The sequence below is a fragment of the Toxotes jaculatrix genome, chromosome 14, assembly GCF_017976425.1.
Source record: "Toxotes jaculatrix isolate fToxJac2 chromosome 14, fToxJac2.pri, whole genome shotgun sequence".
Lineage (NCBI taxonomy): Eukaryota > Metazoa > Chordata > Actinopteri > Toxotidae > Toxotes > Toxotes jaculatrix.
This window is the reverse complement of record NC_054407.1, coordinates 6,143,091-6,264,751: the sequence shown is the minus strand read 5'-3', so window position 1 is coordinate 6,264,751 and position 121,661 is coordinate 6,143,091. Positions and strand designations below refer to the sequence as shown.

The window sequence follows — 121,661 nt, the reverse complement described above, 5'->3', positions numbered from 1 at the left end:
TGTAGATGAGATCATTCAAGAGGAGACTTGCTAATGAGTGAGATCAGCACTTAATTGGCAGTATAAACACGCTCATTAATGACTCCTATCTCTGGCATGTAAACAGCAGATTAGGCCTGTGCAGTCACTCCGCATTGCATGCTCTCTCTGTCATGCGCGCGACTCAGCCACACAGGTGAGATCAGGCTCGGACGGTTCGTCAGCTTTTCCAAACAGTGACGAGCCTGTTTGTCTTGTGACAATGAGAAGCTTTTAATTCCCTCCATCCCGTCACCTGATCTCCCTTCGTGCCAGGACAGATCACAGACAGGGGTGCAGCACTCATATTCAGTGGGTCACCGGATACGCTCAGCTAATTCTCTCTCTGTCTTTCCATCCACACACAGTCCCACATACACCATATGCTCAGTTCAATTTTTCATTACAGTACATGTAAACCTACACGGTTCACACATGCATACACACAGTGTTCCACTAACCAAACTCTGTGTGTGTGTGTGTGCACATTATTATCTGAGGGTATTCCATCTCATTCATCTTGATGCATATCAGACGGTGTAAAGTGTGCACTCACTTATCTGCATGTTTGCAAGCTTACTCATTCATCTATGTCTACAATATTTGTAGAGAAGTGTGAGTGCCTTTGAATGTGTCTGTGTGTGTGTGTTTGTTTGTGTGTGTGTGTGTGTTTGAGTCACATGTGTTCAGCACCAGCACATGGGTCTGCAGCAAGCCACTTGCCTTGCTGTGTCAACCATGGAAAGCTGGTAATGAGTTTATGTGCTCCACTGTGCACCTACTGAGCAGCACAAAAACAGGTAACAAAGCCTGACACGTGGAGGGTCTCACCGTATGTGTGGTGCTAAGAGATAATTTGAAGTCTTAGCAACCTTCTTGTCAAGTAATATAATAACACCACACATAAGGATTTGTATCATTTCCTTTAGTCAGAGGTCATGAGGCTACTAACCAAAAATTAAGAAAAAGTCATTGTATTTACTTTAAAAGACCCTAATCACACACAGAAGGGGTTAACTTGCAGAATTCAGGGCTCAATGTAAAGGCCCCTGAGTCTCAACTGTCCTTAATTCATCCTCTATGCAATAACTTTAAATTATAGCTATAATGTGTTAGGATGCAAACGCTGTGACAGTGCTGGCATTTGGGGACAGCGATAACATTGTAGCAGCAACACTGACAGCTCTTAATTTTTTTTAATGAAAACAATAAAGTTGAATTTGCTGTTTTTGTTTGTGTCGCTTGGGCAGCTTTGCTTTTTAATTTTCTTGCAGCAGTTGGTGTTGTGGAGAGAAAAAATAAACCAGAAGTAAAACAGTCTGCGGAGTGATTAAGAAGTGTGAGAGTGTTTTTCATGTGGCAGTGGAGCAGTATTTGTTGTACAGTCAGTAAACAAGCTCAGCTCAACTTTAATACAGTAACTTTTGACTACACATGGAGATTCCACTCAGAAAGTGGAGACCAACAAATGATACCTCAGGCAACACCGGTCGAAACACCAAGGCTCACCTGATCATTTTTCTTTAAAATATGATAAAGTTTGGTTTGACAGTTCATTCTTACAGAGCCTGGGAGGTGTTTTAGAGAACAAACATCAATTTGTGTGCACAAATTACTAATTTGAAAACACAATTTCATGTGTGTTTCTTCATGATACCTCCCGGGCTGTGTACATTCTTAACCCTAGAAACAACATGAGACAAAACAATCTTCACTGAAGGTCCACTTTATAGCTTACTCTGAAGTCTTCAGTGGCATATTTAATTTGCTCAGTTGTAATTTTTTTCCACTGATGTTGTTTAAAATAATGACTTGTTTGGAACTTGAAGCAGGATGCTCAGGACATGGATATTTCCTGGCTTTGGATCACTGCATCAGTTTTATTTTTCCCACTGTTTAATTTATAAAACATCAGAAAATAATTAAACAATGAATAATTCCATCATAATTGTACAGATCCCACCGCAATGTCTTCAGTTTGAATGTTTGCTTCAATTTATGTGCTATAAAACTGTGAAACTCAACAGATCCCACATGTCATTTGTGCATCTGAAACCAACGCACATTCTGTATTTTTGCTTGATGAATGAATCAATTAGTAATTTAATCAAAAACACATACACAGCTTCAGAGATGAGTCATAGGCTATGTCCATATTGCCAACTGCTTCCATGCAGTATGTGTACTATGTACTGATCATCATAGTGTGCTGTTTTAGCAGGTAGTATACACAAATTTTGTGTTGTGTTGTGGTTGCTGAGGTCTGGTTGTGGGGGGTATTCCCAGATTCTGCTGCCAGTGTCCCAGGATGATGGAGCACCGTCTCGGTTTACTGACTTGAAATTATACATTTGTGTGAAGTTGTCAATCAAGCTTTTTTAAACTGTGAGCCTATCTTTCATTTACTCTGTGCATTGCATTCTGGGAGAAAATGTGCATCAGTTGATGAACATTGAGAAGACTGTCTCTTTTCCAGTGGGAACACATTACCTACTAAAAACTTTCTTCCTGTCTTCACTTCCACCTGCTCACCTGTTTCCTATTTCCAATCACCTGAGCTTCCCTGCCTGCTCCCACACCTGTTCTCAGTTTCCTCATCACCCCACTCAGTGTTTAAACCTGCCATTACCAGTTGCTCCTTGTCTGTCTGAAACCTGTTGTCTCTGCCTGTCTGTTCAGCTGCCTGCCCACTTGTCCACCCCTCTGCCTGTAAGTCTTTTTTTCAACAATCAAAGCAACTTCAGTGCATCAGCCTGTCAGTGTCTGCATTTCCTCCCTTGCCTGCGCTGCTACCAGCAACTGTGACAAAACCAGCTTAGAATCAGTATGTAGTCAGGCTGTGGGACACGGTGACGGTTTAAAATGAAGCTTAATAGTGTTTGTCAGCCATAGAACTATAGAGGTCTGGCAAATTGTACTTCAATATGAGGCCTAGCTAGAGGCAGAAATGGCAGATGAAATCAACAAAAGCTATATGTAAAAGCCCCAAAGAGACTAGACCCCAAAGACTGTGTCACAATTACAAATACATCAGTTCTAAAAAAAACAAGGGTCACTCTCAGAAATCATAGCACACGTCAGAGACAAACAAACTGCATGAAGTTAAGTCTAGATCTAAATCTCACAGTACAGTAAATCAGCTTTAAGACATTCACTGGGGACTTTGAGTAAACCACTATGCCTCTAAACTTTACTGCTTCTGTTTTCTCGCCATATCTCAGGTTTACACTTTTATTCCTCCTTAAAAAGAATGAACATGGCGCAACCGACCACCACACACTTGATGGATTCCTCTGGCTCCATCCTGAACTCTACTCGACTCAGCCATCTCCCACCGACGCAGCTGTCGCTGTGTTTTTCCTCTCAGGTTCATAAAAGGCTGCTATTCATTTTGCCTCCATCTTTACGATCTGAGGAGGCGTGTTTGACACTTTCCACCCAGGCATCGGTGGAAGCAGTCATTCATCCCCCTCCCTCCTCGTCTCTACATCTGCCTTGCTCTCAATGCTCTCTCACCCTATTTGTCCCTATTATCTCTCTCTCTCTCTCTCTCTCTCTCTCTCTCTCTCTCTCTCTCTCTCTCTCTCTCTCTCTCTGTCCTCTATACCTGTTTGTTTTTTTCCCTGAAAACAAGTGAGTCTCATAATACCTGCTGCCAGCAATTAATGGAGATTAAAGCTGTGTGTGCATGTCAGGGTGTGCTTGCACTTGTGTAGGTGTTTCAGCGCGTTTGTGTGCTCCTCTGTGTGTGTGTGTGTGTGTGTGTGTGTGTGTGTGTGTGTCTGTCTGTGTGTGTGTGAGTGAAAGAGAGAGTGATAGTGAGGTCAGAGCTGGAGGAGCTGAGGCAGTGTTTGATTTAGTGGGAGTGAGATATTTTGTAGACAACAGACACCTAGAGGGAGAGGGGTTGACTGAGGTAACCAAGTCAGAGTGGAGGTGAATTTTCAGACTTAAAGCACTGAAGTTGTGCAGAAGATGCACAACAACACAGGCCAGAACATGCATCAGCATGATAACACGCTAAGTTAAGATTACCTGCGAAACATCATGTGTAATGGTAGGTGTTAGGAATCCTGTGGATTTTTTTGACTGCTGGTTGCACTACGGTGTAATTTTCTTTGAGTGGGGCCTCATTTTGTTGGGCTCCTGCACCTGCTTGAGGATGATGCGACTCACCTTTTCCTTTGATAAGGATCTGACTATCATGCTTATTAGACCTCAAGGGTGCTCTGCTCACAATGTGTTTTGGTCTGAAACCGTGAACGTACGTTTTGTTTGTTTGCAAAAAACTCCACAGAGCATCTTTATTTGAGGTTTTCTATTTATTTATTTTTTTTGGACGGCAAGTTTGGGAAACAGCAGTTCATTCATTTGGAATCATGAGAGCCCTGAGAGTGGCTGCAAATCCCTGGCTGCAGGAATTTTCTCCCATTCAGCCACAAGAGCTTCAGTAAGGTCTGGCACTGATGTTGGATGATGAGGCCCACCTCACAGTTCATCCCAATGGTGTTGGACGGGGCTGAAGTCACGGCTTTGTGCAGGCTCTTTAAGTTCTTGAAAACCTTGAATACCATTTCTTCATGGAGCTTGCTTTGAGCATGGAGGCACTGTTTCATGTCGAACCAGGGACAAGTTTTTTCCTAAACACAACGTTGGAGGCAGATTACTTTTGGCTACACAGTGTGTATAGGTGATACTGAATTTGTTTGTTGTTTCTGAGATAATAGTCAGCGGCTCACTTGGTTGGCACCTTTGCTTATTATCCTGACACTCTGTGGGCTGAGAAAAAAAATTGTGTGTGTGTGGCCAAAGCATGGGAAGTCAGGAGGAGGAGGAGGGTATAGGGGAAGGAACGCAGGTGTGTGCCCTCTCTTTCTCCTCTTTATACAGCACATCAGATGATGGTGAGCAGAGGGCTTTTCCCTGGAGCAGGTCACTCTTCACAGTAAGTGAGGCGCACACATTTAACATTCTCTTTATATTTCCCTGTGGCTCTGCTCGCATTTCTGACTCTTGCATTTGCTTTTAAGTTCTACCTTCAGTCTGCACCTGGGTCAAAGAGTTACAGTACAAACTTCTTGGACTCTGTTCAGATGACTTTATCTTGTTACTCTGTTGTGAGATTAGTGTTGTTTTTTTTTATTCACATTTTCAGTGGATTCTTTTGTGAACAATTGTGAATGCCGATGTTATAGTTTTGCATTTACTCATGTTATCATGTTTGTCATTTAACTTTTTCTAAGGCTGAACATATGAATTAAATCAAGTGATTATGATGTGACTGGTCATGTTTGTGAGATAATTTGCCGCAGGAAGACTTAGTGCTGAATCAAAGCGTTGCCAGTAAAGCCTAAGGGGGCTCCGATGCTAGTGTTCAGCTTTTGTTTTCAGTGATCTTTATCTTTCCTAGCCTTTACAAATATTTCATTAACCAGTGTGGTTGAGCTTCTTATTTAGTTTAGAAAAGGACAGTAAAAAAAGCAATGGTATATGTGAATGCTGTTTAACAGTTGGTCTGCTTTAAGTGGAATTTTCTGCTTTGATTTTAAACTCTTATGAATAAAACATTTGTTGTTCAAAGGGTAACCATGTACTGTTCCATAAAGAAATCATGTCTTGTGCCTCTTAATCCAAGCACCGACCTACAGATCAGTGACAAATTAAAGGAACATGAAGAAATCTGCAGCCATGCTTGAATCTCTGTGAGGATAAATGCTAACGTGCCCTCAGTGGAAATGCTAAGAAGCTGATGTTCAGCAGCTATGAATCTGCAGGTTCACAGCTTGATACTCATTCCAGAGGAAATAAAAACAAAGTTCTGTTACTGTTAGCTAACTGTCATTGACTGTGGCTGTGTTGATCTCCTGAGGAACATCCTCAAAGTTCTACTCCATTTAAACCAAATTTGCTAATTAGCACTCAACACAAAGTACAGCTGAGGATGAATTGTGTAGTTTTGCATGCCTACTTTGATCACTAACCAACGAACTGCAAGTGAGGGGGACATTAATGGATGCACCAAAATAGCAATTTATTTAGGCATTTTTCTAAAAATCACAAAAGTCAACCTCATGGTGTCATTAGGCTTCATCCTCTGGGACATTCATGTTGAATGTGTGTGTGAAATTCTCTGGCAATTCCTCTGATAGTTGTTGATATTTTTCAGTCTGGACCAAAGTGGTGGATCATTGTCAACCCTATAGCACTGCTAAAAAACTCAACATTGTCTGGGTAAGAGGTTGAGTCACCACAACCACAGCTACCACAGTGATGAGTAGAGATGAACAGCATTCTTCTAATAGACTCATATGGTGTTTTGATGATGGTGGTCACAGGTCGCTGTCTAAAACATCAGTCCAAAATCTGACCGAAGACCTAGTGATGGTAAAGGCCAGTGCATATGATTCACATTATATTTTACAACCATCAAACCATTCAATGACTGCTAATACATTTGATGGAAGCAACTACAATTGCCTCATGTCTCTCCACGCATTTACCGGTATTCTGTCTTTCTGTCTGTGCTTTCTGTTTTCCTCTGAAAACCACAGCCTGGATTGATTGAATTTCATGCTACAGATGTATGGAAATCCATACTGTGGCCGAGGAGTGAAAGTGGTTGAACTGAAAATAGCCAGAGCCAGTCACAACTTCTAAATCAGTTCAGCTGGAGGTCAGTGTATCTAAAATTAAACACAATTAGTTTAGCCTTGTGTTTCTAATTTCATATCTCTGTACTTCACATCACTTCTGTGTTCCTGGTTGTCTCTCTTCATCTGTCATGTCACATCTCTCCCTATTAGCTCTTTTCCACTACTTCTGCTCTTCATCCTCATCCAGCTGCTGTTGTACTAATAAAACTAGAGTGACAAGAAACATAAAAATACTATGAGGCTCTGTTGTCAGCATCCGGTGTTGTAATGTGTGAAGTAGAATTTAGTAAGGCTGGAAGCGGGCTGCTAATTTGTTATTTCCCCTCGAATAAATGATTTTGCCTGTAATCACGCTCTTACAAGGCCTGTGTTCAGCCCAGACGGTTACTAGTTGGTGGTGACTCTTTGTTCAAAACACCAACTAAGCTGCCTCGCTGACCTTTTTGCTGTGCGTATAAAGCACACATTATCATCCACCCCCAAAGATGAAATTTGGACAGGGATGTTAAGCTTGAGTGAGATGCTGCACGAAAGGGACAGATGGATGAAGGAATGATCAAACGTTTGTTCATTTGTTCGTCCATCTGTCCCTCACACGCAATATCGCGGAGAGAGTTGATCAGATTTTGACAAAAGTGGGAGTAATGATGCATCCCACCACTACGCTCTAGCATTTTCAAGTTGCATTGTTAATATCACAATTAATGGTTAAAGAGCATATCTGTGAAGCTGCTGAGAAAATGACACATAGTTTTCATAAAAATGACTGTTGTACTACACTGAAGGACACTGTTGTAACTCTGAGCACCTTTTTCCCGAAAGCAGGACCAGAAAACCGTGGAATATGCCACTGCATTAAAGTTATGATACATCATTCAACAACAAATTTGAGGCTTAATATTATAATCCATTTTGAAACTGTATTCAGCAGTCTTGCTGAAACAGTGGTAATGTTCTTTTGTAAATAAAGTTTGTAAATAAAGTTCCTGTAATTTTGGTATTAAAAAATATTTTGCACTAATTGCACTGGAGGTAAAATAGAAACAGTGCTCAGTTGGTATACTAGCAATTCATTTATTCCAATCAGTGCTGAGCTGCCTTTATTGACCTTTAGCCAAAGTGCAACAGATCAGCTGCATCCAAAAATGAGTCTAGTTGGATATTCAGTGTAACAGAAATCAACAATTCAACACACGTAGTCACAGAAGTTTGAACAGAATTTTCCCTGTAATTAGTAACAAATTAAATCATTTTTATAGGAAATTAAAAGAAATAACAGACACATGAAAGAAAGTTATTTATAGCGTGTCATTCCCAAAACCCATTAATTGCCAGTTTTACAATTCTCTTCACGTACAAGTTCAACCACATACTCTGTGTTAATCAGTTAGCTTTGGAGGTTTTGGTAGGTGTTTTCATTTTGGACAGAACATCACCAGCTATTACTGTCAGCTTCCGTCTTTATTCTAAGCTGAGCGAACTCCAGCTGCACATTTGATGCACACACAGTAATTTAATATCAATTTTCTCATCTCACTCTGGGGGAGAAAAAAAAAAAAAGCAAATGAGAGTATTTCCCAAAGTATTAAACTCTTCATTTAAAGATCTGCAGTAGCTCTAACTTCACTGTGACACACTAATACCTAGCTGCAGTCTTAGCTCATATAATCATTTATGAGGTTTAACAAAATGTGTCAAAGTAAAAATTGGATAATAGATGCGAGTCTAGGCGTTTCAAATGCCTACATGTCTCAGTAGACGACTCCCAAGGTGCTTTAAAGAGCCTTTATTTTAATGTGTCTTCAAAGGGTTGTGGTTTGTTTTCTTCAGGATGTTCCAGTGGGTTGCCGGAGAGAGAAGCTGAATCGATCCAGGAAGCCATCAGAAATTCAGTGGTATGTTCCTGTTTATGCATGTGGAGTTGAAGGATGAAGGTAAATGCTGGGCTTCCTGCTCAGACATCGAAATGAAATCAATTATACAGAAAACCTTCCCAAATGTCAGAGCATAGGTAGCCATGACATCTCTTAACAGCAAATAAGTGGCTTGTTTACTTGTGGGAATAAGTGGTTTGTTTACTTGTGAGGCTGTGGTCAACTGCCTGCTTTTTTTTTTTTTTTTTTTTTTTTTTTTTACCAAAGACTGCACATTTTCCCACTGCGCAAGTCTGTGTGTGTGTGTGGGTGTGTGTGTGTGTGTGTGAGTGTTGTGTGTTGTGTGTGTATGTGTGTGTGTGTTGTGTATCCCCCTGGGAACAGACGAGTTTGCTTCCTGTCTGTGTGATGAGTCTGTCTGTGCCAAGCGCTTACCGAGGTGAGTTGTCTTGTTTGTGTCGTGATGCAGTCGACTTGCTGATGTAACGGAGTGTTTGTTGCTTAAGCCTCCTGAGAGAGAAGGGGGTGGGGGGCTTGGGGTGGGGGGCTTTGGGTGGGGGGGTGGGTGTTGTCTTCGTCTGAATCATCAGGCTTGTCAGTCACAGGGAGGACCTGGTGAGCTCTGAATTGCAGGTGATTCAGGAGTCACTGAGCAGCAACTATTATAAACATGAATTATACATGGGAGATAGTTGACTACTAAAATTAGCTTTCAAAATTATCATTACCCTGCGGATCTCTCTAAATTCACAGTTTTGTCTACCTTGCTCTCACAGTTGTTGGTAATTCTCTTCACCTCTGAATATCTGTCTCTATTATTCCATTGCTTTTTCATCATCTCTCTGCAGCCTCTGTCTCCTCTCATTTGTCGTTTCTCACATCCTTTCTCTCCTCTCAACCTCTATGTACAGCAGGTCATTTGTTATCTTTTAACAAAGGGGGGATGGTCCAATGGCCACTTTATATTAGGACTGCAGGACTGACACAGAGGTTTAGCCTAATTTTTTATATTTTAATTGCGATCAACTGCTATCAGGCTAAATACATGTTTTGTATAGACCTGCTCTTTTATTGGATGTGGACATTCAGCATTTTAATTCTGTACACACTGTAGTTTTGATGGTGTAAACCTTGAATTATGTAACGGCAGCAGCTGCGTGAGGTGCAGTCACTGCAGGCTAATTTCCTCTGCCGCATTACCTGCTCCACTCCCAGGTTACAAACAACATTTATAGTAAAAATTACTGTATATCTATAGTCATGACTCCCCTGAAATATGTTGCTTTAGAGGTGGTTTTGTCTATGGAGTGTTTTCAGCAGCACTGATGTGACTGAATGAATGATCATAGAAATATTAAATTAATATAATAATTTACAATAATTACAAATACTACAGGCAGCAATGTGTCTGTGTTTCTCTTGCTCTTTCTACAAGTTGCTACTTGTTACACATTATTACAGGGGCACTACTTTATAGAGTACAGGCTACAATATAGTATAGAATTAGTGCTAGTAAATGAGTATTTGTAATATATAGTTTGGGGAGATGAAACTGACAGAACAGAAGAAGGTGCAGTTAGAAATCCATGTGCTCTTTCAGCACCACGGACAGCTCCACACATTCGTCAGCACTGTTAGACAGTACTGATGTTTCAGAGCCATGGTCGGAGACATAGATTCTAACTTGCACAAGCCTCAGTCAGATAAAGGATCAATCAGTCAGACAGACTAGACTTTGAACACTGAACTAAACAGACCCTCTACACCTGCATTCTGCAGCTAGAGGATGGAGAGGGGAGGGTGGCAGGTTAACAAGGGGGATGCATTTCGGTCATTTTGTTAGCAAGGGTGATGGCATCTCCCCTCATCCCTGCTCAAATTGCCTCCTGCCTTTCTGACCCCCAGCACATTAATTCCTTTCATCTGACCTTTCTCTCTTCATCCACATCCCATTTTTTTTTTTAGAATTACTCCAGTTTCTTGTTTGAAATCCTTTCAAACCATCTTGCTTCCAATTACTCAACTGTCCTCAGTCTCTAAATCTGTCTTTTATCCCTGTCTTTCATGTGCTGTCATAACTGCTAGAGCCTCTTCTTTACCATGCCTGCTATAGTCAACCTGCTCTTCAATGTCGTTTCCACCAACACCACCATCTCCTTCACCGTGGTTCTTCCCATGGTCAGCCTGGTCTCTCTTCTGGTGGGGGTCGGAGGTCACCTCCTGCTGTGGTTGGTGCTGGTGAGGAACCCCCGCAGTCGCACCAAACCAAGCTCTGTTCTCCTCCTCAACCTCAGCCTGGCAGACCTGGGTGCCCTGTTCACCCTACCCTGTGTGCTTTTGAGTGCTAGTTTCCAGGACTGGCAGCTTGGAGGTGGGACCTGCGTCCTTCTGGGGTTCATGACTTCAGTGACAGTGGGAGTGGAAATCTTCAGCCTGGCAGTGCTGTCAGTGCTGAGGTATCGTATTGTTGCACCACGGACAAGGCCGCCTGCCAGCCTGACACAAGTGTGAGTATTACTTGTCAAATAGAGGTGGGTTTATGAAGGTCAGAGAGGATAAAACTGGTTCCAAAAACACTCAATAGCACACACAATCTGTGCTGGCCCACAGCTCTCAGGCGTGTTATTTGCAGCAGGCAGCTGTTTTCTGTGAAAGAACAGCTCTGATAAATCGACTGTACACTACCAGCAAAGGACCAAAACATGGACAAAGCCGACAGAGTGAAAGAGCCAAACAGATGCTAATGTTGTTGCATGTGTGCTAGTTGTGTAACTAATATGTCAACCTAATAAGATGATCTAATGTCAGTGTTGTGCTTACAGATTCTTGCTCTGCCCCTAAGTAGCCTCAGAATCAGTTAATACAGGCTTTAAAGTCACTACATCGATCAGTTTTCTGTGGTTATCTTACATCTTACAAATTATTCTGATTTCTGAAATACTGTTTGAAATAAATGTGAAGGGCATTGCTGTCTGCCACACTGTGGTCGCTGGGATGTTTGAAGTGGACGTTTTCAAATTGGCATTAAAGATGCTACTGATGAAAATGTGATTGTTACATCTTCAAAACAAGTATCTCAAGCAGTCGCTTCAGTGATCCTCTCATCTACATCTAGTACACTGCCAACATGCATGTGAATGATGCCAGAGTAAACTGCTTAACTACAACCCAGAGGCAGCAACTCACACAGCAGAAAATTTCAAAGAGCCATGACTATTCTCATCTATCACAGGTCAACACAGTAATGAATGATTAGTGTTAGAGCTGTTAGATAATACTCGCACAGAGGTGATCCCCTCCCACAATAAATAAACCTATGCTCTGTCTTCCTGTCCCCACAGGTTATGTACTGTGGTTGTCATTTGGCTGGTCTCAGTAACCATGGCATTACCCAAGGTCACCTACATCAACTTCGACGGTGGTTGCACGTGGTCAGTGGGCCGAAATGAGTGGCTGTTCTTCCTGGTTCCTGCCTTCCTGGTTTATTACGTGGCGCCCCTCCTCTGTATCGCCATCAACTGCGGCCTCATCATTTCTCACCTCCATGTCTGCCGGGGCACCCTGGCTGCAGACCGGCGCAACAAGAAAGCTACAGCTCTGCTTATTGGTTCAACGCTGGTTTTTGCAGTTAGCTGGTTGCCTTATTATGCGATTGAATTTGTCAATGTAATGTCTCCTTATGTTAGCTCTGCAGCTTCTCCTATTAGCCGATTTGGGTATAAGCTGCCTTCAACTTTGTCTCCATTACATGGGCAAAGGGATGGATTGGAGACAAGAGTTTCCCTGTTGTGGGAGGTGGCGTCCCTAACGGCGATTTTGCTAGTGTGTCTGGCACCATGCTGGAACCCGCCACTTTACTTCCTGTTGTCACGCCCAGCAGTGCGTCAGCTCAGAGCTCTCCTGCCTTCCTTCTTTCATAAGCACTGGGTAAAAAAACCTGTGCAGCGCTGGCGTATTGCTCCTGCTCCTCCTCCACACCTGCCCCACCCTCAGCCTCCTGCACATTCACTCATTCACCACACTCTGACACACAGACTGACTCAGTAAAGTTGGTACACTCACAACTGTGTTTACATACATACCCCCAAGACATACTTTTCATATTTACCATCTCAAGAACCTTATATGTGATATGTATGAGTCACAACATGCTTTGTGTGCACATCCTATTGGTCATAGCCACATCCTCTTTGCTTTTGTAACATTACAGAAAATGTATAAAACAGCTCTAGGCAACAGTGTGTGTGAAGCTCTCAGAAAGATGACTGTCTATCATAAACAGAATGCATTATGTGCCATAAAAACACAAGGTTTATATTCCTCATCACAATGCCAGAGTCACTAAGCAACTCACTATCCTGGCAGTGGGAAACTTGCAGAGGAGGAGAACTGCAAATCTGAGATGATTTTACAGCCAAACAAAGCAGTTTCTCTTCATATCAAAGTGCACATCATCATTTACAAATCCAGGTCACTGAACTTAAAGAGACATCTTTAGACCTCCCACATGGGACCCAAACCTGCAATCCTAACAGCCTCTCTCAAGGACTGAAGGACGTCTGCTGAGCCCACATTGACTGACATAACCCATTCAAGCAAACATAAACCAAATTCCCCATGGAGCTTTTAAACAACTACCCCAGGACGGCAATAAAAAGAGCATCTGATAAGTATGACATATAGCGTGTGCAGAGTATGAAAGGAGAATTGCCTGTTTTGAGAAACCTCCGTAGGACGTCATTATATTGTATCGAGTAGATTACAGTGAGCAATAGAACCTTGTAACCCCATTACTGAGCCGTCTGACAGAGCAAGAACACAGGGGACACAGTGCACCATGTCTGCCTCGGCGTAAAGCTCCTCGCAAAGCTCTTGGTTTCAACATTATCTAAATTTGATGTCATCTCAATAACCTTGTGAAAAAAGGCCTTCTTAACTTATGAGAAACATTAATAGAAGCTGACTTGTTTTGTTCTGAGTTTGAATGTGGAGAAGTGCTTATTAAATAGGGATTTGACACAAAGAATCACACCAGAAGATGACTGCATGGGAAAATTACTTCTTAACAAGTGGAGCCCATCTGCATCCGGAGTGGTTTAATATCACAATGTAAAGGGCATGTCATGTACTTGCTGAGGTCAGGGGCTTTGTTTGACAAATTGGGTGAGGACGAGTAATTGGATTTTTGCTGTCAAGCTACTATTCTCACTGAGAGCAGATGTAAAGCAGTGATTTAAATTTACTGGAAAGTCGGAATCACTTGCATATACATATATTTACATATATAGGGTTTGTGTTGCTAGCTGCTGATGTAGCTCCGGCTACCTTTATCTAAATCTAAAAGTAAATTTACATACTGTCAGTAAGCTAGCTGTTATCTGTAAGTGAAAAGTATAATTTTTTTATCAAGTGACAACTTGATAATTCAGTTGTTTAGTATAACAAAATGAGGGAGTGGCAAAATGTAGCCGAAGAGATTCTTGAAGAGACAAAAAGAGCTAATATCTATATGTATATGTATATGTATGCGTATATATATATATATATATATATATATTTTTTTTTTTTTTTTGTTAGTAGACAGTGCACCTTTCCTCTATATTCTGTAAAGACTGACCCTGATTGGGGAAAAAAAAGGGCTGGTACAAGCACTAAGAGGCAGATGAGGGAGATGAGGAACAGGTGTGTAAGTGGGCAGGGAAGCTCAGGTGAATGAAAATGGAAAACAGGTGAGCAGGTGGATATGGAGACAGGAAGAAAATCCAGGGACATGAGAATGAGGGATGACTATACTGGGAGGAACAAGAGACGAGATACGAACTGTGACACATCCTAAAAACGCATAAAAGGTATGTGACACTCAGTTATGGCAACTTTAATTAATAGTTGGCCAAAACATGAGCATTTTCAATTTTCACAAACTGAGGGTAAAATATAATACAGTTCCAGCTGTGTCATTATTTAGCTCTGTGGATGGCAGGATGTGACAATGATACATAAAGTAACCTCTAGACCTTGAGGGTGTCGTCTTATTGGCAGCTATAAAACTTACCTCGGTTACCTCTCGACCTCCTGACATCTCCCAGACTGCACCGCTACACATTCCAATGACACACCAGAGTGTTTTCATTAGCAGGGAGCAGGCAGTCTTTCATTGATACCGTCTTGGTGGCTTAATGAGAGCACTTATCTCTGTCATCTGTCTGCGCTGTGATCCTCTCACACAGTGCAAGGCACTAGCAAGCTCTGATGTCCTGATGAGACTTAATTAAGTCTGCAGATTAGTGAAAGCTTAAAATATAAGTCACGCTCAGCAGGCCCATTGAGAAGATCCTTCCCATTTCCATTCAGTGTGTTTACCGAAGCCCTGATGTGTCTGGAGGCCTGTTGTACTTCTGAAAATACTCTGAGATCAGGCAGCTAAGAACAGCAGTGAGCAGCCTGGGCTGCAATGTGAGGCTGAGAGAAGATTAATATCTAAGGGCTTCAGAAGGTGGGTATTTTAACGGTAAGGACTTTTCTAGATTGGCATTTTAGGGAGATATTGATTTGAGTGTGACAGCAAGAACGAACACTTACCACTTAATAGCCTTAAAGGGATGTTAGGTCATTCACTGTCATTGAGCGGTATTTAAATCCCACAGGGAAGATCTGTTTAATACAAAGAACTATTGAGGAGTAGTGATTCACAAATAAGCCTTGAGCCCAGCCAATACATTCCCACAGCAAGATTGACCGTGTTCCTCTCACCTACTGGCTACTACTGCACATGTAAAACTGGAACTGGGCAGGAAGAACAAATGTTTGTTGTATGTTTTTCATATTCCTAAATTTCCAGAATGCGTGTTTATCATAAATCTGCATGAATGCATTCTTTACTAATTTTGTTCTTTTTTATGAAGCAAATTCATTGTACCTTGAAGGAAAACAATAACATAATAACATAAACAGTTACATATTTTCACTTCCAAAATACATGAAGCATCTTCATGAATGAAGCATGAAGCAATTTATTTGGAGTTTTGCATTTGTCCACCTAAAAAATGCAGATCCATTGCTCAGGTCTTCTACTTGTGTTTAGCAGAAAAAGTATGGTTATTCGATGAAATGTTTTCATGTTTTCAAATCTTTTCCAGATGAAGTAGAGTGAGATGTGACCAAAGACAGTTCAAACTCTGACACAGAATGTGATGGACAACCCTGGCATGTTTCGGGACACTGATTTTATTTCTCATGTATCTGAAAGATATGATCTGGGGCTCAGATGTTGTCAGTCCAAGAGAGGTTTTATAAATAAATTGAACAAATGAATTTTCCAGTGAGAGTGCCAGTTAGCTAATGCACACAGTCACAGAGGGGCCTTATGTTGGCAGCACTGGTGATGGACTTGATAGTTGAGTGGTACAAAACATCAGGATGCACAAAAACATCCTTTCCTGCAAACTGCATTCACAATTGTTTTTTAGCATTTTGCAAGCTTACAGCGTTGATGTAGACAGGAAAGTATAATACGAGATAGATGGGTACGGCATTCAACAAAGGACCTGGCTGGAATCAAACTGGGGTGACATATTATGCAGCCTAACACCACTAGAACAGGCAGCCAGCTTTCACTGCAGTGTCACCACTATGGAAATATCATATAGAAAATGCAATTATCACTCAAAAAGAACAAAATAAACTATCATCATACGCTAACTTTGTGAAAATTTGAATTCAGACACACAGTCTTTCCCAATATTTCATTTTTAGTTAACATTTCGATGTTTTTGAAGTAAAACTGAAAATATTCATGACTAACAGCAACCCAAATCTAGGCATTTGACAGCTTAGGATAGAATAGAATAGAATAGAACAGAATGCTTTTATTGTCATTTCATAAACATACAACAAAATTTACATGGCGTTACCTATGACATCTAAGGTAGAAATAAAAATGTAGAAAATTAAAATATAATTAGTAATCTTTAAACTGATTCCGTAGAGATGTGTACATAGCATAATTTAAGAACTTAAAATTCACACAAACACACACACACACGAGCTGGCAGTCAATGCATATCTAAAATATCGAAGACACAGCCTTGGTATAAATATTTCACTAAGTAATATTGCAGTGGTAGAGATATTGGACTAGCAGTGTCAATATTTGCAGAGACATTATGCCATGCTACCTCCACTGGTCCGTGTGAGGGTTTCTGGTAGAGGGAATGGTTATAGATAGGTATGGGCTTGGCAGAGCTCAGTTCACAGATGGCTCTGTGGTAAAACCTGTTCCTGAGTCTGCAGGATTTTATGGCCCTGTAGCAATTGCCAGAGGGCAGCAGAGTAAACAGGTGATGCCCGGAGTGGGACTTTCCTGTCTTTTGCAAAACAGTTGACATTTCATACAGAGATGCAAACTTTCAATAAAGCAGAGGTAGAAAGACACCAGCAGCTGCATGGATAGGTTGTGCGTCTTGAGAGTCCTCAGAAAATAGAGCCTCTGTTTCGTCCTCTTGACGACTGCAGTAGTGTTGGTAGGCAAAGGCTGGGGAAGATTGGGAAACCATCCTGGTATTCCATCAGGGCCTACAGGTTTCCTCCCATCCACAGACCAGAGTGCACATCTCATGTCCAACGATTGCACTGTGTGTCTAGCTATTGGAAGCTGGAGGGGGAGTCACATCAATCCCAAGTCCTTTCGCTTCAAAACAAGCAACTTAGCCATTTAGCTCCCCTGTTAGGGAGACGAGGCCATTGTCAGGTGTGCATCTGTAGTTGGTTCTGTGCTGGATGCCTTTCCAAACACAGCGGGGATCAGCTCAATCCTCTGCTTGTAGGCCAGTTTGACATCCTTGATACCTATCTATTTAATCAAGTCAATCAATCTAAAGCAATCCTGGAGCTGAGAGGAGACCTCCTCAGGCCAGGGCGTCATGAACTCGACAGTAGGTTATGATGTATGGAAAGACTTGGTCCAGAGTGTTATTCTACCCGTTAGCACACTTGTTGATCAAATTTTGGGAGAACAGACCTCAGACTGGCATGATTAAAGTATCTGGCTATGACAATTATTGCATGAGGATGAGCACTCTGCTGCTTGTTAATGGCCTTTAGCAGGGAGCTGAGGGCAATGTTAGAGTTAGCATCTGGTGGAATGTAAACAGCAGTAACAATAACAAGGTTGTTTTACCTTCCAGGTCCAGCTCCCTTCAAAAAGCCATACTTGCCTTCACAATTTCCGGTCGGGATGGTAATCCACAGAGACCCTGGTGGTTTGGCTAGCTCCTCTACTATCCTGTGAGTATGCACAAAGTTGCTTGTCACGTCACTGCCTGATTGCACTGTATTCCTGTAGTGAGTAGGTCCTGTCAGCTATAGTGTTCACTAGAGAGTACTTTGTACTCGTGAGTAGAAAAGCAAACAAAAAGACAACAAAGCCCCTGCGTCTGTGCACACAGTCATCTTGCCATCCAACTTCAAAGAGCTGTGCAATTCCAAATTATTACCCTGAGCGAAAAGCTCCTTCAGATGACTAATTATTCTTATGTCTTCTTAGTTGATGTGAATGCACCATCAACTGCATTATTATCATGGTACCCCAAACATAATAATGACTCACAAAGAAAGGCAGGAAAAAAAATAATTGAAAATATGTAATGAATTTTAGCAATCTTCCAGATGAAATGTATTATTATTATTATTATTAGTCATGTGTTTTCTATTGATGGGGAAAAACAAGGCTGTCTCATAATGTGCTTGGTCTCTTATGGTAGTTATGCTTACCCCATCTTTGAAATTTGAGAGTTATCAGTTCAGAATCACCAGATGTGCGCTTTCATTCACGGTCATTTTAAAGATTATTTTTGGCCTTCTGCTTTCATTGAACAGCAGACAGTAGAGAGGCAGACAGGAAATGAAGAAAGAGAAAAAACTGGCATTCAAGAAAGGATGCCAACATTCATAATAATTTATAACTAATGTAGTGGATAATTGATCCTCTGATTGATGGTCATAAAACAAAATGGAGACACAAATTATAGGAAGAGAAAAACAAATTTAGGATGATATGGTAAAGGATCACAGGAAGGCAAGTCTGTAAAAAATTGTTTTAAAGAAACTTTTAAATGGTGGAACAGTGGAAACAGGCTGTTCCCCAGTCCAGGGACTCAGACTGCAAAGGCTCTGTCTCCTTTGTTTTTCAGTCTAGACTTTGGAGAAGCCAGAAAAGCAGCAATAGTGGACCTCAGGGAAAGAGCTGGCACGTACGGGGCTAAAAGGTCTGAGATGTAGCTTGGGGTCAGCAGTGTATCAATCAGTCACTCCTAAAACTAACTAGCAACCAGTGCAAAGATAGAAGGTGCTCTTCTTTTTTTGGCACCTGTTAAGGGTTTTATTTTGTGCTATAGACAGAGAAAAGTGAGCTACAGAAATCAAAGTCTCATGAAATGAAGGCATGAATAACAGTTTTCAGGTTTATGGTGGACAGGAATGGCTTGATCTTTGAGAGTCTCCTAAAGTGATAGTGGCGGACAATGCACAATTTAATTTATACGACTGGTGAATTTGAGGTTGAGGTCAAATAAAACCTATATTTCCTCACTGCTGGTGGGAATATGGACCATGTTTCTCTGTGATTTTAAGGTTAATAACATAAGCAACTATCAACTACTACTAGAATTACTGGGGTCACAGCTAAGATAGACTTGGGTGCTAACCCTAACCCTAACCCTGTCCTAGAGATAGCATCAAGAATTATTATTTATTATTATTATTTTAAATTGAATAATGAGATATTCGGGGTCAAGCTCCGAAAACAATGGATCCTACAGTTCACTCTGTTTCTTCTTCTGTTAGATGCTTGTGTCATTTAAGTGCTTGCATCTTTCACACTCCATGCCCCAGACTTATACCCAGGTTTCTGTTAAGCTGAAGCCAAGATAACCCCAGTGACATCATAAGGGTGTTTTTCTCACAGTTCAGAAACATCAAGAGCCACAAAGATAATATACTGTTAATAAACTGTTTTTAGTGACAAACAACTGCTCTTCATGTGTAAACTCAGTGGAGTGCCCCTTTAAATCCTTACGATAACTAATGTGAAAGCTGATCAACTTTTTTTGTGAATTTTTTTTTTTATTATTCTAGATATTTGAGGGAGTGCGAGAACAACAAAGCCTTATTCCTCTGAGCAAACGTTCAATGGCAGCGTCTTCTCCGTGAGGTATCCCACTGCCTCCCTCTGGCGGTCGCTTCAGCTCACAGCGACAAAAACGGGATTCTTTACCCTCAAACCTGAATGAAATACACCGGGAACAAAAAAAAAAGAGAAAAACCCCAGATCTGTGTTTGACAAAGGCACAATTCTGAAGGAACCGGTGCGTCTTGGCTGATATTTACTCTGGAGGAGGGAAGTGAGTGGCAGTACTTCACCCCCATCACCATCACTCTACACTTACTCAAGGACGCGCCCCCAATACACACTTTGCAGGAGAGAGAGAGAGAGGGAGAGAGAGAGAGAGAGGGAGAGAGGGAGAGATGCAGGTATTAACTGGAAGTGGGGAGGGAAGCGCAGTCGCTGTTGGCCGTTGGGACACCGAAAGGACAGGAGGGGATGTGTTATTGTGCTGATGGCTTTTTTTCCTCCTCTGCCCGTAAGAAGTCGCCTCTTATTCCAAACGGAGACGCAGGTGTAACCTCTTTATCCTGCCCCCACCCTACTACTACCTTTCTCAATTTTCCATGCGCCGCACCTCTCCTTTCAAGTCAGCAGAAGGTGATTTTACGCGCCGGAGTGAGAAGAATAACATTGTATTAAATGAAATGTGGTGCGTCTCTTTTGTGCGCCGTCTGTTACCGCCGTGGTGAATGTGATGCCGGGTCTGCAGCCAGCACAGATGACTTGAACCGGGCGGCACAGGCGGTTGCAACTACAGCACTTGTTCCAATAAAGAGAAGACTTATCGATAACCATGGCTGACCAGGTAAGGCGACACAGATTTTCCACCTGCCCCTTTCAACCCACCTCGTGCGCTCTTCACAATAGTGACAATAGACTAGACTACACACGCACACACACTAGTTAGGCTGCACACACACCCTCTAATGTTTATCTTTGGGAATGGCACGAGATCTAATCGTTTTTATGCAGCACACTCTGGTTTCTCCCAGTCACACAGTTTTGTGCGTGAGGGAATTCAGTTAAGAATTTTGAGCATTTTTCATTTGTATTCTCAGGATATGTTTTTTTTTTTTTTTTTTTTGTAACAGGGACTGTGTGTGTCCGTGTGTCCGTGTTATTCAGTAGTGGCTTATAGTAAACTTCATATGCCTATATTTCTACGCTATGTGTGCTGGATTTTCAGTCATAGTTGAAAGATGGTTTAAGATGTTGCTGTGATGGTTGTGTAGTATTCCTGTAAATTATTAGTCAGCGTTACAGTTCCTAAAGGTGGTCAATCCATCGATCTACCTGTCTCTCTCGGTGGAACATATTATTCCTCATAGATTGAAACTGAAGAATAATAAGCTGCACAGTGAAGATGGTCTGGAGCAATCATGAGTAACCTACAGCAGATACAACTAGGCTGCAGCTGGTAAAGAAGCAGCTGTCAGTGTAATTGGTCTGTACAGACGGAAGAATAAAAGCATTGCCTGTAGTATTAATTTTGTATTGTGCACTGTTGTTTGCCCCAGTTTCTCGACAGCCTGGCGAGAGAAAGAGATTAACCCCTGACACACTGGCTCAGCCTGCGGTCAGAGTTACAGCTCCCCCGAGCGCCGCTGACAATAAGGCCATGCTTAATTGATTAGGTCGTTCAATTAACCTAATTGAGCTAAGCTACCTGAGTGAGCCTGTGTGAATGGTGTGTGTGTGTGTGTGTGTGTGTGTGTGAGAGAGAGAGAGAGAGAGAGGGTTTACATTACATTACAAAATACTGTATTTTGCATTACACCGCACTATACCATATTGAACTACACTACACTTTAGCGAACATTGCATTTTATAGCAATATACCATACCGTGCTATGTTGTACTACACCACAATACTATACATTGCACAGTACTTTACTATAAAGTGTTATACTTTACAGTAAACTACAATCACATTAGAAGAGATTGATCAATAAAGTTTTGAGAAGATATACACTTTGACTATCAAGAAAAAAATCACATTGTCACAATCATTTCATGAGAAGAGGTAAAATATATTTTGTTCCAACTTCATGGACAACAGTGTACATTACAAAATTTTATCCTGTACTATACTATATAAACCTTACATTGTATTATACTCTACTGTACTATACTACACACATATAGTTCTGAAACATGCTATTCTTCTGCTCCATAGATTTTACAATATTTAATGGTACCAATGGTAATGTCATTAAACAATATTTAAAAAGAGTTATGAAAACAAAGCCAAAGGGTTGACGCTACATGAGACAAAGCTACCAGTTTATTAGGTACATATAATCTGACAAGCTAAACAAATCCAATTCAACAGCCCTGCAGTCAATCCTAATTGCAATTTATAAACTTCAAGTTTTGTTGACATTGTGTCAGTGAGGCATTGATTCAGCTCATTGTAATTTGAGAGACTTTCCTCTGTGGTGGTGCTGAATTGGATTGCATTATATTCTAATTTGTTCCTGTTATTGTGTCAATCCCCTTTAATTAAGTGCCAATACTGTACTTAGCTGTTCCAGGCAGGCGCTGGGCCACAGACGCCCAGGGGTGTCACTGAAGCTAGATTAATTGCTGTATTAATATTGATGAGGGTCATCTATGGTTGACCTGCTGCTTCTGCAAACACACGCACTGTTATGCATATGCAACACACACTTTTCTCATCCACATTATTGTTCTGGAGAAAACCGCAGACAGCCTCGTTTACATCTTTCCCTTTTTAAAATAACTAGGGATGGAGATCAAGACTTTATGTTTCTGACCTATTTTTGTGTGAATTCATGCTGCGCTCATGCTGCACACACTGAACAGTATACAGCTACCTAACCACACTTATGCCCTTATTACACTCAGCTGCAGCCTCTTTCCTCTGTCCCTCCCTTGTGCTTCTTTCTCTATATACATACCTCCTCCTCTCTTTCTCCTGTCTTCTCCTCTCATTCCTGTGTCCACATCAACCTGCTGTCTTTCAGCATCTTCTGCCATCCATTCAGCAGCTCTTTCTGCCCTGTGTCTCCCTCATCTCACCCTCCCCGCCCACCCCCACATCTGCCTCTTCCTCTTGTAGGTTTCCCTTTGACATGCTCTGCGTCTTCATCAGCATCTTTTTCTCACACTGCCACTTATCTGACTCACCTCCATTGTTATCACCTCCCTCCTTTTTACACACATAGGCACACAGCGGAAACACCCTTCCCCCCATTCTCCAGTGATAACATTCACCAGAATAGACAGTGTTACTGGTAGATCTACAGCCTGTTTGGACCTCTTGGACTATTTTAAAGTACTGCAGGTAACAAAGCCACATGTCTACTTCCCAATGGTTCTTTTCTAGACTTATAACCTTTTTTTTGTCTCCTTTCCATTCTAGTATAGTATGTTTCTCACCACGGCGCCCCCCCTCCGGCGAGGAAGCACACCCCTACCTGTCAAACATCAGCTGCGGAGGGAAGAGGCCGTATCCGAGGACTGCGATTGGATCCCGGGCTTGGATGAGCCTGCCACGTTGCCTATTAGTGACACAGCGGTGCCTCGGGATGAGTCCTTCAGCCAATCGGCAGCCGCCCAGTCGGCTTACCACAGCCACGGCGGGGCATTGAGAATAGTGCTCCTGGGACAGAATGGCGTGGGCAAGTCATCGCTGGCCTTATCTCTGGCCGGGCAGTCGGACAGATCCCTCTCTATAGACTCTGAGACACAAGCATGTGGTAATGGCCTAGACAGGGAGTGGTGGAGTGTGTCTTTGTGTGCATGTGTATCTATGGTAGGACTGGAAAACCTTTGTAAATCAATCCCAAGGTCTAACTTAAGATAAGCTTTGTTCAGACACTTAGGGTGCCGTTAAAGCCGTCGCAACTCTTGGAAGATGAATGCTCATAAAGTGTTTATCTTTCCTTATTCAGCCTTTAAATTTATTCTGCTCAAATCTTCTCCTTCAATGTGTTTTAAAGGAAAATTTGAATAAATTTAAATTTTTGTTAGTTTATTACATTCAAAAAAGTATAAATGTTTTACAGGGGATTGTGTCCCAGATTTCTTGGCAGCTTCTCCCAGAGCCAAGCTGGTGATTTCCTCTTGTATCCAGTCTTCATGCTAAGCTAACCAGCTGTTGTCATTCACTACAGATTTAGAATACAGGCACAAGAGTGGTATCAATTGGTAGGTGGTAGGCTTTTTTTGTGTCATCTTTGAGAAAGCACATGCCACTTGTTTCCCCCATTTCCAGGTTATATGGCAAATTTAGCTAACAAGCTGCTTACAAAAATAGAAAGAAAGAAAACAGATATTTTCCACTTTGTGTATTTTTCCCTTTTAAAACAGCCTTGATCTACTTTTCCCTCCTGTCTGGCCTCTGTTAGTTACTAGGTCTGTTGCACACCTTACTGCAACATCAGGGATAATCAGCTCTGGTCATCAACCATCCAGCCAATCGATAAGTCAGTGTCACTAAGGCAACTACTCTCCCTCATGCATAAACCAGACTTACCCCTGACTCACACCATACAGTATTCATTACTGCCCATGTACTACACTTGAATTCATGCATCATAAATGGACAGAAAAAGCACTTTAATCCAAGTAACTTGTGCATGCTTCCATGATGACGTTCTTATAATGCATGGAGATTTTGGCAGTGTGCTAAATGATTGTATGAGCTGCACTTCAAAATCACAAAGTGTAAAAAAACAGTTCATTATCTGTTTAAGTGACACTTTTTTAATCGTCCTGAATAGATGCTCTAGACTTTTATCAGCTCCCTGACTGGAATAACTCCTCACCAGTCAATACATGTCTTTGCCAAGTAACAGCACGGGATTAACAACAGGAGATCTGGCGTGCTTGTAGCTTGAAATAGACACGTCATTCATCATAGTGGGTTTTCCAAGTGTTTTTTTTTATAGTAATTTTGTGGTAATTTGTATTTAAACAGCTGCCACACAATTATAGGCAGTGTATTTTCTAGGGGTGAATCAGTCAGGTCATGGTTTCATACAATGCACAGTACAAGGCTCATCAAACAACCATTCACCTTTTTTTTAACTTTATAACTTTAACTAATTTTCTTGTAAAATGCAACTAATAGAAACATTTCTTTAAAGGATAAGTCTGGTGGTACTGTATATGTAGTTGTCAGCAAATCCCAAGAGCCACAACCAACAATGAACTGATTTGAGTACTAGATGTGTAGTCAAAGCCTTATGCTGTCTTATTCATCTGTGCCACAGACCTCCGTTGCTGCCCAAAAAGTATTAAAAACACATCAGTGAGTCACCACAGTTTTTCCCTGCATGCACCGTCCCGCTGCTGTAAAAACCCGATATTGTACCAAATGTATATTAATCCACTGCTGGAAACAGTCCCTGACAAATACACTATTTAATCCAGCTTGAGTAACATCTGCTAGCAGCCGCAGTGCCCAGGTGTTTGAGGAAATTAGTGAGCCTTTTTGAATATTAAAAATATTTATTTGTGCCCCCCCCCCTTTTTTTTTGTTTTTGTTTTACATTTCAGTAGGAACAGAAATAGAGAATATGATCATAGAGAATATCAGTCCTGTCTTATATATATTGGCTTATAAAAATGTCAAAATGTTTAGATAAGAATGTCCTCATAAAGATATAAACGAGTGTCAGGAGGTACCATTTTTCAAAGATGACAGTTGGCCATAAAACCCAGTTCACAAAACTGATTTAAGGTTTCTGGAGTAGGTCAAGGACGTTTTAAAGACCTGGTTTAACTTTTCAGGCTGCATTTGAGATTGAACTGAAATTTTACTTAAGGCACTATTACTAATTTACGCTCCACCATGCATACTATCACATTTTTGTATTGCAAAATATTTTTCTACACCCCTAGTATTTTTGAGGCGTGTCACACAGTGTATGCTCTGGTGGCTTTTATTACACTGTGTGTGTGCTGATGTGTGTGATGTGGGTGTTTGCTTGCAGGTGAGGGCTACGAGTGCACAGTGACAGTCGACGACGAGGACAGCAAAGTCATAATTTTCGACAACTGGAAACAGGTGAGTTTCTGATTGCCAGCTTCACGCTTCGGTCATTCAGCCTTGTCTGTCTCACACAGTTTAGACCAGATTCCTGTCTTTTCATGCTCTGGTGACCTCTCTCACCCTAAGCCTTCTGTAAGTTCTGGTCTTGACATTCTTTGAAATTATAACTAGAACTAGAAAAGCCATTTTCTAGTATGGATAATGGGCAAATTATTTGTGTGCATTCGAGAGTAACGAGTGTGTTCATACTTTTGCTTTGACGTGTGTGTGTGTGTCTGTGAGCTACACTGTACCAGAAATCCTGTGGGAGCAGCTGTGCTCAATGTGCTTAAGCTTTTTAAAGTTCTCACATTCAGAAAAGTGGAAATCACTCTCTTCTCAGCCTTCATTCTTTCAATTCAAATCTATAGCCAACAAGAAAATTTTGGTGAGGGCTAAAATTAGCTGCAGGTAACATTGTGAATGAGTTATGCGGTGGTGATGCTTTTTGAGCCGGAGAAACTTTAGGTGCAGCATGCATCAGCAGAGAGCACTAACAGCTTGTCCAAAACCTCCTCGTGACGCTGAGGATATTATGCGAAATGAAAAAGCATGGAGTCATTAATGTCTATTAGTAAAGATGATGAAATGGTAGAGCACTCTAATTAGTGTGTAGGGTGGATCATCCCTGATGCATCCTATTCCAGATGTCCACTCAGCCTTCAGGGGCTCTCCCCTTAAGGTTAAATTATTCACACACAGCTACATTTAGCTCTGGGGAAGTCCACTGGAAGCGAACTCATTTCTTCACTTCCTCAGTTTTTCTGTAAGCGTTATCCTCCCTTTCTCACCCCTAATTTAGTTGCCCTTTCTTCCTGCAGCTGCCATCATCTCAAATCTCCCCGTCCATTCACTCTATGTTGCTTTTTTTTTTTTTTTTTTTTGTGGTGCTTGCTCGCCTTTCTCCACTGGCAGTTTTCTGCTCACTGAGAGTTAATTTGTTATTCTGCGCGTGTTAATACAAGGCAGGGCATTAAGGCTGAAGCAACAGACGCAGGCCAGCGGGAAGCTTGGAATAACTCCAGGGTCGTCAGCAGTGGGGGAAGGCAGAGAGGACTGGACAGCATCCCAAGTCATCTGCCAATTCATGCTCATGTTTTTTTGTGCTTTTTTTTGTGGTAATGCCCGCTGATGGAAGCCATATACACACATACAAATACATTCTGAGCACACAGCCTCTCACTCACACAGTCAGGTGTTCAGACAGATGTTGTCCAGCTGCCTAACACGTGTCATGGCCTTGAAATGGCACAGCATTAACTGCCAGCACTTCCAGTCCCAAGAGGCAGAGCTTCTGGCCCTGTAGAAAGCTGCAAGTGTTCTCCGTGGGGCATCCCAACCTACACCCAAGTTACCATAGCAACAGTCACAGACACACACATACACACTCACGTATGCACATACAGGGCTGACTTAATCACTCACTCACGCATGAGATCATGCTAGAACAGTCAGCATCCGACGCTGTTGGCTGTGGGACTTCTTCCGTTCTCTGGCCAGTCCGATCAGCACCTCATCATTCCCTTGCAATACAAACTGCCAAAAAACGATGAAAAACTGTTACATTCACACTCAGCGATTGTTCCTTCAAGGTTTTGGCTTGACTCACAGCTGATTGACACATGAAGGTCTAGATGGAGCTGGAATTTTCCAAACTGCAGTGCAGGGAGTGGTGCAGGGCAAACTGCAGGTAGAGCTTACTGTAAGTGCAGAAACATATACCATGCTGACAGACGGATGTGTGTGGTATGTGCACATGTAGCACTGGCATGGTCAAACGTGTAAAACACTCCAGTGTACACATGCACAGAAGGCTGAGAGTCTGCTCTGCCAGACGCTGGGACGTTGCGAGTGTTGTTGACGTCACAGGGGTTGGATGGTTTAAATAAGTCATCCATGTGCTCAAAATAGAAACACTGGCACACTTGGCCTTGACCTAGCCAGCCTATGCTGTCCTTTGCCTTTAGACTGACATTGGTTGTGTAATGTATCTCTTAAACAGTCAGTTGGTTTTTCTGCGTATAGGGGACCAAGTGGGAGATTGAGGTCACTATAGACCAGTGGGACCTTCCCACCCTTCTCTCTAATGTCTATTTGTGCATCTCAGTGTCTGTGCATTCCTGCGTGTAAATTTATTCCCTTCCTGAGTCAGTTTCCATTATTATTTGATAACTTGAAATTAAAATATTTATTAAAAACAACCAAAAGGTGCATCCTGAGGTCTGCAAATATGTAGGCCAGTGATACATGTGTGTTTTTATCAGCATCCTGAAAGGAGAATTTTCTGCTGCTGTGGAGGAATGGATCATTTATTTTGTTAAAGCAAATTAGAGAAAAGGTCCAGGATGTAATTTGGAAGAAAACAATTACTGCGTGACCCCATTCTTTTGCCTCAATTAGGAGGAAAGACAAACATCGTTCCACCATCCAGTTCTTGGAAAGGAGACAGATTTTGGCATTGTGTCCGGGGAGTTCCTTCCCTGGACATTTTTCTCTTTCCTGTTTTACCGTTCTGCTGCCTTATAAGCGTCATTCTGGACTATTTACAGTTTCTCATTTCTTGCCCTAATCCACATAAGCTATTACACTTTAACAGTTTTGTTTGTTTTGGTCTCCACTGGGAGTCACTACTCAATTTATTTGTGTAGAAAAGTCTGTGTGAACCGCAATCAAGAAACAGAAAAGCTCAGTTGAAATCTCAGCTGCTGCGTTGTATTTAAGGGATAAATATATAAACCTTCTAATTCAGAGAACGTACAGAATTCATTCATTTGAAAAAAGTACGTTTTTGTACCTTTGAGTCTATAATATTGTATTTGGTCACACCATAGAATTTCACTGACAGTTTTGCTAATAGTACAATTCAAAACAATGAAGAATTATTTGTACCACTTGTTGAAACCCTGAACAGAACCTGGCTCATGGTGTGTTCTCCTGTGTTCATTCCAAGCACTGACTGACAGCCAGAACCTTATAGAACCATCAGATTATATAGCTATTAATGCATAAGACAAAAATAAAGTAAATCTACACAAACAACAGACAAAACTACCATGTTGTCTCATTTTGGGATAAAATTTTGGGACAAAATGAGACATTAACACAACATAAATAAATCTAAGGTCATAAAATGTTTTTACCAATGATGCAATAATTTATTGTGTCCCAGAGGGAAATCCTCTTTTATCCTCCCTCTACAGAGAGGTCAGAGGTCAACCACAGAACAGCATCCCTGGAACCGGTAAGGACTTGGGGATTTGCTAATGGACACTTCGGCAGGGTGGAGGCTCTACATGCTGTCATAATAAAGCTTTAATCTGGGTCATGCAGGGACACTAACCACACCACCCTCCTGTGTGTTTGTGTGTGCGTTAGGTGGTTGGTGCTCGTGTGTTTATAGTCTGCATGGTGCACTATGTCGGCTGCATTCACCAGTGATGTGGTCATTGGTGGTCATTGCTCACGCGGTGCTCACGTATATGTGTGTGTATGGCCTGACCGATGCAGGCCACATGGCCGCAGTAATATATTTCCTCAGGGAGACGTTGTTTCTGTGTCGCAGAAAGTAAGTGAGAGAAAAAACACAAACCCACTAACTCAGCACTCTAGCTGCACTAAGCTTCGTCATCCTATTATCAGATTTTGACTTAGCTACAGAGCACGATGCTTTTCTGTCTTCTTTCTTCTGAACCTCCCTTGTCTTCCTTCCTTTTTCCTGTCTTACTGCAATTCCCTTCATTCATCACCCCTGCATCTTTATTGATCTGCCTTCCCTTTCATTTTGCTCTGACAGGCAGGCAGGCAGTCAGATAGACAGACAGACAGATATAACACAAGGCAAAGAAGCAGATGTGTGCAAAGTGCATGTGTTTGCTTTTGATAAAACCAAATGGTTGCATGAGTGTCTATGTATTTATCTGTGCATGTGTGTTCACTCTGTGGATGTTTGTGCAAGCAGGTGGGGATGTGTTTGACCTTTTGTTTCCATGTAAAGGCCGTAAGCTGCTTTGCTCGCATATCTTCTTCTGCAAAGCAAATGACTTGGGAGCCAATAGATTGCAATAGTTCAGAGTCTGTGTCCCAAGCAGTGGCGAGCATGTTGTATAATGAGCAATGTACAAACATACACACACACAGACACATACATGCTCACGCACACTCTCAAAAAAGGGCCATATGCTGTGCTTTCTGCATTTGTTCACAACTGGAAGGAATAATAGTTTGAGTGCTCGCGCAGCCACAGCATGTTATGCAAATAATGTCTGATAAGTGATTCATCGGCCTCACGGTTAATGGTTGCTGATGTAGTGCCGACTCTAGCAAGTTGGTGTTTGAGTGTGTTTTTGAGCGTAAGTCAGTGTATGTGTGTGCATGTGTGTATAATGTGTATTGTCTCTGTGCGTATAAAAAGCTTGTCAAAGACAGGTTCATTCCAGTTTAGCGGGATATGAAACCACAACTCCGCTCAGAGCTTTGACAAACTTGGCTGTAGTTTCTCAGTGGATGGTTGGGTCTGCACACACCATGATAAAAAAAGAAAAGTCATGTCTTTATGTTGCACTGATAAAAACAGGACTGGATACCATGATTTCTATCATGTTTTATTGGATGTGCTTTTCTTATCTATATCTGTGCCAGAAACAGGAAGTGGCCGAAAAATTAATTCTTAGAAAGCCTGGCTTGTGATCCTTTTCTTTTACTGATAGGCCCGTCTGACTCTATTGTGAGCTTTCTGTTTTTGAAAAAAACATTTATCACGGTGTATGAAGGCCTGAACGATTGCCCCGTTTGACTGTGTTCAAACAGAGTGAGAGGCTGAGGCAGAGCGGTGAGAAGAGTCATCATCATTAACGGCCGATTATAGTCTATTACAGATATATCCATATGGGCGTATATTTCAGCCAAGTAACAGAAACTGCACGCCAGGAGTGACAAAGAAATGTTTAAGGCAATTTAGAAACAGTGTTGCCCATAGTTTCTCCACCAGAGAGTTAAGATTTTTCTGGTGTAAAATCCTGCTCAGTGTCTTTGATGACCAAGGGATCCTTATTACAAAAGCTTACTTATTTTATGTTTATGGTTAAGTTTCGTGAAAGAGAAGCTATCAGTAAGATAGACAGTCATGGACAGTTATAAATGATGGCCAACAATATGAGACATTTGGCAGAGACATTCCAGGATGGAGCCCAAAGCAACAGACCCCCACCAAAAATGAGTTTATTATTTATTCATAGTTTCAATATAGAGCCAGCATCCTAAGTGTGGTTTTGCATACCAATCGAATATCATTATTACTGTTGTGAATTTATGGCTATGTAATCATTTGAGTATGATGATTGTCGCCTCAGCCAAATGTGATTGGTGAACATCTAATTCCAAAACTATGGACATTAATATGTGGTTGTAACAGTCTTCTGGGAAGGCTTTACATCAATTTTTGAACCTGGCTGCATGGATTTACTCCCATTCAGCCACAAGAGCGTGAGTGAAGTTGGGCAATGCTGTTTTTTTTGCAATAACCCAGTTTTCAGTAAGTTTCCCAGTTCATCCCAAAGGTGCTGGATGAGGTTGAGGTTAAAATTGACCTCATCAGGACTGTGGATCTGGTTTGATTGCATTTGTTTTACAGAGTTGGAAACATATGTAAATAAGGCTACAGCCACCATTGCAGATTCAAAATTCTCATTGGTGTATGGAAACATGTGACGTCACCCCTTCCCCAATCAAATCCCACTCGCTTAAAATCAGTGAGAGGAGCACAGATATAAACACACACAAATCTCTCATGCATAATGAATATATTTATCAAAACAGTTCCACAGCCCCACACCTAATATACACTTAAATATCTAGACAGGCTTTGTAGTGTTTCAAGGTGAGGGGTCTACAGGAAGATGCCAATCAAGTGAAACCTGTGTTTCACTTGATGTGTGTGTGTGTGTGTGTGTGTGTGTGTGTGTGTGTGTATGGGAGGAGTAGGTATTGACAGATGGCCTGCTCTCTGTGAACAGAGAGGAGCTGCTTAATCGAGAGAAAGAAAGACAGAGAAAGAGGGAGAGAGTTGGCACCGTCCTGAGTTGTTCTGCCTCAGTTTGATAGAGAGGCGTATTTACTTGGTCACAGTTTTCCTCCTGGAGCGTTCCATCACACTCCCAATCGATGTCCACTCTGCGTTGGTACTCCTTTGCTTACAAAGATTAGCTTCTCCCTCTCTTTATTTTTCTCCCTGTGTCTCGTTGTTTCCATTCTTCCTCCTCATCCCTCAATCAGACTGTGACAGGTGGCGGAGCCGCCTTCCACAGCAGTGGCTCTCTCCCCTCCCCTTCCCCTCCCTCTCTCCTTCTCTCTTCTCCTTGTCTTTCCTGTGCTCCGTCAAACAGACAGTGCCAAGGCACTTCCCATGAATTTCCTGCTCCGGGGTCTGATCCGATACTACTTGGCCGCTTGAGACAGTGTGAATTTTTCAGGCGTCTGAAACTCTCTGGAGGGCAGGAAATTACCTTCAGGGCTGCCGATGTAGGGCAAGGGCATCCATGTACACACACATACACACACACACACAATATGCAGTTCAGAGCTAGTGGGCAGATTGGGTTATCTGGTGGGAATAACGTGTATTTATATTGATTCAGTCGCCACTGTTTATGGCTTCAGAGTCCTATTTTCAGTTGAAATACAACTTGATTGTGTTTGCAATTCTATAGGTCAATGCATGAAAACAACACAGTTGAAAGTTATAGATTAAAGCTTAAACCAGCCAACAAATAACATTTTACCAATTCCATCTGTGAATGTCTACAGTTAAGTCAAAGGAAAAGGGTCTGAATGTGTCATATACAAACTTTATTTTCTGGTATTGCCCTACAAACAGTGAACAGAAATAGTTTGTTGATATAGTGGTCTGTACTTCGCTACAAGAAAACCCATCTAGATATATATAAAAAATATATATTCCCATATGTGCTCTAATCCTATACTGGCTCTATTTCATTGACAGCAAATGCGACTTTGCCTGGCATTACACTGTGGAGTGTGGTCTTATGTTTCTGTCTTTGGAAGAGAAATAGTTTGTATTGATTGTTCTTGTCCAACTTTAGATAAAATGTCTTTTGTTTTAACCTTTTCAACCCCACAGACCTATGCTAGCCTGGGGTAGCACTGCTAAACCCACAGAACTTTACAACCTTTACACTTTGTTTTGGCCTCCACCACAGTAACTACTGAGGAAAACATCTGTCTCTTTAGCGGCTAAATGCTGCACTATATTCACTAGCTAGTTGTTCATTTGTCTGTCAGCTGTATGGTGCTGGACATTTAGCGGACAGTAGGCCTATCAGTGCTCTTTTGCTGAGAACTGGCACTATTGCCAAACACAAAGTTGGCATGCCTTAAAATTAAAACAATGAGCTGAAATGAGCTGTAAAGTTACGGGAGACTGCAAGTTTGCATCACAATTCTCTGTGGGTTTGTCACTATTCACCCTTTCAGATTACACATATTAATTTGATCCCTCGTTGATATAAGAAACACTGATTAGTGCATCTTTAAAGTACTGACTCTGTATTTTGTGTTTTAGGTTATGAATGGTCTCCATGTAGTTAATAACTTTGGCGGTCTGCTGTCTGGTGCAGCTCATTTTTATATGAAAATATTCATCAGTGCATTTTTAAGAGGAACCACAGGTTAAGATTGATGTTCTTTGGCCTTATTCTGAGGAAAGAAAGTATACCATATAAAAAGCTACAATGCTGTGTGACACAAATGTGCATATCTAATCCACATGACCACAGGCTTCAGACTTACATCCAAAATTGGATTGCATTTTCCTGTGTAGTTCACAGTCACAGGGAATTCAGTTATATATATATATATATATATATATATATATATATATATCCTTTTTTCTAAGTTTGTTTCTTGCTCAGTGTATGGGAAATGTTTCCTCAGTAATTCTCAGGTTACAGCCAGAAGGACCTTGCCATGACCCATTTTACACCCATGAACCACCTTCAGTCCAATGTAAATGTGGCTGACAGAGTCAGAGAGAGAGAAAGTGAGAGAGGACAAAGATGGTCCCAGGCAGTTCCAAGCTGCTGTTTCTGCTAGAGCCACTCGGGCTAATTGAGCCTCTGTGACAGGAAGCCCCGACGGGATGTTGGTGGTCACCGTTAAAAGGGTCAGGAGATTCAAAGTGAAGCGTGACATGCGTACAATCAAGTTACGCAAAGCCTCCTCTGCGTCCTCTCATGGGACACTGATAAAAACTTTAAGTGCCGCCTGCCTGGCATTGGCACTGATTTCCTTTCAGTGGCTAAGCTCCAGCACAATAAAACGGACTTGAGGAAGGAGACTGAGTTTAAAAATGTTGTTCAAGGACAAATTGTCAATTTGTTGCTAGGATGTAAGGGATCTTGTGTAGTGTATCATAGACACCTGACATTCCACACCTATTCAGCTGTCACTGGATCTCTGATGTATGTATACATGTCTAATCTGCTCTGCCGAGGTGTTGCTTTATTAATGGATGTGTGTATATGTGTGTGTTTGTATCCCCAGGACCTGTCCACTTTGCAGTGTGACGTGTGTATCCTGGTCTTCTCAGTGACTGACAGGCGAAGTTTCCACCGCACCGCCCAGCTCCGCCTCCTCCTCAGGGAGTCCCAGCCACACACACCAATCATCCTGGTGGGCAACAAGAGCGACCTGGTCCGCTCCCGTGAAATCAGCTCAGAGGGTAGGTAGAGGGATGGACACTGTCTGTAAGATAAACCTGCCATACACACATGGAACTGACTATTCACCAAACCCCTCCCCTGAACAACAACTGTCCAATCATATCTTAGTAACTGTAACTAGGCACATCAGGTTTGCTTTTGGTTTCTTTCTTGCATGTATTAAGAGAATTGTGTACGGCACTGGCACTCAGCCTTGCTGCCAATTTATCTCAGTGGCCACTTGTGGTACTGCAACAAAAAATCCCCTGCTGCCCAGAAAGCATTTCTTCATAGACCACCATTCTAAGAGAGGCACCTGTAAAACTGACACTTTCAACTGCAAGCAAGGTCAATTATTTCTCTTTGTATTATGAATTTTTAATCCATGGAGATGGTTATATTTGTAAAACTTTACCAGAACTTAGAGAAGCGATTAGTATGTAAAGTCGATGGACCAAGTGGCAATGTGTGGGTGGGGTCATTGGGAGAAACACTATATTCACAGTAACTCAACTTTTTTTTCCCCACTTCCAACAAGCTGGTACGACTGCTGTCTTAAACATTCACCCCTCTCAGTTTTGCTGACCGGAGACACAGTTTTCAGCCACAGTTGAGGACGCACTTGAGGTCAGATTACTCAGACCACATTCGGAGTTGGTCTGGACCACAAATGGCCACATTCTTGGTGGCGAGGCTGCCACCATTACCTTTATAAAATGCACAGGCCTACCTTGTGTCTCGTGTGTGAACTGAAAGCTTGACAGGCATAGCAACAGTAACTAAGGGGTAGCGGGGATTAGGAAATGGTTGTAGCCAGACATAACCAACAATGAATGCCAGCCCAGATGAATGATACAACAAAAAAAACCTCACACACAAGAAAGATTTGAAACACACTCTCTAGTTGCTTCATTTTAATGCTTTTCAAGCAGTTCCCCAAATGGAAAGGTTTGTCATGATGGATAAGAGTACCTAAACTCTCAAAATGCAAATTTAAAGTTAATGGACACACGCGCACGCACACACACACACACATGCAAGCACGCACGCACGCACTCACGCACGCACGCACGCACACACGCACTCACGCACGCACACACACACACACATATACTCATACACTGACATTCTCCCTAGTGTGCATTTTGCAATTACTCATCTATCCTTTTATTTACCCTCTTTTCTGTCTTATTCTGTTTTGGCTCCTCTGTCTCTCTGTCTCTCTGTCCTTGTATTTTACCATAAATCTTTCTCTCATCTCCATTAGAAGGGTTCTTGGGAGATCTATCTTTGATCAGCGAAATCAGTTTCTTGTTTTATTGTTTACAATATCCAGGGATAAATGCTCTGTTGGTAAACTCCTTATGGGGAGAAAATACTACCATCTGTTATTCTTGTAAAGGGGTGGAAATGTTCATACAAACTAGCTTTTGTATGTTTGTTTTGCTACACTGAATCTCAGTTGGTGTGATTAGCATTTATGGCAGTAATGAAAGCAAAGATGCTATAATGTTAAGGAAAAGAAATGTACAAATACATCTAAATAGTGTGTTAAAATAGAACACTAAATAATTGATTACAGCACCTCTTATACAGCATCTTAAATGTGCAAAAGTGAAAGTGTCAACGTTCGTTGACTCCTGCTTAAAAAGGCTTAAAAAAACAACTTTTATTAACTTATTATTTATTTATTTTATTAAGTCAAACCTTAAATAGTGAAAAACAATGTAGAGAGCATGATGGAAATATGACATTTATGTTTGTTTCATGTAATGAATTTGAGGAACACACAGCCTCCTCATCAATCCACACATCATGATTTATTTTCTAAGTCAGTTTCAGTTGCACTTTGTTGTATTTTGCTTTAATTGAACAATTTTTCCATGTCAGCCAAGCTTAAAACTTTTTTACAATATCTCAAGACCTAATGCTGCCATAGTTGCCATAACTAAACAATGATAAGGATAAATACTTAATGCGGTTGATTATTTTGTATTTAATTTGGATAAATGTGAAGGAGAGAGGAGTATTGCTTCAAGCTTAATTCCATCCAATGTGATTTAATGTAATAAAAATGTATAAAAATGTGAAAAAGTCCAAGGGGATGAATATTTTTATAGGCATGTGTCAGGGCTGCTTTGGTGCAGCTAATCCAGAACTGAATAAATCCTGTAGATCTGAGAGCTCACTTAACTCAGCTATCACTGTTGGGCACCAGGCTTTACAGACTTTTTATATTTTGGCATGCAACACTGAAGCAAGGTCTTGGCAAAACAAATTTACTGAAGAAGAAACACACAGTGCTGAAGTGAATCCATTTAGTGATGCTTAAAAATCCACTGAACAGAGATCAGTCCTACAGGCAGGCTGTAATTTTACTGGACTTTTATTAGGGAATTTTTATGGAGCACATTTCAAATAGGAACTGGGTGCAGAGTGTGTGTGTGTGTGTGTGTGTGTGTGTGTGTGTGTGTGTGGTGTGTCTGTGTGTCTGTGTGTCTGTGTATGTGTGTGTGTGTGTGTGTGTGTGTGTGTGTGTGTGTGTGTGTGTGTGTGTGTGTGTGTGTGTGTGGTTGAAAGAGAGGAACAGAGTGACAGCAGTTTGACCTTGATTTGAACTTGTATTCATGGTAGATATGGTATATAAATTGAAACTCTCATGGTCACCCTTGCAATTTCTGTCTGCCCACAGTATGCATTTACCTTGTGAATGTCTCACATCATTAACATCAGTGTAACATAAAGACTCACATATTTTTCTGCAGTTGCAAACATTACCTTATCCTTCGCTATCTAATCCTCTGGAGGAGTTCCAGCTCTCTGTGTCCCTCGGCTCTGACAGGGTTTTATTTTTTTATTTTTTGTTTTTTTTTCCCCAGACAGCACATCTCTGTTTGAATTATCTCCCGCTAACAGGATGCTGCTCTTACTATCATTATATATGTTTGTACTCTCCATACTCGCAAATGCACAAACAGGCAGGCTCACGCCCCTCATCTCTCTCCATCTGCTTGCTGTTTGATGTCAGCGAGGCTGTTTCATACGGAGGACGGTGATAAGAGGGACGAGAAGAAGAGGAGTGACAGAGGCAAGGGTGAATGAATGAGAATGGTGTGTGTATGGAAGCCTCAGTTTGAAGAGATGTGGGTAATGCATTATGTGAGTGTGTGGTTCTCTGTGTGTGTGTGTGTGTGTGTGTGTGTGTGTGTGTGTGTGCTTCTGAGAGAGCACACTGTGTTTTTAGACTTTCACAATGAGGTTATTTTTACAAAGGGTGGCTATTTGGCTAGTGTTACACCAATGGATTGGTTTTTCCATATGTCACTGAGGTGATGTTAATCTTAGTTCAAAATATTTGATATCGGTGTGCCCATATCTTTCCTTGCCTGTATGAAAGAGGTTATTCTGTAGCTCCTTTTATGAAAGCCATTCCCGACCAGCAGCCCATTTTGTCAAATTCTGCCTCTTTGTATCTCTTCAGAAATTGCTAAATTGCCATAAACCACTGCTGCTGGTTGTGAGAAGCTTTAAAGTGTTTCATTTGTCATCAGCAGGAATTGCTAGTGACCGGTGGTGAACTGAAATGTCAGATACAATAGGAGTTAAAATTTCCAGTCCTTATAAGACTCTGTGCAGAAGAGAATGTAATGTTAGCGTCCACTTGACTCAGCTTTTAATGTTAAAGCATTTTGATGTTACCCCTCACCTCTCTATCAGCTCTATCCTGCTTCTACTTTTAGCTCTTTCTTTATGAGTTACTTTCAGCTCTTTTGGTTTTCTGACTGTAGGCAGATGTAGACCAAAACCTCCAGATAAAACCTCTGCAAAGAAGTGAGGCTAAGAAGTGTACACTACTATCAACGCAAAATAGCAGAGAGGTAGTAAGTAAATGAGTAACTGAGAAGTAATTGAGAAAGTTGGTATTCCCTAATATTTTTATTTAATTGTTTTACTGCAGCATATTGCTGAATATTATGTGCATTTACTGAACAAGAGACAATGAGACTAAATAAAATGTAAGCTTGGACATTTATTGCACAAGTATGAAACTAGATTGAATTAATTTAAATGAGAGACATCTTTGGCCTCATTCTTGAAGGGCAGCCATAAATTGCAAATGACCTGCATGTGGCAGTAACTGCTGAGTTTAAAGCCCCAAATCCTTCTTTATTTATTTTCATCACAAACTGAAAGAGTGGCTGAAAGCTTTGTCTGCCCATTACAGCTTTGACAGACAGACAGTTTGAATTACTCTGCCCTCTAGTGGTAATACTTTACCTAGTGTATCTTTAATGTTATTTGAGTAAACATAAATTAGTAATAAGTTTACTTTTAAATTAAAAGTAAGTCTGTTATTGTAAAAGAAAAAAAAATGAAGGCTGGTACTTAACAGCCAAACTACATTTGATGAATTAATGTTAAACCTCAAAGCTCACTCAGGCTGATATATAAAAATATATGTACTACTATACTGCCCTTTTTTGGCCTAATCCCAAGAGTCATGCTATGTTAAGGATTTAGGATTATGATTATAGTTCCAACAAGATTAAGGTTTCAGTAGCTGCAGTTACATGCTCATATCTTTTCATCCTGACTGAAATGATCCCATTGAAGCTTCCGGGTCAGCTGTTTAGATGGGATGTGTTTTAATACGGTGGTGGTTACATGTGCGGACACATTTAATCAGAACAGCTGCGTGACATGCGCAAAAGTGATGTTTACGTCGTGCGTGGAGAAACATGCATCCTCATGTAAAGTCAGAGGGCATGTGCAGAAAGAATGCAGCCAGAAAGTAATTAGGTTCAATTGTTTACATGGTACAGTTTATTTTTATTATTTTATGAAAAGGTTTAAACTGCCCCTCTGCAACTGAATTGGTTTGGGCCTTTTTATTCTGACTGAGGTGTTTACATGGAGAAATTTTATTCTGTTTGGGTTTTTTAACTGATTGTAATGGGAATATTAGGCTCCATGTAAACAAACCTATTTTACAGCTAGTTTTTATGACAAGATAGGCCTTGGATGTTGAATTAAACTCAAGTTCAAAATGGTGAGGGTTGAGACTAAGAGCAAGAATACAGTCAGAAGGTTCTCACAAGAACAGAGGAACAGAAAAGTGTGTGCGGGAACGTCTGTGTTTACTGTGTGGGTCAAATCTTGTTTGGTTTGCTTTGTTGTGCAGTTTAAACAGAGGCAGCAAGTGTAAAATTTGTGCACGTCGGCGCCTGCACATCGCTGTCAACTCGGTCACGGCTTTGGTTTATACTTAATGACATGAGTGGAAGGAGGAGGGAGGGAGGTGAGGAATGAATAATTAGAGATGCCTTTACTCAGCATATTTTCTCTTTATAAAAAAAAACAAAACAAAACAGGAGCATCAAAGCGGTCAGCGATATGGAAATGTTCCATCCTTGTTCCCGGGGCGCCTGACAAGGATGTTCTTATGTTCTCTCTGGACAGACCACATGTATTCTTTCTGATATGTGAGCCTGACAGAGGAAGCTGACTCGCCTGCCCGACTAGCTAACATCCTCCTTAAAGAACCTGGGGCCTGGCTGAGAGTGCTGAAGTCATAAAGTCTATTTATGGCATGTACGGTGACACTTTAATTCTGCTATCTCTCACCTTCCCCCTTTTGCTACATCTCCCTCTCCCTCCTTAACACACACAGTGATACACATGCTGTCACACTGAGAACGTATTTATCATTTGCTCAATATGGCAGCAGTGTGGCCCTGCTCCTCAGGGCTTTGATTAATATGCACTCTGGCTGGCTTTGCTTAGTCGACATTATTCTGTCTGTCTCTGTCCTCTGTCTCTTTCTGTGTCTCTACCTCTTCTCCTCCCTCTAGTTTATTTCATATGCCACCTTGCCTGTCATCTCCTCTCAGCATCTCCTTCTGCACGTTTCTTCCTATTCAGCTTAATGCTGCTCACACTGTATTCTGTCTGTCTGTCTGTCTCTGTCTCTCTGTCTTGTTTGTTTCTCCTTGTCACCGAACAGGGAGAGACCTTCCACTGTGATCACCTTTGGGTGCCTCCCAGATCCTCTCCTAGCCTCTCCTCATTTCTTCTCCTCTTCTTGTCTGTTCTTCTCGAGAGGAGAACAGACATAATTTTGTCTGGTGTCCACTCCACTTCTCTCCTCTCCTGTTTCCTCCTCCTCCTCCTCCTCCTCCTCTCCATTCCTTTCCTCTTCTTGTGTCTTTTCCTCCCTTATTTCCTCCTCTCCCTTCCTCATCTCCTCTCTTCGCATCTCCTTACTCCTTACGTTTCCTCTCCTCCACTTGTCTTCTCTCCTCATTACTTTTCTCTTTGCTGCTGTAACAGTGTAATTTCCCCATTGTGGGACTATTAAAGGTTTATCTTATCTTACTTTACCTCACCTTATCTTCTCACTTCGGTCCTTCTCTCCCCTCCCCTCCCCTCCCATCTTCTCCTCTCCTCTCCTCTCCCCTCTCTTCCCCTTCTCTCCCCTCCCCTCCCTTTCCTTCCTCTCCTCTATCCTCCCTTCCCCTCCTCTTCTCTGCTCTGCTCTGCTCTCCTCTGCCCTCCCTTCCTCTCCTATTCAATTTCCCAAACACTCCTTTAACAAGTTATAAAGACTCGATTCAATTCAATCAGCTGTCGTAGGTATTAGGATAAGCTGTGTTGATCTGGTTTGGGATTTGTCTTCCTCCCACTCTTCCCTCACCCACTATTAGGTGACACTGCTGTGGGTCGGCAGCTGCTCTGCGGGTGGATTATTACACCCAGATCAAATCTAGTTCCTCTTTTTTTTTTTTTTTTTTTTTTGGTAATACCTGTTCAACACTGGTGTGTATATATTTGTGCTATATCAATGCTGCCACCCACACAAAAACCAGATTAACTACTTACATATTTCTGTAGCTTTCAACCATATCACATGGTTGTCATCAGCAGATGAAGTTTGCTCATCCATTTTTGACAGATCTATAACTGAGCAAACTTCATCCACTGCTAAAGATGTGGCTGAAAGCTCTGGATAAAGTAAAAAAGAAGATCTTGAGTTAACACTGTCATATCTAAACATATAGGAAATTTTTGTTATTTTACAACATGAGTCTTTTTTTCTAACAATAAATAAATAAATAAATCACACAGTCTTCAGCAACAGATGAAGTCTGCTCCATGTAGGCTTAAAAGTTAGACATGAAAGTTCATTCTAGACCGTGGATATACTAATTTGAGAAAAACCAACTCAACTCAAAGTCCACTTATGTGCTTTTTTCATATCACATTCTCTTGCTCTTTATCTCCATGACAAATGAGCAAACTGCATCCACTGTGCATTTGAAAGCTCCAGAAAATGTTGCAGAGGTCCTCAAGTAGAGATTGTCAACCGGCAGATGATGACATGACAAGACAGCTGGTTTAGACAGGTTTTAAACAACCATACTACTTGAAAATAAAAAACCTGAACTACCCACTGAAATTGTTAATTGTACTCAACAACTGCTTGTGTAAAAGCCACAGTACAATAGGTCAATGCTGATACAAAAGGCAGCACACATTTTACATCCAATAGTTTGGGTAATTATTTCAGTATTCATTCCTGCCTTGAAGAAAGCAATAATTCTTTTGCCATTTCTAATTTGCCAGCAGAAAAAAAAGGAATAAGAAGTAATGGTCACAGTTAATGGAAAAAAAACATTTTGTCTCCTCATTTGTTCTGACATGTTCAATTTAAAATCCCATTTTGAACAATAGCCACTTGTTTCTCCTGATATTATTGTAGTTGTTTTTTTATATGACATTATCTTATTTAATTTACTTTACTTATGTGCTGTGTTTTTATCTTCTTGTGAGTAAATGATTTTGAGTTTTTTTTTTTATCAGTTCTTACAGGGTATTATTGTGTGCTTGGAAAAAAAAAACACTGTTCAGCCCACACAAAATTCATTTACGGCAGCAACCTCTTCCTGCTGCCAACACTTTGCAGGCATTTGAAGTTCGTACAATAACTTTCATAAAGTTATTATGAATACCAATAGTGAGCTTTCAAACCCATTTTGTGCATACAGCTGCTCATGGACCCTCAGACTGGCTCTGAGCAGAGCAGCAGCAAAGCAAAAGCTGAAGTACAGCTGAAAAAAAATGCTATTTGAGCTGACAATGAAACCCGTTTGTTGCAGAATGATCTGTATCTGTCAGCTTTCCTTATCACGCTGGCTTGTTTGACCAGGGACAAACAGGCGCTTTTAGCTGAGATACTGAGCCCTGTCAACAACACATTTAGTCACCTGTCCTTATCCAGGAGAGTCACACTGGGATAGAAACCATTTTCCCATTTCAGCTGCAGCCAAGAAATTTGAGCTTATGCAGCTCAGCTAGTGGCAACATTAACCTCATCCTGCCATCACCAGCTTTCTCTGGCTCTTTCTATTCATTTATGACTGTTGATGAGACAGATTTGCAAAAGGAATACACAGAATGTTAATTTCATACATTGCGAAGTAATAAATTCTAATTAGTTTAACTGAAAAAAAGGGGAATTTTAAATGTGGTGTTGAAACACTTGAAATGGAAATTTGAATGAAAAAAATCTACAATACTGAATCTGAATACTTTCAGATTTTAAAATTACCATTTACAGCAGGGAGTATCTCTGGTACAAGTAGTAATTTTAACCACTTCTTGCTTTGTGGCTTTTTCATTTGCTCCACTTCTTTCTTCAGTTTGTGTTACCCGAACGTTGTCTGAGCAGTGTTCTTTGCTAGAGGACATTTAAACTACAATGGCTGTGTCCTTTCACAGAAGAAAACATGAAATCTGGTTGAAAATCAGTTTGAAAATATATTTTGCAATGAAAATCAGTCAAAACTGAACTGTAATCACCAAATGTGATTTGATAAAATCCAAACTGAGGGTCCACGTACTAGCTTTTTCCAGACCTTTCAGGTCTTCATCAGTGGATAAAGTATTCTCAGTTGTCATGGAGATGGATCAGTAATGATTTCATCCATAGCACTTTTAGGACTTTTCAAACACTTGACCTTGGAAATAGATGTGTGACAAGACAATCCCAACTCAGGGTCCACCTACTGTATATTACTACTACTGGTCTTCATCAGTTGATGGAGTTTGCTCTGGAAAGCTCTAGAAAAAGCTAATAGGTGGACCTTGAGTTTAGACTCATATCTAATCATAGAGGAAAATTTTGTTATTTCACAGCTTTTTATTTTCAACAGAATTTTCAGTGAAATGTTGATTTGACAGAATCAATAATCCCCAATAAGATCCACTCACAGGCTTTTTCTAGAGCTTTCAGCTGTATCACACAGTTTTCATTTGTCCATTTGTCATTATGAAAATGCACACAGCCGAGCTCTTGACCTTGGAAATGGTAATTTGACAAAACACTCTGTTAAGTGATCCATCCACTGTTAAAAACAAATTATGAACAATTTTTAGTTTGAAAGCCAAAGGCCTTTTGTGTAGTAATATCCACTGTGATACGTCACAGTTCTAGGAAAATGTTTCTTCCCTTTATGACTTTATTTCTCTTTCATTTTGATTGTTGTCAGATAAGATTTCAGAAGCACACTAAACAGAGAGGAGTGTAACGTCCCGACAAAATGAGATGCTGTAGATTGACTCTATTTGTCTCAATTTGGTGCTTGAGAAGTGACAAACTAACGCTTAAGAGTCGAACAGAGTCTCTGAAACAGCCGTGAGTGAGCAGTTGATGCAGAGATATTATCCTGTGGTGATATGCCTCACATACCAGCTGGATCGTGACCATGCTGTGGATGGTTTACTGGTTTCATGATCTAATGTCCTTGCATTTCAAACTGCTAATTGCTGTTTGCAGCTGCCAGTGCGTGAAGCCTCCATTATTTAAAATGTGCACATACAGATGTGTTTCTAAAAACAAACAAAATCTTCTCCTGTCTCACCAGAGGCCCAATCCAGTGCGATGATGTTTGACTGCCTCTACCTGGAGCTCTCGGCCTCCCTGGATCACGGCACCAATGAGCTGCTGGAGGCAGCAGTTCGGACTGCACGGGGCGACTGCGTGGGCCCCGGCTGGACCGACGGGGACCCCGGGGCAGGCCGCAGGGAGAGCCTGACCAGCCGGGCAAAACGTTTTTTGTCGGGGCTGGTACCACGCTCTTATGGCCGAGACCGGGACCGGGGACGCTACCGGGAGATGAGCCGCCACCGGGGCAGCAAGATCCTCCGCCAGAAGTCCCGCTCCTGCCACGACCTCAGCGCACTGTGACTCACACAAACATGCGTAGAAAGAAGCAAAGAGACACACTCCCACACATGCACACACACACACACCAGATTGAAAGAAATAAGGAAGGGGTAGAAAATGGCGGAGCTGAGGAAAGTAAAATGGAAGATGACAAAATGGAGGGACTAGAGGGAGATGGAGGAAACTCATGAGTGGAAACAATTAGAGGGGTAGACGTATGAAACTTTAGCAATGGCAGACAAACAAACACACACACACCCAAGTAGCACGCACTGGTTATGTAGAGACTGATAGCAATCTAATGTAAACCTATTGTAGACCCTGTTTTATAGCATGCTGAGTAGACGATCTAAGACATGACCCTGTAGGTTTTACATGATACTGAATTTACTGTACCTCAGTGGCCAATAGCTAATGCACAATCTAGCTAGTGTCTCTAGCAATGCCATGAAAGGCAAGACCCTTTATTTATTAAAAAAAAAAGTTCCCTCTCTGCGCAGTTTTCTAGCCACAGTCTTCACACGGCATCCACCTTTTGTGTCCTGTACTGATTTAAAGTGTTTGATACCACCGATGGCATATGTTCATCTATGACTTTTATACAAAGCTAAAAACATCAGCGGCCAAGCCATATTTTCGCTGACTGCATCGTGACTGATCAGCACAAAGAACCCTTTACCGTAGGATGTGGAGCGAAAGAAATAAAAGGTCAAAATGGCTATGAAGAATAAGACATTAACAGGGATGACCAGACTGAACTTTCCCTCCGTTGAAGCTGAGTCACACGACACTGGGATGCTCTCGGAGCACAGGAGGACAAATGAGAAAACCTAAAATCTACCTGTGGCTGTTTGATGTTTTCATTTTTCTCTTTTTACCCACTGGCATTATTATGTGTGTTGAGACTGAATTCTGTGGGGGCTGGCCACACAGGTGACCCAAAAGAGAACGTTCTGGAAACGTTGTTAGGATATCTCGTCAAGCGTGGCGGCGTCACACTGACACATGCTCACTCGTTTGTCATCTACTAGGCACTGTCATCTTTCCACTGAGAATAAATCAGTTTTTGTTTGACATCCTGAATGAGTGCCTTGTCCTTTTTTTTTATTTATAATAACATTATGAAATGAATGTTTCATTACAGACATTACGATGTTGAGGGATGTTGGGGCAGGTCATCAGATGAGTCACAGGTCCTCTAGACAGACTGTAAGACAGCCTCTCAGGACAGTTGTTCCATGTAGGACTAAGCAGCAAAAAAATGCAATGTCAACACTTTGTGGCTGTAACAAAATCTCAGGTCAAAAATAGATTGTATCAGGGAAGAATATGAGCCAAGACCAGGCAATATGAACTGTCTGACTTAAAGATATAGATGGAACACATGCATTTTGAGAGATCTGTCACCTTATCTGTTTAATGACGAGAATATCGAAAACCAAAATGTGACTCCAGCAGATTCTCTCCTTCAGGCCTCTGTGGCAGCGGTGCTCAACCTTTTATGTCTTACACCGTCAGATAAAGTCAAACAGTCCTTCATTAACACCACCTGTCACGTTCCAAATATGTTCATCTGAACTGATTTTTAAATTGGATTGTGCTTAACTTGTGCTAACTAATTTCTTCATTCACTTAAACTGTTAATATTTGGTACGTACTGATATAGTAAGATTTTAAAGAGTCGGTTCACTCAAATGACAAAATACATATTTTCCCACATAGCTCTAATGGTATCTAACCAAGCAGATAGTTAGTCCAGGTTTTGAGATATCTGAGATTTCTGCTGTCACCCCAGTACAATAGAGATTTCATTTGTGTTGCTCTGTGTCATGATCAGTCCCCCTCAGTGACCCTTATCTGGGCTTTTTGGTTTCTTTGTTTCTCTGTTTAGTGTTTCCTGTTTTATTTTTTAAGTTGCATTCCTTGTGTATCAGTTATGGTCTTACTTCCTGTCTTTGTTTTCCCGCCTTTGTGATTGTGTGCTCCGCCCTGATGTGTTTCACCTGTTACCAGGTCTCAGTGTTCCCCTCTCACCATGTCAGTTTGTCTGTGTTCGTTCCCCCTTTGTGTTTTTGGATTTACCTCCTTTGTTGTTTTGCTCATGGAAAAGTGTTATGTTACCCCAGCTCCTGGATTCCTTTCTGGCATCTTGTCCTCCTGCTTGACTGTAAGTTCATCAAAGAGCTTCTTTATTTATCTAGACTCTCTCTGCATGTGTCTGCATTTGGGCCCAGAAACCATTGAACTGTAACACTCACACCCCTGAAAAATAGATAACATTTAAAATTTTCAAAACTACATCTCTTTCCAGAATTGGTGCGCTTGTTATTCTGGATCAGTTGATCCCATACTGTGGGGGTGGGCCCCCTCAGGGGATGTGCAGAGCCATTGCAAGGGGGTGGCAGCACATGCCTGGGAGGAAACACTAGAGCCGAATATACCTTTTTCACTGTGACTTTTTGTCACACAGGTGTGACTAATAATGTAATTAAATGGTGTATTGCACTGCAATAATTCCTGGAACTGAGACATTTTAATGGTTTTTAGTTGCCCTTGTGCTTTTTCTGGTATAACAAGACAAAAGAGTGCTGTGATGTTGGCGAGGATCTCAAGACTGTCTTTCTTTTGAGATTCAAGTTCACTGTCAAAATAGCAGGGGACACGTATTGTGTCTTCTGTCTACAAAAACTAAAATAAAATTCAACTTGTCTCCCTTTGTTACTAGTTTCCCCAGTATTGTTAAGAATGCCTTCAATTAATGCATCAGGGAGCATTCATGCATCTGAAGGGGGGGCATGACAGAAAGCGTTTAGGAGCCAATGATGTAGGTGATCCACTGAGCATGCTGTGAACAGTTTTCATCAGGACTACAGTGTCTCTTCAGTAGAAAGTAGTTCAGGTGAAAATTAGAAAATTAAGCAGAGATTGAGAGATTTGAGAAACCTGTTGCTCTGGGGATTATCAGTAACATTGTTACTGAAAACTGATAGATACCACAAATATAATTCTATTTATCGCCACTGTATAGGGACAGAAATAAATAATTAAAAAAAGTATCTTACCAGGTAACGACCTGGCTAAATATCAATGGAAGAAAGTGATAAAAATCTATTTCTTTGCAAATTTGGGTGAACTGACCTTTTAACATAATCTGTCAAGCAACTGAATGGAAAGAGGAGACTGTGTACAGCTAAAAATAACTCGGCAGTGGCTGGTAACCTGAAACAGTTCCAAAATTAAAGTTATCTACGTCGGTTACACAAATCATTTATGGATCGACAGTGCATAAAACACTTTTGGATTGAAGAAGCTCAAAAATATTAGAAGCCAGTCTTTTCAACATAATAATATATCATAAATATATGTTCACATGACCACAGCTAGTAATCTACAAGGAACTGGGGTTTGACTCCTCATCACTAAACTTGATGAGTTCACCAAGAACCTGATTCCTGCAACATGATGCACCATAAAAGCATTTTAGTTCACTGGCTGGAGTCTTCAAAAAAAAAAAAAAAAAGATAATGGCACAAATAACTATGAAAACATCTCTGTCAGCCTCCCCTCTTTCTGCTCCACCCTAGTTTTTGCAGGTGTAGTGAAGTACCTCAGGCTAAAAAGCGAGAGCACTGTTCCCTACAGCCAATCACATGAGATCACATCAGATGGCTGCGGTTTTCAGGTTCTGATGCTGGTACAGTAACTATCTGGAGTGGATAGGATGGGAGGACTCTTGAGAGGAAGGCAAACTGGCAAAGAGACAGAGGGGTTGAGAGAGAGAGAGAGTCAGAGAGAGACGGGGTTGGAGAAATGCTTTGAGGAGTAATGGTTGCTTGGAGACTGTTGTCAAGGAGACGATGAGTCCTAGAGTCCTTTGGTATCTCATATGTCCTATATTTATGTTGATTTTCAGAAAGAGGAGGGTTTTTTTGGTTTGTTTTTACTTTTTCTCCCCAGTAGGTGAACACGAGACAGACGGTGATAAACAGAAAAGGTAAACTCCTCAAATGGAGGCAGTCTGGGTTTTATACAAAACGTCTCACAGAATTGAAACTGACACAAAGAGGATTTTATCACACTTAAACAGGTCAGATAACTGTCAGGTAGTGGCTTACATTTGACAGCTACACAGAAGCTTGCAGGAAATAGAGAGTGAAAAGAGGACAATATGATACAATTTCTTTTTGTGACACCCTATCAGTCTCGCAAATCGTGACAGAAATCCTCCCTCTCGCTGTCTTTCTGTCGCTGACTCATTCTGTAGGCATTTCCTGTGATTTTCGGGCAAAAGAATACTTCTCGAGAGTAGGGAAGACAGAGGGAGCTTAAAAGACGAAAAACCACCTACTGTGTGCCAGTGAAAGCCTGTCGAACTTACACCAAAGAAGGACTATTTTCAGTGAGTGCTGTGCATAACTAATGAGATGCATATTTTCCTGAGGTGTGGATGTAGGCATGCTAGCTTGGAGGTGATATTGGAAATGGTCTGTGAAGTGTAACTGGGGATAGACCAGGGCAATGTGGAGGCTGCGGTGATGGCCAGACATTGAGTGGCACTGAAGGAAGCGTTGCTGAATCCCTGGGGAATCCATGTGATTTGTTTTGGAGGAGCAATGGTTCATTGTACACGAAAGGTCATTGTTCCTCTGCTTTGTTTCCTGAGCGCACAGAGCCGATTATACATGCACAGAGCTATAATAACAAAACAACAAAAGGGAGTGAGAATGAGCCAGACCAGTCTCGCTCGAATATCAGGCTCGGAATGAAGCACATATAATTAAAATTGGTTTGTCAAAGCAAGAAGCCTGGAGTGAACCATCAAGCCAAGTGATTGTAATAGTGGGTTGAAGAAGAGGGCACAAATCAGTCTCATTATGGGCTTAGTGCCTCATGCAATGCTCCCCACGTTTCCAGTAATGTGGATTAATTGCAGGTCAAAAGGTGACAGCAAAGCCATGTGTTCTCTGCCAAATAACTATAACTAGATGTCTTCATGAGATTAGTATTGATCTGAACATTTGTCTGCGTGGATGTAATGGAGAATGTCTTGGATAATGACTGAGCATGACTGAGCTTTAGTGAACACTCATAAAATCACATTCTTCTTAAGAACAGTTTGACAGTTTGGGGAGAGTTCGATCGATAGCTCTCTCAATTCTGTCTGGTAAATATGAACCAGGAGACGTTAGCTTAGCTAAGCATGTCCAAAAATGTGTCCAAAATCACTGTCTGTTTACTAGATAGTGCACTACATTTACAGTCACAATTCAGAGTGTGAAATGTGTGCACTCTATAGTGCCCTCAAAAATAATGGAACAAAAATAAAAGCATTCCTACACATCTGTACATACAATTCATTGTATAGATGCGAAAATTACAGAATGCAAATCTGTCAGAGATGAAACAAGCGTCCAAAATCTAAATTTGCCAGGCACAGACCTAAAATTGTTGATGTGAGGTTGCCAAGCACTGGCAACTACATCACTGGCAACATGTGGATATAACATGGGGTTAGTCTGTTGCATAACCCCTCATTAAACAGCAATGTCACTTTTTTATGCAAATTACACAGATTAGTTAAAATGTGCTAATTGGTGAGCTTCAGAGGTGCAGCTGGATGTATTTTGTTACCCTTCAACAGAGTAGTTATAAGAACATAACACATGGATTGAGTAAATAAATGGTTGCGGTGTCTACAGATAGCCTGTAAAGTTAAATAGCCTTCTGATATCCTACAGAGTTACAGATTTATTATTCCGCTTTTTTTTTTTTTTTTGTAAAATCATGTTTCCTCGTGGCCTGATACGGATCTGAGATCCAGAGGTTGGGAACCACTGGTACAGCGAGACATTTAACCTAAGCTTTCTACTGATGCACTGTGACTGAGGCAGGAGATTGTCATGGGCTGGTCATGCTATCAGTAGCAGGTCGACGGCATCGGGGGGTTAGTGCAGTGAGGCCACAGTCAAGCTAAGTAAGCTCTTTCAAATTAGTCTCTGGGTCCACTCAGGCTTTAATGATGGATGGTTCTCATTGCTTTCCATTCTGCCCACTGACTGAAAATAGAGATGCCTCACTGATGTAATGCAACACAATACAGAATATACTTCTTTGGTTGTGTTGCTGTAATTGTTGTGCACCATCTGTATTATGGTGTTAATGTATTGTACTATAGTAAATTAAAAGATGCTGCCAACATTAGAAAAAACCTGTAAGGAAATCAAACAGAACCTACAGGCTCAGAATTACCTTACAGTTGAATCAGCACCTCTTTTGTTGTGTCCACATCTCCAGACAACTCTGACACAGTGTGAATGGTTTCAAAAAGAAGTATTTAATACAGGGCTGCTTTGTTGAATTGAATTATAGTGCTGAGTGGTTTCTGTTTTTCTGCCTCACATGTCGATCCTCACTATTTCCCTTTATCTTGGAAATGAATGTCTTGACCCCTGGTGGTATTCTGTATGGTGGACTCCACCTGGCCTATAGGGACAGTCACTTACAGTTTGGAAAACTGCGCGCTGTCTTGCAGAGTGGCTTCTCGGCCCAGTGCTTCCTCTCCACCGAGAAGCATTTGCAGAGATAAAGGTCTTCCTTCTTCAAATCAATTTATAATCAATGTTCTCCTTTGTGACTCAGCTAATGTGTCTCCAACAGGCCTGCGACAGCAGTAGCTCACTGCTGAGGCACAGAAGGATTTTTATAGCAGCCTGAATTTGTTTGTTTCTGCTAAGTAATTATTAGGGAATCACAACTTTCTGAGGAACTGAAAAATCGATTATGGTTTCTAAGCTTTTCTGATCATTTTCAGACCTAATGAGATCTGGAGTTTCCTGATAAATGTTCATGTGTTATTTTCCCTAAAGATCTAATATCCCCCAAACCTGTTTTGTTTAATTTATATTATATAGTATGTATGTTTACATACTATATTAGCTCTGTTATTGACAGCTATGAAGCAAGTCGAACAGCAAAAAACAAAGGAAATAAAGGCTTAGTGGTGTCAGCTGTGTGTCTCTTGGTCAGAGTTTCAGACAGTTACTTTATGTTCACACATTTGAGGTTGTGTTGCTACACTCATTTGAGAACCTAGACCATGGGGAGAACAAGACTCGAAGAATAAATGCTCCACTAGCAGCCCCTACAGGCCATACTGCTTCCTGCACCTTATGGCACTGAGGTGGTTTGACCTGACTGAGAGACTGCAGTTGCCGTCCTTTGAGCTAAAACAGCACACAGATAACAAATTTCTATTTTAATTTTAATCAAACTATATAACAAATAACAAAAAAGATACAAATATGTCCTTTCTACTCAAGAAGTTCACTGAAAAGCTTCCGCTTCTTGGACTCGCCGGTCTGTATTTCCTGCCAGTGGGCTCGTCTGTGTACAAAGTGGGAGAGGGCAAATTTGGCCCACACGTGACGAGCAAACTGGTCGGACCTCAGCTGGCTTTCACTTGGAACTGGAAGGGAAGTGGAGACAGGAGCGGGAAAGAATGAACATGCAGATTAACTAGATGAAACGTGTAATTCTATAGAAAAATGACTGACAGCCTCTGTTTGTTTTACCTAGTTCCTGTGCGATGCTTTGCCTCTGACTGATTGAGGCACTGTTCCATATGGCTTCCAGCACCCGACTGCCCAACCTGGAGCAGGCCATTTGGACATACAGACCCTGGGAGGACAAATGGTGAGTTGAAAAAGCTTGATGGCATGGGACAGTTTAAAAAAAAAAAAAAGAAAGAAAGAAAGGAGTGTCTTGCTTGTTTCATAATGTTCCATTTTTTTCTGTTTTTCAAAACTATTACTCAAATATAAAACCAAAATCATATACCCTGAGTACATTAAATTAGACAAACAACCAATGATACAAAACAACTGCTCCCTATTGCTGAGAATGAAGCAGTCTTTTTGTTCTTGCTCAAAAACATTCATACATATTATAATTTTGTACAGGAAAAGGCTAGAGAGAACTGCCACAAACTTGAGGTGAAAAAGTCCAGACCAAAGGAAAATGGACCTGATGAATAAATATTGCTGTACATGAAGCATGGCACCTAAATGTCCGCTGAAGAGACAAAAAAAAAATGTCAGCGAGGAGACTGTAACCTTCCTCAAATTAACACCCTCTAGAGTTTTTCTAAATGGAGACTTTAAGTGTATTTGGAAACGTGACAAGAAGAAGCAGCAGCTAAAATGAAATGCAGTTACTCAGAAAGCAGCACCAAGTCTTGTCTAAACGTGTCTAACTTAACTGACAAAAAAACATATTAACACATTAAAATCCCTGCATAATAGTTGACTGATTACTTACACTGTTTGATTTATAAAATGCCAGAACACAGTGAAAAATAATCATAATTTCCTTAAGTGCAAGGCTGACCGACAGCCCAAAACCCAAAGATCAATTCATCAATCAACCGTTTCAGTTCTAACATTCCATCAGTGCTCCTGCACTCATACCTCCAGTCTCTTGAGGATCTTTCCCCTGCCCTTGTCGCTGGATGTGGTGATGAGGGCCTGAAGGACGTGGCTGCCCGCGGGGTCGGAGGCCAGCGTCAGGAGGTCAGCAGGATTCAGAGTGCGCAGGCTGCTGAGGAGGAGGGAACGCTCCTTGAACCTGGCCAGTGCCTGGACCAGCCGGGAGCCGTGGTAACAGATGGAGGACAGTGGGACCTAGAAATGAATCAAAAAAAAAAAAAAAAAACACACAACATTACCTCCCTGGATCTGTACTATTTATTGAACACCACAAATGGTTTGATGTGGCTTCTCCCAGCTGTTTACCTCTGTCTGTGTGCTGCCCTCTGCTGTGTCAGAGTGGTAGTACACCTCGTAGGTGAGCAGGGACATGAAGAGCGGGAGGCAGCTGACATGTCGAGAGCCAGGCTCAGCACAGTGGAACGCCTGGGAGGCAACACATCAACAGGGTTTTCCATGAGCCATAAATCAAACATTAACCAGTTTTATAGTGTTCTTATGGAGTTTCGATCTCAGTCATAAAGAAGGAGGAATAAACAGAAACAAGGGCACTGTTACATTGATTTAAGGCCAATGTGGACCTTTATATCTCAATAACAAAGGCTCTTAGAGGCTTACACGCATGAGACACTGCATCAGCTCGCCCTGTTTCTCTTCACATTCAGCGCAGCTCTCTGCCAACTGGACGATCACCCCCATGTGTCCTGCAGCCAAGATGGCCTCCACACCTTGGACCAGCTCATCAAACAACCTCAGGAACTACAGAGAAAGAAACAGGGGAAGGAAGCCATGGAGAAAAACCAGTTATCCCTGTAGTTACAGAATCATTACTCCCATCTGCTCAACCATATGGTCTAACATACCAGTTTGTATTTGGCCGAGGCCGCAGTGAGCCTCTGTATGGGGAAGTTGGCGATTGGATGGAGGGCTAGGTCGACCAGCTGACCCTTGAGATGGTTCTTGTAGAGATCACGGAGGAGGGACTTGTGGGAAAGCTGTATGATGGTCTCAATGAGGTGACTAGAGGCCTGATCCTTCAGGAAGACCAGGAGTGGACTACAGGAAAAGCACACATAATACTTCCTGTTATATTTTGCAGTGATTACATCTTTTAAAAACTGATTCCAATCAAGGAGAACTCAGCACTTGTCTCTGACCTAACTCCCGGAACAGCACCGCGGCTCGTCAGGTACTCCATGATACGTCCGAGGAGCTGTTTGCAGAGTTTGGGCCGTTTTCTGTGACACACATTCAACATGGTCTGGAACACTGCACTGGCAACAGCATCTGTAACGCTCACTAAAAACAAAAGAGACCAGAAGGGAGACGAACACTGCTCAAACTTTCTGCCAATTTAAAGGAGCCCTGTGGCAAAGAAAACAGAAGTTAAATTTATATCCACTGTTTCTCACTGTGTGTATCCTTGAGGTCTAACAAACGTGTTGAACGTGCCTCCTTCCTAATAGAATGTATGCAAAGCAGACTTAAAAAAAAAAAGTTCAAATGGTCTGGCTCAGTTTTGAGGCTCATGCCTGCTCCAGTCTTTCTGCGGTTGCTCATCTGTTTGCCTCTTTGCCTTTAGGTGTCTCCTCTCACCCTCTATCATCACGTCTGCATGGAATATGGAAGGAAACGGCAATAATCGTTTGTTTGATCCTTTTTTCGAATACGCAATTATGGTACAATCTAAAATAAAAAATAAATTATGGTATAATCCCTGATTATGAATTAGTAATTCTTCATTTTGTTGGACAGAGTGGCTGCATAAGGATATCTTGACAGTGGGAGATAGGCAGAAATATCCCCCAATTATGGAAAGGGTCACGAAGAAGCCACGTTTTATTCTATGTTACTGCAGAAGTGCAGCTCTAAAATACTCCTGAACAAAGGATTTGGAATAAAGACTTGGATATTAACCCTAACTAACCCCTAACCCTATTTTCAGAGCAGGACTTGGCCAACATCAACTTATATAGCTCCAAATTAACAACAGAGTACATCACACCCCCTCGGGACTTCCTTCCACTCTGACTGTGCTCTGTCAATGGAATCAGAAGAAATCCATGTCAGAAATGTTTTTTTTCTGATTTTGAGAAAAATGCCAGAGCACTGACAAAAAGGAGACAGCACGGCCGACAGTGTTTGTTGAATATTGAATTTCAGGCAGAAAATGTGAAAGACCCTCTTAAAAAGAAAAGAGGGAAAATACAATGAAATCCTGAAAATGCAGAGCTAAAAAAATACTGCCTTAAAAATCAGTCGTTATGTGTTGGGACAAATTGTTTACTGTTGTGACTCCCCCTCCATCTCTCCTTTTCAACCACACCAAGGAAACAACTTCCTTTAGATGTTTAACAATATTCAAAAATCATCCAAAATCATCAATTAACTATTTAAAAATCCATTTGAAATCTATAAATGGCAATATCAATCAATTTAGTGCAGAAAACCAGATGTATTTACATACTTCCAGTATATAAAGATACTAAAAATCAGGTAAACCTAAGAAGCAGATATGAATACAGAGGAGAGACAGACAGCATCCTTTGCTCTGCAGTATTAACTTTCTCCCTCTTTGATAAAGTTGGCCACAAGGACAAGTACATGTGTGCTTAGGTCTGATGAAAGATGACTCACAATGAACGTTTTCCATCAAGGTCTCTGTAAGGCTTTTCAGCTCGTACCAAAAGGACGTGGGAATCTCAAAGTCTGTCAGCTGAGGAGCAAGGTTGCGTTCTTTTGCACCTGGAAAAAGACAGAATAACAAAAGAGGAAAAAAATGGCATGAATACAAGCTTAAAGTGAACATGCCTCGGGGTGTAAATGTCCTGACACCGCTAGGCCAGCCTCAAAGAACTACCGCCAACAATCAAAAGCTTTATTTTCTTCCTATCTTGCTTGAATGAAAAACTCCCAGACACTCAGACAGTCCTCTCGGCTAGGGCCAGTGTTGCCAGACGTTGGACAACGAAGGGTCACAGACATTCAACAGAACAAGCTCGATGTGTTAGGTCAGGGGTTTTCAAACAGTGAGGCACGTCTTCCCAAAGGGAAGAACTGAAGGGGAAGCAAGGGACAGGTGATCTAAAAACAGCTGGAAGGCAGTTACTGTAGTTTGGTCCACAGTCAGCAGTTAGAGCTGCAGCAGTGGCTGTGACACACATTTCACCGACACCATAAAGGTGCTTTAAAACCAGCAGAATCTGGTTGTTGCAATTTGCAAAAAAAATCCTCCTCCGAGTCAAAACTTCAGTCAAATCTGAAAACACGTGGACTTTATTAGGAGCACCATACTGATACAGCTCTTCTTTGCATTGATTCCACAAGATGTTGGAAACCTTCCCCTGAGATTCTGCTCCATGTTGACATAAATGCATCACATGATTTCTGCAGATGTGTTTACCTGGACGAGACTCAGTGCGGGGGGGTCCGAGACATCCTGCTAACACATGTAGAAGTGTGCGGACCACATGTGAGCCGTGAACATGTTTGATGAACTCTGCAATGTTGTCTCTGACCACCTGACTTAAAGACAACACCTGGGCCTCCAGCACGCCACAACTCTCCTCTTCTTCTTCTTCTGTGGTAGCAGACGCCTCCTTCTGTGACGACTCTAAAAATGGATGTAAAAGTTGACAGTGGTGGTTACACAGGATTTCATACAGTGATGAGTTGCCATTCAGAAGTGAAACATATAATCTTACCCATCCATCTGGACATCTGTCTGACTGCACTCTCCACTACATGGCCCCCACACCGATCACAAGAAACCGCCTTGAACTCTGAGCCTGCTTCTCCACCTAGTTCAGCCAGCACCTCCCCCACCTGCTCAGGACTGGACAACGGGAGCAGCCGCTGCAGAGTGATGCTTCCTGTCCGGTCTGTCGCCACCAACATCGCTTTACCTTTTACTTCCGAGAGCACGTTCTCAACAAACATCTCTATGGGAGACATTGAGAGAGAAACGACGTGTCAGCAGAGATGAGAAATTCCCATAAGGGCTGGAGTCAAAAGTATAAGTCTAATGGAGCTGGGCAGAGGGAGGCAGCACAACCTGCTCGTTATATTTTAGGTAAAATGATGCAATAAGCCTGCAATACACAGAATGATGTGATATCAGTGTGTGGGCAATATGACAACAAGAAGTCATGAATATCTCAAGATCTCCACCACAGTGGGGGATTGTTACATCCAACTCATCTTTGCATCAGTGAACATCAAAATAGCTTATTTAAACACTCTTCTTAAAGAACTTTTTGGACTTTCAAAAACTAAAACTTGCTTTAAAATGTCAGATTCTCTGGAATAACAAATTCAGTAAGAACTAGGGCAGAGTATTGTTTGAAATAAACAGACAATCATGCACTATTATGATAGTCAATAAATCATTCATTTTTCAAGCAAATACTACATGATGTTTTTATTTTCTAGACTGAGGGTTGACTGGTTAAAACAAGCAAGCAAGTGAACTGAAAAACTAATCTGATAAATTGATTATAACAGTAACTGCTGAAGTTACCTGAAGTTTCTTGATAACAGTGTAGTTACAACATCTGAGTTTTGGGACTGATACCAAAATAATACTTTTTCTTTAACTTACTTTGAGGCAGGTCATTTAACAAATGAAGCCAAACTTCTTAAATATTAAATGTTGTTGCAGCCACCGCACAAGAATCTCGTCTGAATAAAACACAGTCTAAAATCTGCAAACGTGATTTAAATAATAACGTCTGAATCAGTTTTCCATACCTCATCAGATATTACAATACTGAATTCAGAAGAAGGCCTTAAGCTTTTCTTCTCTCCATGTAATGCAGCCCTAAAGCACTGATTTTTGTTCTGATATGGTGGTGTACAGGTGTAATGTAATGTGCCCAGCTTGCTCAGATCTCCAGAAAAATAATCATCCTCACCTCTTTCCTCATTATCTTCAAAGCCGTCGCTGAGCCTTTCCCCGACTCGGCGGAAATAGCCCACACTCAGGGCATCTAGGCGCTTCTTGCCGCTGTCTCCCTTTGCTCCTTCGTCGCCTCCCTTCTTCTTTTTCTCTCCTCCTTTCCCATCATCACCAGGGTGTCTCCTCTTCTTTCCTCCTCCTGTCTGTGGCTTTCTTTCCTCCATCTTTGCCAACATAGCTTTCACCTCACAGAATGAAGGTGATCAGTACAACGTGTTGGTCTTGTTTGTTTGTGTTTGACTTAATCTGCTGGCTGAAATAGGAAACAGGCGACAGGGCACTGTTATTAACTATTTGTTAATAACAAACTATTATCAACATTTGATTTAATAATTATGAAATGATCAGCAAAGCTAGGTCTGTTTACGTCTCCTATGATCAATATATTTTAGGAGACAGGAAAGACTGACAGTCAAGTAACGAGTATCTCAGTATTGATTCTTGTGTTTTCAGTGTACCCGTCCTCCTTGATGGTTTTATCGAAGGCTGTGGAGGCTGATACAGAGGCCACGTACGAAATACTATGTAAACAAGAGATATTTAATTGTTAAGAAAAGACAATGTATGCCGAATTTACCTTTTACTACAAATGTTTCAGATAAAGTCATAAGTCGTGTTTTACGAGGCCAATATACCTGCTGTTAGGGAGTGTCAAAATAAATTCACATGTTCTGGAAAAGGAGTTAGGCTGAAAGTCGACCGAGAGAAGTCCATGCTAACTAGCTGCACGAGACCTGTGACACACACAAGCCCGATATTTATCGAAACAAGTGGACATTTTTAACAAACAGTTAAAGACAATTAATCCGTGTATAACGATATTCGATACAAACCGACTTTATGATAGTAAACACAATGTAGTTTGACTCACGTGTGAGATGTGTAGACCTGACAGAATGAGTGTGCTGCTGACGCGTAGTGATGACGTCGTAGCGGGCTGCGTCTCAAAGTACAACTGAAGTACAAAGTTATCAGGTAAGAAACTACTAAATACTAACCTATATACAGCCTATGATACTAACCCACCCATAGTTTTTTCGTATTTATTCATTTAATTTATTTTAGTTTTTATTCTTTAATGTCTTTTTTGTTTGTTTGTTTTATTGATTTTGAAATTTGTTTTGATTAATAAAGTCTTAAAACAACGATAACAACTGGGTAAATTCCTGTGAAAGCTACAGATACTTCCTTGATATATCACAGAATGATGCCCTTTCAAAATAACAAAGTACATCAGTGATATCTTATGAACTTGCACATAGTGATTTGTAAGATGTGCAAAATAAAGACCATAAAAGTGGTAGTTTTTTATGCTTCTAAAAACAGAATATGCAGCTGAAGTGTCCTTGTTGTTGTCAGGACCACCTACAGTAGCCCTGTTGCTTTCCTTGTGGACAGACCAACAGAAAAATATCTACTGAGAAAAGAACCATTATTATTCATTTATAAATACTTAATACCTTATGACCCATTATTGACATACACTTGATGATTGATGTGTTTAATAAATTAACACATACAATATTGCCCCCAGCCAGTTAATAAATTAGGGCTGTGTCTAAATGTCAAAAATGAATCCTTTTTGTACTGTATGTTGATTGCACTGTTATAAAGTGCACTGATATCTGGTTGTAACCATCAGGGGGCAGCATGGTTACTTTCCTGGTAGGAGGATTCAGTGACCACGATCACTCTGAACCTTACTGTACGTGATAATGATCAGACATGTGGACTAAAGCCCAAAGCATGTAACAACAGTGACTTCATCAGGGCGTTTGACGCAGAAGGTACCCTATACCAGTCAGCCACAACATTAAAACCAGTTACAGATTTTAATGTTGTGGCTGAATCCATACTGACCATACTCTGTGGATTCAGCCACTGGGTATGGCCATATCCCCCAGCCCCACAAATAGGTGCCAAGTGCACTGTCATTACAAATTAAAGCATTTTCAGATTTGGAGCTCTACTATAAGGTCAGCAGCACCTGTTTAGATGAGCTTTTCAATGAATGATTATAAAATTAGAGCAGCATTTTTTTTTCTTTTTAAAAAAGTGATGCAGAAGTAGAATATCTGTAGCATCTATAACAAGGTGCTTTATTTCATAGTTAATCGATGCATTTCTGCAAGGAAGAGTTTTGATACCCAGATTAGTGAGAGTGCTCTTTAATTCTATTCCCTGATCTATTTTTGTATTTGTTTGAGCTCTGTGTTTTTTCCTGTAACATCATACACTGTGTTCCTCCTAATGTCTCAACAACCTGATGCTTTTATTGTTGAGGTCAGTGTCACCCCACATATCATTCTGTGTGCGACTGCACTGCAGTCTTTGAGAATGTAGAATAGATTATACTGAACCCCCCCAAAAAACAACAAAAAAATATTTTGTTAATTTGATATACTACTAACTGACAGTATGTGTCTTGTGTCTGTTCTCCTGCTACTGACATTTTAAATTAGGTTTCAAACTTGAAACCCAAATTTCAAGACCATGGATTTCGCTGTAGAATTTTTGATTTGTGAAACAATGACAGTGCAGCAATAATGACATCAGTGTGCTTCCTCTTTTAACTGACATATTCCTGGCTACAGTCTATGTTTGGGTGTGTGCTTTAATGAATCAGTGGAGATGCAAGTTGAGATTTGTGATCAAAATGGAAACAATAGACACATACATTTTTCCACTGGAAAATTGCAAAAGCGGCGTAAAGTGGAATATCCTCAAAGCTAAAAATTTTGAAACACTTTCTTTACATAATCACCAATGAACTGTATCCCCATAAAAGTGGTTTAGAAGGATAGAAGAAGGAGATGACGATAAAGAGAAGTGGATGATTTTGAGATTTCCAAGTTTGTTAGCAGCATGGCTTTAGGGGTGGCAATGTCTTCTGTGGGTTGGTCAGTTCACTACTAAAATATCTTACTTAGCTCGCTGACTCTGCTTGCCTTTCTGCTGATGTTCTACTGATGCTTTGTACTGACAATATAGTTGGAAGCTTGAGCTAGAACGTGCAGTGGGACACTAAATTATGGAAAGTGTAATAAATAAATTGTGGTTTGCTCTTTAGTGAATTATTCAGTTTTACTTTTCAGGAAAATTTTTTTTAGATTTCCTTTCTAAAGTGTGTTCACAAAATATACTGCTTTGCCTTCAATAGACAAAGGAGGTACTGAATCTTATGTACTCAAATAGTTTTTTGGGGTTTTTTTACAATGAGAGGAGGGGGTTTAGAGCTTAGTACCAGAGCAACCTCTAAATCATTTGTTCAGCAGCAGAGCTCCTGTTGGCTTTGTCTGTTTATGTTTATCTCCAGAGCAACCGAATCAGCCCCCGCACAGCGATCTGTGAATGAACACTGCAGCTGATTAAGACTTTTAAGGAGTAACACAGACGCACACAGACACATTTCATCACAGCATTGTAAAACATACAGAGTTCTTGATGTCATAAGCTGAACTATGTTATGAATCATTCAGCTCAGAGCTACAGCAGAGCTCTAAATGTTAAATACTCCACTCCCACTTATTATGGGAGTGAACAGTTCCCCCCCCTACAGTGGCTCCACTATGACCGTGACGTGCACCTTTTTGATCCTTGAGTAACAAAAAAGGTCAGAAGAACTTGGTTATTATTTAACAGAGAATTGTCAATACAGCACATACCAAAACTATTTTCACTGACACTCCTTGACAGAGGGACAATCAGCACTGTATATCTGCAGAGAAAAAAAAAAAAAAATCAATGCTCATGCCAGTTATTTCGACATAGAATGAGTGACAGCGTTTTATTTCTTTGTTGTATATTACAGTTAAATTTTTATATAACAAGTTTTTCTGTGCTTTCTCCCTCATTCGATTGTGGCTCGCAGCATCAGGAAGTTTCCTTTGGCCTGCTGCTGGCTGTTTGGTTTCCCACGTAGACTGTGAGAGCCAGGATTCAGTCCCATCTGTTATGCTCAGATACTCAGCGAACCCGAGTCACCTTTGTGTTTCCTCTCACGCCCACCGCTCTGCAGAAGCCGCAAATGTTGTTCATGTCATTTATCACACTGGTGTCAAGGCAGCAGGATCAGCAATAAGATGGGCAAATGGTCTGTATTTTTCAAAATGCAAACAGCCCTGACACAAATCTAATGTATGTCTCTAAGCTATTTTCTCTAAGCATTTTTACAAATGACGTAGAAGAAGCGAGCAGTCAAAATAATGAATGAATAACAATGAATCAGTTCTTTATTACATCCAGGTTTTTTTTCCACAGTGGGCCCTTTACATCATGATCTTTCAGTGACGTAACAGCTGAAGAAGCACTGGTGTGGACCATGCCAATGAGCCAGCAGGTACAATATAACGACCCTGGACCCAGCACACCTGAGCTGGATTTCATCATTCTTAACGTTAGTAGTTACACCTGTGCTTTTTCTGTTATGACATGTAGAAAGGACTGATATGCAAAAGAGCTATTGCATCATCACACTTCCAGTGAAAAAGCTGACAGTCACTCTTAGTCAATGATTGGTGAAAACAATTATAAATTTGTGATATTACAATCAACAAGTGACAAAATGATGCTTTAATTACTTTTGCTGATGCCCTTGTTGTTGCTGTGCTGTTTACCGTCTGTTATGTGTTGCATTTTTCTTAATGCCACCGCTCTTATGTTATTTAAAGCATTGTCTCTAATGCTGATCCAGTCTGATTCAGGAGATAAGGTAATATTAAATCCAACACCACCACAAGGAGCAACAGTTTCTTCCCTCAACAGCTACTGGATTGATGGCCATGGAAATTTGTACAAACATTCCTGGTCCCCAGAGGATGAAGCTTACAGACTTTGGTGGTCGATGATAGCATGCTAACATACATTTGACTGAAAGCACTATTGTGCCTTAGTACAGCCCCATGGAGCAGCTAGCATTTCTCCTGACTCCTGAAATGACAGGTGAACTTGAACTTGGATTTATTTCATTGCGTTGTTGATTTAATTCTCGGCTGCTATGACGTAACCATTTAACAGTGATTGACAGAGGTAAGGCAGGTTTAGATACGTTTCAACGCTTCAGTTTGTCCTAGTCATCATCATTTGATCACAAATGACTTCATTATCATGTGTTGCCAAACCACAAAGTTGCAAGTGAACTTTAGTCATTCACGCTCAATGAGAACAGATAGACCTGGAATCCAAGAGACAAAAACTACCAGGAGTAAACATCTGAACATCAATTTTGGCTGAGTAGTTTGTACTGAAATCGACAAAATCCAAATTCTTGATCTGGTCTTCTTCTAAACATTTTGATATAGTTTGTGAGATTTGAAGTTTGGCATTTTGGGCCTGTGAGCTGATGGTTTAAACTTAGAAAGGGGCTTTATTGGAAGAGAGGTCAGAATGGATTTTGTCCTCTCAGGTTTTCCTGTAAACTGACCAACAGAGGAGAACTGAAAGTGAGTGTGCAGGGGAAGTTAAATGTCGTATTGTGTGTTAAAGAGTGATTCCAACAACACTGACAGCAGGGGATTTCCTGTAGCCGTTTGACCTTGAATCATAGATTTCAGTCAAACTGTGGTCAGGGGTGTTTCTGGGCTTATTTCAGTGGTTACGATATGCCTTCTGTGTGTAATACACAATATGTCACATGGTAGTGATAGTAACCGCTGGATATATTTATGCCTGTACAATCTGCCCAAGTTTATAGACTGAAATGTACAGATATACACCTGCAATCCGGTGAAGACCATGATCTTTTGTCTGTTTTTTTCATTGAGTCTGATTCATATTATGATTGTTCGGGCTTTATGGGGCAGAGTATTGGTTGTTTGTGCCAAATCACTGTATAAATTGGCTGGAGTTACTTCCTCTGATTTACTGATTCCACAGGGCCATCACATCTGGACTCTCCATATTCAGGCATTATATACTTATCGTCCTGCCCTCCACAGTCTGTCTGCTTCCACTCCCTTCCTGCATTAGAAAAGTATTGCTGAACCTATCATAACAAACTCTCTCCCCTCAGTCTTCTTATGTGTGTGTGTGTGTGTGTGTGTGTGTGTGTGTGTGTGTGTGTGTGTGTGTGTGTGTGTGTGTGTGTGTGTGTGTGTGTGTGTGTGTGTGTGTGTGTGTGTGCGTGCGTGCGTGCTACTCGTCATGTAGTAACTCATACGTGCGCTCTTTTACGCAGCGCGCCAAAGTCGCACTCATCGGAACGAGACACCCGGGTGGGAGTGGGGAACTTGAGCCATGCAGCGCAGGGTGGGGCTGGGCCGTGAGCAAGAGGGGCGTGTGTCAGCTTAAAGTAACGAGAAGTACATTCCAGCGCAGACATTTAAGCAGCCTGATCCAAGAACAGAGCGAGTGAAGAGAAAAGTTTCCAAAAGTTTTCCTACGCTGAGGGATAATTACTCAAGCAGAAGCGGAGGTTTCATCGCTGATCCAAACAAGAAGCCACACAGAGAAAGTAAGTCACTCCTACTGAAAGCGTGTTTTTTTTTTCTCTCATAAGGAAGATGTTAAGTCAAGTGTAAACATGAAACGGTGTGCGCATGACCTAACGGTCTCTTCTTATAGACAAGAGAAAGAGAAAGTCTCTGGTACAGGCTCTTGAGTTTATAGTATAATTCTCCACAGTTCTCCACATTTTTTTTTCTTTTTGGTTGTTAAATTGTTAATCACCTCACATGGCTTGTTTCCAGCAGTAGAGAAAGAGGAGACCCCCTCTCTAGTCACAAACTTCAAAATGTTGGTTTGGTGTTATACCTGCTTATTTTAAAAGCATTTTTCAGCAAAAAGACACAGTCACAGTCAGTTAAGGTATTTTCATGCCTTCATCCTTGTTGGTTAGTGGCCAGTCAGCTGCAGCTGATCCCTTTTCTTCTCTCAAATCCCTTGAAAGATTTGCAAATCATAAGTTTTAAAGCATTTCTTGATTTTTTTTTTTTTTTAAATGCATATTTATGCATATAATGACATTCCAGGAGTTTAATATGACATTTAATGTTTTTTTGTTTTTTTTTTATTTAATCATGTGATTAGTTTTACATGGAACCAACATCACCAAACAAACAAGCCCAGGCGGTGTTGGTGGGCTGGTGTTGTTTGGGAACAGTGACTTGAATTTGAAGCGCTTATCTCAGGGGCCAGTGGGCATGCCAGCCATGCAGGCATGCCAACACTAACAGACTGAAGAGAAGTGCAGAGCTGCAGAGGGAGAGGACACATGCAGCATTTTGGAAGAAGTGACACATGGGGTAGTGATAAGCAAAGTGGGAAAAAGATGAAGAAGTAACTCTTCATTTCAAGGTTGGCTGATGGCTGTGTTATAAATCCATATAGGATTGTGCAGTTAACTGTGAGGGAAGAGCAACCGTGCCAAAAAATTAGGCTTGTGGAATGGCTTTTCTTGGTTTTAGGGGGTTGAGTGGATGGCTAATTGGCCAATTTTAGGCCACCTAAGGTGCAGTAGTGAGATAACTTGGCTTTTTTTTTTTTTTTTTTTTTAAGCCTGTGAAAACACAAATTACCCGCAAAACATCCTGAAAAGCTTTTGTTCAGTTGTTATATTTGAAAAGAATCTATGTGCTGTATTTTTATCATCCCAAATATTTAGCCACCTATTGTCTGTGAGTGAGCAGAAAGAGGCATAGAAACTTTCTTTTATATTGTGAAGTTGAATTAATTGCTGTATAAACAGAGTGTGTTGGATTCCATCATGCATGTGGGTTCCTTTTTTTGCTAAAATTAGAAATGAACCACGTCCAAATATGACTTTTGGGTGGTGTGACACTCAGTCTGAATCTTGGGTGGAGATGTATTTGCGATACGTACAGCTTACTTGACTGTTAGATGAACTCAGCAAGTCACAGGGTTGAAAATTCAGAAGTGAACATAATGTCACACTCCCACTCTGCACTTACACATGGATTCTGAGGCTGTGATTCAGTGAGGTGACCCCTCCCTGCTGCCTCTTCCTCTGCCATTGTCTGTCCCCTTTGAACTGTTCTACGTAACTTCACAATCGCTGCCTTTTCCTCAAAACCAGTGTCCTGTTTGATGCACTTACTTGGTGCAGATATTTAACCATTAAATCAACAGTAAAGCTGCAACACTATCAAAGGCCTTCACTGCATCTTTTCTAAATGAAATATGGAGTAACTTTCCTCACAAGGTACCTCATATCACCAGTGCAGCCTCAACTTTTAGCTTTTATGCAAATGGTTAAATAGATGTGCACTCTTACTATTGACCATTTGCTAAACCCACAGTCCTTTGAATAGTGATTGTCCAGCCAAAGATCAGCCACCATAACTAAGAATGGTAGTGTGTCTGGTACCTCCAGTGTAAGCTGCAAACATTAGCTTGCCTGGTGCTTACTACCAACTAGCAACAGCTCCTAAGGAGGGGCAGGGCTTAGCACAGGGTGTTTGTAAAAATGAGAATAATAACCCCATAAACCAAGCATCTCCTACGTTTGTTTACTTAACAATGCTGCATTTCTCCTGACTACGTGCATTGCTGCAGCTCATTACGGTTCATGGGTGTTTTACAAGAGCTAACAAAACTCCAATGGCGTTTTAATGTTTGGGTAATATAGATTTATTTTTGCACACAGTGCCACAGCCGTGTGTGACTTTTTATGCTGAGATGGAAAAGTTGCCGATGGTGAGAGAAAAGAGGGAAAGAAAGGGTTGTGAGGGAAAGGCCCCCTCCCTCTCTTTCATTCCGGTAAACAGATTTTGTTTTCTCTTTCCCAATGCTGATATTTGGCGCATGACATTTGACCCCATGTTTAGAAGCTGATGCACAGGAAGGACAGGCTTATCTTTTAAGTGAGAAATGGTGTAATTCAGCTGTGATTATTGGTGCATTGTATGAGGGCGGGAACGTGACAGCATGATAAATGTTCATACGATCAAAAGTACTGTAGGCCTACACCCGCATGGACAGACACACGCTCAGAAAATATATTATGCTCCAGCAGCTGGGGTGAGGCAGATGGAATCCAGCTGCTTGCAGGAGGTTTGTTTGATGGTTCAGGGAGTGTAGCTGACAAGGACGAAAGGCTAAATACCCCAGAATGCTTTGGGAAAGCCTAACAACCGAGGAGAGTGCACGTCCGGAATGTGATAATTGTGGGAAAAAGTAAAAGAGAAAGTGTAATGGTTGTTTCATGATGGAGAGATAGAAGAATTGGTGAGATCTTTTTTAATCAGATTGTTATGAATACAAAGTCTCATTGGAATGAAATTTACTGTCCCACACTGTATGTACAATGAGCTCTACACTGTGGATACAAGGTTTTGTGGCTACCGTGCACATCTCAACCCACAAGGTTTGGTTTTACTTGTCCCTGATTTAAGATTTCTGCTTTCATGCCAGTATGGTTGAGATGAATGGAGTTTTGTTTATGGTCGCACTATAATAAAATCATTTACAAAATTCTACGTCAACATCCAGAAACAGTGCCTGCATTAATCTGGATATTTCACGGAACAAGTACTCTGCAATTCTCTAAGGGCCTGTTTCTTTGGAAGGAAGTAGTTCCCCTTGAAAATTATTCAGAGCGAAGCCTGGGGATTTGTTCAGAGATGAATATCTCAAAACTTGGTCAAATGAGGCTCAAATTATTGGCCTGTGTAAATACTGCTAGGCTAAGTGAGAAAATTTGTGTAATTCAAACAACCCTTTAAGTGCAAGAGGAGCCTCAGGAATTACTCTTTAGGTGACTTGCTTATTGTTTTGATTAGCCCTTTAAATTGATCATTTGCAATACATCAGTTTGTGGAAAAGCAGGGTGATTCAATAGTTTCATCGCGATAATTAAACATACTTAATATTTTGATTGGTTTTTACACTTTTTTTTTTCCTGAAATTGAAATAGCAATGTTTTTTTAATTTGCCTCCCAGAATGCCAAGTGAGCGGTTGACAGTCAGAACCGGGTCGGACGTTGGGCGTTTCCCTGGAGCAGCCCCGCCCACCAGGGTAGAGCTGACCATTCAGAAAGAGGGGGACAAGAAACAGGAGGAGGGAGGCTGTCGCCGATGGCTCAGGAAAATGTGTCCGTGCTGCTGTAAGCGTCAGAACAGCACCTCCTACGATGTTACAGACAAGGTTGAAATGGTCAAACCACCGGCCCCGGCCCCGAGCCCGGCCCCGGAGCCCGCCAAGCCAAAGGTGGAGAATGGAGAAGCAAAGGAAATGGAAGGTAACATGTTTGACTATTAGGCTAAGCTGTGTTGTAAGGACTGGGCTTAGCTCAACTCTCTGGACTGTTAGCATCATGAGCCTATCACCATGATCCTTACAGACAGCAGCAGCAATACAGACAGGTGCTTAAATTTGATGTTAAACTTCCTCTCCCAGAAATAAAGCTGTCGGTGCAATCGGTGGACCTGCTGAGCTCCAAGACAGGTCAGAACAGACAGGAGCACCACACTGACCTGTTTCACGGCGACGAGCTGATCATCCGCAGAGGACAGACCTTCCAGATCGAGCTGGAGCTCAACAGGCCCTTCAGTGCTGACACTGACAAGCTGCATCTGGACCTGAAAACAGGTATGAGACAAATAGATTGATGTAGTTTTTCATAATACTCTTTACTGCACTCTGGATTGAAGTGCGCTTTGTAGTTTTGTTTTTTGATGACTGCCATGGCGCTGCAGGTATTGGATTATTGTATTTAATTTGCAGGCGTTAGGGAGCTGCTATCAATATGTGGGAGACTCGCAAAAGTTTTTCATGCATATTTGAAGATTTCATGTGAAACAACAGGAGTGCCGCTTTAACCAGTATTCACTGCACACCTATGTGACAAGCAGAGCAATGAACCTTTGACTCAAAACAGAGCCTGGGAAACGTGGTGAAAATACTATGCATAGCTAGCATGTTTAAATCGAGCAGCAGTTCAGCCACATCTAAACCACAAGCTTTGGATTCCACCTACCAGCCCAGTGTTAACAGTTTCCAGACCTCAGGACACCGGACACCTCCCTCTGGTATTTACAGGGCTCACACCGCAACGATCCACTGCACACTAGGGAATAAACGGCCATTACATCACCACAGAGAAGTGATTTGCCGTCACCTGCTGCTGAGATAGTTACATGCTCGGAAGGGAGGAGAAAAAGAAGCAACACACAGAGCCATCTGAGCTTTCCACATCCAACATACTCCCATCTCTTTGCTTTTACAGTCACATTTGAAGTGAAAAGGTTTTAAGCGTTGCACTAAAAGCAGGGTTTTGTATCACTATCACTTTCTAAGCTCTTTTGTTTAGGGAATCAGTTGAATAAAGATTCCAAGTCCATTTTCAATTAAGGTGACGTCGTTCCAACAGAATAGAGGCAGAGTTTTTCATTGATTTCTTGTTGAACAAGTACTGAGAGGTGAGAGAGGAAGAATAGGGGGAGACCTGGCTGTGGTCAAATGGAGAACAATGGGTTCTTAGTAAAGCCCATACTCGCTTCAGCCAATGGCAGCTAAAGATCAGCAGGGTGCCGCAAAGCAGATAGCTCCGAGGAAAGCATCCGCTAAGTCTTAATCCAGCCACTGGGATAGAACGAACTTTAATACAACCATTTTTTACTTGAAGCGAAAATTTTTACAAAGTTGTTTTAGCTTTATTTGGAGTTTGGAGCTAGTTGTCATAAGATAAATTGGTCACAAGTGTGCTGCAGGGATGTGTGTCTTGTGCAGCATTGGAGGTTTTCCAGACCCAGAATTTTGTTTACTTGGAGAAACCACGCACAGCCGGGTGAGAGACTGTGATTTGTATGAGATTTGCAGCTTGGTAGGATTGTGTCATCCACTGTGAGAACAGACTAACCAATACCGTGGCATGAATAATAAAGAATAAAGTTTACTGCAACTATCTAACTATATTTAATCCAAATTTTCTTGATGATTTATTATTATTATTATTATAATATTGATGATCTATATGGTAAAGTACCACCTAAATGGAGAAAATGAAATACATTGCAATATATAAGGTATTTGTTCATGAATAAATGTGTGCTTCCTTGGTGCGTTCTGACTCAAATACAACCTGTCTGGTGTAGGTCCCCTGCCCATGGTGTCCAAAGGCACCCATGTCATCATTCCCCTGGTGGATCACCTGGAAGATGAACGCTGGGAGGCAAAGATTGTAGAGCAGAGCGGCAACAAGGTCAAGCTGTCTGTCAACTCTCCAGCCAACGCTGTGATCGGCCTTTACGGGCTCAGTGTGACGATTTCCTCTCAAAAGGGCGAGGCCACAACCACTCACAACTCCAGCAAGAACATCATCATGCTCTTCAACCCGTGGTGTGAAGGTAAGAGGGTTCACATGAACTGAGGACAGGAATGTGGAAAAGAGGAAGAAAAGAGGACGAGTAATGGGTGATAAGAGGAGAACATCGAAGGAAGAAAACACAGACTGCGTTACATAACATGTCTGGAATGAATTACATACTATCGGGCTTATTATTAGGTCAATATTTCTCTAGCAGAAAAACTGTCTGATTCAGTCCGATTGCCAGGAAAAACATAGCTGCTATATAACGGCATCATCACTCTGATAGAACATACTGGCACAAAAGCCTCCTAATCTGTGAGAGGAGCTCTGATATAATGTTACACATGGGTGAGAAAAGCCAACTTGATCTGTGTTGCCGTCCATCAAATAGCTACAGCGTGACCCTGTGTGTAACTGTGGGAGTTATGTAACTCCACTGGCCATGATTCAAGACAGCTAGCACAGCTTGGTTATTCTACTCAAGCACAACACTGCACTGTGTTTGTGACCAAAACATTTTGTGTGCACGATGAAACAGACCTTCAGTGGATATTTGTACATACAGATATGATTTTTAACCAATACTTATGTGTACACCAAACACTTTTGTGAAGTTTTTTTCTTTTTTCTTCATAGATAAAAAGAGTCCTTCTGGATGTTTTAAACAACCGCACTTTGATTTCTGTAGTTAAACCTGCATAAACAAATTTTTTGGTTACTTGAGGGCAGCAAAAACAAGCTGCAAACACTGATATGTTCCTGACTCTCATAAGTGGGACCAGTTGGCCATGAATTGTGAGTAAAGTAAGGCTTTTTTAAAAAAAAAACATGGCTGACCAAGGAACTGCATCAAACAAACAGCCCAGCTCCCATCAAAAAAAAAAAAAACTGGCAGAAAAGAGTGTAACAAAACAATAGACATTCAGTCGCATAAAATCTCAATGGATTACAGACCTGCAGAGCTGAGGTGGTGTGGCTGGGTTCAGTACTTCTGTGAATTCAGACTTTCCTTGGGTAAACGAAAACAATTGACAATGCCCCTTCATCTGCAGATTTCCAACAAGTTACTGCTGTCACACCCCTATGATTGCTTGTTCCACAGCACTGTTGGCAAACCACAGTTTATGAGCCATGTTTTCCTCTTTTTTTATCATTTGGTGCCATTGGCCAGCAGGTTGTTACGATGGAAACACAACTCTTATGCCGCATTCACATCACATTGGAGTTACTGTAATTACCAGTTTCCTACTTGTAAGCACCATTCACCTTAATGTCCACCTCTTAATGATGTGGAAAGAATTCTAGGAACTGAATTTATCTGGAAGCTCTGATGTATCTGACTTTACTAAAAAGTCTGGAAGTCAAAGTCTGTCAATGGTAAAGAGATATAGCACTATATTGAACAAGCATGGCATTTTTTTCTCTCTCAGATATCATCTTCAAACTTTAGCATTTTCTTACTTCCAAAACATTTGTAGTTAAAAACTAGATTTCAGTCTTGTTTTTTTAAATTATGTCGTTATGATTTTCTTATTCATTAAAAAAAAAATCAGTAGGAAATTAGGTCCATTTAGGATAAGGAACACAGGAGAATAAACTCCTGTGTTCCTTTCATTTTGCAGAGCACTGCAAACCCTCCACACAGGATATTTGACAGAAAAGAGTACTTGCAGCACAGCACAGATAAAAAAAAAAAAAAACTGTAGACCTGGATTTGATTAAAAGATGGTCTGTCTTTCATTATGGGGTTGCTGCTTTTGGCAACAGGCTCAATCTCCTCTTCCCTCTTTCAATCTCTTATTCCCGAGACCAATCTCTCCCTCACGCTCATAAAAGTCAAAATCCTACAATTACTGTATAAAACGCCATGGGGCAAGCTCAGACTAATCCTGCAGCTGGTGACAACCTGTCCTCTCCCTTGCTTTTACTGCCTCCATGTGTATTTCCTGTCTTTATATGCCTCTCCCACCCAGTCTTGCTGCCTTCTTGCTATCTGCTGACCCAACATTCACTCCATCTCTCCTCTGCTCTGTTCTCTGGCCTCCTCCACCTCCTCCTCCTTCTTCATCCTGTTTCATCATACATACCAGAAAGTATTCAGTAAGGAGTGAAAATCACAATTATCATAGCTGCCAGATACTGTCAGCTTCACCTCCCTCTTCTTTTTCCTGTAAAATCTCAAGACATTCTGTTATGCTCCACTCACTCTCCCTCCTCCTTTCTCTCCCAAGCATAACTTCCCCTCTTTCTCTCAGTCGTCCCTCTCAGGTCCTTCTAAACCTCTTCCTCTACTATTTTTACTGATTTTTTTCTCTTTATCATGTTCCCTTTTCCTACCTACCATTAACTGCAGCAGAAACAGCAAGAGATAAAGAGACGAAAAAAAGAACTCGTATTTGTGAAGCTCATGTCAGGGGTGCACGCCCAAGTCTGTAATGTTGATGTCACCCCAAACAGACTATTTCCCACACATGAGTGTGGGCCCCACAGCGATTTCCATGGAGTCATTGTGTTTCTTAACCATTTCCTGGCAACTTTTTCACATAATTTGTGAAAAGAAATCGCATTCTTGAGGGGTTAAGTCACTGAAGAGGTCACTAAAGCAAAGCATGGACTCTGGGTCACTTTCACAGACAGGAAATGTTTCTACAGAAAAAAAAACCTACCCCTGTATTTCTTTCTTGTGGCTAGTTTAATAGGATCAGATCGGGGACAGAAGGGTCCTAGCAAAACTGTCATCTATGCTGGACCATGAGTCCCACCCCCTGCAGGACGTCCTGTCAGCTCTGCAGAGCAGCTTCAGTGACAGACTGCTCCATCCTCGGTGTGTGAAGGAGAGATTTAGAAGATCTTTCCTTCCTGCTGCTGTCAGACTCTATAATGAGCATTAACACACGAACATGATAACAATTCCGAAACTCCAGTGAAATATCAGTGCAATATCAATGTGCAAATTCAATTATTAGTGCAATATCATGTGCAACATTAATCCTCATCTCATAACTATGCCCATCTCATATTTATGTATGTACATACTACAGATCTTTCTTAGTTTTAGTTCTTAGTTATTCTGTTATTGGAATAGTGCCTATTTAATCTTGTTCCAGCCATATTGGCCTCTTACTTATATTTACTTACTGTACTGTACCCCTGCTGTTGCTGAATGCAATTTCCCCACTGAGGGACTAATAAAGGATTTCTTATCTTATCTTATCTTATCACTGTATCTGTATGTAGCACAAAAGAAACCCTTAGTGTATGAACAACGCAGGATGAAAAACTGTATTGTCAGAATTATTCTGATGAAAAATGATCATACATAGATATACTTGTGTCATGTCTTTCCAGAGGACACGGTGTTCCTGGATGACGAGGAGGAGAGGAAGGAGTATGTGCTGAATGACATCGGGAGGCTTTACTATGGCACAGAGAAGCAAATCGGTGCCCGCACATGGAACTATGGGCAGGTATGGACAAGCAAGACACTCAACACATTTGGTCCTAATGGACTGAAAACTTCTGTTTCACTTCAGTGTAACTGTTAGGCCTAACAAAATGAAAATCTTTATAATGATGCTACTGTAATAAAGGATACCATTAATCCCTATTTGAATTATTTTCTTAATTAACTTTTTTTTTTTCACTGTAGTTTCATGAAGGAATCCTGGATGCGTGTCTGTTCATCCTGGAGAAGAGTGACATGCCTCCATCTGGTCGAGGAGATCCTGTCAACGTGGTCAGAGTCATATCTGCCATGGTAAGACAGTTATATGGATATCTAAATCTTTTCAAAGAAAGGAAATAAATTAATTCATAAAAATGTAAAATGTATATCAATATCCCACTATTTTCGCCTGGGCTATAGTCAGAATTTTAGAAACACTGACGTCAACAGTCCAAATCCTTCCAACAATCACATTATATCATATATACAGAATGAAATTCTATTTACAGCAATCTTCACATTGCCAGGAATAAAATACTGGTGACAATACACTAAATACTTGGTGGTTGAGCTTTGGGAGTACAGCTGCATGTGTTATATGAAGCCTTCTGTGGCTCCAAGCAATATCACTTTTGTCAGCGTCAGTTGAGGGCTGATAGCTTAAACACCCAAATCTCTAACCAAACTGTCAGCGATCGAGAGATCGAGATTGTGGGTAATGTAGACACCTGGACTTGACAAGGAAGTCGGATGTGCAGAATAAAAAAGATGATATCTCTGGTTCTGCTACATCAACTTTGACTTTGACTTTCTTTTTTTAAGTGTCCATTGTGAGTCCCACAATGTTATAGCAGTGCAATGCTACATTATTTAAGTACTTTTAAATATATTAAAACAAAATGTACTAGAAACAACCTATAAAATATTCAACATGTTCTAGTATTCTGAATTGCAGAATGTACCTCCTCCTAGTTTACTAGGACCCCCCACATTTCCTTTAAACATACCAAGAATATCACATCACTGTCTTCAGTAGTAGCTATAGTTCAAATCACCATCCTTTTTTCAGATAAACGCTCAGGATGACTTTGGGGTTCTGGTTGGGAACTGGTCTGGGGATTACTCTGATGGGGTCTCTCCTGCTGCATGGAGCAGCAGTGTGGAGATCCTGAGGAAATACCACTCCTCTACCGGCACGCCTGTGTCATATGGCCAGTGCTGGGTCTTTTCTGGGGTCACTACAACAGGTGAGTATGTGCAAAAATGAGAGAGCGTGCGATGGTGTGTTTATGGAGACTTAGTGGGCAGCGGAAAGTTGTCTGGTAGCTGGCATGTGTATGTAATGTTTGTGTGCGTACGCATGTGCAAACCACAAAGCATACCCAAGAGTGCTGCGTTTCCTAATGTTCACATTAATTTGATTAACAGTCTGCAAATGATCTTAATCCTGACTTCCTGTCTGTCAGGCCCTTTTCATTAGTTCTCAGTTCTCTCAGACAGAGCATTTCATTCATTGTGCGCATGCAGGGTCCCTCACATGATAGCTTGCTGACCTCAGTACATAGCGTTTGCTTCTGATAGCAAGACGTAGCTCGTATACACCCTAAATACCTTGCATTGGCATTCCTATCATACCTCCTACTTTTGTCACAGATAGAGCCACGTGTTGCTTTCATTCATCCAGGTTAATAAAGTTCCATGCAACCATGCACAAGTCTGTTTGCTCACGTCTTAGCATCTGGGAACATAATTCAACTGTTAAATGGAAAAATTTATTGAACATATATCTGTCTGTATTTGTTTCCAGTGTTGCGGTGTCTTGGAGTACCCGCCCGCAGTGTGACCAACTTCCAGTCTGCCCATGATACTGATGTGTCCCTCACTACAGATGTGTATTTCGATGAGAATATGGATCCGATAGACTACCTCAATAGTGACTCTGTCTGGTAAGATGTGTAACTTTACATGGCCAGGATACCCTGCTTGGAAAATTGCTTGGTCCTAAATCCATACCTTAGGAATGCACTGTATATTTAGATCTGCTCCGAAAGCAGTGCCCTCTAACTTGAAACCCCACAGACATCATGTTCTTTCAATTATCAGCCTGCAGAGGCTAATCTCGTATCTATCTGCTAACCGGTCATACTGTGTCCTTAGAATGATTGGTACCTCTCATGTATTTGTCTATTAAATATGTAGCTAATCATGAGTCCATTAACTTAGCTTAGTGAAAGATACTGGAAACAGTGGGGCACAGCTGCCTGGCTCTGCTAAAAAATATATTGTAATTATATTGAATGGACGAAAAATGGCAAATGAGCATATTTCCCAAAATGTATTCCTATTCCTCTTAAAGCAACCTCAAATTAAAACATCTTGATCCCATCCACCCTAAGGAATTTCCATGTATGGAATGACTGCTGGATGGCCAGACCAGACCTGCCCCCAGGTAATGGAGGCTGGCAGGCTGTTGACTCCACTCCCCAGGAAACGAGCCAGGGCACCTTCCGTTGTGGCCCCGCCTCTATCAACGCCATTCGCTCTGGCCAGGTCTACCTCAAACATGACACACCTTTTGTCTTCGCTGAGGTAAGTGCTATAAATTTGCAAGTGAACTGAGGTCTTTGAGGTTCATTTTTATGCAGTACCAAAGTGAGAGGATGGTAGTCCTCTCACTTTCAAACTAAATTGCCAGGATTAAGGATTTTGGAAATGGAACAACTATAGCAGGAATAAATTATGAGTCTTGTAGATTTCATAGATATTATTTAGTGCTTCTCTGTGGACAACTTCACTAGTAGCATTCATCGTTCTCATATAGGAACTACATTCTTGGGTCCGCGATTCTCAGCAGACCAAGAACAAAACTCACCTGTGTCATTCACAAGAAAATAAAGTGAAATTTCCTATGTTTCCAACTGTACGAAGAAAAGACAAATAATAAATAACCGTGACTGATACTTAGGTTCGATTCCATCATCCCTATGAAAGAAAGTCGTCTCATGAGCTCAGATGTTTGAGCTTATCATGTTTGTTTTTCCTGTCTTTCCTATCAGGTCAACAGTGATAAGATCTACTGGCAGAAGAACCTGGATGGTACTTTCAGCCAGGTCCACAGTGAGAAGAAAGCTGTTGGCCACTGCATCAGCACCAAAGCAGTGGGCTCTGATGAGCGGGCAGACATCACACACCTGTACAAACACCCAGAAGGTACTGGCAACCATATTTTACCCTGCTGACTGCATTTCTTCCTCACACTGATGTTTCAGAACCAGACAGAATTATTTCAGCAATTCTTGGAACTATTCAAATGTAATGATTTACCTGCTTTTCACAGTATTAAAGCATGTGTATCTGCTTGCTTTGTTTGTAAGAACTGTGTTCCATATCTCTTGTATCTGTCAATAAATTCTGAAGCCTCGGACAGAATGAGGCTCACTCATCTTCTCCTGCCTCTTTTCTACAGGTTCAGAAGAGGAACGAATTGCTGTGGAGACTGCTAGTCGCTATGGCAGCAAGCCAGACGTCTACTCCACACCCATGGCAGAGGACGTGACTGTGGAGGTGAAGATGGACGGCGAGGGCCCCAGGATGGGCGCCGATGCAAAACTGAGCATCTTTGTGAAGAATCAGAGCTCACAACCTCGTCGGACAACACTGCATAGCCAGGTGGCTGTCATGTACTACACCGGTGTGCTGAAGGGCGCCATCAAGAAGGAACAGATTCCTGTGGAGCTTTTGCCCAATGAAGGTTGGCTTTCCACTAAGCTTTAAAAGCTGCAAAGCTGTACATTTTTTATACTAACAATTAATAACAGTGATGGATGCTTTGTATAGCGCTAATATTTCTTGGTATCTGTTGTATTGTATAAATTGTATTAGGTCTAAATTAACTAACTGCTTAATTCATTAGCTGTAGTAAAAATGCTGAATATTGAGCCTAATCCCTTTTCTGTATGTCTCCACAGAAAAGACCATTGAGTGGATTCTGCCCTACCAGCAGTACCAAAACCAGCTGGTGGATCAGGCAGCCCTGATGATGACCTTGTCTGGAAGAGTCAGTGAGACCCAGCAAGTGTTAGCCAGCCAGACCACTTTCAGGCTCCGTACACCTGACCTCAACATCACGGTAGGTTTTCGACAGAATGATTTACCCTTGTCCCTTTGGTCACTTTGAAAATATAAGAAAAGGTTTTGTTGAACCCTTGTGACTTTTTTTCTTTGTAATTTATGTCTGGCACAGCCTTTGGGAGAAGCTGTGGTTGGTAAGGAGATGGCAGCAAAGATCACCTTCACCAACCCCCTGCCACGTACACTAAAGGGCGTGGTGTTCAGAGTGGAGGGCCTGGGCCTACAAAAGGGCCACGAAGTGGTTGTTGGGTAAGAACATGAGACATCACCCTTTCTTTTGGCCTCCCTATTTCTCTCTCCCACCACACACACACACACATTTCCTCCCTATTTTCCATCCCCAGACTAATATTTCTCTCCTCCTTGTCCCTCTCAGTGATGTTGGTGGTCACTCCACAGTGACATTGACAGAGCACTTCATTCCCACCCAGCCCGGACCCAGGAAACTGGTGGCCTCCCTCGACTGTAAACAACTCACGCAAGTGCACGGTGTGGCTGATATCGTTGTTCTTGAACAATGAATGGGAGCTAGCGACATCACTTTTGCCTTATGAAATATATCGTGAACTGAAAGCCTCTAATTATATAAACTATGCTAACTTCCTCTATCTGAAACTATCTTGTTTATATTTTACAGCAGAATTTGAATTTTGATATTTGATATGAATAGACAATTAACTGTAGCATCATCAGTATTATTTTTTTTAACTTGAAAAAATATAAATTCACACTTCTGCCTTACTCTCGAATGTTAAACCTGTGGTGAAGAAGTATGCAGCGCAGTTTAAATGCATACATCGCAAAAAGAGGGCTTTGATTAACAAGCATTCAAATTGTTATTAAACTGTCAGATCATAAAGGCTGTTCTAACACAAATGCATTTCAAGACACTGGACAAAGCATGTGAAGGTGCAGTCAGGTCATCAGTATTTTAGTGAAAACACTATTTCTGTATTTTACATATAGCTTGTCATAAGATGAAAGAAAAGTATGTGAAAAGTATTTTTAGACAAAATGAACCTCACGTGGCTTAAATGAAGGAAGGGTACTGTGAAATGTTTTGAAAGGGAATGATGCTATAAGTGGCGCTGACATTTTGCAAAGGGCACGTTGGAATTTCCCCTTTTTCTGTTACATTTGACAGAAAATTTCGTAATCAAAGTTGAGAGTCATTTTTCTGTACTGATTGACAATGTACATTTAAAAAAAACAAACAAAAAAAATGAAATCTGCAAGGACATGACTAAAAGGTTATTTCAGTCATCAGATGAAATGTAAATTCAAAATGTCTCCTTTATTTTGAAAAACCACAAGTTAGCACTCACAAAACTGAAACGTCTCCATTTGCAGAATCAGATCTAAATGTCCCTTGTGGTTGAACTTTGCCTGATGTTGCTCTGTATGACTTGTGTGGATTTCATCATTGTGCGTGTATAATTATACTGACATCAGCTTTCCAGTATTTTGCATTTTACCTACAAAATTGGACTGGACCTCTTCTGTGAATTGCAGAAAACCATATCACAGCAAAGACCAGAGTGGCCTTAATTCACCTAAGCTTCTAGTCTCTTTAACTTCAGCACTCAAAGTACAATGTGAAGGAACTATTTTAATAACATTACACTATTTATCTACCTTATCTACCTGATTTGTTTTGTTGTTTCTGTTTTGTTGTTGTTGTTTTTTTGTATTGTACTTACGTATTTGTGTTGTGTTGGTAATAAAACATACATTGAAAGGATGACCTGACTAATAACCAAGCTCTTTTCTACCTCCATACATTAGACAAGCCTTTAGAGCGGAGAGAGGGTGAGATGATGTAATCCTGAGACCAGAGAGGAGGCAAGTGTCATCCTGTAAATTTCCACTTCTGCAATATCACCATTTTTCTTTGGGGAAAAAAAGTTTGTTGCATGAAGGATTATTTAATAGTGACACATTTCAATGGTGAAGCTTCACACACACCTTCACTGAATAACACCATTTAAGATACTGAAATCTAACAGGTAACTCTTGTGCTCAGAGCCGAGGACATTTCAAAGAAGCGATTACATTTTATATTTAACCTACAATCTGCAGAGGTTTTTCCTCCCTTTCTCTGACATGCTGCTGTCTACAAAGCATGGTAGTCAAGACCGAGCCATACAGGTTAGATAGGCTTGTCTCCACCATATTCTCTGATTTGTCTCTGTTATTTTGTTTCCATGTATTTATTTGTTGCATAATGTGGTGCTGGGGTCTATTGACTGACTCTAGTCTGTTAAGACATGCATATGGATGACTTAAAGGGCAGTGGTGCAATGTAACCAGGCATAGTATATTTACTTGTGTATTGTAGTACAACTGTAATATTATTGTACGTGAGTCTTTCCATTGTATGGTACTTGGGAAATAATGTAGCCTACATTTTACTCCACTGCATTGATTTGACAGCTATATTAGTTACTTTTCATGTTTAGCTTTTAGATACAAAACCTAAGATTAGATCATAAAAACTAATGCATTATTACATCAGTGATAATCAAATGATATATTTGTTGCTGTGCTGTGAAAACCATGTATTTCCAAAATGTCAGCTTTTCATGAGCTATGATTAACAGCCCTTCCTCCAGTATTGTGACAGTGCACTTATCAGATTATCCAGTGGAATTTTTATGGTTTCTTAGGCTCAGTAAGCAGAAGAATTTTCTCAGCCAGTGGAAGAAAACATTCCTTCATTTTATCTGAGAATGTTGAAATCGATGAAAGTGGCGATACATGGTTTTCACCAGACAGTGACGGCGCTGACACGGATATCTGTTGCCTAGGGAGCACTAGGTGATTTAGGTTATTTTTGTTGATTATATTTCTGTTATTCTTCTTTCTTATGTTCTTCTACTTTTTTATTTTGCATGTAACTTGTAATGGAGTTTTTGCACAATGCTTTGCTGCTTTTACTTGAATAGAAGATCTGGAGCCTCTTCCACCACTAATAGGGAGACATAAAGAAAAATGCTCAAACATAGAGCACAGGCAACAGTGGTGGAATATATCTTCAGTACAGTTGTTTAGTACTGTACTGTGTACTCCTAGAAATGGCACTTGACCTCTGCTGGCTAGTCACAAAGTGCATCACGTGTAAATTTCTATAGTAGCAGACCAACGGCATGTATATACACATTTAAAAAACCAGGGACGTGCATGTTACAAGCAATCAGAACAGAGTGGAAAAGCATCCTCAGGCTATAACACTAAGATTGAAAAAGTGGCTGATGGTATGCCACTAATGGTATGTGCTCGTGTTCTGCCGGCACATACCATTTCCTAATGGCAGGTGTCATTTGAGAGAGGCACACCAGTATCACCCACGATGTATATGCAAATTCAAATTACTCTTGCAAATGTATATTTAATTTTTTAATTTTTATCTTTCTGTCTCCATTCACATTGTTAGCACATCATAGTGCCTTAAAGAAAGGAATGTATTATAAGTTCCTCTCATATGGATACAAAGCTGTTAGAGCTAGCCCGAGCCACCTGACTACCTTCTGATTAATCCATGACAGAAACTTATAATAATAAGTGCGATATTTTTGGTATGTTGACTTTATTAGAAGAACATAATCACACATTATAGAATAAAAACACAGACACTTTGAATTAGTAACTGGTTGCTATCATGGTGGAATAAGATGTTTTCTACTGGCATAGATATAGTTGGCAGAGGAGACATCAGGGTATTTGCTCTCTAGGACTTCACACGGAAGGAAAATACTGTAGCTTATCGACATTTTCTGGTTGGTGAAGTGTGTTTTTATTAATTTATTTTGCCAGTTTGTATTCTGAAATGTCATATTTAATCTGTTTTGTTGACTTGTTATGAGGAATGTCAGTGGGGCTGCCGCTGTGTCTGTTAGCAGAGCTGTAATTTAAAGTTTGCTTGGTTAAACTAGTGGTTTCAGGGAGATAAAATAGAACTGCATTGTTCTGTCAACATGAGCATAGTTACCACAGCTAAACTGAATGTACTGTTGATCCAGAGGAAAGTCAAGTAATGTCTGTTTAGTATTTACATTTTCATTGAAAACAAGCTTCTGTATTCATCAAAGAAAATGGTAAAATAACAGTATTGTAATTGCTGGAATCACTTTTTTGTATCATGTGTCATATCACACATTAGGTATCTCAGAAAAACATATTTGATAATGACTTCATTATTTTGAGAAAACATTTTCTTGAGATCTTGAGTCTGTTTCTAAGCAAAAATATCCTGGAAACCTGACCTACAGCATGTAGCATTAAAACCACACACGTGTCATGTTTTTCTCCTCAGGTGCTGTTGATTTGTTTCAAAGAATTCAACTGTCTGTTTTTTTCTTGTCTATTCAAAGAGTCAGGTGAGGTGAAACAGGCAGATGAGCAGCACAAATGCAAGTTCACTCTTGTTGAACTTGCTGCAGCTTAACCTATGATTTTACTAATGTTTTGGATTGGTGTTGATACCGACCTCATGATGGGAGTAATGTACATAGTTTACACAATTTATTTTAGATTTCTTAGCACAATGGGAGGCTCAGCTCACTTTGTATATTATCATGAATTACCAACATGTAAATGTCCCTCTTCAGTAAACAAAGAGCCAAGCTCCATTATCAGACATAACCAGGTGGTATGGTATCAATGGTCCAAGACAGTCCAACTTGATCCAAATCAGAAGACAGACTGAAAGTCTGAAATCATATGGTGTATTTAAGAACAACTTGGAGCTTCAGCACAGGTATGACCCGTCTATTTCTATTTCATTACTTCCACCGTTAATTTAATTAATGCAGCTTGAGAGGAAGAAATGTTGTTTCTTTTGTTTTCTGTGTTGCTATTGAGACCTCTTAGCTGGGTTGGTTTTAACCAACCCAGTAATCAGTTAAAAAAACAACATCCTTGGTGAATGAAGTTAATTCCATTTGGCTCCTATAATCTGGGAGCTTACTCAAAAGGTAATTAAGAGATTCTTTCCTCAGCTGTTAAAGCACATCAGGAGGGAGGAAACAGAGGCACACGTGAAGCTGTTGTGTGGTGGATTTGCTAGCCATCAGTTTCAAAAGTGACGCTTTCTATTCAGGGGACACGCAGCATAGGTTCTTTCAGTGGTGGGTTACCACCTCTGAGAGTATATGGTGAAGGAAATGGTCTATTTAAATATAGACTTTCCTCTCATATGAATCTGTGTTGCTTTGACAGGTGCTGATGCTGATGCCCTTTGTACTGGACCCAGGTGTCTTGAGAGAAAAGATTTCTTCACCTCCATCCACAAGAAACTGAAAGCCCAGAAGGAAGTCAGGGAGACACGGGTTAGTCATATAAGCCATTTATTGTGTGCAAGGCAAAGGACATATTTCTCCCCAGTACAAGTGACTGACAGTATTATTGTCCTTAGGCCACTGAAGAGGCATTTGTCCCTGTCATTAAATTGTCCTATGATGGAGCTGAGGTAATTTGTCTAGAGAAATAGCTGAAAACTATACTGTCTGCAGTGTCCTCAATAAAAGTTTTTAAGTTCTGAATATGTGCTACCTGACTTTGTTGCTGTGTCTGAACTTTTTCGAATTTCTGTCTTTTCTGTTGCGCTTCATATGAGGTCTTGTTTGAATGAATCTGCCGTGTGTTCTGATCTCACTGTTTTACTTTGACAAATTTGGAGTGAAACTCTTGATTGTGAAGAACAGATAGACAGTGAGCAGCTGTTTACAGCTTTTGATGTGAATTTTTAAAATTCTGTTGTTTTTTTAGCATGAAATACACAAATGCAGATGACTGACTTAAAAACAACACAGGTTTTATCCTTTCAAATAATTAGATTTGTTATATAAGTTTAACATGGATACAATGAAGATGAGTATCCATCTTTGTATAGGGATATTACTCATTACACTGTACGGTGACTTCACCTACTTTGAATATGTTGATCAGAAATGAATACACAACTACCTTTGTTGGTAAAATAAAAATGATCATTCGTGTAGTAAGATCCCAGCCTAGTACAAAGGCACAATGCTGTGATGTTTGTTGTCATTGTTCTGTCTCTTATGTTTCTTATGCATTACCGTATATTCTGCTGAAAGCTACGTCTGCTACAGAAAAGCAGCATCTTGAATGGTGAAAACACAGAACAAAGAAAATGAAAATGAATGCAGACATTTTTGTAGACAATTTTATATCTTTGGGTGAAACAGCTTCTTAGGCTATTCATGTCTGTTCTTCTCTTTGTGAGAGAAAACAGTTTTAATATTTTATTTCCAGCTACTCCAGTGTTTTCCTCTTTCTGAATATTATGTTTTGTTCACTCCGTCAGGGTTGGCCTGGTGGAGTCTAAAATCAGACTCCTGGTGGGAACTCTGGAGAGAAATGTGGATGTTTCGCTGGCTCATGTTAATCCACGGCCCTTCCCTGGACCCAGGAAAGCCAACAACAAGTAAGGATGTGATTTTTATGGCTATATTTGAACTCATTCCTGTTTGTTGTTGAGCATTGAAGCTCGCTTCAACTCACTGACCCGATTTCTGTCTGTTTCAGAGAGGGAGGGAGCACAGTATGGCTGATTGGACTTTATTACAGACAGGTCTAAAAGCCAGAAAACAGACCTGGACACCGACCTCCTTTCCTTCACTGATACTAGTATGTTTTTTTTTTCTTTTTGTTTTTTAAATTTAGAGGTAATGGAGCAATGTTGCGTACAATTATCAGTTCTATTTTTCATTTTGTGCAATTACAGTCTACAGCCAATCAGAGCGCTGTAAGATAAATTAAGAGGGGGCAACCATATCAGCCACATCTTAGCTGGGAGATGCCTAATGCATCATGCAAAAGGGGTTTCAGTCCAAAACCCAAGGCTGCAGCGAGCCACCTCATCACACACCACCTGTTAGCAAGGGCAGGCCAAGCAGAAAGAGAAAAGCCTGGCCTCGCTCTGAGTTACCAGCCAAGAAGATGAATGTTGACAAGGTTTGCCAAGCCAATGCCTGCTTTCTTTATGACAAAATCTATTAGTCTCTGGAAATATTTTTACTTGCTTTCTTTCTGAGGGTTAGATGAGAACCTCACTCACTTCTGTACAGTAAATCTGAAGCCACATCCAGCAGCTGGTTAGCATTTTTTTTTTAAAAATTAGATCTCATTTGTGTAATCTGAACAAAAACCACTGAAAAATTGTGGTTTTACTCTGGGTTATGCATTGGACTATTTTGTAACATTTCTACTTTTGCTTTTTTATTTATAATACTTTTATATTAAAACATTTTATAACCTTTGGACAGAGCCACATTCACTATTCAACTTCTAAGCTTGCAGTTAGATAAACAAGGTCTCACTTGTAAAGTTATTCACATTTGACAAACTTCACTCTCTGTTCCTTCCCTCTCAGAGTCAGCCCACAGTCAAGCTGTCTGACCTTCTTGAGCCCATCAGCCTGATGATTGTGAAACCATCAAACTTCATCTCATCAGGTACAGCACACAGTTATGAACAGAAACCTATCCTTAGAGGTAGACCAATAGGGCTGGATGAATGTCATATCTTTTCACCACAAGAGGGCAGTGAAGCCTTTCTACTGGCCTCGTCCTCAACTGCAGCAAAGCCGTGGGTACACAGACACACTGTTCAAAGACCTGTCAGGTGGTGACAGCAAACCCTGCTGCAGATTAGTTATCTTTACCTTCAGTAATCTCTACAAATGGCTCGGTCTCCAAGGGGAGAAAATTAGGATTCTGAATGCTTGCATTTTTCAACTTAATGTGCTGATTCGGACACCAGATAATAGTAGTGAGGTTCTGATTAGTGATTGTGTGATGTATTTGTGAGGATGATGCACAAAAAATATATTTTGTTTGTGTGTTGTTGATGATGATAACTTTCTTGAAAGTGCTGTGCCCAGAAGGTATTGTTTTGTCAGCTGACCTCTGTGAGCAGTGTGATGCTTTTAAGTCTGTCTGTGATTAGCTCTAATTAATGACAGAGAGAAACAAACATCCCTCATTACTGAACAGTAATTGTTTTGAGGCCTTTTTAAGAAAATAGCAAGTATGCTTAAGAATTGAGTATCACAGAAATCACACTCAAGTCTGGCACCATTAGACTTAGTAGCTGCAGATGCTATAGTGCTGAAGGCAAGATGGACCTCATGGATTAAAGTGTCAGTAGTATGATTTTGCATTGTACAGTTTCATTTTGAATAGATTTCCACCCTCATCACAAGCTTTGTGATCTTTTTTTTTCTTCGCTAAGCATAAAAATTCTGTCATTTAGTAATCCTAAGAGTCGTGAACACAACTCCTCAGTTAATTACATTAGATGGACATAACACTTTTTTTACTCTGAGCTATAAAAGTTTTCTCAACAACTGTTTATGTAAAATGCTTTCTTAGTGCTGGCGGGAGAACAAGAATTAGGCAGCAGGGTTGACCACTTTATGATCTTTGAAGTAAACAGAGTATCTACTGTACAGTAACTTAAACAACTGTCATGTAAGACACCCAGATACTCAGCCATAGGAAGCAGACCCTAGCTGAAGGTTTTCTGTGGTTTGCATTCCAGTCTGGTCAAAATTTCTCAAGCTGTAGCTTGTAAGAGTGTGTATGTTGTTGCTAAGGAACAGTTTTTCCTGTGCCCCCAGTAGGTGGTCTCTTTATGAATATCATAACATATCCCCGTTCATGGGTGGTAAGACATCTTTATCCCTCGCAGACCATATTTATCACTGTTTTCACTGGGATGTTAATGCTCGCTGTGGTTTTAGAGCTTTATGTATTTACTTGGAGGATGCAGCTGTGATGTAGAAGTAATTGCTGACATAGAGAAGAGACTGTAACGTATAGGAGAGAGTCTATGATTTGAAACTTTTAAATGATTATCTAATGGAATAAATGTCTAAATCAAAAGTAAGCCTCTTTTCCTCCACAGGACTTACATTTGTCTCTAACTAATCATGGACAAAATTAGGACTTCATCCAGAGGCGTATCCACAGGAGGTCCAGTCTAGGGAATGGGGTTCCCCTGTAGTTGTGGCCCCTCGTGCTCCTGCTGCGTGCACTCTGTCTGGGGCAGAGGCTTGGGGCATGGCCCTCTGTCTTCCTGCTGGGCCTCCATCTGCTGTTGAGGTGGTTTTGTCCCCAGATTGACAAGACAAAGAGTTTGTGACATGTGTCGCCGTGAGTGACAGAGGGTCTTTCATTTCAACTGGGCCTACTGACGACCACCGATCCCACATTTGTAGTTGGCGTTATGCCGAGGCTAATGGGAGGAGAGATCCTCCTGCTGTGGAATGGGACTTGTAGTTTACAGCTGGCTGATAATTCAGGACAAGGAGGAAATCTGAGGACGTTTTGGTGGAGGAGCGGCACCACTGCACATTAGCAAGCCTAAATCTGATAGAGCAATAATCTATAGTAAAAGCATGAGCAGGCATCTGTACACACCAGCCTTCAGTGCTAACATCTGATTTGCACAAGCTGATAGTTGCTTTGCTGCCAGTGAGCCTGCTGCACCCTCTGTTCAGAGAGACTTTATGAAGCCTTCTAAACTGGTCTCTGATGTTCCCCACTTGCCCCAGCAGTGCTCCTTTCACACACCTGTCAACATGCTATTTCCTTCCACTTTGGTGGGTCCAAGTTAAAAAGAAATCACTTCCTTCATCTCCCACTCCTCCCCTTTTAGTTTGCCCAGAACAGGATGATAAAAGCCAGAGTTTCACATCTGAGCAACTGCAACAATACTACTATACCTTCAAAGGAGAAGATGCCACTTTGTGAGAAGACAGGGTATTGAAATTTAAGTGTTGTCTCTCTTCGAGGTGAGATCAGAGGGGGCCCTGTAGATGTGAACTGTTATGTTGCTCTGAGTGATCTGACCAGCATGGCGGAGGAGAAGTGTCATGGTGGACAGATTTACTGGGATGTGTGTCTGTGTTAGTTCTTTCTTGCTGGAATTTAGTCTAACACATTTGGCAAAGGCTTCCAGCTGTTAGTGTTTTTTTTTTTTTTTTGTCTGTACCTGAATTTGTTGATAATCAGATTTGTTCATTTACATGAACACATAAGACAATTTCCTTTATATTGTAAAAAAACTATGCAGTAGCGGCTCCCTTTCTTCATGCTATTTTAATTAAAAAGGGAAGTGGTGTTGCATGCTGTTTTATGAACTTATTGGTCTAACAACCCTGCTCCTCAATGTTTTTCTGACAGCAAGCATACTTGTTTTATCACCACTGATTCCTTGTGGAGCCTGAAGTTTAGTTGCATTGTCACAAGAGGCAAAACCTCATCCTCCATCTCCAGCCATTATTGGTTTTCTCTTTTCTTTTTTTCTTGCTAATTGTGTTTGTGGCTTTTAATTGGTCACAGAACCTGCACACAAAAAAAAAAACCTGGACATGTATCTGTGATTGGAAAAGCATCTTGTCCAGGGAGCATTTCTGCTCCACATTCACAAATATGGCCCCTAAAGAAAACAGTGTTGTCAAAAAAGCTTTTATTAGTTTAAAGGTATAAAATACAAATAACTATTTGATACAGTGGGAAAGGTATAAGAGAAAAACTGAAGTCAAAGAAAATATGACATACAGTACTCAATGGTTGATGATAGGCACATGTAAAATATGTGAATCAATAGCCACATGGCTGCACTGTTATACATATACCCAGTGTATCCACAGTGGTGTCTTATGGTTAAAAACATAAAACAGGCAACATCATTCAGTGCTGGAATAAGCAGTTCAATTAATACTCTGTATAAAGACATTAACAAATAATTGCAGTCATATGTTATAAATAAATTTACTAATACTAAATACACTGGCTGATAAATAGCATCACATGATTTCTAGATATGCCCTAAACCAACACCGTCCAGCATGCTTCACATGCAGAGGTTACACTGCTGAAACCACCACGATGAACACACACACACTCAGTCAGTTAACAGAGTTACATATATTTTCGACCACTCTGTTGAACTCTTCTGGTTGATCAGCATACACGTGGTGAGAGGCTTTATTTATCAGCTGCAGGGTGGAATAGATAAAAAAAAATCACTAACACAGTCAGCAATTATGTACAGACATGTAAAGTTTTTTTTTACTAAAGAAAAAACAAAATGAGCTGAATTAAAACTGGAGTGGAAAAAAAAGTGGAACTGCACCTATTATAAACATAATTAGATAATATCACTCTACGTTTCCACTTACCATCACTCTGGTGTGGGCCTGGTTCCTAATCTGGACCACTCTGTCCCCAGATGAGTTGTCCACCCAGGACCATTCTCCATACAGCATGGTGAGGGGCATGGAGGGCGGCAGCAGGTGAACCCGTTGCAGCATAGGCCTCTTAGCCCATCCCAGAGACTCGGACATGGCACGGAAACCCACCTCGCCACTGGGAGGAGGAAGGGAAAGCGAAAAGGTGGGAGGAGATGGGTCAGGTTTTTGCGGGCATTATGATCAGTTGTTAAAAATGTAATTGTGATGTGTGTGATGGCGTACCTCGGGGTTTGTGCGTTACAGTGGTAGATGTACTGTGTCATAGTGTCATCATCAAACAGATCTTCAAATTTCCTTTTGAAATCAGGACGGAATCTGTTCACCAACCCTGGACCTGAATCAGTGACACACTGTGAGCTGAGTGGACAGAGTATTATGTGGCACAGCACACTATTAGATCAACAACAACATATCGTACCCCATGGGCCTGCAGCTCTAATGACAGCAAGTGGGTTGAAGAAGGAAACCACCGTTGCAATAGCTTTCACCCAGCGTGGAGGGGATGGCCTCTTCACCACCTCTGTCCCCTGACCGCGATTTTCCGTGGCCTGTGTCTGGGGTCGCTCAGGGAAACCCCAGGGGTCTACCAGGATAAGATGTGACACTCTGGAAGAAGAGCAAAAGTCTCTTAGCTAGGAAATACAGATGCACTTTTACCCTGAAAATACAAGGTTGATATCTGATATTTTATCATTCATATTGGCAGATTCCTGCTGACATTTCTGTGTATTTTAGCAAAAAAACAGGTTTGATGTTGCACTGTTTTTTTTTTCTGGCCACTTGGGGGCGGCAAATAAAGCTGTAAGCAAAACACTGGCCATATTATCAACTTATAAAGTGGCTGTGGCGAATGTTGCCTATTTACCCATCCGTCATGGAGTCGTGTTTCTGGGCACCTGATGAATGTAAGTCATCGGGTGCCCACAGGTGCATGCTTCTTTGGACTCTTTTTATCCACCAACTTTGTGTGTCTGTAATTTCAGGCCATGAATCCAAAACAGTGGGCTTAGCATTTGCATTAAGTAACCAGCAATAAACCAGCAAATAACAACACAGCACTACTACCTAGAAGGGTACTGGATGGCGTAGGAGGTAGCTAGGTACCCCCCCAGACTGTGCCCCAGCAGAATCATGTTCTCCAGGCCTACAGATTCTCTCCACTGTTCAATGGAGTTGACAAACTGCTCCTCTGCCTTGGCAGCATCTGAGGGAAACGGAGGCCTGGAGCTCCTGCCAAAGCCCAGGAGGTCAAAGGCGTAGACAGGCCGTGACCGGCTCAGGGCATCCATGTTCCTGATCCACAACCCTACCCCTCCTCCAAAGCCATGGACCATTACAAGGGGAGTCTTAGTAGCTAGTGGATACGGGAGTAACAGAAGAGACAGAGACGAATTTTATTATGGGCGTTACAGGGCCTAGATCACTGAAACAAACAAAGACTGACAGGAGTGCAGTACCTGCAGGTTTGCGAACCGCCTTGTTGGTGAGGGTTAAAGTCCATATTCGATCCTGGTTTGGTAGGGTCACAAACCTTGCCCATAGGTCATTCTGAATACCTGTTGTGATCAGGAAAATGTAAGTATATCCTCAGTGAGATTTTGTGTTTGTGATGTAGCCAGTGAAACAAACTTTGCTAAATAAGTGTCATTTTACAGTAGCTCAAGCTTAGCAGCTTCATTGTATCATTAAAGTGCCTAGTTAAACTCCTATTAGTTCCTAGTGGTTATATAATCAGCAAATATAAGTCAAAACATTCTCACAGGCAAGAATCTTGGACTCTGTAGTCTTCAAAAGGGACATGGAGGTTGGACGCCAGGAAGGCCACCAGCTCCAGACTGAATTTGACCTAACAGGAGGGAAACAAACACAAAGGCATGAAAAGCGTGAAGAGAGAGTAAATAGAAGAGAAACTGTTGCTTGCTGAATGTACAGTGCTAGTATTTCTGGCACATGTCCAAGGTTAAAGCTAGTGTAGTCACCAGCGTTATCATTTGTTATTTGAATGGAGCACAAGGGTTACACACCCAGGAGTGTCACGTTTCACAACCATTATGCTGCATATGTGCCATGACACAGCAGTGGTGTAGTGGTTAATAGCTATTCTATTTATCTTTGACCACTTATTAGTAATCTTTATTTAACTGTCAGGTAATTTAATTGATTACAGTTACAACATGGGGCCTTACCCAAGTTTTAGTTACTGCGTGGAAACAAAACAAGGTGGGTAGTAAACTGAGTTGAGGTGGGCTTATACCCTCATCCCCACCACTTCCTCTCTGTTTGGAGGTGGAAACAGGCCAGTTTCACATTTCTGCCTCCATCATCAATACAACAGGTAGACCTCCAGGCCTTTCACCTGCTCTGCCATCAATAGCCAAGTCAAAGTTGCTGAGTCATTTGGTCAACTGGCTCACCAAGGAGTGTTACCCACTACTGCTCCTCTCTTCTGTCAGGGACAATTAATGAGACCAAATTTGTTAAGATCAAGAAAATCATCATGTGCCCACTATTACACACAGTGTACCAGTCTTGTAGGACCTGGTTACTACAACAACCCTATTAATCCATCAATAGTGATACAGGTAGTTCCAGCAGTAATCCAGCACTAGACTAGTTTAAGGTTAATTTACAGTTTACTAAGATTCCCTGGTATTTCTGTTACATAAAGCCTGCGCACAGTGACTTCTGTGGTAAGAAGTTGGATGGTTACATTTCTAGGAAGTCGTAAAATTGATTTTATCTGAGTGTAAAGTGTGTAAAGTGTTATGTCACATGAATATAACACACTACATAAGTCTGAGAACATGTAACATTATGTTTTGTTTACATCCAAACAGCCTATACATGGATTAAGGTGCAGTGACACAGCACTACAGTAAAATACTGTATTCCTCAGGCCCTGATCGTCTTAAAGAGAGAAAGTGACACAATTAACAGAGTTTTTATGAGTTTAGGTAACATGTCCTGTGAGCAGACGGACAGTGCGCAGGAGCAGGTTGTGTCTCTCTCTCTCTCTACTCACTCTGTCTCACAGTCGTTCTGCATCGGAGCTGCGGCTGTAGTGGGATCCATTGGTTGACATATTCCGGTGACCACAGTTAGTTAAATGAAGGTTAACGACGCGTCTCTCTGAATCTGCTTTGAAATTACACTAAGTCACACTGTACTGTTTGCTTGTGTTTTGTAACTCGTTCAATCCTAAATCAGCTGATCAATCACGAAGATCGTCTATTATAAAGATGCACCGACGGTGCGGGAAAGCCTCACTCGTCACTCATCTTCTATTTTACACAAAATCTGAAGAGGCGTTCACGGTCAAAGAAAAGTCCTTCTTTTCTGCGTGCATGTGACAACGGAGCACCGTCCTGTTTGCTTTTATCGGCGACAAACAGTACACTGACGTGCAATACATGTATTGTTTTGGCGTATTGCTGTTGTATGTGTATATACGCTTGTGTGGATCAGTAACTGTTAAAATTCAACATTGTGGGGTAAAAGTCACCTTCGTGAGACTCTGTGACTCATAAATGAGACACTAACGGTTCCCAAGAAAGTTGGTAATAATGTAGAACACAGTTGACAGAGCTGCGTCTCGAAATATAGGCAGAGTAACATATCTCTTTTCTTTTAGCACATCTCTGTTTAAATGGCGCTGGGTGGGCGGTGCTTATTCGCTGGCATTTTGCGCCCCGTCCCGAGCCAGGGTTGCCAGGTCCGCTGTTTTTGCGTAGACCTGTTTGGCACGCAAATCACACGTTTAATATATATGAATAAAAATCTATAATTTTAATGAAATTGTTTATTTATACCCAAAATCTACCAAGCTGATTCACGATCAGCACATACACACACGCCAACACACCAACATGCGGCAATAGTGTCTTGTGACTGTAAAGAAATAGAACCACTGGTCCACACCACAATGCTCCATATTATTTGTGATAATATTATGCATCTAATTACACAACGCTAGTTTAGGACATAGGCGAAAGAACTGTTTGGAGAAAACTACTTTTCGTGCGGGCACACTAAACATTTATAGTGTAACTTTGTAGATATTACAATACATTTGTCAACGATAGCAATGCTGTTGGACTTGAAAAGCAATGTGTATGGTTTGGCAGAGACACATTGTGAGTTCTGGTAATGCGTTGGTTTCGAGCGGTCATTGTGCTGGTAGTGTCACACGGACCTGGCAACCCTGTTCCGAATGACTCGGAATTTATTTCTTGTAACCCCAAGGCTGCTTCCGGTTGATGGGACACGTCACTCATTGGATTGAGGAAGAGGGCCTGTGCAAACCTCGCTTATCGGCAACTTCTGTATAAATTAGACGCCAAAACCATGTCGAATTCAGTCATATCGGTTATCTCTCGGTTTCTGGAGGAGTACACGTCCACGACGCCCAACAAGCTGAAAGTGGTGGACGCGTATTTGCTGTACATCTTGTTGACGGGAGCGCTGCAGTTCCTCTACTGTCTGCTCGTCGGCACCTTCCCCTTTAACAGCTTTTTGTCGGGCTTCATCTCATGTGTGGGCTCTTTCATTCTCGCAGGTAAATATTTATCCTCTTAAGTGCTGTTATGTGTTTCCAGTGCATAATACAACGCGGCGGGCTGAGTGTTTCAGTTAGTGGCTGAACGGTTGGTACATTGCTGAACGTGTGTGCAGACACAGGTTAGCTAACCAAGCTAAAACTCCCATGGCTTAAGTTGTAATTTTATTTTAAAAAATGAATAGTATTTCTGTTCAGCAATCTTTTATCAGACTGAATAAACGCCTTAACAAACACATTAATATTTCACAAATAATGTATAATGCTATGCACTTCGACAGTACCTGCAACAGCCTCGAAAAGTAGCATAAACCTCACTAAACGTTCCTCCACAAAAGTTTCAGTAAACACAGCACTTCATGAAGGCAGGGTTTATTTGAGAGCAGTTGCATTAGAGTGTAGCCTTTCTAACTAGGTGTGCCTAGTAAAGTGGTAACTGAGTGTACCTTAGTGCTTGTAAATTTCAGATGCTGTTGTGTCCCCGTAGTGAAGGACAGTGAAAACCCTGTTACTGAAAGTCATATTGACATGACTAAATGTCTTGCACACTTTTCCCTAAAATGGTAAACTGGGTGAGATTTAGCAGTTGGATTGATATGATGACATTAATGTTCATTGCATTAAACAGCATGATTAATGTTTCAGCAATATTTTTCAAGCAACCGACTAATTGTCTGCATGGCAATATTAAGCTATGTAAAATTTAAAATGTCAAGTGTTTTTGCTTTAAATGTTCCACAGTTGAAATCTTTTAAAATCTGGTTGTCTGTTTTGAAAGTAGTGTGTATCACAGTATTGTCACACAAACAAAGTGCTACTCTGCTGAGAGAGAGGTTTTAATATTGAACTGTAATAGCTCAAGAGAGACTGAACAGGACATCCTCAGTCATCCAAGTCTTATTTTGATAAATTTCTGAACTGAAAATATTGTTATATTTCCTAAACTAACAGCTTAAAACATTATTAATTGTTTAAATGATTATGAAAATAGTTTTAATACATCTTTGTTATTTAAGGTTGGAAAATGTACAAAACCTAACACTAAACCCTCATGTCCTTTTTTTTTCCCCAGTGTGTCTTCGTATCCAGATCAACCCTCAGAACAAAGGAGAGTTCCTGTCTATCTCTCCAGAGAGAGCCTTCGCTGACTTCCTATTCGCTCACACTGTCCTCCATCTGGTTGTGATGAACTTCATTGGTTAAAACAGGCGTGGATCCAAACGACAGTGCCCCCCTCTCTCAGAAGGTGTGTGTTTCACACAAGCATTTCTCATTTTAAGAGTTTTTAAAAGTTAGATTCTTAAAATGTCAATTTAGTTTCTGCTCGGTTTTAAGTACAGTCAGTATCTTTGAATATGAGAAACTTTTCAAGGATATGACCCAAACCTGTGATATCTATCTGTGGATGTAGTGCACAGTCTCTCAGTAGACAATAAATGGGCTTTTATATAGACACTGTATATGCTTTACTATATTGGTTTAAGCTCATAAAACGGGACGTATACTCTTGTGCTTTGGGTGTTTTCAGTCACATTAACCATCCTTTGCAGGTCATCACTTATTTCTCAGTGGAACAACTCCAGATAGTACATGTGATAAGGCGGACTGTCTTACTTCTCTGGGGAGATCCACATGATACCAGATATTGCTTTTGCTTTGCTAGGAAACAGTGTTATTAAATTTTTAGACTAGCAGGCAGGGCACAAGGCCATACTCCTTTCTCTTGTTTCTCAGCTGATTCTTAATAACTACGTCCATAACCTCAGTGTCACTAACTGTACCACATCTTCTTTTTATTTATTTGTTTCTTTTGCAAAGATCATGACAAGAGAAGTTAAGTGACCGCCCTTCAAGATAGGATTCTGCGTCCGCTTTTGTGCCACCCCACCTTCAGCACTGAGTTACATCTTATCACGTGATGCAGTACAATTTTCTTACTGATAAAATGGTTAATTTCTGACATTTTTTTAAATGTATAAATTTGTTAAGCATTCCCTTTTTGCACTGAGGCAAAGAAATAAAAACAACTGAAATGGTGATCTTGTAACCTCTGAAGCAGTTCTTGTAATGAAGTGTTGGCCTGCCAATTTGTATTCACGTATAATACTAAAACACTTCACTAACAGTAAATGTTTCAGATAGAGAAAAATAAAAAAAGGTTGATAAGATTATTGCATATATTGTGTCTGTCTAAAAAGTCAAAAGATTGAAATCTCTAAAAAAAGAAAAAAACTTATATATAGATACTTGTTCTTTACACAAATGTTAGCAAGCATCATTTTAACACATTTATGTTATAGGAAAAAAATGACTAGTCAAAAACCTCCAAAACTCTCACCCTGAAACATCACAATCTCCCTCTAATATCTTCAAATGAATTTTTAACCCATCAGATGAATCAGTGTAACCAGACGATCTCTTTCGATACCTCCTTTGTTATGTTCACCTGTGTTGTCATATTGCGGTTTCATACAGCTTAATTCCTGTTGGTGGAGTTGTGGGTCTGCATTTAGATGTGCTTATTGCAAAGAGAGATTCATTGTTTAAAGGAGGCAAGAAGGAAAAATATAACATCCAGATGGTTATGATAAATGGCAGCAAAAGGGCTCAATGCCCAGTAATGGAAGGAAGTGAAGTACAGTTTCAGACGTAATGTGATTTAATTTTATGCTATTTTAAATTTCAGATCCATTACATCAGGCAAATATTGCACATTATACCATACTACATTTATCTGACAGATTTAGTTACTAATTACTTGGCAGGTTAAGGTTTTAAACACAAAATGTGTGATCAGAGAATAAAACACTGCTAAAGAATATAAGGTAATTAAAATTAGCTCCACTTTGACTATCTGCAATGTTAAAGTGCTGCCTACATGTTAACGTATCAGTAATAATGGTCCAATAATATATGAAATAATGTCTCTGACAGGGTTGATTCTGGGTACTTTTATTTTTCATGCTTGAAGTATATTTTTCTGGTAATACTATTTCTAACAAAGTATTTTTTTCATTGTGCTTTCACTACCTTTACTTACATTAAGGATCTGACTATGTCTTCCACCATTGTCCACACTTGGTAAAGTTTATTCTGAACCCACAGATTGCATTATTTCTGAAGTTGAAGACTGCAATGCAGTGTTTTCATTATAAGAGTAAGCTTGTTGGGCAGACTCTTTGCACTCATCACACCCCACCCACCCCCCGCCCGCCTTAGAGCAATGAGAGGGTCTGCTTCTCTGATTGTCAGACACATTCCAGCTCAAATGCTTTAAACTGGGGCATTACCAAAGCTGACTTAGATTCATCACAGAGTGCACTAACCTGAGGATACATTTTAGCTAGTTTGGTCTGACAGAGCCGGCTGTAAAGGACCAGTCTGATCTGGATGTGAAACTGCCTTGAATACAGAGATGAAAAATAGACTGAATCAAGTTGGCATCCCAGGTTTCTCCTTTAAAGGTTAGATCGAAATCTCTTCCTATGCTGATTTGAAAACAGACAAAGAGGTTTCCTATCTACCCAGCCCTACATATTAAATAGATGACATTAGCTCCTTTTGAAAAGGGGTTAGCATAAAGTAGCAGGAGAGGTGAATCTGGGAACGGAGAGTCTGGAATTTTAATGCACACGGCCTGAAATAATCAAAACAAAGAGTTGTGGATACCAAGTCTTACAGGGAAGGGGGGTTGAAGAGGTCCATAACATTTTGAACCTGTATTTTGCCACTAATTAAATGTCTTGTCCTGGATACAGAGTGGGTAAAGGTAGCTGGATTCTACTTCTTTGTCAGTGGGGGGAGATGTATTCAATACCATACTGTAAAAATACTCCAATAAAAGTAAAATACTTGCATTCAAAATAATATTTAAATAAAAGCACTACTAATAAAAGTACTGTCAGTAACATTTACTACTAAGTACTCTTATATATTATAATATTGTGTAATTATTACTGATGCATTTCCTGAACATTCACATTCAAGCTATTTTATATACTGTCTCATGGTCTAATTTAAATGATAACAATGTTTAATATTTTACCAACTCATTATAGGTTTGCAGAATCTTAATCTGCAAAGTAACTAAAACTGTAAAATAAATGTAGTGTAGTAAAAAAGTACAGTGTTCCCCTCTGAGATTTAGTGGTGTAGAAGTATAAAGTAGCATAAAATTAAAATGCTCAAGTGCTTAAGTTACAGCACATGAGTGAAGTCCTTTCTACCACTGACTGTGATGTGTCTTTTCGGCTCTGCTGCTCCTTATTGCGCTGGAAAGAAAACAGTGTCATTCTCAGTGTTTCACAAAGCTAAAAGGAAATGGAATAGGACATGCTAAAAGGAATGTCTGGTTAGTGAGATTTGTCATGGAACTTGACTGGCTGGAAATATTTAGTTTTGTGAAAGTTATGTTTCGTTTCTGAGATCGGCCTGGATCGTCATAGTAATAAGTTCCATTTCTGTTCTGAGATCTGCCTACATTTTTCCAGGAAATGGATGACCATAAAAGGCTTTGTTGCCAAAGCTAAAAAAAAACAAAAAAACAAGGGACTTCTGGGACATCCTTGACACCCTTCATAGAGCAAATTGAGAGGCTTGCAATAATTGTTTGTTAATTCAGTGGCTGAGGGGGCTGTGTGTAGAAGCTTAGTCCAACAAATGAAGACTGGACCAAATCCAATGTGTTCAGGCATCAAAATCAAATAATTTCTTTGTAGCCTGCCAAATGAATTATCTGCATCCATGGGGGGGAAGGCACTCAGCATTTGGTTGCTTGGGAGAATAGGATATGAAAAAGATGACTACCACTAAAATAATAAAATCTGTAGATATGAGTAAGATTGACATGTTTTACCTTAAAGGAATAGACATTTTGGGGAAACGTTGTCTTGCCAAGAGTTAGAAGACTGATACTGCTTTTAGGTCTGTGTGCTAAATATACATCTAGACCTGTACTGGAAGGCAGTTAACTTAACATAGCATGTGGGTCCCCTATATGGTGCTTGTTTAATCTGTATATAAAAACCTATGTATGAAAAATTAGGTTGTGTTTTTTGCGGTGGTATTTGCCCCATAAACATGCCAGTTAGTGAGCTTTAATGGTGCTGGTGCGTTACCTTTGGACAGAACCAGGCTAGTTGTTTCTCCTGCAGATTCATATTTACTCTACACATAGGAGTAGCATTGATCCTCTCATCTAACTGTTGGCAAGAGTTTTCCAAACTGATGGAAGGTCAAGAAATCAAGACCCCTAAGGTGTAGATTTCTTGAATATATTTCTTGAAAACTTGGGAGGTTTACTTCAGCATCTGATACTTCAGTTATACTGCTGCGCTCCCACCTTTGTAAAACTTGTCATGAGCTGAGGAAAAGAAAACTGGAGGAAAACACAAGTGGTGCTCCAATTTATATTCAAATCATGGCATTTCACATCACAGTGAGTACAGCTTGTTAGATATTTGCTTGAAGTATCCCCAACCAATAAAAACTAACTGGCACCCACATGGTTAACATGTGGAACATCTGGACGGTTATGGTCACATGACCAGTGGGAAGTTAGTGTTGCGGAAGCTGGAGTCTCTGTTTACTGAAGGGAGAGAATTCACTTGGTAAACCTCAAACTGACCCTGAAACATGCTGCAACTCTTCATACTCACTCTCAGCCTGTTACCATGGATCCCAGGTAATAACTTTGACTACTGAGGCCATATGCTTACAAAAGTTTTTACAAAAGCCTTTGCAGTTGTTTTTGTCTACAGCTAATTGATGGAAACAAGTGTTCTAAGGATGATTAATGTCTATTCTGCCACCCCCTCACTTTGCTTTTTCGGCAACTACTGGTGCTACAAAGTGAGATATTTCTTTCTCAGTTTATCACTTTTCTGTATTTATCATTTGCTGAAGACAGACTAGAAGGCCTGTTTAAGTTGCCATTTTCTGCAGGAGCCACAGACAGCTTTTGTGTTTCAGTAAATCTTCCATGTTTCAGTGCTTTTGCCCCTTGGCAAGAGTATGCTTGATGCTTATTTTGTGAAGTCTTCAAAAGCCAGTTATATTTGTCCCCTCCAAATCTGTATTAGAGGGATAATCCAATTTTGGAATAAGAACTATGGAAAGGAAACTCAAAGTAGGAAAAATGTTTTGTTACAAAGGAAACTGAAACCATATATGTGGTACAAAGTATTGCTAAAGGCCACTTTCCCCATTCCTCAATCACAGATAAGAAATGTCCACTGTGAGCAACTGTTCTGTTCTGACTGCAGCGTGACTGAAAGTTTAAGTTCAAGCTAGTGTTCAGCATTCAATCATCTTCACTTTTCATTAGCCATCCTCTGTGGGGTAACTACCGTGGAAGAGTTTGCAGTCCTGGAAGGCCGATCCCTTCAAATCCCGTGTCATTATGAGCCTCAGTATGCCACTTATGTAAAATACTGGTGTCAAGGGAGGACAAGGGAATTCTGCAGCAGCTTAGCTCGAACAGATAACCCTGGTCCAGTCAATCCGACTGAGGACAAAGTGATCATTTCTGATGACCGGGCCCAGCTGGTGTTCACAGTGACCATGAATAACCTGAAGGAGGAGGACTCTGGGTGGTACTTGTGTGGCGTGGAGATAGGTACTGGATGGACAGCTGATACTGTCGCATTCACTAACATCAAAGTCTTTCATGGTGAGTAATGAACTCATGAACTGTGAATTATCCATTAAGAAAAAAAAAATTTTTCATGCATTTCAAATGTTTAGATTATAAATGCAAGCTCTTCCTATATGGTTATATTTTTCCTGCAGGTTTGTCTGTGGTGAACAGCAGACTGAGCGGGGAAGAAGGGAGTAGTGTCACAGTTGAATGCCTCTACAGTGAGAGATACAGGTATTTGATTTCCCCATTTATTATATTACATTTCTGCCTGTTTTATGGGTATTTTACCAATCAGACCATGCAGAATCCTGGTGGTCATGGTTATTTGTTAGAAATCCTCAATTCAAGTCAAATGCTGACAGACAGTCAGCCTTCACTGACTTCCCTGTGACCGCTTGCCAACAGAGAAAGTGAGAAGAAATGGTGTCGGAGTGGAGACTGGAGCTCCTGTCTGCTGACAGACTCTGAAGGGAGCTACGATGACACTTCAGTGGCCATCAGCGATGACAGAACTGGGGCTTTCACTGTAACCTTAAAGAATCTGGAGATGAGAGATAGCGGCTGGTACTGGTGTTCTGCAGGACAGCAGCAGACAGCTGTGCATCTTCTGGTGACACCCCGACCCACAACCAGTAGGCTGACAAAGAGCACTTCAAAAAAAAAAAAAAAAATCATATCAAATTATGGCATTTAGTGGGAATTTAGACAAGTTAGTGAACAATTCCTGTTTGATTCTTTGTTGAAGCTGTACCAGGCAAGATTTCTATCTAAAGCAGTATTGATTTTTTTTTAAGCACTTGGGGGCAGTAGAACGAGCAAACAAAACATTGAACCTAAAGTTGAAATGCCAACAGCCACAGGGCAACATTAACTTTCCACTGAAACTCAGTTTCTTGCCTCCTGCAGAATGAAAATCCAATATTCACTCTCCTTTTAGCTTTGTTTTGGTTTCCACCAACTCCTGAGAAACATATCTAGCTCATTAGCTGCTAAATGTGCCACTTTGTTCACCAGCGGTCTAACGTCCTTAACCATCTTGGGTTTGATGCTAACAGAGGCTTTTGGCTAAAAAAAAAGTTTACTGCTTTGGCTGGAAAAGAGGTTCATGAGACCAGTGAGAGTGAATCCAAGCAGTAATGCTGTGGGCTGGAAAACCAAAGAAATGAGCTTAAAAACGCTAAAATGCCCAATAGAACTGGGGTGAAAAATTCTTGAAAAATTGAGTTTGCCATTATAAGCAACATCTTTCACATTACACATAGTCATTTGACTCTGTGTTAATACAGAAATGTTGATTAGTGCTGCTTTAAAAATACTTAAAAAAAAAATCATCCTAAACCAAGAGTCATCCAGCCCAAATCTCACAGGTTCAGTCTTCACCGTGAGGTTTCAGTCTGGGAAACATCTATTAAAAATCTGTTGAGCCCAGCGGGTGGACATGAGGCAAATCAGTGTGCCAGTGATCTGACTTGCCGCTGGAAACTCTGAAATGTCACTGAAAACTATTTAACCCAGGCGTTGTAGCTATGAAAGGGACCACAATTCTCTGACTGCATGGCCTTTTCCCCATGTCAGTTTGCTGTTGCTGTACTGAGAAATAGGCAAGTGCAGTTTTAAAGATCAATATGTGTTTGTGACAGATGGCTGAGGCTCTTAGGTCTCCAGCTGTACAAGGTATTGATTATTACAAGTCACTTATCAAGAACATTGATGACAGAATCCTGTGGGTACCGCTGCACTGTTGCAGTACATTATTTTTCAGCTCTTTGTCTGATATCTTTATCCTTAGCATCAGTGTCTACGACCCCGAGTCCCACTACACCAAGTCCATCTTTTCCTATATCCCATTCTCCACCCAAATCTGTCAACAGGGAGTCCTGGAAGAGTAAAAGGTAAGAGTGAGGCACTTCTTTATGACTGGCGTTCCCCGCGTTGTATATATTGTCTTTTTTTTCACCTGAATTTATTCATAACATCTCTGTGTGACATACCTTCCATGTTTGATGTGATACCACTCACACTCTTAACCACTGTGGATGCTTATCTATACCATCATGATGGACTTCACCCCAGTTCAGCTCAGCCGAGCACAGATAATGATCCTACTTTTCTTGCTGAGGAAAATATATCCATCATCATCTAGGCCATCATCTTACCATGTAAGAATAGATGTAGTGTAAGCCTGAGCTGCTTTTGCTGGACTATCTGTTCAGACCCCTGCATGTCTGTGTTTTAGTTACATCTTGGAGTCTTTGCTGGTTTGCTCTTCTATATTGGTCCTTGTGGGCTTGGCAATATTGGCAAGAAAGATGTGGAAACTACACAGTAAGGCAACCTCTCATTTGTTTGCGTTTTTAAATCTGGGTACAATAATGCCACTGACTTCCTCAATATGTCTATGAAATATTCTAAATACATTAACAACGAGTCATTTATTTGCATTATTGTCTGTGGCTTAAAGATCTTCACTATGCATTTCTAGAGCAGGAGCCTGCTCCAGGACGAGTTAAGGAGATGAAGGCAAGGCTCAGTGTAAGCCCCCATTAAAATATCTGTCACTGTTCTGTAAACACACTGTTTAAAAACACCATTATTAAGGATACTCTTTAGTGATTTATAATACTCATCGTTCTTTTTGTCTCCCACAGGACTCTTTAGGGGACGGAAGTGATGGCCAAGGCACTGCTGTCATTTTCCATAACAGGGATTCCCAGGACATAAACATGTACTGAGCTTGTCAGTATAGTCAGTGCAGTGTTTAATGGTACTCCCTGTAACTGAACGTCATTTCTGTTAGTTCACTGCGAGAGCACATGCTGTCAGTGCTGGAACATGCTGTCCCAGTGTCCTCTCAATTTTACATACAGAACCACATCTAAAGACATTTACGATGTTTTTCTGCTTGCTGCTTTCCATATGGAACTAGTAAAGTCTGGACATATTACAGCATATACTCCTCCTGTAAGACACATTTTACATAATATAATCAAGTGATCTTCTTTTTAATGTGGTCAAAAGAATGGCTATAACTATCACTAAGGATGCAGATATCACGTCTTCAGAAATTCTTTTTTTTTGTGCTTTGTGGATTTTAGCAGCCTAGGTGCAGTTTACATTCTATATCTAAAAACATACACATTATATTTTATATTTTACTTTATATACAGGCTTTGATTTTAGTCTGATTCCAGGATTGGATTGGATTTAGTATATTTAAAATGGACTACTTTCTGGCCAGCAAAATAAATAGATCTAGGATTCATTATTTCTCTACTAGACTTGTATTTACATGGCAAAATTAAATAGTAACACTTTATTTTACAGGTCTGTAACTTCTTGATAATGTCCTGTGAAGTTTGATGGAAATAACTTTGTCATTTGGTACTAATTAAAGGGAAAATAGAGTGTTAATGTTTGTAATTGTTATTTACGTTAAACCTACAATAACTTTATAAAATGCTTCAGCTTGATTTTTGGACAGTAGAGGGCAGCAGAAACAAGAAAACACAACAATGACATATCATCACCTTTTTTAGTTTATATGGTGAACTCGTTAGGTAATCACATATCCAGCAGATACGGAGCAACATTAACTTCCAATAAGAGTGGTGTTTGTGTTCTCCAGATGAATTTAAGTACAATATTCAGGCTACACTATTTTTGTGTTTTTGGTCTCCACCAGCTCCTGAGGGAAATATCTGGCTCTTTAGTTGCTAAATGCTCGGTTATGTTATGTTTGGGGCCTACTAGCTAGTTGCTAACTGTGATGTAGGGCTGGGAAACATATGAGCTAAGGGAAAGAGTAAAGTCTTCTAAGAAACACTATGCCCCTCAGGTCTAATGACTACAGTAGTCATGCACACTGACTATCTCTGGGTTATTGGGCTCCGTTAAAGATTAGACAAGATGATGGGAATTATTGTCAGTGCCAAATGACTGTTTGTTGCTTCTAAATGCTGCAAAGAAATAAGTCCAGGGTGGATGAATAATACCTTCAAGACAGTAAGTAGTGAGCCCAGGGGACTGACGCAGGTACATTTTCAGGGTTTTTGTCGCTACAGATTAAAGAATTTATTTCATAACCAAATTATGAAATGGCTGATTAATATTTACACATGAATACAGTCTGTTTGAGAGAAAACATGTGGTAGCAAATGCTGTTAATGTGAACATAGTGATGAGATCTTATGAGATTATCTTTAAAGAAAGACGAAAGCAAAGGAAAACAGATACATTAGACGTTAACTCTGAAAGAAACAGCTCTATATTCCACACTTGAACTGTCTGTAATATGAGCACAGAGGTTAAAGCATCACTGAAGCAACAACTTCTTCAGTGATGAAGGTAACAGAGTAAAGATGTTTTTCAGACTCTTTTATTGCTTATGGTCAGTGATGTTGCTACTGCCTTAGGATATTTAACAAATGTAGAGTTCACTAGTCTTTATCTGATGTTGGATTTAAATCAGAAGGACCACAGAAAACTATTCTGCCTTCAGTCACTTAATGGTGATGAAGTCGACTGATTCATCCGTATTAATGTATTTATAACTCCGTTCTGGGCAAACGTCCATCACCTCTCCTCTCCACATATTTCACAGATATCATCTTGCCATCTCAGATCATTAGACATGTATCTGCTGTCTGTTCCTAATGTAAGGATGGAAAGGAGAAATAAAGGCTTCGATCATATTTTCTGCTCTGTGCAGCCACATTAGATAGTCTGCAAAAGAAATTTAAATTGGGAAATCTGGATTCTCTGACACAATCCAAGGCTATTTTAAATGCCATGGTAAATGACTCCTTTGTCATCTGATCACATCTTACTTTCTCCTTATGTTAGTTCTGTTATCTGTTTTTAGTATTGTTTAATCCGTGACTTGATTTTGTCTGCAACCTTCTGTGCTGACCAGATCTTCCATGTAACATTATCATTCAACAGGACTTGAAATTAGAGCAACAGAGTAGGAACACAACATCACCGGTCATTCTACATTACATAATTTTTTTTTCTTTAATTTCATTATTATTATTAAACTGAAACTTTTCTTTGTGTATAATAGCTTTCGTGACCATAATTACTGACATTGTCCACCGGGAATTAATTTCATTTAAAATGTCATGTTTTAATTAAATTAAATATTTGTATTAGTACTTGTAGGTCTGTGTAGTAAAAATCTTTTTTTTTTTTTTTTTTTTACGAGTTTTATTACGGAGAATGTCAAATAAAGGTGAAACAGACAAAATATTTTTAAGAAAACCTGGTGTGGAGTGTACCATAATTAGGTGGTGGTGCTACTGTATAACTGCAGTATCACCAAAGTTTTTGAATTTAAAAAAAAAAACGACTTTTTGAAATATTGTATGAATTTCATTCTGTTTTATTCTCTATAGCCCACTCTGGTACAGTCACCTTTTACCATTGTCTTGTCTCAGTGTCACAGGGACTCAGCCGTTAATCTTAATGTGTTTCAAGCGGAATCCGTTCAGCCACTAGACGGAGGTCAACCCTGTATGAAATATGTTCTTTCCGTTATGTATTGCTTGCCTGTGTGTGTGTGTGCGTGCGTGCGTGTGTGTGCGCTTGGGTTTGGGAGTCTGTTCATGCTCACATAGACGTTCAGTTAGAAAAGTGAAGAAAAGCAGGAGGCTGTTGTTGCAATCATCACGACTCTATACAGGAAAAGTGCAGCATATAAACATCTTAACATTCATACATGTTTGTATCTTTTGAGTGTTTTCATTCAACATGAAAACATTCCAGTTGTTTCTTCTACATGCGTACATCCCATCAGTCTTGTCATTTGAGGACACTCAAATGGCAATCAATACATTTGTACTCACCTTGTGAGCAGCTGCCGCAGATAATGAGGCATCAATGCGAAACATAAATGGTGGACTAGGCTGAAGGATGAGTGATTCTTCTAGGCTTTGTGACAATTGGTTTGAAGGCCAAGCACTTCACAGGCATACACAGACCCCATTAAATACTGAACTGTTCTTGTTCACCCAGACTCAAGTGGACTGGAGCATTAGGATGCTGCTTAGTTACGATAAAAATAACAATTTTACTGACAAGGAACATGAAAGGCTGAGATATTCTGCTATTCTGTGGATGGATACTGTCCAGAAACTGATATTAAGCCTTTACAGTCGTACTGTTTAGTCCACCAAAATGCTTAAACCAACAAAACGCATTCCTCTTTCGTTTAAACCAACTGTTTATGTGAGAACTCCCAGTGAGGACAAACATTTGTTACAGTTTTCTTTACTTGATTACTTCTTACTTTGTTCTAACTTTTGTTTTGTTTTCTTTTCTTTTTCAGCTCTGAGCAAACAGCGCAGCACCTTCAGACAGAGATGAGTACTTTTATAAGGACACTCGCAACATAGAGAGGTATTCACCATATATTTACTGTCTGAAAAAGAAAATGTTTTTCTGCAATATGCTACAAAAATACAATAGAGATAAAACTAATATTGGAATGGAACCTTGCCTAGATTGGTTGCAGTTGCTGAAGGTTTAGCACGTCCTGTTATTCTAGTTTTATTCCTACATTATTAAATCAGATTTGTTTTCTATAAAAAGTGTTTTCCTCCAAAAAGATCTCACAATTAACTACAAAATATGTTGTTGATCCATGGCTAGAACAACACATTTCCTGATCTCACTCTTCTATCATCACAACAACAAACATTTCTCAGTGCCTTAGAAAACTGTCTCAAATGGCACAACAACGACTTGGTTGGGTTTCAGGAAAGATCGTGGTTTTGGTCAAAATCTGTACTTAGTTGTTAAGGTTAGGAGACCTTTGGTATTATTGTTACAATAATAACCACACTGTTAGAATCAAGCTGTGGATTCTAGTATATAGTTCTATTGATAAACAGTTTTCTTGGCACATATTGGTGAGGCTCTTTTGGCTCTGAGATCGATCCCACAATGCACCTTGCAAATGCTAACATGTCAATGGAATATAAGAGCCATTATTAAGAGACAATCAGTGTTAATGTATACTCTTTTGGCAGGATGTCAATAAGCAGCTCACGTCAGTTTAATTTGAGACATTTCATTGCTGTGTTGCCAGCAATAAACAAGTCATAAATATTGAGTAGAGGGTAGCACTTTCTATAAACCTCAGTAGCTCAAAAGAAGCATCATTTGATGATGTTCTGATATGTTACTGTTGTTTTGATAGTTATAATTTCATTATAACTATGATAATTTCCAACACAAAAGTCAATTCTTGACCCTGGAAACAGTAGTTGGACAAAAAATAAATAAATCATAATGGTCAGTGGATGAAGACTATGAGACGCTTTAAGGATAATGCACTCAATATGAGCTCAGTCTTTTTTAATAGCAGAGAGAGTAAATGTTAAAGCTCTGATTCTATAATGTGCTATAAATATGATTATAATGTGTTATTTTACATTTTCATGACATATAGTTGAGACTGAGTTGGATTTCTTTAATATTAGCAGAATAGCTGCTTCCTGCTCAAACAGTCATGGAAAATGCCAGAGGAAAAGAGATTGTTTTGACCATTTACTGATGGAGCCACGTCAGGGTTCAGCTCCTTCAACAATGAGGATTGTGATTTTAAATGTCACTGCCAGCATGGAGCAGCATTCCTGCAATGTGGTCCAACTGGGTCAAGAAGCATTGTGTTCTCATCATCTGGAGAAAATGCATGGCGATAACAATGGGCACTGAGCATGGACAGAAGCCCATCATGCATATGACACTGACTATCTCTACTTTCCCACAAAAAAGGAGAAAATATGGAAAATAGTTTCGCCCAAGTTTCTTATTTTAGTAGGCACAATGCACAAAATGGAACGCAAGTGAATTAAATAACAGCTTTTCAAATAAGTTGCTGCTTCTAACAGTGTTCTTGGAAGAAGGCAATGTTCAAATATGAAAATTTTAACACTAGTACACAACTGTCTTCCATATTCAGAGACAGAAAACCACCAAGAAGTACAACGGTATGCCATTGAAAGAACCTTTAAATGACAGAAATCAATTATCTGTGAAGCTTTTCACTGAACTTGACAAATAGTTAAGACTATTGTTATTCCTCTAAGCTTTAGAGTCTGACTTTGACAGTTTGATGGCAGTGCTATCAGTGCACTCACTGATAATATTGGATTTCAGAATTCTATCAAATATATATGAATCCTTGATATTGGTTATTTGCATTTAAAAACCTTTCTGCTCCAGAAAGAAGATTAACTTTCTGAAGACTGAGCACTGCTGACAGATGCTGTGTCTACAAAGTGTTTTCAAATTCCTCAAATATTCTGCATAGTGGGATAAATGATTAGATTGTAATTAAAGCATGTAATTATTCAGGACTAAAACATACACTATGATATTTTTGTATTTAGCAAACTGACTATACAAGTCTTCAATCCACACTTTTGAATTTTCTTATTTACAATTTAATGTGAAACTTGACTTGTACTTTATCATAAACTGCAAATGTCATTAAATCAAAGCAAATAAAAGTGGAGTCTTGTGGGATAATTACCCTAGGCTGTATTTCATGCCTACATCTACAATATCTTCAATCCTTACTAGAGAGAAGATGTTGAAGAGAATAAGAAGCACACACAAGGATCAATATCTATTTCATGCTTCTCTAGTACCATTGGCACTGTACAATTTATTGCTGCAACAACTCAATTTTGACCTGCTCTCAGTGCATAAGGGTATATTAAGGTGAGTTTGGTAATTTAGAGGCTGATGATCCCCATGGGTTTTATGTTACAATAAAAAAAAAAAAAAACAGTCATTTTCAGTGCTGACTTATCATAAGTACAACCCCAGCTCAGCGGGGATCTAATGTTTTCTGGGGCAGTGCACTTTCTGTAATGTTCCTGTTTCATTTTCTCATTGAAGAGCCACAGTGAAGCACACTTTTGTATCATTATAGAACAGTGAGTTGCTTTGCTTTGTGCTTATAATGTTTAAAAGCTTTAGCTAGGACTACCTTTATAATACGTCTGCAAGGCTGTACTTAAGCACAGCGGTGCTTTAAGCTAAATGTAGGGTTCATCTTCTGTGAACCATGAATGTCTGTACAAAACATATTGGATAATTGAATATTTTGACCTGCTGGTGGCATTAGACAGAAATTCCAGGGATCACGAAAGTCATTAGTAGTCACCCTCAAGGGTCCATGAATGTCTGTACAAAATTTTCTGATGATCTATCCAGTAGTTGTTGAGATATTTCAGTCTGGACCAAAGTGGTGGAACAATTGACTAACATTGCTAATGTCTAGGTACTGTGCATAGCAGGGTATGTAACTGAAATATAAAAATTGCATTAATTGTTTTTTGTTGGTCTCCAACCAGCTTCTAAGAGAAACATCTGGGTCTTGGACTTCTTACTGTTCCACTCACCAGCTAGTTGCTAACTTTGCCTGTCTGTCATTTGGTGCCTTGCAGGTAGCCTACGGTGTGATGGGGGACTGAAAAAGTGAAGCTATGGGCTGTAAAACCAAAACAATAAGGTGAAAGATGAAACTACCGTTGACAAAAACTATTCATGGAGCTGAGGTAAGTAGTTAGTTAGGTGTTAATTCTCTATGAGTTTGTCACTATGCCTGATCACCTTCACAAAGTGGTCTGGCACGCCAACAGTATTTTAAATCCTCAAAACATTCAGCTGCAAATTCATTGCAAGGGTCTAAAGATCAAAATTTGCCCTTTTGTTTTACTTTAGGTGAATCAACCCTACAAGTTGACTGGGTGTAAAGGGGTTAAAGATATAGAGGCACTATGACTTTTTCCATTTATATGCAAGGGCTGTTGCTGCTGTGTTGTCAATACCTCTGTTGGTTGTTTTAATACTAATGCCTCTATTGAGGGATTACATGGTACTCTGCAAAATGAGACAGATCTCCTCTTTGTCTTACAAAACCTTTTCGGATTCCATTAGAATTAGATAAACTTAAAAATGTTTATGATCCATCAAAAAGGCTGTTATTCTTCCTAGAAAGAAACATTTTTGAGATATCATACCAACAGCAATATGCATGGTACGTGATTAAATGTACCCACCTTCCAGTGACATAGCAATTGACATTCCTGTTAACTCCTCTTAGCATATGGATTATGATATGGCCCATTTGCATCAGTGGTCAATATTACACTGTGTGGAGCAGAGGAAAGTAGAATTGCTGTTCAATGTTCAGTGGCTTGGTACTTAGCAGTTATCAGAAGTGCTGCCAAGGTTTACAATCCTTCACAGCCGTTCACATTGCACTATATGACATTCACCTGCTGACGGATGATGGGAAAGAGGGAAGCAGCCACCGTGACGGTGAGGGATGAAGGACACATAATGGTGCTGCAGTATCATTTACATCCCTGTCATGACAACAAGTACAGGTTTCACATGCACTTAATTTACAGTCCACTGAAAATAATGTAGTGGGGTAGGAAATTTGAACTGCGGCCAGTTTGACACTTTACTACCACATGAAATACTTTACATAAACTATAAAAAAAACTTCCAAACTGCTTCTGCCTGACGTACCCCCACAGCCCTGTCAGATGAACTTTATTTACCCATCTCCCATCATCATCAACCCCTGTCACCTTCGATATGTGTTAATTTAAACTGATTGTGGCTTGATTCTATTTAACATTGATCTAGTGTTCAGCTTTGTTTTGTCAGTTTTGCATGTGTACAATTACCACTCGACATGTCAATGGTAAAATTATTTAATAGATAAACAATATGTAAATAATTAAATAAATAATATTATTTCAATAATTTCAACTATTTATCCCATAGATGTACAGTGCTTAACAAATGTATAAGACCACCTGTCATAAAGATGAGAAAACAATTATTAATAATTATATTTTAGCATTAAAAATATCATTTTAGTTAAAGAGCTTCTGCATACTGGTGTATTAACCATTACAGAAACATAAAAAATGATTTTGGCATTTAATTTAGGGCAGCTGCGGCTTAAATCTTACATTGGGTGGTGGTCTAATAAATTTGTTGTACACTGTATTTAGCTACATATCTCTTTAGCCAACTGTGTATCCATTAATTTAGCTATCTATTTAAACTGTTTATCTATTTCTTTTAACTACAACCATTTTTCGTTACTCCTAGCTAACAATTTCAACTACTTATCGATTACTTTTGGCTAACTATTTGAAGTTTATTTATTATTTATGGAATAACAGCTGCTGAACTAGGGTGGTGCAGTGCAGTGGTTAGCACTGTCATCTCACAGCAAGAGGGTTCCAGGTTCGAACCCCGGTCTGGGCTTTTCTGTGTGGAGTTTGCATGTTCTCCCTGTGCCTGCGTGGGTTCTCTCAGGCTTCCTCCCACAATCCCAAAAAAACATGCAAGGGTTAGGTTAATTGGCTACTCTAAATTGCCCGTAGGTGTGATTGTGTGCGTGTGTGGTTGTCTGTTTTTGTGTGTCAGCCCTGCGATTGACTGGCAACCAGTCCAGGGTGTACCCCGCCACTCGCCCATAGTCAGCTGAGATAGGCTATTAACAAACAAGTGGTACTATTATGATTGCATGTACACTGCATTGCAAAAACCCTCATTTCCACAGGTGACCAATTACTGTGATGTTTGTATTTGTTTTTTGTTCTCTCCACAGGAAAAACAGAGAGAGGCGTTCCTTAGATTTTGGTATCGGTTGTTTGACAGACATTGACTTAAAGAAACATAGTTTTGACCTGAACTGATTTTTCGTCCTTCAATCATGTAATGCACAGTGAGAAATCACATGCTGTTCATTCATGCCCTGAATAAAAATGGCCAAGAATAAAATTATACATTCAAGAAAAACTATACTTTCTTTTGGGAATTATAATCACACATCACCTTGAAAAACATATTATTACCGTAGGACTTGAATCAACACACAGAGAGGTTGATTGCTGTTTCTACTCTGATTCTACTTTAGCAACACTTTTGTCAGCAGGTGCACACAGGCATTCCATCCGTTAAATCTGCTGTGATATATATTTTATATTTAACAGTTGTATCTCACCTACAACTGTTTAATATGAATAGAGTTTACTGACCTCAGGGTTCATAATATAATTTCCAAAACCATTCAGCATAGTTTCAGAGCTCCAAAACAATGCAACGACCCATCTGCGCACCAAGTTAGTGACACAGAACATTAGAAAGAATTTTGTACACACTTGTCTTTGGTGAAAAGCCAATGTGAAGTAGAAATGCATCAATAATTCAGTTCTAGATATTTCATATTTGACCTCATATAAAAATTCAGTCCCTTGCGTTGAACCAAGTTTGACGAGAGATGAGAGGAGATACTCAAAGGAAGGGAGATGGGTAAATAAAGAACATCATCAGTATGAGCAACAAGAACTCTCACTCTTCTCTGCTGCATCTTCACATGTTGATTGATGGGATCACGGGCAACCTTTGGGTATAAAAAAGGAAACTGAAATCTTATTGGTAAGATAAAGATTGTACAGTGCTGCTGACTTTGTGTTAGATTTCCTTACTTCTTCTTTTTTATTAATAAAAAGAATTCAAACTTTAATGTTGACAACTGCCCTTGACTGTCCTTGAAAGGTTTTAATACCCCAAAGCAAAACTGGAATCTCACCTACGAGCATATAAAATATTCAGATGTGGAATACAGGCTCCAAAATGTGCTTTCCCAAATCTTAAATGTTAAATTTGTAGCCAAATACATCTTTCTGCATCCAAAATGGCTGACTAACTTATATAGCCCATGTGCAATGACCTGTGTGGCATTACGAAGTCCTGGTGCGTGCTAGAACAGGTAAAACGCAGTGTGCTTCTTAGTGGGGTGCTCTTAGCAGAAACAGCACATTAAAACCTTGATTTTCCCATAACTGCTATCATTATTATTATTTTTGCATAATTTTCTGGCTGTTAAATCAATTATGGAGGTCTCTAATCAACAGCTCACGCCTGCAGCTACACTGGTGGGGATCTTTGAAAATAATTTGTAGTGATTAGAGGAGGTGCACACTGCATAAAAAGTAAGCAGCAGTTAAAACAGCAGTTTTGTACGCTCAGCGTGTATTCAGTGATAAAGAAGTTGGGCAAAATAACAGAAGCATGTCCAAAAATTACAGTCTCGAAAAAACTGAGCATTTTGAGCGTTAGCATATTTGGATTTACTGCAGGATTATTGTGCTGTCTTGTACGTGTTTCTGTCTCTTTGCCTACCTGCTGGGAGAGAAAGTCAGACTCAGCCAGTGACAGCAACATTAGTCTGCTGTACCAAATCCAATGTGCCCATGACAACCATTGTAAGCAGGGTTGTGTTAGACATGTAATGACACAGCCTGAGAATTGTATCACAGTAGGCACAAAGGAAATCCATTTGCTTCATAGGACAACTGGAATAAGAGTATTTAACATTTCATTGGGTGAGATAGGCTGCATAGTACATCTTTGGCTGTGATAAGGAGGTGTTGTGATGGGCTTCGGTCAGGTCTGTTTTTTCTTTCTTTTTTTTTCCACTGTTTGGAAAATGTTCTGCTTTTGTCCCTGATATTAGCTCAGCTGTCTGCAGTGAGGCTGCTGTTGTTGAATCCGTACGTACAATGTCATCTGAAATTCGCTGCAGAGTTTTCATAGAAATGTCAGTCAAAAACATCTCTCTGATCACTCTATCAAGCTAAACCCTGGTTGGCTCTACAGGATGCCTCTGGCTACAAAGAACACACTATATAAGAAGTCATTTATTTCACAGGCAACTGCCTTTCTCAATTCTTATTACTTGGTGTATTCATACTGTCAGTGTTGTTGTTTTGAATTTTGTGTGGATATGTGTCTTAATATGGAAGTGCAATGTGGACAACAATGTTTCATTGTTTTGGCTTATAGTTTATTCTGATTTGCTACTATTATCGTGTTGACATGCAAAGGAATAGTTCAGCATTCCTGGAAATAGGCTGATTCACAAGTTTAAAAAACAGTGATAAAAAGTTTAAAAATGCACCTTAGTGCAGTCTTGGTATGTGTATCTTTGAACAGTCAGACAAGCTGTTTTTCTTCCCTTTCAGTTTTCTAAGGTAGGCTGACTGTCTGAATTTTCTCCTCTAATTCTTCAGTCCTTTTCAGGAAAACCATACTAATACTGGGTAGGACTGGGTAACACTGGGTAGAGAGTGGTTATCTGAGTTAGCGTAGCCTTTCTGTCAGCTCCAATGGCCTCTCTCATTAACAAGGTGTTCTGTCTGCATAACTGCTGCTCTCTGGATGCTTTTTCACACCACACAAACTCGAGAGACTGATCTGCAGTTTCAGAGATATCCCTAAAACCGACAATCATGCCACAGTCAAAGTCACTGAGATCACATTTTTCCCCCATTCTGATGTTAGATGTGAACATTAACTGAAGCTCCTAACTTGTATCTTGTAATTCAGACTGACCTCTAAACAGTGACTGAGAGCCACAGTCTCTCTATAAAAATACATCTTTCAACTGCTACATCTCATGAGTTGAAGGGAAGGAAGAGGAGACAGATGAAAACAATAAGCTTTTACAGCAGACTGACTACAGATTTAGCACAATGGAATGGCTCTGTTAGAGCAACCCCTTAACCTTGTAAGAAATGAGACACTGAGTCTTTTAAAATACATTTTATTATGTAGAAACCAAAGACAAATTGTGCAATATTCACATTAGAATGGTTGTTACAAACTGATGTTAATGGAATTAATTCCACCAAAGGGTCAAGTTCAGACAATGGAAATGTTTTTTCTTTGTTCTAGTATTTCAGCGAACAGGTAGAAAAAAAACATGGCATGTTAGCATCAAGGAATACAATGCTATGGTAAAAATGTTTTATAAAAGACTTGCTGCAGCATTCAGAATGATCCTCTTTAAACAAATCCACCCACCCACGCCCACTCACACATATGGATAATGATAATGCAGCTTCAGCATGATGACTGGTTTAGGTCTAATTCTAATCTGTAACAGGGTCCACAAAACAACAACTGTACTACACAGTGAAAATTAGCTTCATTATATTTGCACAAAACACAGACAAAACACACAAAACCTAAAGAGAAAGAAAATTAAAGTACAAAATATGAGTCATTGTTTTAATTCATTTTATTAGTAGCCACTATGTGCTGCACAGTTTTAGCCTTTTTTGTGAGGATTTAGATTAACTGTCAGACTAGCCGTTTCTGATGAGGTTAGCCACTTATACTTATCTTTAAAGGGTTGATTTGGAGACAGAAAGGTATGGTTCAGTTGTTATTTTCCCTTCAATTATCACTGTTCATCCCTCTGACACATCTTAATGTCATACAATCAATCAGATGAGGACCTCTGAGAGGTTGGTTGTGATCCAGGTTTCCCCCAGCAACCACTAACTGACCTTCTCCACTATTTTGAAGACCACATAAAAATCTGATGCTTCAAATCAGTGCACCAAGGTGATTTCCTTTAATGTCTTTAGTTATGTCCATCAACATATTGTTTTTTGTCACAACACACTTAAAACCCCTTAGCAATGGATCTCATAGGCAACCTGTGATCCGAAGAGGAGACTCTGACTGAGGAAGAGCTCCTCTGGGTCTGTTGTTAGGGGTCCCTCTCCTCCGTCTGCTGGGTTTCTGCGAAGCCCGATTCCCCCTGACCTGGTCAGTGTCTGCACCATTTCATGGTCCAGGAGAGCCTCCTTCATTCCCTTCTGCTGGACAAAGCCACTTATCATGGGACACCTGGATGAAGTGGACCCCAGGACAGGCTTGGATCGGTTGAGGACGTACATCTCGTGGCCATGGTCATCGCGGTATTCCTCGAGCTGAGCAAAAGTGGTGGGTCCATCAGAGTAGTCGTTCACATAAAGGATGCTCTCTTCCTTGCTGGTACAGTAGGAGCCTCCTTCCTCTTTCCGGTACTGCTGGTGACGAGTGTAGATCATAATCAGGAGGAGAACGGCAGTGAGTGCCAGCAAGGAGATGCCGACCGCAATGGCAGTTTGTGTCGCAGGGCCCAGAGCGCTGAAATCCATGCTGTCCTGCTCATACAGTGGCTCCTGGCTCACATCCAGAACCTCTGGCTGATAGAAGGAATTAGATGAAGACGAAACGAAGGAGTGTGTGTTCAAACGAGGCCAGAACTGGGAGGAATATGAAGAAGAGGACATGTTGACAGCCAGGTGAAAGGTAACTCTGGCTACACCACCAGGGTTCCAGGCCTCGCACTCGTACCGTCCAGCATGCGCTACTGTCACATTGCTGAGAAACAACATGCCGCTGCCCATGTCCGGGTCAAAGCTGTCCCTCTCGCCACCCTCCTCAGTTCCACGCACAAGCCCGTGGATCCCACCAACACCCCCCACCTTGATCCCTCCACTGCTGGGCAGGGCTGTTACCACTCCTCCAGTCCCAGACCTGAAAAGCTCACCGTTGGGTCCTAGCTCTTGAACCAGGCCTCGAGGTGATAGCTGGGCCTTGCCGTGGGAGGCTTTCTTCCAGGTCACCTGAGGCTGGGGGTATCCCGAGGCCTGGCAGGAGACTCTGAGGCTCTCCCCGAGTCGCACAGTGAGGTGACTGGGCTCTAGCTGAACCACAGGGGGAATGCAGACCAGGCTGTTTGGGGCCACCTCCACCAGGCTGAGGTGGGAGAGGCGAGGCGGTTCTGAGCACATCAGCTGACGCTGTTCAGCCGAGCTCAACAGACGCTGACCGTCTTTGCTGATCCAGGTTCTCAGCCAGCCTAGCGCGCAATCACAGCGCCACGGGTTCTCTGGAGGAGAAGAACGGAGTCAAATAAGGTTAGCATGGGTTAAACCAAGTGTGTTTTATCTTATGTTCCATTTTGGCAATTTAAACTTAGTATGAGCTCTCTTGACACCCAGTGCACGACTAATTGTCCTGGAGGGGAGGTTCCTCTTTCACAGGCTGTTTCGGTTTATTCTTTAAAATTATGTCTTTTAGAGATTTTCTCATTAAAGGTCTATGGTCGGGTAAAACCCTTTGTTATGTAAATTATGTGCATGGGCACATAATTTTCATTGACACCAACAGACTGATGTCAATCAAAATTATGTGCATGGGCACATAATTTTCATTGACATCAGTCTGTTGGTTCTGGCCAGTTTAAAATTTCAGTGAGGGTGTGTGAATTTCAGTGCTCTGACAGTGTATTCTCAGGCAGTGTCAGTTCTTCTGAATTGTGGTGTGGAAGACTTAAATTCAATCTTGGAGGATTATGTCATATTACTGTAAGATATAATGTGTTCTAGGAAATCTGTCCTCTCTCTGCTTACCCGTGACTCGCAGCACCTGCAGGCTGACAAGAGGTTTGAGGGACGAGGCTCCCAGGGTGCGGAGGTGATTTCTGCTGAGGTCCAGCAGGGCCAGGGATGACAAGCCAGACAGGGCTTGCTCTGCTAGCAGCTCTATGCTGTTTTCCTGCAAGTGGAGTTCCTGCAGACGCTGGAGACAGCGAAAAGACATACAAGCAAAGGAAGGAAAATGTTAAAGAAGCAAATTTAAGGAGGAGCAATAGATATGTCAAATGTGAGGTGAGGATGACTCAATTCCATCAGACTAAGTCTATATTGTATTACTGTATGGTAGGGATTAGTCAGACATGCTGTCATGAATTGGATTTACAGTCGCAGACGTCATTTTATATAATCTATAAAAAGGCTTCCCATACTGAAATTACTTTGGCTTTGCTGGAAAAAGCTAAGCTTTTTTCACTTTACCAAAAGGATTAGGGTTAAAGTTTTTAGAACGCTTAGCCTCAAAATGTGCATTGACCATTGCCATCCAGTCATCCTTTATTTTATCTCAGCTCACATGCACCAACCTGCAGTCCCCTGAAGGTGTGGTCCTGGACTCGAGTGATCTGGTTGCTGGCGAGGTAGAGGATCCGGAGGTGCTCCAGACCCCGAAACATGTCAGGGGTAACCAGGTGGATGAGGTTGCCATTGAGGGCAAGCTCCAGCAGCTGCCCCTGACTGAGAAATGCCCCAGGCTCCAGGGCTGAGATGCTGTTGTTCTGGAGGTACAGGTAATGGAGGCTGCCCAGACGAGTCAGGTCCTGAAGACGGATCTGCACTATAGCGTTGTCCTGGAGGAAGATTGTCTTTATGGGAGATGGGGGAATTAAATTAGCAGAGATTGATTGCATTAGGGAAACAGAGGCAGGGATGTAATGTTTAAAGTGGTGTTTGTTTTATACCAGAAAGTGAATGTGGCCTGTTATGGTGCTGTGCTCTGTGGGTAGAAAAATGTATTAACCATGAGGAGACATTACATTAGCAACAAAGCCACTTTTAAACCTAAATGCACTCACAGGGCTATGCAGAGCTTTGGATATATGTAAATGTAGGCAGTACAAACAAAGTGGAATGAGTTTGTTTGGGCTCATGATAATAGTGACACTGGCAATGTGGGTTGTGCAGCGTTTTTCAGTTCTCTTGCCAAATGCTGCAGAAATCACAGCCCTTGTCAGCAAACATCTTCACTCAAAAAATGTCTGAGTGATCACAGCTACATGAGAAGTGCTTTCTGTGTTTGATCCACAATGCACAGCTGTCTGCTTGATTGGTAATATGCATTAATTGGTGATGTTTTCAAAGACGCAAACACTGGCCATGAGATAAAGTATGATCGACGAGATAGACCTGCTGAATGAGGTTAATGGAACAATTTATGCGGGACATGCTTCCATTAATATTCATAAGCTGCAGTAATGGTGGGGGGCCTGAACCCAAGAGGAAAAGACGGTGTGATGTTAAACATCTTCTCAACAGATGATCAGAGGGCGTGCGAGAGTCCCTTTCTGAGCAAGAATGAATAATTACACAGCCAGCAGCACAGCCCCTCCCTTAGGCTTACATCAAAGAGGGTCACAGCGAATTGATTAACCACAATCATTTCAGGGTAATAAGAATGGATCAGAGAGGAAGTCAACTGATACAAAACCACTGATGATGGAGGACAGGCCGGTCAGCTGCAATGCACCAGCAGCCTGTGTGCCCTAACTCACTGTCGATCGGCCAACTGACCTCGGTGACAGAAGGGACGTCCTGTGGGATTTCTTTGATCCCAAGAGATCCGCACTCCACTGTGAGGCTGTAGCAACGACAGCCGGAGGGGCATCCCAGAGACGGATGAGGGATGAGGGCCAGTATGATCAGGATGAGTCTGGAGAACCACAAGAGGACCATGGTGGTTTTGCAGTGGACCTTCACAGACAATACCTAAGGAGAGAGGGTAGGGGAGGAGACAAAAAGTAAGCATCAATCACAGTTACAACAACCAACCTTTTTCCCTCGTGATAATGTATTTCATTCTAAAAGATTGACAGTAGCTGCAGAAATGTGTACATAGATGACTGTGAAATGACAAGGGAGGATTGATAAAATAATAATAATAAAAAAAAGCAAGGAAACAAGAGTATCTCCTCATCGCCGCCTGTTTTCCATTCAGCTGTGTCTATTCAGTGGAATTGCAGCAGCATCTATTATGGGCTTCAATTAATTAAAGATGTGATAAAAGATGTGCAGGTTGCCTCAAGGACCTCTCTCTTGTCTTTTTAATGCATGCACAAACACACTCACACTCTCCCTCTATTTCTGTCTCTCTCTTTGTCTTACAAAAGGCACACACACACACACGTGTGGATGTGCTGTAAAGAGAGATAGAGACTCTGATTTGACCCCTGTAATCTTAGAAACCACATTTACCTCCTCAAAGCAAATCTCAAGTGGTAACCAGCTCTAATCCTCTGATCAAAAACATCAGCATTGGCTGCTTGCTACACCTTACAGCAATATCTTCCTTTGATATAAACCCATCACTGAGCAACTCATCCATGCACTTTTTTTTTTTTTTTTCTACACAGCCTGGACGGGATTTATTGTTCCGCTCGACTGTTCACAACGAAACAGCCTCAGACTCGCTGTCCGATACCATGCAGCTCTACGGTGTTGGTTCATCGGCGGCAGATCACATGAAGATACCACGGGGCTGGAGGTATAATACACGCTGAAATGTCACACTGAGCCTGTCATTCTGCTCCAGTGACAGCAGGTAGATTTATTGTGCTCTGCTGAGCCGCCTGCTTCGTTTTGGAGAATTTGCATCCAGAAGAGAAGCAGGCATCTCATTGATCCAGTCTAAAGTCTCACATTGTTATAAAACATTCATGCACGCTCTGGCCATGTCTCCGTATCCCATTAAGCTTGTCTTACTTGTGAAATTTCTAGTTTGCTTAAGATTGCAGAATCACCCAGACAGATAATTGATAGCGTTTACATCTCGCTCTGAATGATTTGGAGATCATCAAGCTTATTAATTATTAGAATGCACACAGATCTCATTACAGCTCAGTGATGAAAGGGTCCTGTGCCTGAAATAAACTGTGACTGATAAATATTCAGTTTGCAGTGTGTTTGAACTGTTCTGTCAGATTGATATCAAGTGTGTCTCATTTGTAGTCCGTTATAACCAGGCCAGTAATTTAATGCCTAAGTGAAAAAGCAGTAGGATCCCTATTTCTGTGGCTGAGAAGTCGAAGCCACACTGCATTATTAAGCAAATGAGCAATGAACTGGATTTTAATTTTGCATGTTTGATTTAGAGTACATTTACAAGGATTTCCAGCTAGATTAATACAATGTGACCTACATAAGCTGTTCAGTCGTCTTCTTTCAGCAAAAACAGAGAGACACTTATTAACAAAAGCATGCCATTTCCTCTGTAGAGCTCTCCAAACAAGCGTGGAGAGAAATGATGTATTTCTATTGTCGGAAAGAGAAAGCACAAAAATTGAATTTTGAATAAGGCCTTGGCCTGTCATTGAGCTTTGGTTACTTTCACAGTGAGATAACTTTTAAATAGCTTTGGCTTACTTGAGAAGTGTCAGAAGGGAACCAGAGAGGAAGACACTTATGTGCCCTCAGCTAAGAATACACACAGAACAGGATGCACAGTCTGATTTTTTTTGTTGTTGCTGTTGTTAGAATATGAGCCCAACATCAATGCAAATGATTCCCTGCCAGGTAGAGAAAATAGCTTATGCATTTCTCTGTCTTAAAAAAAAAAAAAAAAAAGCCTGAGCAGCAATCGTGCATTGCATTCAGTGTCAGGACAAGTGTGATGAGACGTAGAGATGAGGATAACCTATGGAGTTCTCGGGGTCTGCGAAC

General features: G+C 40.7%; 7 protein-coding genes across 7 annotated transcripts in view; 4 read left to right on the top strand and 3 right to left on the bottom strand.

Annotated features, from left to right (window-relative positions):
- The first annotated feature begins 20,466 nt into the window (after positions 1-20,466).
- rem2 (RAS (RAD and GEM)-like GTP binding 2) lies at positions 20,467-44,727 on the top strand. Its single transcript, XM_041055638.1, has 5 exons — positions 20,467-20,511; positions 23,092-23,428; positions 25,670-25,743; positions 34,324-34,501; positions 44,405-44,727. The coding sequence occupies exons 1-5, from the start codon at positions 20,500-20,502 to the stop codon at positions 44,725-44,727; spliced, it is 924 nt and encodes a 307-aa protein (XP_040911572.1). The 5' UTR covers positions 20,467-20,499.
- A 7,211-nt stretch (positions 44,728-51,938) lies between these two features.
- LOC121193162 (nucleolar protein 9) lies at positions 51,939-59,061 on the bottom strand. Its single transcript, XM_041055348.1, has 12 exons — positions 59,018-59,061; positions 58,103-58,399; positions 56,894-57,130; positions 56,593-56,802; positions 55,827-55,934; positions 54,347-54,488; positions 54,053-54,245; positions 53,808-53,948; positions 53,496-53,615; positions 53,172-53,384; positions 52,278-52,383; positions 51,939-52,171 (listed from the first exon to the last, which is right to left on the bottom strand). Exons 2-12 carry the CDS (start codon positions 58,320-58,322, stop codon positions 52,017-52,019), a joined length of 1,845 nt encoding a protein of 614 aa, XP_040911282.1. The 5' UTR covers positions 58,323-58,399; positions 59,018-59,061; the 3' UTR covers positions 51,939-52,016.
- Positions 59,062-64,463: 5,402 nt separating this feature from the next.
- On the top strand, positions 64,464-79,721 carry tgm1l1 (transglutaminase 1 like 1). The gene is made up of 14 exons (XM_041056120.1): positions 64,464-64,597; positions 68,044-68,342; positions 68,501-68,692; positions 70,198-70,449; positions 73,761-73,879; positions 74,062-74,169; positions 74,927-75,104; positions 75,665-75,803; positions 76,254-76,446; positions 76,914-77,067; positions 77,324-77,608; positions 77,826-77,986; positions 78,101-78,237; positions 78,365-79,721. The coding sequence occupies exons 2-14, from the start codon at positions 68,045-68,047 to the stop codon at positions 78,507-78,509; spliced, it is 2,361 nt and encodes a 786-aa protein (XP_040912054.1). The 5' UTR covers positions 64,464-64,597; position 68,044; the 3' UTR covers positions 78,510-79,721.
- Positions 79,722-88,468: 8,747 nt separating this feature from the next.
- Positions 88,469-92,474, bottom strand: abhd4 (abhydrolase domain containing 4, N-acyl phospholipase B). Its single transcript, XM_041054301.1, has 8 exons — positions 92,295-92,474; positions 91,033-91,118; positions 90,730-90,828; positions 90,338-90,626; positions 89,691-89,878; positions 89,495-89,606; positions 89,201-89,387; positions 88,469-89,017 (listed from the first exon to the last, which is right to left on the bottom strand). The coding sequence occupies exons 1-8, from the start codon at positions 92,342-92,344 to the stop codon at positions 88,928-88,930; spliced, it is 1,101 nt and encodes a 366-aa protein (XP_040910235.1). The 5' UTR covers positions 92,345-92,474; the 3' UTR covers positions 88,469-88,927.
- A 1,046-nt stretch (positions 92,475-93,520) lies between these two features.
- Positions 93,521-95,864, top strand: dad1 (defender against cell death 1). Its single transcript, XM_041056220.1, has 3 exons — positions 93,521-93,827; positions 94,900-95,073; positions 95,646-95,864. The coding sequence occupies exons 1-2, from the start codon at positions 93,617-93,619 to the stop codon at positions 95,028-95,030; spliced, it is 342 nt and encodes a 113-aa protein (XP_040912154.1). The 5' UTR covers positions 93,521-93,616; the 3' UTR covers positions 95,031-95,073; positions 95,646-95,864.
- A 3,526-nt stretch (positions 95,865-99,390) lies between these two features.
- pigr (polymeric immunoglobulin receptor) lies at positions 99,391-104,050 on the top strand. Its single transcript, XM_041054306.1, has 8 exons — positions 99,391-99,510; positions 100,153-100,497; positions 100,617-100,698; positions 100,873-101,099; positions 102,257-102,359; positions 102,704-102,792; positions 102,950-102,999; positions 103,116-104,050. Exons 1-8 carry the CDS (start codon positions 99,462-99,464, stop codon positions 103,197-103,199), a joined length of 1,029 nt encoding a protein of 342 aa, XP_040910240.1. The 5' UTR covers positions 99,391-99,461; the 3' UTR covers positions 103,200-104,050.
- An 11,944-nt stretch (positions 104,051-115,994) lies between these two features.
- lrrc24 (leucine rich repeat containing 24) overlaps positions 115,995-121,661 on the bottom strand; it is a 12,846-nt gene continuing 7,179 nt past the window's right edge. Inside the window, exons 2-5 of the mRNA XM_041055632.1 lie at positions 119,517-119,711; positions 118,313-118,591; positions 117,765-117,933; positions 115,995-117,241 (exon numbers count right to left, since the gene is read on the bottom strand). Of these exons, the coding sequence (XP_040911566.1) occupies positions 115,995-117,241; positions 117,765-117,933; positions 118,313-118,591; positions 119,517-119,678 (1,857 nt within the window). The 5' untranslated portion in view covers positions 119,679-119,711. The remainder of the gene's footprint in view (positions 117,242-117,764; positions 117,934-118,312; positions 118,592-119,516; positions 119,712-121,661) is intronic.

What these genes read in the sequence shown, in the direction of transcription:
- rem2 (XM_041055638.1), top strand. An exon ending in CTCTGAGACACAAGCATGTG is followed by an intron (nt 23,429 to 25,669) that starts GTAATGGCCTAG and finishes GTTTGCTTGCAG; the next exon opens with GTGAGGGCTACGAGTGCACA. An exon ending in CCGTGAAATCAGCTCAGAGG is followed by an intron (nt 34,502 to 44,404) that starts GTAGGTAGAGGG and finishes CTGTCTCACCAG; the next exon opens with AGGCCCAATCCAGTGCGATG.
- LOC121193162 (XM_041055348.1), bottom strand. Translation starts at nt 58,322, where the DNA reads ATGTTGGCAAAGATGGAGGAAAGAAAGCCACAGACAGGAGGAGGAAAG. An exon ending in CCGCACTGAGTCTCGTCCAG is followed by an intron (nt 55,935 to 56,592) that starts GTAAACACATCT and finishes GTCTTTTTCCAG; the next exon opens with GTGCAAAAGAACGCAACCTT. An exon ending in TGATGCAGTGTCTCATGCGT is followed by an intron (nt 53,616 to 53,807) that starts GTAAGCCTCTAA and finishes GTTGCCTCCCAG; the next exon opens with GCGTTCCACTGTGCTGAGCC.
- tgm1l1 (XM_041056120.1), top strand. Translation starts at nt 68,045, where the DNA reads ATGCCAAGTGAGCGGTTGACAGTCAGAACCGGGTCGGACGTTGGGCGT. An exon ending in GGAGCTTTTGCCCAATGAAG is followed by an intron (nt 77,609 to 77,825) that starts GTTGGCTTTCCA and finishes ATGTCTCCACAG; the next exon opens with AAAAGACCATTGAGTGGATT. An exon ending in CACCTGACCTCAACATCACG is followed by an intron (nt 77,987 to 78,100) that starts GTAGGTTTTCGA and finishes TGTCTGGCACAG; the next exon opens with CCTTTGGGAGAAGCTGTGGT.
- abhd4 (XM_041054301.1), bottom strand. Translation starts at nt 92,344, where the DNA reads ATGGATCCCACTACAGCCGCAGCTCCGATGCAGAACGACTGTGAGACA. An exon ending in CAGAACGACTGTGAGACAGA is followed by an intron (nt 91,119 to 92,294) that starts GTGAGTAGAGAG and finishes CCCTCCTGTTAG; the next exon opens with GTCAAATTCAGTCTGGAGCT. An exon ending in AGGCCCACACCAGAGTGATG is followed by an intron (nt 89,018 to 89,200) that starts GTAAGTGGAAAC and finishes TCCACCCTGCAG; the next exon opens with CTGATAAATAAAGCCTCTCA.
- dad1 (XM_041056220.1), top strand. Translation starts at nt 93,617, where the DNA reads ATGTCGAATTCAGTCATATCGGTTATCTCTCGGTTTCTGGAGGAGTAC. An exon ending in GGGCTCTTTCATTCTCGCAG is followed by an intron (nt 93,828 to 94,899) that starts GTAAATATTTAT and finishes TTTTTTCCCCAG; the next exon opens with TGTGTCTTCGTATCCAGATC.
- pigr (XM_041054306.1), top strand. Translation starts at nt 99,462, where the DNA reads ATGCTGCAACTCTTCATACTCACTCTCAGCCTGTTACCATGGATCCCA. An exon ending in CTCTACAGTGAGAGATACAG is followed by an intron (nt 100,699 to 100,872) that starts GTATTTGATTTC and finishes GCTTGCCAACAG; the next exon opens with AGAAAGTGAGAAGAAATGGT. An exon ending in AGATGAAGGCAAGGCTCAGT is followed by an intron (nt 103,000 to 103,115) that starts GTAAGCCCCCAT and finishes TGTCTCCCACAG; the next exon opens with GACTCTTTAGGGGACGGAAG.